Source organism: Labrus mixtus, chromosome 7, assembly GCF_963584025.1.
Source record: "Labrus mixtus chromosome 7, fLabMix1.1, whole genome shotgun sequence".
Classification (NCBI taxonomy): domain Eukaryota; kingdom Metazoa; phylum Chordata; class Actinopteri; order Labriformes; family Labridae; genus Labrus; species Labrus mixtus.
The window spans coordinates 16,053,709-16,197,887 of NC_083618.1; the positions used below are offsets into that span (position 1 = coordinate 16,053,709).

Sequence of the window (144,179 nt, forward strand, 5' to 3'; positions counted from 1 at the left end):
TTTTTTATCCAGCTGACAGCAAAAACAACATCACAGCTGTATCCTGCTAGAGACTCAAACCCCCATAGTGAAATTCATGATTTATTATAGAGTGTCTCTAATCAGATGCAGGAGTTGTTGGAAGTCTGAAATCAAAGAAAATCACAGCATGTCATTCTAATACCTCCAACAGTTCCTCCTGTGAAGCTTTCAGTGCTTTCAGAGTTTGAAGATGGCTGATATGAGTGAGTTTACACTCCAAAGAATTTGATTTCCCAGGTGAACTCACTGACATTTATAAAGCATGCATGTCTCTAACAGCTCTGCAGACCAGGCTCTCAGGATCGTACAGTGACTGTGCCACCAGATGGCAGTCAATAATACTGTAATCCCACAAATCCAGGAATCAGTGTGAGGCATGCTTTAGTTAAAATAATAAACAAATGAGTGGATTATTCAAAGACGGTCAACAGATGGTTTATATAGTGACATGTTATTTATTTTGTATTGTTTTGGTTTCATTTTTTCTGGACATACACATTTTACTGCATGCCCACACGTGCATTTTACATTGCCTAATAAAAATGACCAAGACCTTCTGGACACATGTTGTTTGTGTAACATGATATCTACAGTTTATTTCATTTTATCTGATTTTTTTGTTTATTTTTTTGTTTCTGAATATTTGGAGTAATGTGGTGTGTGCAAATCAAATCAAATGTTTAACTTGTGCTTGAAAGAAACTATAAGTGCCTTAATTTAGATGCTTTATACGTTATACTCAAGTATAATTTTTAATCCTTACTTATAGTTGTGTTTTTTCAGATACTTTATACTTCATGAGATTAGAAGGCCAATAACATGTCCATCAAATGAACACATGTGGAGCATTGTTCTAGACCCAACAACATGACTAGGTAAAAAAAAAAACCCTCATAGTTAGAATCAGGTAGGCTATTACTTTAGTGAAGGTGTGAGAGTTTATTTGATCACGACATCTTGTGGGCTAAAAGTCTTTAACTAATACCTCAATTTAGAAATTCTCTGTTACAAACAAAAGTCCAGCATTTAATCATCCAAAGAAGAGGCCAGTGACCTAGAGAAGATTAGAAACAATCAATATAAAGGTACGAAAGCTAACATAGTTATTTTACAGAATTGCTCATTTCAGAGAAAAGAAAAAAGGCCACTATTGTATTTTTTTTATTTTGATGACCTGTTAATTTATATATTTAGGCTATATATATTCTATTTTACATAGGCTACAGATAGAGATACAGATATATATAGAGAGAGATACAGATTTCAAATACAATTTAAGAACCAATAATGCACTACTGATTGGCTCTAAGAAGAGGAAGATCTTTTTTTTATGTTGGTAACTAACATGTAACTAGGCTAACTATTACTGTCAGACAAATAGGCCTATAAATAGGTTATTTGCAATTGAAATAAAGTGGAGTGTTCGTAAAAGGGCAGAACATAAAAGTATAAGTATAGGCTACAGCACCTGGGTATAGGAGATGTTATTAGACTGTATACATCCCTGCGATAGGTCTAAAAACAAAACAAAAAAACCTCTTAAGGAATATAGGCTCGTGGGATAAAAAAACAAAACAAAGAGGCTATAGCCTACTACGGTATCGTATACAAGTGTAACAAACATGTTATTTTATCATACAAGCACATAGGCCTATCGTTCAACATTTCGTCAGACAATGTAGGCTACTTTTAAAAGCCATAGTTTGCTGAAACTTCGTACGTGACTGTGAGAAACTCACGACGAAGAGGCAGACACTCAAGAAACACTAAACAAAGAAATCCAACCAAAATCCAAGAAGTGGGAAATCACTGATCCCGCCCCCTCTCTTTCCATGAACTCTTTTCTCATTGGTCGGCGCTTTGAGCTCAGCCTACCTATTGGCTGGGTTAGCTGTCGTTAAGAACCGCTACTTGGCCGTTCAGTGTTCCGCTGCGTTGGGAACACAGGACGCAAATCAAGTGAAACAAATCTGCTGACAGAAGAAAAGTTCATGCTGGAGTTTTCAAAGACCTCGGAGGGACACATGAAGGTAAGAACACCAACAGGAAACGTTTTTATGTCGGCGTCGTGAAGCGACGGACTTTAATGTGCGTTTTTTTTTTTTTTAACCGTGTTTACACTTTTCTTCAGAAGAAAAGCCAAGTAGCCTGAAAAAAGTGTTAAAGTCTCCAACCAAATCCGTTAAATCTGCATCATGTCAGGATTCAAATGCACGACAATGTGTTTCTCTAGTACAAAACTACGTCTAAACATATAATAACAAGAAGAAGAAAAGAGACAGTGACATCTTTTCTCTCCAATGCGGTCCTTTTGATCTTCTTAAATACGGCTGATTTAATGTTTCTACAAAGGCTCCAGATGTTAAGTGACGCCTTATTGAAAGTCCTCACACTTTAGTTTTTTCATGTAGCCTACATTTTCAATTTTGTTTGAAAAATAGACTATTAAAGCCAGTAGGGGCAGCAACATGACTGAGTGAGTAAGTGACCTAAGTGACAAAAATTAGGTTGGCAACCAAATCCAATTTAGTATCTAGACATGCTGCTTCTGGTCAGACATCCTGATCACTACAACAAGGAGACATCTGCGTCTGTTCTCTCCCTCACTTGACCCTTTTTTCATGTTAAAGTTTGTTGGCCAAAGAGCTTTCTCAGCCCGTGACACCTTGTTTATATGCACATTTTAAATGGTTTCCCCTCCCTTACCTGCAATAGCAGTCTAAGGATGTTTGTGAGGGAAGATGTAATAAAACCAAAAAAAAAAACCCTGAAATGTTGGTTTTCTATCTTCTTTATGTGCAGTTTAGTCTAATAAACAGTCCTTATGATTTTGCTGATATGATATGACCTGGGTGACGGATGATCATTTCCCACTCACCCTGTACACATAAAAGAGTCACGCTCACAAACTTGGGCCTCTTTTGCCTGACACAATGTTGCGTTTGCAGTCAAGGCTGCTGTGTTTTTAATGAGTTTACAGTGTTGCAGAGCAGGCACATGGCTGCCCAGGATTAAAACAAACAAGGGATAAAAGGATTATGGACACAAGGCTTTCGTCATCGGAAGTGGAGCAATGACAACGTGTGGGAATATTTGTATTTCCCATGCTTATGCCATGGTGTTTGTATACCCTCATGATTACCGACTCTTACTAGGGGGATTAGAAGAAATAATATCAAGATGATGAGGATTCAAACTAGTGTGATGACACATGTAAACCCCTGCTGGGCCAGACATTTCTCATAACAAAACATTCACTCTTCTCACAGTGATTACAGCCGCCTATGAAATTAGCAAGCAAGCCTGTAAAACCCAAACCGAGGGAGGTGTGTATGCTGTAGTCTAATTAGCATTTTAGCCCTGTGGTTAAGCCGCAGACCATGAGTGCACAACTGTGTTTAAGTTCGCAGTCTGTGTGCCTTCTTTGTGGCATGGCGCTGCTGTAGGGATTATGCTGTAGGTGCAGTTCACTTAGGTCACTGCTCATTCCTCTTTAGGGTCGGGTCTAGATGGTAACCTTTGATTTGCAAAAGTCAGGCACATGCACACAAGTGATTTTTTTTTTTTTTTTCCAGGGGCCCAACTGTAAATGTCCTGTGTAAAGCATAGTCGCAAATACCAATCCTGATTTTAGCCAGAATTATAAGCAATTTTAATTCTGTTATTGGAACATTTTTATGGGACACCAATAACTTTAGGTAAGACCTTTATCTGACATGTAAACAACATGTTAGAAATCTTGTGAAACAGCTGCAGTTAGACTCAGTTTAGGCTGCAAAGATGCCAGATTTTGGCCAAAGTAAAAAGGTAGCGGATACAATTTTATTTCATACAGAACTCTGAACCTGTTCCCCTTGGTTTTTTAAAACACATTCTTTTGCTTTTACGCCTTTTATATCAGAGGACAAGACAGAGGATGAAATTGCAAATCATGAGGAGAGAGTGGGGAATGACATGGGGGGGGGGGGACAAAACCCCCCTCCACTCACTTCGAAGACTACAGCCTCTGTTTGTGGAGTGTGCGACCTAACTGCTAGGCTCATCTCTACCATTCAATACCATCTTTTTTTTTTTTTTACTTTGTTGTTCCTCATGCTGGGATTCTTAAAACACAGCCACAATGATACAAAATGAACGTGTACAGATCTTTCAGTTTTTAAAAATACAGATTTACCATCTGGAATCATCCCACCTTATGATCAAATACTACAAATATTTGCAACATATTTATCAAGATTAGTCACACTGTCATTGCCCAGGCATAACCAGGTTCCTCTATAGCTGATTCTTCTGAAGTTTCATGGGAAATCTTTCAGCTACTAGCTCTGATATTGGAAGGCCAGTTGCTACTGTCTCTCATTATGCAACCAGCGCTGTCAGAGATTTTTCCAACCCCCTCCAAAGGCTTCATGCTGTGAAACGTTGTGTTTGACCACAGATTGCCTGGGACAGAGCCCGGGTCTGTTTAATAGTTCAGGTGTGGATCAAAGTCCAGTAAACAGCAATATTTTTAAGACGCTTCAGTCACATATCAGACGGAATATTTCTTCTTTGAGTTAAGCTAAAAGTGCACTTCTGTGATTAAGAAGTCATCCACTTCAGTGTACATGATGTGTCCTTCACGTCCACCATGATGGCTAGCATGTGAAAAGGATGCTTGGTGTTACACCATCAACATCTTTGATCTTATTTCAAAGAGCGGGCCCTCATAACATTTACATGGCCTGAGTGCGGTTGGATGTTTGAGGTGTGGACACCGCAGGGCTTGTCAGCAGAACCAACACAGCTGTGAGATTAGAGTGCAGAGACACTACAAAGAGACCACATCACATCCACAACACAAAATAACCAACTGTCACCACAGCCCCCATTCTGAGTGGAGCATGCAGTGGGATACAACACAAAGTCATTGGATATTATCATTTTCAACATTCAAGTTAATCGCTTAAAGCTGTCTATCTGACTGTGTGGTTTGAACACAGATGTCAGAACAGTTGCATGCTGAAAGATGAGTCTCTTTTATTATCTTAGAAAACGGTGTTGTCAGTAGGTTTTTTTTTTGGTGTTCATCTGTCAGTTTTATCAGAAGGATAAAATTATATCTCCTGGCCCGTTTGTCAAGAAACTCAGTGAAATAGTGTTGCATCAGACAAAGAACACCAATTTAATTCATTTTGTGGAGCTGGAGAAACAATACAACCGTTTTATTTTTTACACAATTCTTATAAATACCCATCTCTCATTGAGCTAAAATATCCAAATCATACAAAGCAAACTAATGATAATTGATGATAGGCAAACGTAACCCCCATATCTTAGTTTCACTGTTGCAATTTCAGATAGAAATTATTATTTTTAAAGGTTGTAGTCTTCTTGGATAAGGATCTTAAACTTTACAGCCCATCTTGACTATTTCAATTGTGCACCTAAACTATGCCACTCCAAAAACCTGTCTTGCATCTTTTCAGACATGAGAAGAACAAAAAGTAACTACATTTTATAACTCCTCCAAAAGGTAATAACTACATATCCACATAAAGCTCATAAATCTGTGGGTTAGAGCAGATAGATCAGAGGTATGTCTGGATGTCTAGTCTTTGGGAATTGGAAAACGCAGAGCTTTGTTTCAAGTTGTAATGAAATATAATTGCACACTGGGAAAACACTGATCAAAGTTTAGAATAGAGTTTATCAATGTGAAGAAATAACATTTTACATTCAATTTGGTAACACAGTTTTCCTGTTTATCTTTCTTTCTCACAGTCCAAGCTGAATATGGACAGCTTGACCAAGCCAGAGTTGCTGATGCTCTTCAGCATCCTGGAGGGAGAGCTGGAGGCCCGGGACGTGGTCATTGATGCTCTAAAGGTACATTTAATGTAGCTGATAGCATCAGTATAACTTTATTAAAATGGCTTTCGGAAAATACTGTTTCTTTTTAAATGGAAAACTGAACCCATCTGGGCTTGCAAAGTGACTGTCCAATCATTATGTTTTAAGATGTAGATCCATTTAATCAACTTGTGATAAGGAACCTGTCAAACCACTGCTGCCTGTATGCAGCAGCTAGCCACAACACTGCATGCCTCTTTCTGTAGTAGGTATTGTAGAGCTATCTGTCTTTGTCAATCATTAGAAACATAAGCAACTTCGGTTTATTTTTGTGGTAAACATAAATACTGGGAGCAGATTTTGATTAAGCTGCAGAAATTGTCTCAAAGACATTTTGATACTTCAAATTTCTGATTTGAAAAGTTGTCTCTTTTTCGATATTTCTACTTTTAACAGCAACATTTCAGGCCTATAGGAGGTGAACCTGCGCAAAACTGCAAGGGCAATATGGATGCCTGATAAACTATGTTTGTTATGAATACAGTATAATGTTTTTGTCATATGTTACATATCTGTCATACATTCAGTTGTGGTTTATTGGACCTTAAGTACATAAGGATCCAGCAACAAAACCACAAGATAAAAATCAGCAAGAGAAAGTCTGGATTTGATCCGAGTCATTTCCTGTGAAAACCGTCTCTGTGTGGGCAAAGCCATGAGTCTGTCAAACTATCATTTCTCAGGATCTGTTCACTTTGCTCACACTAAACTACTTTTCTTTAATCCGTAGTCCTTTTTAAAAAGTTTAAATGAGTACACCTGTTCTAGTGAACTTAAAAATAAACTCAATTAGAAATAGCCTCAAAGTAGATGACACAATCTCACACACAGAGTTAGACCTAGTTCCGCTACCGTATGATGTCTTACTTTGGCGGGGTTAATGCTGACTTTCAATTAAAGGATTTTCAAGCTATTTTCCCACAAGATGTCCTTTGCTATGCTGTGTCCTACAGGCCCTGATACTCGAGCTGCCAGTGACTGTTTCAATAGCCTGAAGGATGTTTGGCTTTTGATAAAACAGCTGTAAACCTATTTTGGCAACACTGAGTCATTGTAACCACCATTAATAGACCATCAACCTAAGACTTTTTTAAACTTTGCCTTGCCTTAAAAATGAAGCATTTCTGCACAAGATTCCAGTACTTCTCTGAAATATTCATGCACACTGCAGACTCTACTGTTACTATTAAACTGTGAGTTTTACAGTGTCGATGCTCTAGGAATGCTTTTCACTCTCCTGGTGTAAAATGCATCATTGAAAAAACAAACTGGAGAGGCAGCCAGTGACCTAGAGGGCAGCCGCCTCTTAGAGCCTATGGCTGAATGTTCATGTGTTGTGTCTAGACGGCATTCCTACAGCTCTCCTGGGATCTGCCCATCTAAGGCAAGAAGACTTACAGCATGCTCAGTGCCCAATGAGTCAATGTGAGCGAGAGTAGGAGTGAACAAATAAACATTAGCCTTAACTGGAGCTTGAGGGGAATATGGCTGTGCTCTTTTCATGCCACAAACTGTTAACCCTTTCAGGGCTGTGAGTGGATCAATGCCGCTGTGTTAACTCTTTCAAAGCTTCAATTAACCATACATAAAATTAATGACAGGGAGTGAGTGAAATCTGATCTCTAAAACATGACTTCATACCTCTCTGCTAATCTTCTGTTAAGGAATAGGCGATGTGGAATCTGGGGTATTGCCTTCACATGAAACAAGATTGTTATCTGTAAAATCAACACATACTGAATTGTGTGGTGGTACGCAGTGTTTGTCTGTCGGCCCTGGATAAAATATTTAGTTGAAATGGCAAATGGATGGATTGTCTTGGAACTTTAAGAAACCAGCATGGTGCTTAGAGGATGAATCTAATGGTTTAATTGTAATCAACCTTTCTTGTAAGTAGTTAAGCCTCACCTACACTCTGTGTAGTGCTAATGAGCCGATGTTAGCATGTTTACACTGAATGTGTGGTAAACATTAAAACTGCTTGCATCAGCATGTTAGCAGCCAATGTAAGCATGTAAGCATTCTTAAAGCTCTGCATAAACTCAAAACAGGTTTGCTGAAACAACTGTAGACTTTTGTTACAACAGTAAGACATATGTATGCACACAGAAGTGTGATAATTAAAAAAAGATGTATGTGGCATCTCTCACAACTAAGATACAAAGTGCTTTACAATAAAAAAGGGCTGTGTGTTGAAAACCAAAAAAGAATAGAAAACATCAGTACAAAGCAATAGAACAAGTTGTAAAGTGATTTAAAAGAAATAAAGATTTCAGTCCTGATTTCCTCAGGCAGGCCACTTCAATAATCACATTTGTGCATCAATTTGGACAATTGAAAACCAAGAAAGGATACGTACGAGTGTCTCAGTGAGTTCACTGGAGCAAGAAGAGACCTAATAAATGAGTCAGTGCTGTAAGTAATCAAATATATATGCTTCAGATAACAGATAATTCTTTGACTATTGACTAATGACTTTATTCAAACAGGACAGCTGTAGATAGAGGAAATGTAGGAAGAGAGTGGGGCACCAGTGCAACAAGGACTACAGCCTCTGTTCATGAAGGGCCTGCTTTACCCACTGAACTAAACCATTTCCTCTCAACAATATTCAAAATCAAGATTGAATCAAGATTTAAAGCAACAGGAGTCCAGTGTTATTATGCCAGGTTTTAATCGGATCATTTCTCCTAGCCTCAGTCAAACTCCTGAAAGCAGAACCTCTGTGAACTGTAATTAGAGAAGTAGCTTCAGTCCTCCTCTTGTTGGTCTGAACTGACGTGTCACCACTACACTAAGTGTCATGCAAGAAATGTTTAGCTCAACCACAAATCACCATGGCAACAGTATAACCATTCTTTTCTTTGGTTTTTCTGACTCTTCTTATCTTATCATGAGTATTGCAAACAACAAGTTTTGTCTTGTATAATTTTTCATCTCTCTCTCTATCTCTCTCTCTTTTTAAATCAAACGTTTGTATCAATGGCTTTACACAGGCTATAAATAAGCACAGGATGTGAGGTTAATGATGTGTTTTTTTCTTACGCTTTTCTATATTTAATTGTCCAGAACTATCGATGGCATTCTAACTATCCGCTGCATTTTTCCACTCGTGACTCACTTCTGCAGCTGCTCAATCTGTGGCTTTCAAAAGGAAGTGAGTCTCTGGCAATGCTCTGATTTGGCACAGGAAGCCCTGCAGTGATCCAGTAGTCCCTTTGGAAAGGAATACCAGTCAGTACTTTAAGTTGAAAAGGGAGTCAAGTATGAAAATGAGCCTTTTAATTAACTGTTGGGTTCACATGATATGGTTGTTGGGGCTTCCTGATGGACATTCGACAGATTTATTTAATGCTAAAATAGAGATAATTGTGCTGTTCACATTGCTCATTTCATTCATTGCATTTATCCTCTATCATGTGATTGAGTCGGATACATTTCTTCTGATACCCCTTTCCTTGCATGCAGGAGTATTTCAGGGTATTTAGTAATCTGCCTAAGCGGCTCTGAAATGTATAGGACTCTGGGGTAAGAAGTTCAAATATCATCTTCCCACAGTTTTATACAGATTTTGTCGCCAACATGGCATGACTAAAAGAATCCAGGCATGTGTCAGCAAAAGATAAGCTGGATTTGACCCAGTACATGCATGGCACAAAGACGACTTCCCGAGCAGAAGCGCGCAGGGTGCCAATGAGTGAAGCCAACAGTCAAAAGCATGAATAATGGAGGTAGACTGTGATGCGTAGCAGACATGCTCTGAATGTTGATGTGTATTGTGCACGTACAGTATGATGTGATGAAAAGTAGATTTGGGTGCTTAGTATTAAGTCATGTAAGAAATGTGTTTCCTGTAATCCCTCTTTTAACTTCCTCATCCCGCTGTGCAGCAGTGGAGGATGGATGTGGAGGACACAGCCTCTCTTTGTGTTGTGGAAGAGCCAAGGGCTGCAAGGCAAGCTGAAAAAGAGACAGTCTGTGTATATGAGTGAACCTTTTGTTTGATAGGAGTCCAAAGAATTTGAAAAATGTAAATTTTTTGCGATCTTGTGAAACTCTATATGAACTCCCCTTTTAAAAAACTAACACATGAATCTATTTTAAGTACCCTCTTTGTTGTAAATTATTAGGTTTTTAAAAAAAATTTGTTCCAACTTAATAAGCAACAGCCTACAAATGAAGGTGTTTTTTCTCTTTGAGCTTAGTGCAAGTGCTGCAGGGGTGAAAGCAAAACTGAGTATATGTCCTCAGGCAAAGATTACAAGAATGGAAAACCTGATTCAAGCTCATTTCATCTTTGACTGTAAACTGACACATCAGAGCAGACAGTCATTGACGGGACGACGGGAGGGCTGGAGGCCAAGTATGTCGACACATTTATCTTTGATGATTTCTCTTTAAATGTAGTAATCTACATTCTAGAAATAATGAGACTTTCTTAAAACATCGATAGTTTAGCTTAACTATTTAAAGCAATCGGAAGTATGCATCCAGAAATGATTGTTGACAGAAAAATGCTGTTTTTTTTAATGTGAAACTTGCATATTGTAAACACAATGAAAAATGGACTGAATGCCACATTAATAAGAAGTTCTTCATAGCACTCAGACTTGTTGAGGTGATGTGCAATCACATTTGAGAGGCATTTTTGAATCCTCTTGGGCATCTCTTGTTTTCCTGTTTCACCCCTCTATGCTGTTTGATCTGCCTTCACAGCATCCTCGGCGGACTGGATCAAATAACAGCAGCAGAGTCTCACAGCCCTGCCCTTCTGTCTTTGTGTCTGATGAGCCAATGTTGTGGAGAAGACAATCACAAAGCCTGTGTAGTCATCAATCGATACTCCTTGATTCTGTCTTACTCTATTTACCGAGAAGAATATCTACATTTCCTCTGATAATGCCTGTTACGTTTTATAGAGTCAAAGTGCTATTGAAAACAGGTTTAAGCTTTTAGGGTTTTTTTCTTTCTCAATACTGCTTCCAATTGTTTAATATGCAAAATGTAACAGACTGAGGCTGAATTGGTGGGGGGAAGTTGTTACGCCCCCGATCCACTATCAGAGGTTATTATAGAGGCGAAACAGAGGGGATATGGTGGCAGTGTGTAACGTCAGGGTGGCTCAGATCTGTGTGGGTGCATACTAAGCTTTTGTGTATACGACGCTCCTGCCTCTCATGCTCGCATACTGTACTTGGACACCAATTTTATGCTGTTGCCAATGCAATGCGTAAGTGCAATGGCGAAACGGTGGATCTTGGCATAATTGCAACCTGTCAGCAGCTTGTGTTTGTATAAAATGTTCCTTCATGTCATTTTGACATTGTTTGTCTGCAGAGAAATGCATGTCGCAAATTGCAACATATACGTGTTGGTGGCAATGTAAAAAATGGCCGCCATTTTCCGTTATTTAAAAATGTAATGATCTTTAAATCAGCATGGGCAAATATAGATACCAGTATCAGTATCGCAAAAATTCTAATCCATATTACATCAGTTTCTTCGTCTTTCCTGTATCAGTAGAATGCATTCATTCGGGTTACCTGAGTTTTTAACACCATAGTAATCCTTGGCCTTGTGTAACTTTGGATAAAGGTATTCTTATGAAAACGTCAACACTACAGGGTTTAAGATTTTAAAAGTAGATATGATGAAGTTATAGTATCAGATCAGTACTTTGTATTGGCTGATTCCCTGAACTGAGGTATCAGAGTCAGTGTTGGAAGAGAGAAGCATTCCTGGTTAAAGATGTCACAGTTTGATGTAGTGCAGTCTGGAGGGAGCCAAGGTTTACCTGCGTAACACCCACACACATAGTCAGCAGTTCAACGCTCTGTTACAAAAGGTTGCATGTGCTAAATACTTCTCTGCAGGCACATTTAAACTCTTAACTACCCTTTAAACTTCTTAAGTAATCTGGGTATCAGTCATCAGGAACCCTGTCCTCACCCTGCAGGAGAGGATACTGTTCTCTCTAATCTGTTGATCCTCTTTTGTTGAAACCCTTACGAAAACATACTGCCAGCTCTGCTTAGCTCCTCTCCTCTCTCCTCTCTCACACACACACACGTACACATACACTTCATCCCTTTTTCATGGCATGTCCAAAAGGCATCTGCTCAACCTGAAATGTCTGGCAGCTCTTGTTCCTCCTTTTGTCATGAGTTAAACAGAAAGCAGGTATGTCTCGGCCAAGGCTCATTCCAGAGCAGCTGTCCTGCTAAAGATAGACAGACATACACCATCTGTTGCTTCTTCCTCTTGGTAGTTCTTCGGCGTCTTTATTCTATTTTTGTTATTCCTCTCCCTGTCTTCCCCTATTGTCTGCAGCTCTTTGTTCCATGTGAGTCAATGTCCAAATTAGGAAGAAATGCATGTCGGAGCAGAGGAGCCTGAATTCCAACTGCTGACTACTATAGGGATTGCAAAATGTTTTATGTTAGCAAGTGTTATATTTGCCCTCTTCATCATTTAAGTTCAGATTGTTTGCATGCTTAAATTTGCATTTGGGAAATCAATACTGCCAATAAAAGCAGTGAGTCCTAAACAATGGTAAATGCTTCTGCTCCACAACATAAGATGGATATGACTTGTAGTTCAACAAAGCATGCAACACTTATGTTTAATTTGACATTCCCTGTCAAATTTAGACTCCTTAGTTATTGGTAAAAGTAGAGTGAAAGCAGCTTCTATGGCACTGCATTGTATAGTTGATGTTTTTCTCATGTATGTAATATGTGTTTGTATATAAACAATCACAAAGTAGTTAATCAATCTGTTGACCTCTCTCTGTCCCTCCTCAGGCCCAGCATAAAGAGCTGTACATCCAGGAGCGATACAGCAGGTACAACCTGAGCGACCCCTTCCTGGCTCTGCAGAGAGACACCGAGGCTGTCGGGGGTCAGACCAAGGACACAGGCTCTTCATCCCCCACCTCCAACCCTCTAGTAGTACTCAAACTGGTGGTGAGCCACTGCAGGAGGATGCAGGAGAAGATGCTGGCCCAGCTGGCTGCAGCAGAGAGCAGGCACAGAAGGGTGGGTGTGCGTTTGTGCTTTTTCATTATAGGAGGCAGAAAATGGCCGATTTAAAGGAAATGGTTGAAATAAGAAAGACGTTATGCTGTATGATTTGTTTTTACTAGAGGAGGCGGCCAGTAAAGTACAATGAGAATTTGTTTCTTAAATTTAGAATATATAACAAATGCACAAAACTAGTTTGATTTCATGATCATACATTGAAACCCTTTACTTAAAAAAGCAGAGTAAGAAATTGAAAACAGCATTGTCCTCAGGGTAAAGTACTTCAAAGAGGCACTAGAAGTACTTCAGGGTAGCAAACACAATCAAAGAAACAAACAAATACTTGCACACTGATATTACATTTCAAGCTTTTCTATAGTTTCGTGTGAGTTGAAGATTAGTGTGTGACCGGCCAGTATCTCCTAAATGTACACATTAGGACATCAAGTCCAATCTGTGTGATCCTGAAGTTCCTTTGATTCCTAATTAATATCACATTAGTTTGACGTGAAATCCATCAGGGACCAGAAGTATATTTGAAAACAAAAACATTCCAATATCCAAAGAGTTGTTGTGGTGTTGAATTACACTCATTACCACTGCAGAGTGCTCCATCATTAAAGGCGTTGTATAACAACAGAGTGAGGACTATACTTTCCACTGCCGGTGGATATCAGTTTAGATTAGCAAAACACGTCTTTGGTAAACTTTACTGCAATCGGCACTTTTGCTTACAACGTTGTAATCATATCACTTCAAAATAACAATTATGGGCTCTGTTATCAGGCAGAAAACAAACTCATGTGAGGCGGTTTTATTGCTGACTCTGTGTCTCCCCGCTGTGTTAACTTCAGGTTATTGCAGACCTGGAGGAGGAGAGGAGGAGGCACGCTGAGGACACAGCAGAGGGAGATGATGTCACCTACATCCTGGAGAAGGAGAGGGAGCGCTTACAACAACAGGTACCCTTGAAGTTAATAATGGTTTTGATTGCACTTTATTTGTTTGCACAAATACTTTTGGATCAATCAAATAGGAGTTTTGAAGCTCTGAAATAAAAGGTGTCAACAGCTTTGACAGTCTGAAGAAAAAGAAAAAAGTTTACTTCCTCTTACACTTTTTTTTTCTGGACCGTTTCTTTGCAGCTGGACTTTGAGCGGAGCCAGGTTAGGCGGCTGGAGAAAGAACAGCGGCGGATCACTGACCAGCTGGAAGAAGAACGGGCTCAGCACAAACAGCTATCCTGCGCCTTGGCCAAAGAGTGCAAGTGGGCGAGTGCCAGAGCTCTGGAGGAGGGTCACCGGCTGACTGAGCTGAGCCGCAAACATGACAAGGTAGTGACTTCTTCAATCCAAGTCTGGCGATTCATTTCCTTTTGTTGCTACAAATGTATCCCAGTGGTTATTCTTTACACTCTGGCTTTTCTTTTTTTTGCTGCAGGAGAAAGAGGCTTGTCAGGCCCTGAGAATGGAGCTGGAGGAGGAGAGGAGGAGAGCCCTGAGGATGGAGGCGAGGGTGGAGGAGCAGCTGGCTGAGTTCGACACAGAGAGGGAGCAGCTTCGCTCACGTTTGAAGAAAGAAGAGGCTCACTGTTGTCAGCTTCAGCAACAGGTGTGAAGCCTTGAACTAGGGCCGCATGATATATTGTCAGTTGATTTACAGCTGGGAATGCAGAGTTTGTTTAACACCTGCCTGTAAAGAAGCGCATCGATACTGTCACGGATAATGTCGCTTTGATGCTTGAGGCCAGCCTTTAGCAGCAGCTTGTCTTTGTGCTTGATTCCCCTGTGTCTAAGTGATGGTTTTTTTTTGGCTGCACTGGGAGGGCACAACCATTGTAGTGTGAGTCAAAGGCAGTTCAAGATAGCAGCTTTTTTTTAAGTCATGGTCCATGGGGGCAATCAGAACTCACATATGTTGGTAGATCGTAAATGCAAGTTGAAAAGCTTGAAAGTTTCCCCACCTCTGCCTTGTTGTGAGTCTTGTTTATCTTTTAGCAGAAATATCATCAATTGAATGTCAGTGGAAATGGTAGATTGCATATAATTTAAATAATTGAAACACACTCATCCATTTAAAAGGATCCTGTAACATTGCAGTTCTCTAAGGTAACAAAATTATGGAAATGGTTATTTATAATTATAACAATAATAATAACTTTATTTATATAGCACCTTTTAAAAACACAGGTTTACAAAGTGCTTTGACAAACAGCAAAAACAAGAACAAAGCAAACTAAACCAAACACAGAAGAACATAAACAACAGCAAGAACAAACAAATGCAAAATATTATATATAATTGTATATCTGTACATGACAAACACTGTTAAAGCAAATTACAGGGTCTTTCAAATATAATGCAGCCACAACCTGGACACGGTTTAAAATGAGTTTGCATTGTGGAGCCATTTTTTCACTCTGGCATTTATCTTTTTTCTTCCTTTTGCTCTCAGGTAGAGGAGCTGAAAAGGAAGTTTGACGATTCGAACATTATAAGAAATGTAACGGACGTAGTTCCAGCTCCAGAGGAGGCAGAAAAAAAGGAGTGGGCAAAAAAAGTTCCTCTGAGGAAGCAAGACACTATTAAGGTTGAGGACTTTGAGGAAGACGGGAACCCACAACCTGTGCATCAAAAAGTCACCAACGGTCACCACTGTCTGATAGAGACAAACGAGAACCAGAGTCCAGACACCACCTCAGAGAAGATCTGTTTACAGAATGAAAGTGAAAACCAGACCCATACATCACTCTCCACCCTCCCTCCGTCTTCACCTTGTGCTTCTCCTGTTCTTGCCAAATGCCCACAAGGCAGCCCGAGCCCTGCAGGCTACCAGTCTCCATACCAGGCCGGGATCAACCAGCGCTTCCACGCTGCCCGCCATAAGTTCCAGGGCACCATTGACCCCGAATCCCAGCCACAGGCCACACAGCCTCCCCTCTCTCCAAAGGACACCCCGGCTGTGTCTAGCAGCCCCTCCCCAGAGGCCAGCCCAGTGAAGCAGATGGCGCGGAGCACAGTCACTCAGGTCCTGTCCCGCTTCACCACAGCCCAGCAGAGTGTCGCACCGAAACTGGCAGCGCCCAACAACTCACCCTTCGGTACGGACTACCGAAACCTGGCAGCACCCTTGTCTCCTATCATTGGAAGAGCGGCAGGAGTGCTCCCACAGGGGATCAGATCTCCCACCATCGCACGGGCAGACAGGGGTATCCCTCCACCCATCCCACCTAAGAAGCCCGGACTGGCACAAGCCCCTCCCTCCCCCGCCGCAGTGCCCAGGTCAAACAGCCATTTCTCAGACAGTCCCCTCTCAGGCAGCTGTGGCCTAACGTCCAGCCAGGAGGGAGTCAAAGAACTGGACATGGTGGTGTCTTCTAATTAAACGATCATCTTATTCATAAATAAATCAGTCAGCTGCTGCTCTGCTTGTTACATGGTGTTTAATCAATCTCTCATTATAATGACTGAGATGTTATGTGACTGGTTTTATATCAGTATGCATTTTTTTTTTTTTTACAAAGGGCCCTTTAAACACTGTTATAACTGTATTTATTAGATTTAAAACAAATACGCGATAAGGTGCTACATGTATTTTATATAGTGAATGGGCTGGTACTTATGAGCAAATACAAAGGATAGTTATAAATGTGCCAATACTGTATTCAAGGCATACCATACTGTTTCAGTATATTTAACCATTTAATAGTGTCATATTTCCAAACACCAATCATTTCATCCGCTGAAGAATTGTTCTTTCCCCCTTTACTCTGTTTTGAGTATTTGTCTTGCCATTTAATTCAACAGTAAGAATTGTAAACTTTTTTCTGTAAATACATCTTCAGACCAGCTTAACAAGCAGTCCTTGGACCAATGTTTGTGTGCACTCAAATGTAGTTTTTTTTATACAAATGTATAGTTCATTTTAATTTTCTATTTTTTTAAAGTATGAAAGTTTTACACAACAGATATCCAATCCAGACAGAGTATGTATAATCTTAATGTTGCACAGTGGTGATGTTAATCCGATAGGCTCCGATTTCAAGCAGGATCCATTGTGCAATATTTTGTTTTAAAAATCAGTAATTCTAATGCTAAACTTTTGTCATCTATAGGAAAAACCTAAAATGCATTTTATATCAACCATGGCTTCATAATATAACTCAACTGTTGTGTTGTTGATCTCTATTTTTTAATCAGATCCAGTAATGTATATTCTGGGGAGAGACAGATTTAATAAATGAATCCAAAAGATTGTCATGTTTTCATGTCTTTATTTAAACCAGGACAGAAATATATGTTGCTAGTAGGACGATGTGTGGATATAAATACAAACAGAATCATTCATCCAACAAGGGTCTTCAGGTTTAATTAAGTGCAGAATTATTTTATTAATAATGTAGTCCGCAGTTTGTTTTCTCATTTCACTGATCAACTCATCTACCGGTAATTAGTTTTGAATTCACTAGATAAGTAGATGATGATTTTGGCCAAGAAAGCGAGTGTGTAACATTATATCAATACAGTTACAAATAAAAAAACCAAAACATACTTTTACATAGAAAAGTTATAAACAAGCTTTGTTCTGTCAATAAAGAACCTTCAGGTAATTATTTCACAATAATATTGAATATCTTTTATATTCCAATCTCCGCTATGTAGAAGAAAGTATTTTTCAGTATTGTACTGCCACAAGATTTCCTCTAGAGGTCACTGTTTGGTAAATAGATACACCAACTAGCTGACAGCATGATGGAAAACAGGAAGATGTAGGAATTGTATACATACATGAATAATGAATAAAAACAAAGGTTTCCCTCACATACAAAAAAGATCTATAACCCTGTACTGTACTGTGTCTTTATACCACATTAGACTTTTTTTTAACTATACAATTGTGTACAGTGGATTTTCTTGTTTAAGTAACTTCTTCTATCATTGGTAGAGAGATGCAGCGTACTTTTATGCGCTCTTTATTTTTATTCACGTGTGGTGTTTTAGTGTTTATTGTGTGCCTGACACTATGTGGATGCTGTCAAGAACAATCTCACCTTTACATCCTGTTTGGTTGCAAATTAAGTCTAGAGACTCTTTACTGGACAAGCACTTTGTTATTTTGCAGCCTGAGTTGTACTAAATGTAAACAGTAGGTGATCGCGTGGTGTCATTTAAATAATACAACTTATGAGAGAAACTGTGCGGCACTATGAGTTTACAATTTCACAAATAAAAATACACTTTGCATACACCTTTTTCTTCCTGTTAAGTTACAGTAAAGTGTCTCTGCCAAACACACACATAGTTATACTAACAGATGTGAAAATGTGGACTAACATACAGTAATGACCAGCAGATTTATGCGTAGCACACGCTGACTGGGTCCACTGTCACACAAACCCCCCTCTCTGGGGTTGAGGAAGGGTTGGCTGGTTATTGGGACGGGTCACCTCTGCTCAGCTCACCTAATTAACATTCCTGTGTGGGACAGCAGGGCCGCATCCCAAATCCAGCACAGGCATGCCTGCTCCTCCAGCAGAGCCCCATCCTTCTCAGCCTCCATAAACACAGGCTCAGGTTGATGAGCTGTGAGGGGCCAACGTCCTTGCTGCCGTCACTGCCAGCATGACTGCTGCTCACTTTACTGTTGTCCTTATCTTGGAGACAATCCAACACTGAGCAGAAGATATCTGAATGCTCTAAAACCTTGTGTGAGCGCTGTGGGAAAGCCTTTAGTCATATTTATTTAATACAATAAGCATGAATGACAGTTTATATAGTACATACATTCTGTTTTTTTTGTCAACTTTGGCTTCGTTTGAGAAGTCATTCCGTTTCACTTGAATGAATCTGGATGTCTTACACATCTGCATGTGACCTGAAATATCTTTGTACACATTAATATTTAAACATTGACTTCATAATCTTACTCTGACTACTGAGTTTTGGCCTGCATGTCTTGCATAAAAAAGTATGCCTTTTTAAAACTTTAATTCAAGCTATGGATCATGCCCCAAAATGGATCTTGGCTGTCCTTTTGTTAAGATTCAACATGAACAGAGGAATAATAAATTAGCCAACTATTTTTCCATTAGAATAAAACTCAGAGTACTAGATTACATTTCTGTTAAGTGCCCAAACTCAGAAGTTGGCAAATCTCTTTTTTTCTTGGAGTAGACATGAGTTTTGGTGAGTGCAGGACTTAATGACTGTGGTGCACAAAAGCAGACAGACAATGAGACACATGGTCTCATGGCTGCAGTGTCATGCTGTGTAAATGAGATGACAAAACTGAGGTCAAGGCGGGAGCATGTAACGGGTCAAACCACAAATTTACAACCCTGTCATTTCAGACCTGTTGCACAAACTGCAGCCTTTACTAGCCATCAGTTTCCTGTCTGCATCATTGATGACACACTCGCTGCACTTCCAATAAGCAATAATGTCATAATAATTGATCCTTTTCCTGCTCTTTTTCTTTCTTCTCTCTCATCCTCTCTTCTTCTGTGTCCAAAATTAGCCCAGACCATGAGATGGGCCTAGAATAGGAGCTCAGTCCCCCCAACACAGAGCCTCTTAAAGACCACAGCTGGAGTTAGCTAAAAAGAAAGACTGGAGGAGAGGGAGGGCCGGATGACGAGCGTTATCGCCACCATCACCTGCTCCCTGTAAAGCAGTTTGTTATAGAGTTGTCACTGTAATATCCATAGCTTGTCCTGTGGTAAAGAAAGACAGGGTCACATGTAATGAGGATCCAAGTGTCACTCCAAATCCAGATATGACATAACCAAAGGACAAATAGCTTGGCTATGTGTGGGTTTTGGTCTATGTGATACAGAACGACAGGGGAAAAGACACAGGCCTTATTCATGGACTGTAATATGAAATGGATGTAGCTACATCCCCTTCAGGTTTGTGAACTTGGATTCTTTTTAAAGTCTTGAGTTCAGGAATGGGCTGCCACCCAGTTGGTTTGTTGGAGCCATTTGACAATAATAAGATGAGAGGAGCAAGGGGTTGGCGATCCCAAACAACTAGGGCTGGGAATCTTTGGGTGTCTCACGATTCTATTCGATTCAGAATCTATTTCCGATTCAAAACGATTCTGGATTCATGATTCAAAGCCTTTTTGAAATAGTTCATACTTCAGGATCTTCTCCAGTCGCCTGTGAGACTGGCTGAATTTCTTGCTGCTCCATTTGGCGTTCTACTGAGTTAAAGAGCTAGCCTTAGCGCTTAGCAGGGCGTGACTGATTAGCCCAATACATTCAAACAAGTTCACATGCCGCCAAAGCAGCGGGAGCAACTTGGGGTTAAGTGTCCTTCCAAAGGACACGTCAACATGTGGCTGCATTAATGGGGGATCGAACCCCCTACCTTCCGGTTGAGAGGCGACCGTGTCTACTACTGATCCACACCCACTGCTGCAAAATTGTTTAAGACTAGATGACATAAATGTGTTTATAAGAGTGTTTGTTTCATGCCTCAATATAATAAAATCACACACTGGGACACCTATAACAATTTGTCAGTTTACCAAAAATTGGCCACCTGAAATACTTCAGTACGACATTATATCGGCATTCCAGCTCTACGTTGTAAATATGGTGTTTTTTCATTAAATATAAAGTTAATGTTCCAGTTTTCATTCACTAAGACACTGTTAGCCTACATTGCTCTCTGTGCAGTGGTATTTTCAGGCAGCTGCATTGTTATTGACCTTTACGTTAGGTCTTTAACTAACGCCCCTGGCTTTGCACTGATTAAAATGACCTCACACCCTCATACACACATACTCTGCACATAGCGGCTTGTCAGTGTCTGTCTTTACCTGCTGGAAACACATAGCACCAAGTATGTGTCCAAGAAGTCGCGAGGGTATGAGCCAGACATGTCCTTGAGGACAGGGTTGCATGTTTCCACAGTGGCTCAGTGAGACCAACCTGTTTCTGGATCACTACGGTTGATATGAGCTGAACTACAAACATGCGCTCCGCTGGCATTACAGGAGGGTTTTAAGTGCTTGGAGCTGACAGGAAGTATCATTTACTCCACCACCTTGAGATGTATGGCATGAAGGCAACTTTCTTTGAAGATATGAATCATATTTAAAGGTAAAAGTACTATATTGGGCCCCATACCAAACATGGAAAAACAAGGCATTACAGCACAGGACAGATATAAGCCATGTCAAAGTCATGACCATTCAAATCTAAGAGGCTGCTCCTACTGTCCCTTCAAACCAGCGACCACCAGTACCCTTTTCAGATCTTAACGTCAAACTAGAGGTCATGTAGTGCAAGTCCTACCTAGGTGGCACCAATGTGCTGTCGTTCTGTATATTCATAGTGTAATTTGACTTTTTTGTGAGTTTTTTTCTCCTTACATATGACACTGCACATGCCTGTCCGTTCTGGAAGAGGAATGTCTCCTTTGTTTTTTTACTATTTCAATTTTTTGGCTTGTTTCTGATCCTAACAGACGATCAGGTTCCCATCTTGCACAGCCCTTTGAGGCAAATTTGTCCTACTATTTCTGCAACTATGAACCCTTTGAACATAGAGCAGGTTATTTTTGGACAGAAATATCAGCATTATTTGAATGGATTTCTTCAACCTGAGCTCATAGTTAATATTTTAGACAACGGCAAATCTGTTTTCAAGTGTTCAATTCTGCAAAGAAAAAGCCCAGTCACAATGCACCACCAGCCATATTAATCAATACCTCCTGGGAAGGATTACTGATCTCTATGGAGACACCAAGTTCCTGTTTAATGATGTGTCAAAGCATGCAAGCTTGACCTCTCATAGCTGAAGCTTCCCAAGCAAAACTCTCTCCTCTACACTGATGATGGACATCAGAAATGACTTTCCTGCCAATTTTCTGTATTGGAATGACACACATTTTGCTCTAGAATTAATGAATAGCATACTTTCTAAAAAAATGTCTGCCACAAGAAGCTTTTGGTTCAGTCCTCAGGGGATTTGAACTTATTGTATTTCAATGTTATGCAACGAAAAAGACATAAATAAAAGTGCTACACAGAAATGCTTCAGCTTCATAATATTCCAATCACCCAGTTATTAATATCATTCGGAATCATTACCAGATAGAAACTCAGTGGGAGCTTTAAATGAATTCCAGAAAGCTCATACATGCTGCACATAGCTACAACTCTATACAATAAGCACAAGGGACCCTTCCCCATTATATCGTTAGTGAGAAAAGAAAATGAATTTCATTGGCTGTCAAATCGTGGTAATGAAAAGTTGGATGCGTTGAGTTTCACGCAGCAGACTTTACAGACGGGGACTACTTTCCAACAAACTAAATATATACATCTCCTGTCCTGCTGTCTGCTGCTCTACATACCACATTTGTAATATTCTGACAAAGGGGTGGGGGGAAGGGAGGGGTGCACAGACAGCTGACGCACCGCGGCGCAGCGCTGCGTGTCTCTGTGCGCATCTTCATTCCGGCTACAGGAGGAAAGGTGCGCACACTGCCTGTCCCATCCTCGGATAGAAGTCTCCACTGAACTTCAATTCAAACGACTTTTCTCGGTTACTTTTCTTCCAGTGACGGATTTTGTGCTTCACAACTGATATTTTGGAGGACTTTTGAATTTTACGCTGACACAAAAGTGTGAGGGACAGAGAACTCATTACGCTCGTTATTGAGGCTACAATGTGCCGATGAAGACTATGGGTGTACTGAAGACTTAGTGAAGAGTTGCATGGAACAGTTAAACAAGCAGAAGTTAACTGATGGAGTTTAAAAGCACTTTTTCTGTTTCCGTGTGAAGTTCCCTCAGTTCTTTAATGATGGACGACAGACACCCGTCGAGGACTTTCACACCTGACTCCGCAGCTTTCGCCAACACATGAAAGGAAGAACTATGTTTTGTCTGATGAAATCTCGGAGCTTATCGGACAGCAGCAGGGCTATGGGGATCAGGCATGGGACAAAAAGCCAACATCACTCCAAACCCACCTCGAAAATATTCTCCATTTTTATATTGCTGCTGCTCATCTTCACTCCCAGAGTGGACTCATCGTGGTGGTGAGTGAGATCATTGACATGGATTTGGTGTAAATGACAATTCATTATTTGAATACTTTTAAAAATAAATAGCCGCAGTGGTAGAAAAACAGTCTGAAAAACAGAACAAATAAATAACACAACCTAGAGGTCCTTGATCCATTTTGACGATTTATGGAAAATACTGTTCTCATGAAGTCTAAAAACCTGATCAAACTTTACTCAAACTAAGTTCTATCATCAAAAACTTTCATTTTGATTCTGTGAACAGTCACAAAATAATTACCTTATTTTATAGACAATGTAGTAAAATATCTGTAGTTCAATCACATAAATTGATCATCACCTCTGCATGGGAATTTTTTTTCTGCTGGTTGTTAATTTTGAAAACATCAGTGAAGAGTGAGATGTTAAGCTCAGCAGCGTGTGTCATGTGTTTCATGAAGATTTATGGTGTTTGGGGGGGAATCTCCCCTATCCATCCATCTTGGCCAGAGTAAGTGGCAGGTGCAGGCACTGGAGCATGAATAAATGCTCCTTGATGATTTCTCTTGAGGTTTAAAACGCCCAGAGGTGGGAAAAAAACACACACACACACACACAAGGGTGTGAGCACCATGCCCCCGCCCCTCCCTCTCCTACTCACCTGAAAAAGGTGCTCTCATGTGTCAGGTCACACTTACAGAAATTGTTTTTAATGTGTACTTTATAATTAACTAACCACACTGAAGCATTTTATTGAATTATGGCCCTGCACTGCAAAACAATGACACTCTGTAAAACAGATGGATTTAGATTAAAAAAATGCACCCTTTGTAAATAATGTTATGAATGGTAATTTCCCAAGAGAGCCAGTGCATATTTTATCTTATTTGCAATTGTGTAATCCCTTTTGTAGTGTTATGCAAATACATATTGAAAAAAAAAGCAATTAGATCTGCGAGAATTTCTAGAGATACAGCGGGCATGAGAGGTTTGGAAGCTGTGTACAGAAGATGAGTCAAACTTATTAAATACTGGTTTGTAATGTTCAAACCTATTTTTAACCACTGAGATGATTTAGATGAGCAGCACATGTCTTTCTGTACAGGGACTGTCTTCCATCTCTCTCTCTCTCCCTCTCCCTCTCTCTCTCTCTATGTGTGTGTCCTCTTGGAGACAGTCAGGGGTCTTTTGGCACAGCCGGTATGTACGACGCACAATAAACACTAGTAGTGCTTCTGCTCTGCTTTACTGCACAGGCTGATAGTCGCAGTCAGAACGGGGTGGGGAACAGCCATAACGGGAGTGGAAACTGCCTGCTCCGTCCGTTTCTGTCTCGGTGGCCAGGCGACACAAATGTGGCTGCGATTAGGGACTATAATGATATCCGGATGGAGAGTGGAGCGTGCAGGCTTAGAGGGGGAGGGAGGAGAGGTGGGAGGGAAAGGCCTGAGCGGTCACTTGCACTGTAGATGACTGTCCTCATGTCCTGTTGATAAGAGGCCCCCCACTGTCACAATAGCAGCAGCATGTGATCCGCCCTTTTAAGAGTTGCTCCAAAGTTAGGGATTATGTGTGAATGGAGCAGGAGGCAAAGGCCCGTCACAGGGAACAAGTGGTTTTTCACTGAACGGGAGGAATTTAATAATCTCTTCCACATCCTGAATTTATGCCCCCTTTCACACATGAACTCCCGACAATTTCAGGATATTCAGTTCCAGAAAATTTTCAAGAATTTATTTCACAGCAGTGAAGATTGGCAGTGTCTGACGTGCTCTTGGCATAGCTGTTACGCTGTACCTCATGTACGGAGTTTATTCCTTCAAGTGGGCGGCCTGGGTTCAAGTCCAACATATGGCTCCTTACCCGCATGTCATTCCCCATTCCCTCACCCTGACTTTTGACTCTACCCACTGTCCTATATCTTAATAAAGGCAAAAAGCCTAACAAACAACAAAAAAAGAAAGAACTTGAAATACTCTATTTTGTTTTGGTGGTGGTGGTGTTAAGTGGGGGGCACCTGGGTAGGACATGCAGGGGATTGAGGAAGAGGCATCTGTTTATGTCTTTGTACTATCTATTGATTCCGCAACAGTAATGTTAGTGTCCCAGTTTGTAGTTCACAGTGTGATACTGTGTTGCAGTGGCACGAGAGGCACAAACAGCGGTAGCTCCACATACACACTCTCAGACATGCACACACACAGCACTGTTCTGCCTCACCTGCTCCGCTGCTTTGCAGTGCCTCCGTTACTACTGAGGCCTGCACAGCAATGGGACGACTTGATCACACCATCAGTCATTACAGGGATGTAAATATTGTACCTTGAACTAGCAATATGACAAGGGCGAGTGTAAAAGTCATCAACCCATCCACTATTTCGTGGAAAATGTTCCTATACCTGCTGTGTTCACACATCTGGTCACCCCAACTTTACAGACATTTTACGTAGGGGCTGGCAAGGAAACAACCGTATGAAGTTGGGGTGAGCAGATTTGGATATTTTGTTTTCACATAATGCTACCCTCCATGACCAAGCTGGAACAATTTCAGGAGTGCAGTGTATTTGTTTAATTGGCTCAATGGTCTTCAATGGTAGACAGAAACTTTTGACTATTGGATGGTGGGCAAACTAATAGAAATCGAATCATCAATCTTGAACAGAAGGAACAGTTTGAACATATGGAAAATATACTGGCTTCCCCATTTCCTTTTTTTGTTGAGCGTTGAGAGAAGACTGACACATTGCTCTTGTCTTAACCAAACATGAAGCTACTCAACAGCTACCTAACTTATCCTAGCCTAGGATCTGTCCAAACATGACATATTCTCCCTAATGTCATCTATGACGCACAACAACGCATTGTGAGATGCATTCTTAGTTTCTACCATATGTATCAATAACAACTAGTTGATATTTTGATACTTAAAATGTTTGGTGCAATTCAACATGGTGAAACAAATGTGAAAAGTTAGGTTCAGAAATGAAATCGTCAAAACATTTTCTCTAGGTAAAATGTAACTGATTGTGTGATATGGGTAAATAACGTCGTCTGAAATCGTTTGCAGGTTCCTGAATTTGAATCAAAGCAAAATCGTATCATGGCAGACTTTGTGATATCAGCGGGACTTTGAAATGTTTAAGTAAATGAAGGCAAGAAATCTTCCAAAAATGTGACATGGACTTATTTGCAAATGGTTTGCTGTCTTTACAGCTGCACTTCATATATATTGTCCAGACCAGGTGTGGTTTCTTGAATGTTTCCAACTACAACTTCACTTGTCATTATGAGTAAAATTGCAGTATGTCCCATTTGATAAGAGGACCTAAAAAGCATAACATTAGCAAAATGGCTGCAAGGCAATCATAGCCTACGCTTAAAGTTAGAGAAGTCAAGTATAAAACCGTACACATTTGATAACGCTACTTTTTAGCTAAGGGTGAAAAGTTCTGCACTTGGTGAATATGTAATGAAAAAAGCTGAGATAACCATGAAGAAATAATTACGACATCACTAAGGCTTTTTTTCTCAGACTTGGCAAACCTCCTCCAGAGCCAGCAATTTACTACAACACTAAGAATCTCTCTTAAAGACTTACAATGAACATAAACTTTGTGTACAGCTGGGAAAATACTCCTTTATTTTGATCTTGATTCATTTTGTGTTCGATCTGTGTCTGCAGGTACATCGGGGCGCTGGGAGCTCGGGTGATTTGCGACAACATTCCCGGCCTGGTGAACAAGCAGCGACAACTGTGCCAGCGACACCCGGACGTGATGCAGTCCATTGGCGAGGGAGCCAAAGAGTGGATTAAAGAGTGCCAGCACCAGTTCAGACACCACCGCTGGAACTGCAGCACGCTGGAGCGGGACCACACCGTGTTTGGCCGGGTGATGCTGCGAAGTGAGTGAGCACACATGGGACAGGGGTTTCTATCTGTGTGCTTGTGCGTGACAGTGGTTGTTTATGTCGATGACAATCAAGTTAATCATCCTCGTAAATGTCTCTGCCGCTGCCAGATAAGCAGAGAATTAATAGGTGTCTTATAAAACCAACTTTGCTCTGGAGTACAAACAGAAAGAGAAAGGGCTGTAGCTTCTTTTTTTTTACCTTCTCAGGAATGAGATTGGGAAAGTGGATGTTCCCCGAAAATAAGTAGCAGATCACCATACTAGTGATGTATAAACAGTAATACAGAGATGTAAATATTTGGGTAGATGTTTCTGGCAGCCAGACAAAGCTTTACTCCCTGACATATCGCCTGTGTTCTGCTTCATTGCATGAGCAAGAAGGAGGACAAGAGGTGGGTGGGAAAGCCAGACCAAATAACCCCAGAAAATCTCCTCTTGTCTGAAATGAAAACACAGCCCAGTGACTGAGAAAGCTGCCAACTGTGCAAATTAAAAAAGGTGAAAGGAGAGTCGGCTGGAGTGTGATGTTATAGCTGACACGCTGCTCCCTCTGTCCGGACCATCCACCATAAATACACTGATTCCTCTGCTGCTTTGTTGAAGAGCAGAAACACACAACACAGAAAGTCAATTGCTGCACTGATTAAGCCTAAATACTTAAAGCAATGTTCTTCTTTTTGAGCACTCAGGTAGTCGTGAGGCAGCGTTCGTGTACGCCATCTCTTCGGCCGGAGTGGTCTACGCCATCACCAGGGCCTGCAGTCAGGGGGAGCTAAAGATCTGCAGCTGTGACGGCCACAAGCGAGGCCAAGCCAGTGACGACAGGGGAACCTTCGACTGGGGCGGATGCAGCGACAACATCAACTACGGCATTAAGTTCGCCAAGGACTTTGTGGACGCCCGAGAGAGGATGGTAAAAGACGCTCGTGCATCGATGAACCTGCACAACAACCGCTGCGGTCGGATGGTAAGAAGAAGCTTCACAGCTCTTTCTAGAAAGACATTTTCTTTTGGCCGTCCCTGACATTGGCTTGTCTTGGATGATTGTACTGTAGGAAATCTTGCAAAAGTGCATTTTAATAGTTAATAAATAATTCCAGAGGTTTCCATACAGGATGCATTAAGCACAATTTTAAAGTCCTCAATTAAGAATCATTGCTTATAGAGTTAAGCAAGTTTTAGTTCAGTTTTTAACAGCTCGTATCTTCTGTCAGGTAATATTTCAATTAGTTCTGCAAAATACAAATATTTCCATATTCAATAAATGACAATATATGTTATTGATTATGAGGATTATGTTTCACTTCACTCTTAGCTTATTCATTTTTTGGTCACTAAAATGTCAGAAGATCACTGACAAATGTTTTCTCTATATTTTTCCAACTTTTAATCAAAAGTCTTACTTTGTCCCACCATCAGTCAAGAGTTCAACATTATCCAGATGCTCTTGAAAACTGATTTATCAATTGATCGATTACGATTGACGTTTGGGCCAAGCGTTCATTGTTTATGTTACCAACGTTACAGGAGCTTAAAGAGAAGAACAATATGATATCATTCTGCTTTCCTGTCAAGTTAAAAGTCCTGTCAACAGGTAATGAAATGAGATCAAATTCAACAGCAGGTTTAACACTGATGAGCTTTTTTTACAAAAAGTACAACATAACATCAGAACATAATGTGAGAACAGGCCTGATCATACCTAGATCGTGCTATTGGCAGCATCATAGGCTTAACACCTCGTCACCTTTGACTTGTGCTGCAGGCAGTGAAGCGCTTTATGAAGCTGGAGTGCAAGTGTCACGGGGTCAGCGGCTCCTGTTCTCTGAGAACCTGCTGGCTGGCTATGTCTGACTTCAGGCGGACTGGAGACTACCTCCGTAAGAAGTACAACACAGCCACTGAGGTGACCATGAACCAGGACACTGAGGTGACCATGAAGCAGGACAGGGCGGGCTTCATGGTGGCTGACAAGGACTTCAAGGGAAGCACCAAGAACGAGTTGGTTTATGTCGAGAACTCTCCAGATTATTGTCTCATGGACCGCTCAGCAGGTGAGTGAATGAAAGAATATACAATCCTGATGTATTTAGGCCATGCAAGGGTTTTGAGATAGATGCAGGTTTGACTGCTCTAGTTAGAAAAGATAGCTGGGTATCCGGTTAACTTCAGGAGCTACTGTCATCCATATAAATAATTAATTTTTTATCACAGTACTTGTTATCCACACAAAAATATCTCAGTGAAAAAAAAGTTGTTTGTCATTTTTTACTAAGAACATGGATTATGATCTTGGACACCAAAGCATGTAAAATATTTCAAAATGACTTCATGTACATTTTATACAGAATATGTATCAGTGAAACATTTTCAATTATTCTGAATCTTGCCGAGCATATTTTAGCTAGTGTTAAATAATGTTGATTCTCAGTGTAAAATCTTGCAATGCTAAAATTTCTAATTTCTGGTTCAATTTTTAGCAGGTGTTTGGCCCTATGTAGGTTTCAACAACATCTCTGATAGTCCGAGACTTTTAAACTGAAGGCTTACATTCCTTCACAGCTTAAAATTCAATGATTTGACCTTTAACATCTCCTTAAATTCCTAGTGTTTGCTTTTCCTGTTAAGCTCTGTCCCTGTCCTCCAATCCAGCTCCTTTAGTAGAGCGTGAACGAGTTCACTGGCTCAGTAGGACAGATAGAGTGCACATGAGCAGGAGAGGACATGAAGTTATCAGATTCTGCCACTCTGCCCTGTTGCTGGTTGACAACTGAGGGTTAATGAAGGTGTGTTTCTTCAAAGGAAAAGCTGTCTTTTCTTGTTAAAAGGTGATCTTAAAATAAGCTTATGACCCTCCTCGCCACTAATCTCCATTGTAATGGAATTCACAGCCTTGGGATACATGCAGGCTTATTTTTCAAATCCTTCCTTTGGTCAGTATTAAGCTCCACTCCCAAGAGCCTGAGGGGAATAACTGCTCTTATCCTTTTCTCTTTACTTCGGGGATGCTCTGTTATTAGACCTGGTACCTGATCTTGGGCCTAGAATTAACACCTGAGAACATGGACACTATTGTGTTGGGCTCTGAGACTATTTAGTAGGCCTGTCGGGAAGCCAATGCCTAGCTGAAGAGTGTGGGAAAAGGGATACTTTGCTGTGGAAATTACAGTGACAGTTTTTAGCATCAAATGATCTTGTGTACACAAGGTCAAATGCCAGAGTTAGCAGTTCCTGACATCTATAGTATCAGAAAATAGCTGAAATGTCTCTGACCGTCGGTAACGAGTCATTAATGGAAAAAAAAGTAATGGAGTTTAAAAATCAAGATTTTCATCTTCTGAGATTTAAATAGAATCATAACTTCCAAAAATCGATTATTTTGTTGGCTAATCAGTCACTCCCTGCTAAGTGCTAATGCCATCTCTTTAACTCAGTAGAAGGCCAAATGGAGCAGCAAGAAATTCAGCCAGTCTCACAGATGACAGTAGTAGACCCTGAAGTATGAACTAATTCAAGAATAGACTTTGAATCCATGTATCCATGAACCATTTTGAATCAAAAATAGATTCTGATTCGTATGGTAACCCCAAGAAGCCAAATCCAATCCAATTGTGAGACACTCAAAGATTCCCAGTCTTAAGGGAGTTGAGTGCAGCAGCTGCTGTGTGCACCATTTTTCCTCTGCGCCGTGGTTTTGCTCTGTCCGATGGCATGTGCCCTGGGTGGCAGGTACCTGGGGCCATCCAGGCACTCTGTAGGAAGTAAACGTGAGGGGAGGATGTGAACTAAGGGAGCCCAAGGCGAGCATATAGTAAGCTAAAGAGAAAGTCTCAATTTTCTATACAAACTAAATGTATTGATAAAATGTACCATGCAGCCCTAACAGATCCTGTAGTGTCAGCAGTTAGTCTGTGTAAGGATGGGTGTTGTAAGAGAGCAATGATACCAGTATATCAATACAAATACAGCAATACTGCTTATCGAAACTGTATCTTATGTTTATAACTCTTTATGATTGAAAAACATAGATGTGACAAAAGAGCTTTAACTGTTCATGTCATATATTTCTCAGCAAAATGTGTTATTGCTGCTTGACTGATGTCTTGGGGATTGTTAGGAACATAAGATGTGTTTCAACCAACAGCTAACCGTGTCCTGAGTTTATTACTTTAGTCAGTGTAATCTCTCCTCTTTTGGAGCTACATCATAGTACAACCAGAAATGCACAAACAGCAGCATGATTGGCTGTAAACTTCACAAAGCAGGTCACTAAACTATCTTTGATTGAAGCCATAATAAGGGTGGGCGGTACTCCAGTCTATTTGCTTCTTTGATGCTCTCCGTTTGGCTAAACCTGCTATACCACTTTTGAAGCCGTCAGAGATAACATTTCATTACATTCTAACCCGCCTTGCTGCTTTGTAATTGGGTTAAATGCAGGTAGAAATTAAACTTTCATGGTCAGGCAGCTTTAGGACAAAGTGTTGTGATAACTTTGTTGTCATTTATCATCTACATGAAAAAAAACTAAAATATAAGCTAATAATTCCCGGATGCAGTTTACATTGACATTATTCATTAAAATACAAGATTTCATATTTTTCCATTCTAGAAAAAAAGATGTAATCTCCCTAACAATATTAAATTCATTTTCTGTACAGGCTCCTTGGGAACAGCGGGCAGAGTGTGCAACAAGTCCTCCAGAGGAACAGATGGCTGTGAGGTCATGTGCTGTGGGCGGGGCTACGACACCATGCGTGTCAAACGTGTCACCAAGTGTGAGTGCAAGTTCAAGTGGTGCTGCGCTGTGGAGTGCCAATACTGTGAGGACATGGTGGACATTCACACCTGCAAGCCCCATAAGCGACCTGATTGGCTGGACGTGACCTAAGAAGGAGACCTGACCTATCACAGTTTCCACTGACCATTAACCTGCGCACTAATTTTATTAAAGGATATGTAATTGGGATCTATTAACTGTAATACCTCTGGCTTACGATCTTTCGACACTTCCTGGAACTGAAACTTCACAGACCTTGAGGCTAAACTGGAAATTAGAACCAGTTACTGACAATGTGCTGCTTTAAAAACTGTTTCCAAGAACCACTTCTCCAAACTTTTTAAAGACATTCTTAAAACCTTTATGTACCACTGGTTGATGCAGATATATGAGATAATATCTGCTTGTTTTGCAATATATTAAGAAGGTGTGAGCACATGACATAGCGCAAATTGTTGACAATTTTTATAGCAATATTTAGTCTGGAGAGACATAAAGAAAGACGAGAGACCCTTCATACTAGTGTAGGAACATTGACATTTTAATATGCAAAATGATATGAAGTCATTCTATGTTACTGCGAGGAAATCTTCCACATACAAAAGACAGTTGCTGCTGCTGATGAGTGCATCTCTGAAGAACTCACACAAAGTCAGAGGGTGTTTATGAAAATATGAACAAAAGCAGACAATCACACTGTGAACCAAGCGAAAACCACTAACAAGAGCAACAAGCAAAGCAAAGACAAGTTCAGACTTTTAGCTAAAGTGGCAGCACTTTCAGCTCAACACAATGAACTCTGGAAGGTTTTTTTTTGTGAGACAAAAAGGAAAATCTAAGAGGCGAATATGAAGCTTCACATGGATCATGAGCTGTTTTCATACAGTATCTAACAGTTTTTTAAAGTCTGTAATTGTTCCAACACATTCTGACTGTGTTGCCTTATAGGAAATGTCAGTTCTACCTCTGGTTCTCCTTTGTTTCAGTGTTACACTTACTCACATCCTACGGTCCTTGCATTCATCAAAAAGAACTGCAGCTACCAAAAAAAGGTATTTAGTAAAAAAAACTATTTTCTGCAACCCACCACAGTTTTTCAGCAAAACGCTGAGTAGGCCGACCACATGCGCCTATACTGTGATTCCATTGTTCACCTGATGGTCACACAGAATCCCTGAAGTCAAGTGAGAAAAAACAAACAATCTGGTGATCCCTTTCCTCCCCTCAGTTTTGGTCTTCAGCTGCCAAAATCCATTAACGACCCAATTAGATAATCTTTTAGCCGGATCTTATGTCATTGGAACCTTAAACAATCGACCCACAGTTTTTCTCTGGTTGCACTTGTTTTGTTATTTATCCAGTCCTTTTAACCTTGTTTTGATGGCAGTCAACTCTAGAACACCTCGTCCTTAGATGCTGAAGGCTATGGAAATATATTTTTTTAAACTTAATAATGCTACAATACCATACTAGTTTGTACCCATCCCCTCAATCTATATACACGTTTTTAAGGTTTTAAAGCTACGGACGGCTGCTGATATGTTTCATTGTGTTTAACAAGGTATTGTGGCCAATGTTTCCAATAAAATCCCTTCATGATGGTCAGGTAGGGGTTTGGTTCTTCTATAACTGGGTGCTGGTTGGTCTCAGTTGTTGAACTGCAACTTAAAAAAAACGTCTGGTTTTGATACCAGTAAATGATGCAGTTGCATGAGGCTCATATTTAATTAGCATCATCTTAATTACTGCCACATTCAGCAGACAACGGCTGTGTCAACAGTTCACACTGCTGACAACAACGTAATGCTACTACCCTTTAATACGAAGGCCTTACAGAGTGCGTGATAAAAGTGAGTTATATGCTGCTATGTTTTCATACAACCTAACAAACTGAACAGCAAGATATGTACAAAGCTGCATAGTGTAATTGTACAGAAGGTGATAATAAAATAAAAGGTTCCTGTTCATGAGAGCTTAAATATGTATGAAGTTCTGTTGTTGTTTTTAAACCAGTCATGATTATAAACACTGTGTTTCCAACGTATGTGTTTGGTTGTATCTAAATGTATGTAGATTTTCTAATCATTTGGTCAGACAAATCACTGACTCGTGCAACTTTCAGTCCTTTGTGCTCACATTTGCTGGCGCTGGATGTTTGATTTGTGAGAAGTGAAGTATTTTGTGAAACCTGGCCAAGAAGACATTGCAGAATAAGCAGTGAGGTAGCAAAAGACCCTGAATTTAGCTTTGAAACATCTGGTAGTGTGACCCGACATCACGTTAGGCCGTTGGAGACACAGCCCTCCGAGGGATTTATAGATCTAAATGAATCTGACAACAAGCTGTGGATGCTGAGAGTCAACAAATTTTTTCACGTCCACGTAATGAGAAGGGGAGCCAAAGTAGAGTGCTTTGTATGAGGCCAAGTGACACACCATGTCAAACGTTCACAAGTCAAAAGTTAATTGCGAACAAAAGAGGCTGTTTTGAATGTAAATGAGGAGCACCATGGCCATGTTTTCTTTAAGATTAGAAAGGTGAGAGCTGTTCACACACAATGGGGGCCAACCTAAGCCTGAAAAATGTATATTTAAATTCCCTAGTTGTACAGAGTATAATAAAGCACAACACCCACACTTTCTGTCTGTTCTGAGATTTAACATGTGATGCCTAAATCCACTCAACCCCACATTAATCTGTGCATTGGAATCAAATGGTTAAGGGTGAATGTTGTCATATGTTCAGCTGAATCTATTTACAACTCTGACATGACATTACAATAGTTACACTTCAACAAAATAATCTTGTAATAATACATGTATATGCAATACAACGCACTTTTCATTTAAAACAAATCTCAATGTGCTGTCATGTCTCAACAGGTTGGATTTGTCTGTTAAGGCTTGGTGCCACATTGTCAATTTAATATTCGGCCATTGTTTGTTGAAACAGTGTGCTAGTTTTTCTTCCTGTCCAGGGATATTCTCCCCTTGAAAGGGGAAACAGGTCCTAAAATACCTTACTGGCTCTATAATAAACCTTGATAATCCACCGTCTGTCACTCCCATTAGAGGTCTTCCGTTCTCTACAAACGTATGTCTCTTCTGTTTTAGCCCTTGTTCCTTAGGGTGAGGGTACTGATAACATTAATGGAGACAGAATTTACTGAAAGTTCCTCATTTTTCAAATGAATGTCCATGTTCAAAATTACTTGCGCAGATAATTAACGGATTAACGGACGTGTGCCCAGCTCTGAAATGTAATACTGTTTCAATACAGAGCATTAACTGATGTGCTGCACAGAGAGTTTATAGCTATTGCTAAATTGTCCCTAGTTGGGGACAATTCTCGCGTCTTACATGCGAAGTAATCCAAAAATATTTTACTGAGAAATCTAAACTGATTGGCACAAGGTGGGCTTTGAAAGAAATGAAGTAGAGACTTCTTATCATAATAGAATCTTATAAGAATGGTACAACAGGATTTTTCTTGGTACATTAACGTCAAGCAATTAGCCTCGTTTCTCCCCTAGAGAGAAGATAAATAACACCATGCTGATCTTCAAAGCTGTCATAGTATCAGTTATCCTTTGTCCCCCCACAAAGTGTGATCCAGTAAAAATAACAGGAGCTGCATTGTAGGCATTCCCTGCCATCAAAGTGATATCAAATGGGCATCTCAATGTAACAACATTTCAAAACTAAATTTGGCCTGAGGGACAGACTAACAGTGTGGTCCACATGGATGCTTCACATTCAGGAAACCAGAGTAGAGGGATGTTGTAATCCATGCTTACAATTTGTAATGAGTCAAACACAATACAGTGGTGTGTCAGTTATGTACTAAACATGTTCAGCATTATCCTTCAACTTGTCTGACAAGACCTCCAATCCAAAACACTGCACTGCACCTAATTACATGATTAATATGTATGATGTACAGCATCGTGTTGATGTGCTTACATTGTGAAATTGTTGCTCTCCAGGCTATTTAGGGAAGTTGTTGAAAATGTTTGGCAGAACGGTCTGAGTGGTTTCTCTGTTGTTCTTGGAAAAGAGGGTGGCCCTTAAGACCCTATCGGCTGTAATTAAGAGCTTTTGCAGACATAAAATTGGACTTGACTATGGCTGATGTAGTTTAGTGCATTAACTTTCCTTGCCAAGTGACATCATACCCATTTTTAACTCAGAGAAGTGTAAAATCAAACTACAAATCTTAAATATAGTATGTTGCTCTAATACTGAAAAATGCACTAAAGTCCCGAAAACTAAATTGTTTTACAACATAAACCTTAATGCTAGCTCCACACTCCAAGTGTAAATATTCTGTGCCATCTTGGCGCATGCAGACATACGACAAATACGTCTGAGTGGAGATAAAAGATAGTCACACATGGCAGTCTACACACCCCAATCCTGGTGGGGGTAATTAAACAACAAACAAACACAATAAGAGTAACATATGGTTGCAAGGTGAGCCTCTGGATGTGAAAGCAGAGAGGATCGAAGACATCACTGAAGCTAATACATTTTAAGGCTATGCACGCATACAGATGTAGAGGACCCCGGCTTCTGTCCCTTATGTCCCATCCATGTGCCACTCCAAAATAATATATAATACATTTCTCCTTAAGGTATGTATTTTAATGTGTTTTATATCAGCCTATTGTATTGTATTTATTCTATATTTTCAAATTGAAGATGTTATTCATTCTTTCTGTTTCTTGTTCATTTCTGTTTTTCTTGTATCAATTAGTTTTGATTTCCTCTGTTTTGCTTTAATGTACAGGCTGTACCACTACCAACTATCCCAGGTAGTTCTAAATGACACTAGATGAAACAAAAAAACATGCATTACTGTCCGTTCTAAATAAATTAGAGGAACCTTTAAATACACATCCAGGAGTTTGTTGTTGCTTTTTTCCTGTTGAACCAAACGTGTACCTCAATGTGAACATAATATTGATCATACAATATGTGATAGGCCTAGTTAATCATAAACCATTACAGCAATAAAGCATAGGCTACTGCGGTTAACACAATGCTTATTTCACTAGCCTATATGAATTTTATTTTGCAAGCTAAAGTCTAATGTTAATCCTGGTGTAGTTCCATACAATATTGTTGAAAAGATAATTCAGGCCAAAACAACTGTAGTCGATGAGATATGCCACACAAAAATCAGCTGCACCATTCTACGTAAGCACTCAAGCACAATTTCTTTTTACCACAAGCAACATAAATTACTGGCCCAATCAAAACTCAAAAATAACCTGTGGTACTTCAAAGCAGCATTACAGAAAAAACACACAGCCAGCAGTTTTAGCAGTGGCACAATTCATCAATATAATGATGAAATTATGAATAATTGCCAAGCACAAAAATGGCCACAAAGACCAAGACATTACAAAAGAGAAGCAGTCAAAGAAAACAGCTTACCTAGTGAAGAAAAGAAGGCTTAAAGAAGAATTCAAAATCATGGGAAATTCCTGCCATGGGTTCATCACCTGACTCACTGACACCACACTCTGGTATACAACTTCCGGTGTATAATGGTGGTTCAGCCAGATCACTTACCTGAACTACGGGGATGTTTATTTTCGGCAGGAAAATATCACTTTTACTCGATAAGTTTTGCCAACTTTTTGCCACCTTAAACCCCAGAGAAAGATGCGAAAGTTGGCAGGTAAGCTTTTTAATTAAATACAGAAAAGGCAGCAGAAGGTACTGTGGTGTTAATAGTAACTTAGTAATAGTTAACAAGGGAGGAGTGCAGCAGACATTGCAGGGGTGCGTTAGATTTGTGTGTCAGCCATACGTAAGTCACGTGATTACCTGAACCACAGACTGTTTATAAGAGCCAGCACTAGTGTCGCAAATACTGACACACAGACCAAGATTGTTTTTGTTATTCTTATTCATCACGTTGGATAAACGAAAACAGCGTAGGCCAATGTTTAATTAAAAAAAGGTCAAATGCACGTTTTTTTTTTTTAGTTGAAGTGGTTCAGATATGATGGACAAATCATTTGAGAGGAGGAAAAAAAGTCTGTTCACTGCTATCTTCCTACTTACTCAATGTGTGGGCATCAGAAAGGGCAAACAGGCTACTGAAGCAAGAGTAAGTCTGGTATTGTAATTTATTAATTATTTTGATAGCTTGAGATAACAAAGCTAATTTTCTTGTGATAACTGGTTAATTTATCTCAAGAAAAAAATTGGTTTAATTTGAAGAGATGTGAGGTAATTTATCATGTCGAAACAATTGTTTCTTAAGATAATTGTATAATTATAGATAACTCACAAGTGAGTGTCTGGTTCAGTTGATTATTTCAACGGAGACCACAATCAAGACTGTCAGGGGAGAGCAGTCTGATTCTTTAATTAACATTTTCTGCATACTGATGTTTAGGTCTCCTCCTGATCTGTCTGTCTGCTTTTGCAAGATATTGAAATATGACCAATGATCTCTAGAAAACAGGGACAGATAACTAATAGCGAGCGCTTCAGTTCTTGGCTTAGGTAAAAAAAAAAAAAACAATCCAATGAGCTACTGTAGCCTATATCTCACATTTTGCCAATTAAAAAAAATATTTTACACCAATTTTCCACAGAAGGATCTGTTTGTACAAACTAAAACAGACCCATGGATAGACGTGAACACATGCATGTGGACAGTATGTTTTTTTTTTAATACTGCAGGCGTATGTTTGACCCTCAAAAAAAATCTGGTTATCAACAAGAAGAGTCATATTTGAGAACTGGTGAGCTATATGGAAGAGCAGCAGGTTTTAGCACACTTCATAGAAAGTCAAGACTGCGTCTGAAGAGTGTCTGTGTAGGACGTTATTTACTTTCCATCACATAAATGTGCCCTGTCTACTTGTACCTACTCTACAGGCTATGGTTCCTATATACTGTAATGTGCTACTTCTGTGTTCTTTCTTTTTGTTATGTTCCCTTGACTTTGATACACTCGGCTACAGAGGTCAATGAGCTATTCATATTTCAATGTGCAGCACATAACCACGCTCTGGCACTGAGATCAAACACTTGAGCATCCGTCAACAGTCCTCCTCAGTGATTTTCATTACTGCTGCTCACCACTTAAGAATGAGTGTATGGAGTCTGATTATGGCACCAGTGGTTCACTGGGAACATGCCACACAGAAGCATCTGCTGATGGTGGTGGAGTGGTGTAATCATAAAGATGGCTCTTGGCTTTATATAGTGCAGGAGCAGCAGCAGGCTGGCAGAGTGAGTCGTTTGTCCTTGAATAAGATACCAACTCGCTGTCAATACAGCAGTGATTTAAAAGAGGAAGAAAGATGAGATCCATCATACAAAATTAAAGTTTTTATGTCACCCACTTAATGTTGAAAGTAGTTTGCTTTTCAGATCACAAGGGTATGGTTGCCTGTTGAAATTGTGCTGTATTTTCTGATCAGACTAATGTTCTTTATGGGACGGTTTATGTCGTTTTAAATGTCTTATCCAGCATCTACACATGAATTTAGATAAATAATGAAACCAAGGAGGAACATAAAGTATATCACTTGAGGCATAAGCACTGAAAGAGCAATTTATTGTGAGTTTTGCTTCCAAACTCATCCAAGGGTTTTTACAGCCATTCAAACATTCTCCTGTCTCCAGCATGTACTCTTACATTTCAGCTGCATGCTACAAAATCAGACATTTCAAGTGTCATTAATTTGAACAGACAGATATCACAGGCAACAGGTGGAAATATGAAGAGGTTTAGAGTGAATCAGGGTTATTCAAAATATTAACCAGATTTGAAACACATTGCAGTAAAACATGTCTGTGTGAGTCCGTAAGTCACAACAAGCAACCTCCCTTTCTTCTCTTTTACAAGTACCAGTATATTTGCCTCACTTGGTTGCAATATAAAGTACAGCAGATGATTGAGTTATAATATAGTGAGATAACCAAAGGTATCTGATTACAAATTGAAGGGGTCGAAATTAAGCAGAATTGGCACTAACCTTCACATCCTGTTGTAGGTGAAGAATATGGTTTTATTTTACTTGTTATATTCAAATTGTTGCGTTTTTGTGATGTACTAAAAGGCACTTTGTTATCACTTTTTTTTTGTTACATGAGGAGGAATGGGATATCATTCTTGGGCATGAACCTATTACATACCACGCTGCTACTCATCCTGTAGGTTTGGGTTATGCAAGGACAGCTTGTATATAAAAAGGTGTTTTTTTTTCTTTTACAATTTCTATCATCACACATATCTCTCTGACAAGTTGTTACATAATCAGCCCGTTCTTTTTAGAATATACTTTAGACCAAGGTGTTAACTGATATCCCAGCATGTTAAGTCTGATAAAACAGACCGTAAATCTTTCACAGAGGAAAACAAAATGTCAACCAGTTACTGTACTATTCCACACATTTCTGGCATTAGGAATAGATCCAGTTAAAGGCAGAGCGAGCCATTTAGTACATTTTACCCACTACCTCCACATGATTCTATGATGGGTGGTCAGTGCATTGAGAACAACAGTAATCATGTGTATTACTTCAATAGTTAAATTGCCAGTTAACCTTTAATGTGAGTCTTATTTCTATATTTTTTTTTAACGTTGACTAACCCACTGACTCATCAAGCTGTAGAGCAATTGGCAGATTCATTTGGATTAACTGTGACCAGTGATGATCCCGTTAACTTTTTCGTTGTTGCAGGGGTTGCGTTGGTTGCTCCAGTGATATAGTGCTGAGGTGTCATGCCATGGTAACAACTGCTGAACCGCAGAGGCGTTGTATACACTGCAGGCACTCGGAGGCCATAAATCACAGCCCTGTTTTCAGGAGATGTTACAGACTTTTGAATTTGCTTTAGTGGAAGTCTGCAGGGCATTTAGGGTTGATACAGGACACACAAGTTCCCATCCAAAAATACTTAATGGGACCTTTTGATGCATTTACTAACAATAGCAGGGGACATAGGGCTATGGGATCACAACAGTTACTTATTCTTCATGAACCAGTTGTTTTTGTTTCTTGATGTCAGTTACATGCTGGTTTAAACATTATTCTGACAAGACAACATTTAAAGAACCATCAAGTTATGTTTAACTACCTCCCCCTCATCCCTGGTTTTAGGGCCTCTCAAAAAATTACTTTTTTAATTTTTGTACCCACAAATAAAAAACCTCAGCCAGGCCTTGAGGGATCCTTAAAAACTTCAAATTGTCCAATTCAAACACAAGAGCAAATGATTGACCCTGTGAAATCGTTGCAAATGTTATTCGCTAAATGTGGTCTTGGAAAAACACTGGCAGCTCAAACAGTGTGGGAGAGCATCTTAAGAGTGGTATTGCCGTGTTGATACAACCTCAGCCAACATAATCAGTAACAATGCAGCAAGTGGACAGTAATGCTGAAGACAGGAGAGCAAACTCTTTTTGTCCAAGGGTTTGAAGTGGTATTGGTGTGTGTATCTGTGTGTAGTGTGTGTGTGCGTGTGTGTGTGTGTGTGTGTGTGTGTGTAAGTGTGTGTGTGTGTGGGATGGGGTCAGATCCGAGTCAGCTGGTGCCAAAAACTGGACGGCATGAAGCTTTCCATCTTGTCTGCGAAGAAACCCAGGGGTGCAAAGAGTGTGCTGAAGAACTGAAAGGGAGAAAAAGCAGAATGAGTGTTCAGTAAAAACACTTTCCCACCCATTAGTGGATAATGTTTATGCATAAGACTTCAATAAATCCCACAAATAAAGTATCCAAGTCCACAATGAACAGACACAATGTTACAGGATTTACATATTCCCTCTGAAAGCATTTGGAGATTTACTCAAACTGTGATTTAAAAGGAAAAGTAAAAGAAATGCTGAGCTAAGAGCTCCAGAAACACTGGATTGTTTTTTCTAGCCGTTTACATGATTTTGATATGATACAAAGCGTGCATTTGCAACAGCTGATAATGTACACATAATCCAGAACCTTCCACGAATACAAGGTAGAGAGAGCCTGCAGCATTACCTGAGTATATCCATTTTTAATAGTTTATTTAAGCTACAATTCTGACTAGAGCTGCATCGATTGAGCAAATCAGGGCCGATACCGATGTTTGAAATAACAATTGAGCTGACTGCCGATTCTGATACTTCTTTCGGTGTAAGACTTCCACAATGACACCATTGATTTCAATACAACTATGAAATCAAGTCAGAGTATGTTCAATGAGTGACTTAATCTACCCAACAAATAAACCTCTTCTCTGAGTCAGAGTAAGGTGTACTAGACGTTAACATTAAATTGATTTGGCTACTGCTACTGACATCGGTTCATGCAACATTACTTATCGATGTGCCAATGTCTGTCAACAGGGCCAATATCGGCCGATACCGATGCATCAGTGCATCCCTAGTCCTTACTGTTAAAAAAAAAGATCTGGTGGATACATTATAAGTCATGATTAACATGTCAGAATACTCTGAACATCAAATCAATCATGCTAATTCTATCTGTTTCCATTTCCGTCTTAGACATTTTTAAATAAATGTTTTTGTTTTTTTAAAGCATTTTTTTTTTTTACATACAGAATTGGTAAAAGGCAAGCCATACATCCAAACCAGAATAAACGATCCACTCAAGGTAGAGGTGGGCGATATGGGAAAAATATCATATCACGATTTTTTTTGGGCAAAATCACGATTTTATAACAATTTTTTTCATACTGATCTTTAGACAAATTTGTAAGTTACTGACCAGTTCAACCAAACTTATTTCCCTGTATAATGTTTTAAAATGCACAAAAACTGCACTGACAAGTTTAATCTATTTGAAAAACATCTTTGTAGGAGGTCTGGAGGTCTCACCCAGAACATCATCTGCCAACAGAAATGTCTTTCCCTTGATTTGATCAATATTTATGCACAATTTGAAGGTTTTCCTCACCACTTGGAAATTACGATTTAGTTATGTGTCCTCTTTTTATGTTCATCAGGAGCATTTTCACGCGAGTGATGCAGTGAGTGATGCATTCATTTAAAAACACGTAAACTTTGAGTTCTTGTGTTTCTGTTCTATTTTAGCCCTGCAGAGTTCCTACAGCTATAGCTTCATATCGGCTCTGCAGCCTTTGTTGTTTTTATGACATCATTGGACTAACTTTAGTTTTGTTTATATATAATAAAACATAATACAGAATGTGTTCATTCTGTGACACATGATCAAAGTAAGTTTTACTGAAAGAAGTTTAATTCATAGAGGGGGCGGGACATCATTGATTGACAGACAGACAGTCACCATGGTTACTCACTCTCACCTGCCTGCTGCTTTGTAACATTGTTTAGCCTAATCCCTATAGGTCCCGTTATCACAACAGGTGAGCTTCGGGTGGAGAGGCTTGATAAGTAACTTTTAAAAACTGAGAGAGAGCAGAAAACACAGACAGCAACATTTTAAACACCGGGGTTATATCTCCCATCACTGTCTGTCTGAGCTCCGCCCTGTCTGTCTCTGACTGTTAACGTCTTTCCGTGTCGCCATCAGAGATGTAATCTTAACTGTGCAAACTATACAGATAAGTTAACTGTTGCTCACAGCATGTCAGTTTGGAAAAATATCAGAACAGTTGCATATAACCGGGATGGAGTTGTTTTTGCGGACTTTACTTTTAAGTTTCGTTTTCACCGCTGCGGAGCAAAAGAGAGAGGGATGAGTCTGTGTCGGAGCATAAACTGCAGCATGATTGAATAAACACATTAGCCCGGTTCTACGATCTCCCTGCTTTGGCAGATCGCATGTTAAAATCCTTCACGATCTAAGATCGTTATATTGCCGACCACTAATTCAAGGTTATTTATGATGTAAGATTTCAAGGGAAAACAACAGAGCAATGAGCTTTGTTCGATTATTATAGCAAAACACGTTTCTACTTCTGTAGTAATACGCTAATTTGACTTTTACTCACAGAATATGTCGTTTTTTTGCTGCCCCCTTTTGACACAACGGTTCCCCTTATCTCTGCTCTGTACATGTTTAAGAGGTATTACACAAATAAACATTCTGCTATCTTTTAATAATCAAACATATCAATTATTTGCTGTGGAAAATCAAAAAAAAAGAAAAATGGCAGTTTCAGCCGAGTTTGTTAATCACGTCTTCTGATACATACCCCCTGGCAGCAGTTTAAGGCACTTGTAATTGCATTAAAGAAAAGATCTATCTTAACGCAGATGGTCTTTTTTCTTTAGTGGGTCATCGGCATCCTTTTCATTCTGTTTCATAACTCAGTCTGCCTTCAGTTTTTACTCAATTCTTAAAATTAGAACCCAAGTGGAACAACTCAACCTCTCTTTTTTATGATCACCAGCAGGACATATATCCACCTACATCCAACAATTCATCTCTATCTTACAGTACATTAGTTCATGTATATGAAAAGCACGTGCTAGGGATTTAAATAGGTTAGTTACAGTGAAATGCTTTCTAAAATATTTAAATACGGTTTCTTTCTGAAGCTACTTGAGGTGTGCTTGATACACTTGACACTTTTATAGTCTCATAAGTGGACGATCAGCCTGGCCAGACAAGTGCAAATTAAGTACTCCTCTAATCTCATTTAATATATGAAACATAGTCAACTCATCGTTTTCCATGTCTGGTATCTATAAATAAAAGGGAAAGAAAACTGCCACCTCAGCCACCACAGTGTTGCCTTGCTTGGATCTTCTGTTTAAGAGAAGCAGATTCAGAGAAATCTGTTTTTACTCAGAAGGCAGAGAGGACCTCTGTGTTCCTCCCTCAACAGTTTTCATGCACTCCATCTGAGCATTACACAAACCAGGCTTGCTGGAGCTGCCGTAAAAATCCTATCTGCACTCAATCTTTCCCATAACAAAAGGAGGAGCACTAGATGTTCTGTGCGGCCTTGTTTTTGCTACGAGTGTATGTCGAGGCAGGCCCTAATAAACAGAGTGACCATAAACAAAGGATTAGCCAGAGTAAGGAGTGTGCCAAACCGGCTAAAAACAGACAAAACAACACTTCTGTGATGCATAAACAGTGAAAGAAAGGCCATGCCCACACTTAAAGTATCTCAATCTTTTGGGCAGTACGCCGTGTTGGCTGTGGTGATAAGCTTGCATTAATCAGCTGTGGTCACTGATAGCTTGACTTGGACAACAGCTTGTTTTGGCGGGAAACATAGACTTTATAGGCCTACGACTCCCATGAGCCTCCAGTGTTACTGACAGTGATGGAAGCCAGCAATTACTGGAAGGGTCAAAAGATTCAGGTTACCGAAAAAAAACAAAAAACATGAATTTAAAATATAGATGTGAAAATCAGAGATTAATGGAAGATGAATCTGCAGGTCAGCCAATCCACACACACATCTGTGTTAAACTTGTGTAATAATCATCTAACTTGTAACTTTTGAGATCATCTTGAGATGTGTAGTTCATGTACTCACTGCTTTGGCAAAGACACCCATGAGCTCAGGGAACTGATGTGTGAGCATGGCCAGCATGGCAGTGAACGAGCAAAGGCCTGCTGTGAAGAGGATGAAGAAGGGAAGCTCTTTCTTTGGGTACACAGACACCTCGTGGAATGCTGCAGAAACAAAGAAAACCATCAGAAAACAGAGCTACACATAATGAGTGGAGATAAACAAGTGAGATAGTGAGGTGATTAATTAGACAGTCGCATGTAAAGCAATATTGTGCATTTATTGACTGCATGTTGACTTAGACTATTGTACTTACATGGCAGTAGTTCTCTATCTGCTGTTTCTGTGCATCCTGGGTAGGGGTAAAACAGGTGACCCTTCTCTAGTGGGTAGGGAATGATCCGGAAGGCTGCGAAGGCGGACAGATAGAAAGTTAATCCAAGAGAAATAACACACCAAAAATGACTCAGTACAAAGTAAAAACTATTTTCAACAACATAACTGGTGTTCCAAACTGTATCTAGAAGACACAGCTTTCCAGTAAATTATCTAAGTAGCCAAAACTCTTTATCAGAGTGACAAGATCCTAACATCCGGATAAAATATAACACTAACAATCTTAATGTGCTTCATTGGAACAGTGACCTCATCCTTGTATAATCTCCAGAAGAGTATTAGTGGGTGTAATAAGCATGAATAATCATGACACAACAAAGAAAAACAAAACAAAGAGCAGCACGCAATGGGAGAAACTTTTGAATGGCCAAGCTCTTCTAAAGAACTGAATGAAAGTGTTCCCTTTAATATACAGTGGGTGAGGTACCCGATCTCAAGTTCTAACAAATCATTACCATTGGAAAAAACACACTTAGTCTCGAAAAAAGGAGGAATATTTATACATACTTCCCTCCCACGTGCAGTGTAGTAAGTTTAAGGCTCCCTCTGCTCTCTTCCAGTGCTGCAGGTGGAAGAAAGCGTATGCCACTGCCTCGCTGTCACCCCTCTTCAAGATGTGCTCTGGAGGCAGGATCAGGCTCTTCATCTCCAACAAGTACTGCACACAGGAAGAGGAAAACGCATGAAACCTCTGGTAAGTTTAACACTAGCATAATATGTTTCTTTTCTGCTTCTAAACCTAGAACAGAAGCGAAGAAGTGTCTACTATGCGTGCACATCATACCACTTTCAAAACGTAGATAATTTGTGATCATTTATTTCAACATGACAAGAGTGAAGCAAATTCTTCCTTTTAACACATCTGAACTGTCTTTAGTTAATAACCGTGGTTTAATATTTAAAATCAACATGAAGACATCAACTAGCGCAGACACTAGTACTTTATTGTAAAATCCATTGTTTTGACTTAAGATAAGAAAAATAAGCAAAGATCAATCCCATCGGGGGAAATTAATACACTGAATTCTATGAGACATGTATCTTGTAAGGTTGTCAAGTGTTCGATACTTTAAAACCATGTGTTGTTGTTTTTTAAAGGCTTTTCATGCCTTTATTTTAGAGATAGGACAGTGGATAGAGTCTGAAACCTGAGAGAGAGAGTGGGGAATGACATTCCACAGGTCGGATTTGAACCCGTGCCGCCAGCTTGGAGGACTACAGCCTCCACACATGGCGCGCGCACTAACCTCTAGGCTACTGGCGCCCCGATATCCATGTGTTTTAAAATGATAAAATCTGGGTGGTTTTAATATTACAAATCAAGGTACCTAAGCTTTGAAAGAAACTATGGATGCTTTCATATTTCTAACCAGAAGCTGTCTGCAAAAGAGAGAGCTCTGTCTAAAATGCACAAATACATTGGCAATGTTTGTAAATTTGTATAAATTAGACAGTGCGCAGGAAGTACCTGCAAACTTTGGAAATAAAAACAAGATATTGTCCAGTAGTTGTTGCCTAGGACTTTGATTCTTGTTACAATGGTTACAAACAATTATCAAATGGTTTCAGTTTTACTATTATCATAGTTTAAGTTTGGAGCAACCCGAGCTGCACGTCATCCTTTTCTCTTTAAACAGTATTTTTCATGCATGTACTAAAAATGCAACATTTTGGTAAAAAATTGAAACATTTGGCAATTGGAGAAACAGATTTTCTTTTTCAGACACACCATCAAACCTGACTAGTACAATACCAGTGAGTCTTCATTCACAAATTTATCAATTAGTAAGGTGAAGTATGAAACTATTGAAATTATGCTGAAATAACTTGGGTTAAAAAAAAAGTTTGCCCCCTTGTGGCCAAAAATCTGTTCATGGTGCTTTAATACTTCAATTAACATTTCTGTGTTTCTCCATCAGCACTTCACTTATTCTTTTCTATTGTGCAATTCCCTGTGGGTAACTCCCTGCAGACTGGAAACATATTTTCTTCATGTGAGGTATTTGTTGATAGCCTTATTTTGCAATTGTTCAAGGTGGGAGGGAAACGCTTTCCAAAGCTCTCTGAGTGTGTGTTATTGTTACAGTACAGTACACTCATTCCATGAATGTGTAACGTCCCCCTCTTACCCCTCCTCTCCTTCCCTTCTGTGTAAGTTTTTCCCAGCGAGTCAGCCGGTTCACTGTGCCGACAAGGCCCACAGCCCAGAGTTACGACCTATAGAACAGTTCAGGTTTTCTAAAATAAAAGGGAACAAACATTTCAAAATAGGCCTTTATCCTGTAGACTCATTTTCTGCAAAACTAATATTTAATATAGTTCTAGATCTGCCCATAGATACTTTATTAACAGGTTTGTATGGACTTTGATGAACCTGCTACTCTATGTGCTTTATGTCTGTGGTGCCCACTGTGGCAGGGGTCTGTGTTAAACAAAACCTCTGTGCGGGGATGGGGCCCCCTGGGCTGGATTCCCAGGCGGCCAGCTTCACAGTGCTCTGGATCTCAGACTGACACTTTGGGAAGGTTACCCCACAGCTAATCCCGTCTAATCCCTTCCATGGTCACAGGCTCAGCCAGCCAGCGAGCCATCCATCCATCTAACCAGCCAGACCGTGCTGCTTCACCCATCTCCCCCTACATAACCCTCTTTCCCCACTTCTGCCCTCATGATCACTGCCTGGTCAGACTCTTCAACCTGGCTCATCCCTGTCTTGTCTTTATCCAAGACTCCTTCATGCTCCTTTAGCTTGCAACATATGAGCTCACTCCCAGGCAACAGAACTCAGACTGCTTGTCTGCCTCACTTAGTTGGTGAATTACTTCATAACTAAAAATTTCATACTGACATATGTTTTACTCAACATAAATAAGTAAACTGATATTCCTTCAACCTATGTCCAGCCAGTTTGACCAATACTTTAGTAAATGACCAAAAACCTCCAACTGAACCATCAGCTGAAAAACATCAGCCTTAGCATATTAAGTAATGTCCTTGGGAGCATTTAAAAACGCAAATGTTAACATCCATCTACAGCATAAGCCCCATGCTATGCTTTAACACCACCTTACAGAGAAATAACCCTCTAAGAGGGTAAAATCTATACAGGTACATAGAGGCAAACCATGATGAACATACTCCACATGGGCACAGGTAAGAGTTAACAGGTGGAAGATTTAAATAGGGTTGATTTAGGCCTTTGAATAGCCACAGTGTGTTTGATTCTGTGTTCAGTTGCATTCCTTTCTTAATACTGAGGTGACAAACTGTCATTGATACGTCCATGTATACAGACATGTTTAGCTAGACGTTCTGTTGATCTGGTTAGCCATACTTGTTTTTGAGCAGAATTGAGCCCAAAGGGAAGGGGCAGCTTTTTCTTGTTGTTTAGCACCAAAACAAATGTAACACTTGGACTGCAACCAATATTTGTGTTACTTTATTAGGTGACATATTACAGAAAGAAGTAATAAAGGAAATCCAACTTGTGTGGATGTAAGCCTCAACATTTGTGCACTAAGGTTGATAATGTTGCTGCCTGTAGCCTTGCCCCCCAAACTTCAAACTTTCTACCTGAACAAAACTACTTAATTGCCGTCCTGCATTACTCTGCAAGCACCAAATTTCTCCCATTTCTCTGCCATCCTAGTCCGCACTCATGCCATCTACAAATTGGTCAATTTTGTACAGCTGGCCAGAATCACCTACTTCTCTGCTGTCTGATCTTCACTTGCCACCTTCCTGAACCTGTCACCCTCAGGGGTAAAGGCTGAATCACCAAACAGGATTAAACCCTCCACTTCACCTATCTCTTTCTGCTTCACTCAGTCATACTACTGACTGACCTGTCTTCCAGCCTTCTTTCTCTCCCAATCCCTACATCCAAGAATCTTCAGCTAGACACCCAGAAGCTGCTTGTTTGCACTTCTCACTTATCCTGTCTGACTTACTTAAATCATTCTCTTACTGCTCCAGCCAAGAGATCTGACTGTCCGCCTTCATCTTCCTCACCAGGTCGGCCTTCTTTTTTCTGAGAACTACCCTTTCACTACTCTCTAGGCATCAAGCCAGCTAAAGGGCTAACCTTTGGCTTCTCTGCTGTAGAGAACCACACAACTGCCATAACTGATACAATCACATACATTTATTTTATATAACACTTGATGCATGAAGCATCACATGAGAAGTTGGAAGTTGAGCCTAGTTTGGTGCCCAGCCTGCAACAGAACTATTTGATAATCTGTAATTGAGCCAACATGTGGTAGAACCTGCATATTTTACAGATAAGATATAGATACATATTTTAGGGCTTTACTCAGAACTGGATTTCTATATTCACCGATAAGACACATGTTTATAATAGCTTTCCACTGCTAAATACCAGCTGAATAGGCTTGTCTGGTCTCTGAAAGTAGTCTAAAAGATAGAGATTTTCCTTCCAGATACTGATACAGATTGAGTATTTGTCTTTACAAAGTAACTTTCTGGGACTAGATCAAAAATTACATATTACTAGTGGAGAAACTCTGATTGCTAAAATGTTCGCTTGCTTTGACTCTCTTTATATGTTGTTCAACCTTTGCACTGTTGTTTGTTATTGTACCGTTTTGGGTAATCATTTATGATATCATATTGATCATACTGACCTGGGGGATAGCAGGTCACATGGGTATGGGCTGGGATGTTGTATTGATTTAAGTCACCTGTTCACCTTTAGTGATGAGGAGACAGGTGAGCTGGGTCGCCATATTTTTTGTTGAATCCTGTTTTCTTTTGTTCACTGTGATTACTTTGATCATGAGTTAGTGTTCCGTTAGTTGATTATCTTTTTTTGTTAATAAAAGGTTAAACTCATTTTGTAGTCTAATTTTTTTGGTGAAGTGCATCAGACAATATCAGATTCCACACATAGGCTGTACTAGAGGTCAATACCAATACTGGTATTTCCATTAATACTCTATTTAAAGGCAGGGTTGGTAATGTTCGAAAACTAGCATGATTTTGAAAGTAGCATTCCCAAAGTGCTCCGTCTACACCCACCCCCTCCCCTCTGTGCTCCCTCAAAAACCATACCTCACACTAACATGTACGACTGCTGTTGCTCCAGAGCACATGAATTATGAATTTCAGTTAAGACCTAAAAACAGTTTAAACCAAAATCTTAAAAATTGTATCCGGAGAAAATTACCAACCCTGCCTTTAATCTGAGCATCTTCAAACACGCTAACAGTACCTAGCTTCCAGCCACTGCTAACGAACACCCGACAAATACTTGATTTCAGTGATAAACATCTTTGTATTTTGTTTCAACTGGTATTAATCAAGGCGTCTGTTTTGTTTGGGAGTGGAAAGACCTCTAATAACCGATAATTTGACTTCCAGTAACAATCTTGTGAACAACAAGCTGTGAAGGGTAATTTAAAAAAAAAGTCATGCTGTTACCAATGCAATGTGAACAAGAACTTTCAGAAAGCAGTCCGAAAGATTTACAAATACTTCTAGCTTCCTTTTAGTCTTTTTCTGAAGATGAATAACCAGTTTATAGCACCTCTGTAGTTCTGGCTCCTCTGTGTTTTAATATTAACCATTTAGAGAGGCTGGCTGCTCAGCTGTCCTTCCTCGCATGCCATGGTATTAGACCTGGTGACACCTCAGTCCTCTGTGCTGGCCTACCAGCCCCCTCCTCTCCCCTCATTCTCGTTCTTCGGTCTGCTTCTCCACTCCCTGTCGCCTCTTTGATGAAGGGATTGAGTTTCATGTGTTCTCCTTTTATCCCTGGGCAGTCATAAGCCCAGAGCATAACTCATAAGCTGCCTTCTGATTCTAATCTGAAGCACTTTGCCATGCACAATGGGACACACAGGCAACAATGACATCAGCCTTGTAGCTGCTCTGTAAGGTCAGACAAACACACTTGAATACAGTGAGAGAACATGCAGACTAACAGGTGTTGGGGTTAGACATACAATGATTTAGAAAGCCATTCAGTCAGTAAACACCAATACTAGGTGCTCCAACCTTTGCTCAAGGAATGGACAGACTCAGAAAACTCAAAGCATTTATTCCAACCCAATACACCCTCCTCTTTGTCCAAATCAAACCTCATCCATCTTAATTCAAGACAAACCCCAGACTATTACTCCGACTCAATTTACAAACCAAAAAGCCAATTTCAAAGGTAAACTAAGCAAAGGTTGCCCTTTCTGGGCCTAGACAGGCAATCTAGATGAAAACATGTCAACCTGAATGGGGTGAGATGAGAAAGTGCCTTTCAAAGTGGAGTAAACTAGCAAGGTAGATGGGTTCGGATCTCCCAGGCTGCTTCACAATGAGCCTGTATGAACCAAAGTAGTGGTAAATGTAAATGTACAGCAGATTCAGATGAAACGAACACTTTATCTGCCAACAAGAATCAGACAAACTGACGGTATCTTAACCGCTGGTTGGTAGAGAGACTGATTAGAATGGACACACAGATGGAGAAATGGGGGAAGGAGGCGGAGGATAAATGAATAAGGACAACAAGATGAAGAGGAGAGGAAAATAGAGGGGAATAAAGGGGGGAGGACAAGGTGGAGGAGGTATATAGGGGAAAGATGAGGGGAGAAATTATGGGAATGGGAAAGGGGTCGTTAGAAAGGAGGGCGGAACAGACTGAAGCTTGTGTGGGTAAATGTGGGTTAATTGTGTGTATGGCTTTTGGAACCGTTTGAACAAGCTCATGTGATGTAGCCTAGCATGATATTCATTCATATATAATCTTCTTGGCATGCCTGATAAAAATAAAAAAAACTCACACACTTAATGCTTGACCCAACATTGTTCCTTAATTAATCCACGTGGCCGATTTGGCAAAAAAAAACATTGGGTTGCAGTTTTTTTCTTTCAAACTTCATTTTCTGTTAACATGATGCCATCTTCACACTCACACAGGAACACATATTCACACCAGGACCACCAGTACAACAAAAGTCTAATCTGCTGTGCTCTCTGTTCTGCTGTAGAAACACCTTTTCCTTGCCCAAATCTAGCCTCCTAGACCAGGGACCAAACTGGCTACTTTTCTGACACATGTACCAACATCGAACCTTTGGGCAACCAAGGCCAACTTGTATTTGGGGTGCGGCAGTAGCTCAGTCTGTAGGGACTTAGGTTGGGAGTCTGAGGGTTGCCAATTCAAGCCCTGGTACATCAACCAAGTATGAAAGGTATGTCTATAGCATCACAAACATACATAATCCAATTTATCCATTGAAATTTACCAAATTTTCATTTATTACCTACAAGTAGAATACATGTCTTGAACATCCCTGTCAGGGTGCACTCACACTAGGCAATCAGAATCATGCCTAAGCATGCTAAACCCTCACAGTCCAGTTCCTTTGACTAGTGTGAGTTCACGGTACACTTCCTTGGTCCTAGCACGGTTGGAAGAGGTGTGCTTTGACACTGTACAGTTACTCACATGAACACAAGCACTGGTACACAACGTGGACATGAAGTATAATCGATCCCCACTCCCATCTCAGAGTGTTATGGGTGTATCGGACTTAAATTACTCAAAATAAGCCACAAAGTCAGTAGAGTAACTGTCATTTTGTCTGTGCTGTTCTCCAATGTGCGGACGTGGACTTGACCACAAGTCCCTTTTTAATTATTTGTATTTCTTAGTCCGCCTGTCTTGTACACTTAGATTGCTTCTTGATCATGTAAAGCCATGCATGTGTTGTATTACAACGTTATGTACAGGAGGTAACTGCAGGCTCAGTGTGAGTGCAGGCCACCGGGGGAATTGGGAGGAGGGGGCAATCGTGCATACAATCAGCACTGTACGGGGCAACTGGGCCTAGTGTAAGTGCGCCTCAAGATGTAAGGTAGTGTAAAAAATATCAACTCTTCTTTGTATTTACTGTACTTTAGGAAGTATAAAGGTGTAGGAGGTATATAACATATAATGATATTGGGCATCTGTGAGTTTTGTTATTTATGAAGCTAAAAATGATTTGTTCTGAACACCAGAAACAAAAAGAAAAACAACAGAAAATGCTTTTTGGAAACTTTGACTATGTTCTCGTCTTTGTGCTAAGCTAAGTGACTGCTGTGTTTTTAACGTACAGGACATCATTTGGAATCAATCTCTTCTAGCTCTCGTTATAAAGTGTTTTTGCCAAAATGTCCAACTTTTTCTTGAACTGATTACTAATTATTTTTAACTGTCATCAATGTTTAGAATATTGACAGTAAATGGATGGCTAATGAGCATCAGCTTTGTTTATGTATTTGAGAATGTTTTGACTGTTTCATTAAACTTCAGTCATTTATGATTGTTAGTTGGAACAATTTTTGACAGTTTCTATTATTTGTATTATTTAATTATCTGAATACATAAATATCTGATGAAAGTATTCATTAGTAAAAGCCTCACAAAGTCTGTGTTTTCTTAGCTGATGTCTTTGTTAATAAGAGACTCCGCCAAAACATGCCCACATGTCTATTATTATATTCAGGAAACTGAAGTGTAATTTACTCAAGAGGACTGAGGTAGGGTCTAGGGCAGGCATGGGCAAACTACGGCCCGTGGACCATATACGGCCCGTTGGGCTTTTTAATCCGGCCCGCCGAACTTGTCCAAATTATATTATTATTAAATTAAATTTTATTATAATTAAACCTCATTCGTTTTCCCCTGTAATGCCCGCGTTTCCCCAATAGATGGCACACTTCAGAGTGTGGTGTATTACTCCCTTCTTCACTTTTTCGCTTTGCCCTATGAACCCGTATGAGCCCTTCTGTAAAAATGAGCGGATCAAAGAAAAGAAAAGTGGACAGTGAATGCCGAGTGTTTAATACGGAGTGGACAACTAAATATTTTTTCACTGAAGTCCGATCAAAGGCTGTGTGCCTGATATGCCAAGAAACTGTCGCAGTTTTCAAAGAGTACAATATCAGCCGTCACTTTGCTACAAAGCATGCTAACTACGCTAGCAAGCAGTCCCCGCAAGAACGGGCGGCTACGGCTCAGAGGTTGAAGGATAATTTACAGACTCAGCAACATTTTTTTCACCAACAAACTGCGATTCAAGAGTGAAGTTTTTTGCTGGCATTCAAATTAGCAAAGGCTAGCAAGCCTTTCTCCGAAGGCGAGTTTTTAAAAGAATGCATGGTAGAGACAGCAGGTCTCTTGTGTCCGGAGAGCCAAGGCCAGTTTGAAAAAATCTGTTTATCACGCAGGACTGTGACTCGCCGTGTGGAACTGATTGATGAAGATATAGCCAGCGAATTAAACAAAAAGGCTGAGTCCTTTAAGTTATATTCACTAGCGCTGGATGAAAGTAATGACGTAAAAGACACTGCTCAGCTCCTCATTTTTATCCGAGGGATTAATGACAGTTTTGAGATAACGGAGGAGTTTTTGACCATGGAGTCCCTGAAAGGAAAAACGCGAGGAGAGGACTTGTATAACCAGGTGTCTGCTGTCATCGAGAGAATGAAGCTACCTTGGAGTAAACTTGCCAATGTCACAACGGATGGATCGCCAAATTTAACTGGAAAACATGTTGGGCTGCTGAAAAGAATCCAGGATAAAGTGAAAGAGGAAAACCCTGACCAGGATATTATTTTCCTTCACTGCATCATCCATCAGGAATCTCTGTGTAAGTCTGTATTGCAGCTTAATCATGTCGTGAATCCAGTTGTAAAACTTGTTAACTTTATACGAGCAAGGGGACTTCAGCATCGTCAGTTTATTATGTTCCTGGAGAAAACTGATGCGGATCATCAGGACTTACTGTACCACTCTCGTGTCCGCCGGTTAAGTTTGGGCAAAGTGTTTCAACGAGTGTGGGAGCTGAAAGAGGAGATGAGCGCATTTTTGGAGTTAATGGGGAAATCCGACGAATTTCCTGAGCTAAGCGACAAGAACTGGCTTTGTGACTTTGCATTTGCTGTGGACATATTTTGACACATGAATGAGCTGAATGTGAAACTACAGGGGAAAGATCAGTTTGTGCACGACATGTACAAAAATGTTAGAGCCTTCAAATCCAAGCTAACTTTATTCTCCAGACAAATTGCAAACAAATCTTTCGCTCATTTCCCCACACTTGCCATGCAGAAAGAGGCGACGCGAAACGCAAAGAAATACAGCAAATCCCTTGACGACCTGCACGGAGAATTCTGCCGTCAGTTTTCTGATTTTGAAAACATTGAAAAGTCACTTCAGCTGGTGTCCTGTCCCCTGTCAGAAGACCCTGAAACAGCACCACAGGAGCTGCAATTGGAACTGATCGATCTTCAGTCTGACTCCGTCTTAAAGGAGAAGTTCAACTCTCTTAAACTGAATGACTTTTATGCTTCACTTAACGAAGCCACGTTTCCAAACCTCCAGAGGACGTCACAGAAGATGCTGACTTTGTTTGGCTCGACCTACGTATGTGAGCAGACATTCAGCGTCATGAACATCAACAAAGCCCCTCACAGATCCAAGTTAACTGACCAACACCTCGGATCTATCCTGAGAATTACCAGGATTCACTTAAACTGAACGTGAGTTTCTCTACTGTGTTTATTAAAATGTAATTTAATTAAATGAATGCATTTGGAAATCAATTTGTACAATGAGCTTTGCATATTCATGCTTTGCTAGCTGTTAAAGGCCAAATCCTTTCATGTAATGGCTTTTACATGTCATTTATATTAGTTCACACAAACACTCCATCCATCTGTTCCTGGCCCCTGTCAAATTTTAGAACCCATTGTGGCCCGCGAGTCAAAAAGTTTGCCCACCCCTGGTCTAGGGACTTATGGAGAAAAGCCATTTGCAGATCATACTAAAGAAGCGATAGGCCAGCCTGTTTGTAAAAAGGGGCCAGAGAACACAAAGAAACAACCCCCCACCTTTAATCCCCACAGATGACAGTTAAATACTGAAAGATGACACTACCAATCATCATCTGAGTAAGGTGTGCTACAAATTTCAAAATCTATTCCAACTCTTCTCCCTTATGTACAAATGTCATTTGGATAAAGTTTGCAGTGATGACAAATATAAGGCTCCCTGTTTGGCTCAAACAGGGGGTGAGTGTGGATGAGGGAACATGAGAGGATAACAAACGGGATGAGGGTAGGTGATGAGAGGGGAGAGAGGATGGCTGCCTCTGGGCCAAGTGGGGAGGGAGAAATTGGACAGACATTGAAGATGAGGGCGCTCACTTTAAAATCAAAGGCTGGATCAAAGTGCTGGCTGATGTCGCCTCCCTTCCACAAAACACACACACACACACGCGCGCGCGCACACACACACACGCACACACGCACACACAGATTAGATTCTCTTTTACTCTCTCAGAATCCACGAGATGAAACAACAGCAAACTACAAAGGCTAAACTGAGACAAAACTCTGCTGCAACTAGCTGTGTCAGACTGTGTGTGTGCATGTGTGACAGCTAATCCTGTGGGAACTGATGGTACTATACCCCAGGTGTAGCCCCGTGTTTTTACCTGGTTCAGCTTTACATAGACCTGCTCTTTAAAAGTGCCCAGTTTGTTGTATGTTCACACTTTCCTTGAGACCAAAATATGACACGATTCTGAACTACCTCAAAACATATGATGTATGTATGATGAAATAAATCATGTACTCTCTTTTTTAGTGTTCAGTTATTTCAAAATGTAGCTGATAAATCATACAATAGTCTTACACTTAATTTTTTTAACTTAATGGAAAAAGCTACAATTACCAAAATTCTACATTTACACAAAGTAAAATGTAGGGTATAGAACAGACAATAAATACATGTGTCAAGAGAAATGACTGTGCATAGACCCACACTGACACCTGCTGGTGAGCCAAGACATGTCATCTTGGATTACCTGATTTATTGTTGTACCTGACCTGCTCTACCTGCTTGCTTTGTTCAGAGTCATACCTTTACCTATACCAGTCATGTCAGACCTGCATGATTAGATCAGATCATTTCCTAAGTATATTTATATTTCCTATATTTCTTCACACTACCCACTAGAGGTTAGGCGAAAAATCAATACAGCATAGTATCACAATATTTTTTGTGATGATATTTAATCTTCTCATGGCCGCCGAGTATTCTTTTTTAATTTCTAAAGGGGTTGCAAGATTCATTTTGAACAAGTTGCATTGTTAAAAATGACTGTGATTGTGCAGTTGTCCTTACATGTTTGTGTTCAGTTCAGTTAGATTAAACTAAAATACCAACAGTTGTGAGGTGCATGCTACCTTTTACAGGGTTTTACTTTGATCACAGTGTTGTTCAGTCTGTGGGCTTCACTCCCATTGTGTAGAAATAACAATAAGTGAGATTACTTTTTAACATACAGGACATCATTTGGAATCAGTCTCTTCTAACTCTCATTATAAAATGTTTTTGCTAAAATGTCAAACTTTTTCTTGAACTGATTACTAAATTATGTTTAAAATGGCAATAATATCATATCGTTATAATATCGTATCGTGGGGCCTCTGGTGATTACCGGACCCTACCACCCACCTGCATCCTGTAGTATATCAGATTCTGGTTTCTGATTTAATCTACCCAAACCACTCGTGTTTTATCAATGCATGCATAAATTAAATAAAGAATATTGGAGTCAAAGTGTATGCAAGCTGTCTAGACAGTCAAAGGTACATTTCTACTGTTGAAGATACACTCACTCAACTTTGGAGCATAAAATCTAAACCTTATGGAATCATTCTCAAAGACTACAGAAACCACTGAAGTCTGTGGCTGCATTCTCATACCACACTTTCATAATAAAACTTTTCTTTTTCAAGTGTAGTATGACAAAAAAACACCATGACATATCCCTGCATGCATTCATTTTGTAGTATGCAGTACAGCATCCTTTTCGTTGCATTATGACCCAAAATACTTTGCTCAGCAGAATATATACCACATCAATGGCGAGCTTGAGGAATGTTTTTTTTATTAGTATTCCAAGGGAAGAATTTTTCCTATGCTTTTCAGAATCAGTAAAGTAAAGCTGTGTATGAACAGTATGGTTAATGTTTATAGCACATTGTTATGATTAAGCTGTATATCCTAACTGTATGCATACTCAAAGCTCCCAATACTTTGAACAGGCTGCTGCATAAAACCACTATCATAAAAAACATGCATGCCATTAGGAATGCAGGTTATGTGACGGTCATTAGTCTGCGTGCTTACCTTTGGCACATGTGGATTGAACTCAACAGCTCTGTGTATGGCCTCCACAGCATTCATTTCTGCTGTGCTGAGCCCTCGCCTCGACGCGGCCTCTGGAGAGAACCTGAGACAAAAAAAAAAAACCCTGGTATGACACGCTGGACACCATGTGATTATATGTTGTCATTGGTGCAGCTATTAAAACAGTTTCAGTCAGTTATCTGTTGAATGGCATGTAAGATTCTTGAGATTATTCTACCATATGAATTCATGGGGAAACCTACTTATCTGATACAGCCCGTGCTTTCAGCAGCGCTGATGTGTAGCATATCGTGGCTGATTTTGGCAAGCTGATGTCTACAAAGGAAGAAGAAATGAGTATCACCTTACTTAAATCATACTTTTTACAACTGTATCACTGGCAATGAGCTTATTGCTATCTGAACATGTATGAAGACTTCACTGTTTTTTTAATCGGGTTCAGTCTTACCATCATATTTGGCGAGGACTGCTTGGACATCAGCATAAGCCTGTAGCTCTAGAAGTGCCTCCAGAAGGTTTTCATGTATATTTAACATTCCTAATAATGGGAACTCCTTCATTAACTGTAAAGAGATACAATTTCACACATTAAGAATCAATTTGTCAGTAATGCTGTATCGCTATTGATTTGAATACAGCAAGTGTATAACTCCAGTTTGAAGAGTAATTCCACAAAAGTTACACTCTGAGCAGTGTTTCCAATTCAAACTTACGTCTCTCATCATTTTTACTGCTTCTTTTATCCTCCCCAGCTTGCGTGCACACATCGCCAGTCTGCGTTTAATGTATACCAGTAAGTTGATATCTTTCCCAGCTGTGGATGGAGAGCGGAAAATATGAGACGTTAACATAGATGCAGTAATAAATAGTCCTGGACCGGGAGCGCTGATAGCCTAGTGGTTGTGTTGCGTGCCCCATGTTCAGAGGCTATAGTCCTCATTGCAGCAGCTGTGGGTTCGAGTCCTACCTCGGCCCTTTGCTGCATGTCATCCCCCACTCTCTCTTCTCCCAACATTTCCTGTCTCTCTTCAGATGTCCTATCCAATGAAGGCAAAAAGCCCTAAAACTTAAAGACTTTGATGTAATATTATGCTTTTGTGAGTGTCGTTCATCACAGCTGGGTGGTTACAGGTGTAGCCTGTTCTATTTATAAACCACCCTTACCTGTGAAGCACAGCTGCAAGTGTGGCAGGGTGTGGCCCACAAGAAGGATTAAAGAGGGGGTGTAGGTACTTATAACGCATAACTACTTAATCATCTGTATGGTACCGTGCCTCATTGTTTACGATTGGATAATTAGTTCAGTGTATTAAAAAAAATGGTTTACCGATAGTTAGTGCTTTTTTGAATAGGCGTTCAGCTTCTGTGATAGTTGTGGCTTCTTCTTCTGCTAGGAGCACGTAGGCTGCAGCACATCTGCACACATACATATGCACATATGTTAGACACAAAGGGACAGCTTAACCTATAGATTTATACATTTTTACATGCAAGTAGACATCTGCTATGTTTGCATACACATCAAGATATTAATGCAATTAAAACAGTATTCAGGTTACCAAATCCCAAGGACATTTAATGATTATATTTATGTATTCGTGCTTTGAAATAAGGTAAGCACAATCACAGAAACTGAGTAATGAATTAAAGTTAATAACAGTAATAGTTGCTGTTGAGATGATACAGTTTTATGTTCATAGGTGCAGTATTTAAGTAGATCATGTGTAAGAGTGTAACAGTAGGACTCACTCTTGGTTCATCTCGATGGCCTGGTAAGCTGCTCTGATCCTGGCTTGAGGATTTCTCTCTCTCCAGGCTTTCTGCATCACTGTAATGAGATGACCATGTCAGGCTTATTCTAGATGTGACCTCACTACCCTGACATATTTAACTGCAAGTCAGAGGCTCCACAACTTGAGATAAAAAACAGTTCATTTGGAATATTTACAAATCAACAAGAAAAAAAATCTCATTTGAGGATGTATATTCACAGGCTTTAAGGGCGCACTCACACTATGGGCAAAGTTGTCCCGTACCGTGCTCAAGCACACAAGACAGGCGGACTCGAAAATGTACAAAACAATTTTTTAAAGGGACGCGCAGTCAAGTCTGCAGCCGCACATCGGAGAACAACGCAGAGAACATGACAGTTACTTTACTGACTTTGTTTCTTATTTTGAGCCTTTTTAGGCAGACACAAACATAACACTCCGGGATGCATGAACAGTACCGTACCGAAGCACACCTCTTCAAAGCGTGCCAGGACCAAAGAAGTGTACCATGCTTGAGCACGGATCGGAGCACTCACACAAGTCAAACAAACTGGACTTTAGTGGTGAAGCGTGCTTAGGCACGGTACAGATTGCCTAGTGTGAGTGCGCCCTAAGAAATATCACATTTTTTTGTCTTCTGTACGTTTATTTCTTTATGATTCCAACTCACCGGCATCTTCTGGCCTTAACTGCGGAGTGTCTCCTGTGAAGAAGGTCTGATGGTCTTGAGCAGACAGGTTCATATCATAGTATGTTAAGGGCTCCTTCCCTGTTACCCAGGTGTACCTGCAGTGATCAGAGGCAAACACTAACTTGTATGCTACATTTTTATTTTACACTGTTAATCTAGTTAATGTTCTTGCAGTATCAACACTATATGCCTTATAAGTTATGCATCTTAATGGACCATCAATATAAGCGCTACACAGCTAAATATCAGAATCATACCTGTTGTATTCTGCTCCTCTGAACAGATTCAAAGGATTCCTCCAGACTTTACACTCTACCAAAAAGGAGAAATCATTATTAAAGCTAGCTGCATTTTGGTTAGTACATTTCTATTAAAGTGTGTTTTTCACATTTACCTGAAACACTGGGCCTTGGCTCAGCCTCTCCATTAACTGATGCAAACAGACCAGTGGTGGAGCTGCTCTCCACTCCGCCCAGGAGAGGACGCAGGTGACTCACCGACACTTGTTCAATGAACGAGGTCCCATATTTACGAAAATACCACCACTCAAATATCTGTGGGGGTCACACACGAAAGGAAAGCATGCTTTATAAAATGTAAATGATGAGACAACAATTACTCAAAGGTTAATTTTTACTGTGAAAAAATGACAAGTGTGAACAGAATGAAAAAACATGAATCAGATTTTTTCACCCAACATTTTGTCCACTCATGTATGCTGTCCCAAGATACATGTTTTTTTTTTTCAAAATTTCAATGCAACCCCAGTCTGAAAATTCATTTCAGAATACATGCAACATTCACATCACTTTAGATCCACATGAGATCAGCAGGACACAAAAAAAATATGCGTTGTGGGCAAGGGCGGATATTTCACTTCACTATTGGGGGGGAAAACTAACAGGATTTTTTTAAAAGAGCAATATTTTAATATAGAGCTTCAATCAATAAAACGCATCTCGACAGAACTGGCATCTTTTAAAACATGAAAGCCTGAAAAGGTGACCTTCAGTCAAATGCATTGAAGCCTACATCAACTGTCAGCTGGTCATGTGTTTTTGCAAAACTTAGAGATGTGAAATATATACAAGATACAAAAGAAATGCAGGGAGGGGGGTCTGGGGGGATTCTAACCCAGAAGGAAAATTTAACTATTGTAACATGCAAATGAAGCTTTTTTAGAGCATTTTGGAGCATTTTTCCTCAACTTTCTGTCTGATTGGCACTGAGACTAAATATCTTTACGATTGTGAAACTGACAGAAGTCTTTTGTAGCGACGGTGAATTGTAATCCCTGCAGATAAAGGAACGTGTTTAACTCCAAACAGACTGTGGTCTGTGGCGATGGCCGGTCTTATGTCAACAACAGTTCTCGTGTTTTCATGTTTTAATGTTTTTGAGAGTGTTAGCTTTCTAAAGACACCTTATTTGTGCGTGTAGTCCAAACGGTTCAAGAACAGAGTTCACTTTCCTCGGGGTATGCTAGGAGAAAGTTGGCGATCATCACCAACTTGTTTTGCGTCTTTATTTAGCACAACTGTTTTCAATGCATATTATTATATCACTCAAAATTACATGTTTATGATGACATGAATACTGGGGGGGACAATTATCTATTTTTCTAGGATTGGGGGGGTCAGTACCCCCCTGTCCCCCCCGTGATTTCCGCCTATGGTTGTGGGATAAAAATGTTCAATATTGCGATAACGATGTAACTGCAAATACATTCAAAATAAATCCCCAAAACATTTTTTTTCTCCACTAAATTGGCACAAACGAATCTGAGAGTAGCTGATAGATTTGGCTTTATCCTACTACATCAAAACATTGTGAAAGCATGGCCATTACACACAGGCCTCTGAAGCAAGACACTGTGCAGAATCACCTTTTTTCTCTCTCTCTCTTTCTCGCCTATCAACAACCTTTACATCTTTAATTTCTTCCTCTCCAGAATCCCATTAGTCTTGCCAGCATCAGAGCATTCTTGTTTATTTGTATTCATCCCATATAAATGCAATTCTTGCAACATTTCTCCATATGTTTTAATTGCAATGCCCACCATTCACGGAACCACACAATTAAACATTGGGAGCTGGGATGAATGTATTCGACTTCTTATTACTAATTACCGCCTTGAATTAATAATAATTCTCCTCTAAAAAAGGACTTCCGCCCATGCATTTGATTTTCTGCTGCAGAATTAGAACTTATGACTTACATCTAATTTGATCTTCCAAAGACAAACTAGTCCACATGCCATCTACAGTTAGAGGAAAAAGCTGAAGTGATAACTCACAAGGATGAGTCCAGAGATGAGGGAGGAGGTTCCAGTGAGAGCCACATAGAACTTGGGTGTCAGTGTATTCAAAAACACTGAGGCTGCAAAAACCAAGAGTCAGTCAGTGTACAACAACCGGGACTGTAAATATATACATGTATTTATTTTGCACTGTTGTGACAATGCCATTTAGAAAAAACATGCAATAGACCATGGCTGAAATGCAATAACATAAATAAAGTCCGTGGGTTCGGCAGAGCAGCTAAATACATTTGTCTCTGCAGCACGATGACCGAGGCTGAATACTTGTATACAAATATAAACTCATATTTCACTCTACATGCAATGCACGCAATTGTTAAAAAAAGCAGGATAAGTAGCTTGGGCTATGTACTCTAAAAGTCGACTTCAGTCTAAGCAGATAGTCGCCTTTGCGTGTGTCTGAAACAGTCAGATAACGAACTGTCAAACCAGCAGCAGCGTCGCTTTGGTGCCTGCTAAACCCAAATGCTAACAATAGCTAGCTAACAGCCGCATTAATTCACCTGAGGTTAGAGTTTCCTGCAGTTTGAGCGGGCTCCACAGGACGTATATCATGATCAGCACCATGCCGAACCAAATGAAGCACACGTAGGTCCATGACCAAGAGAGCCACGACTTTAATTTTTCTGTAAATCCGAGAGATTGGGGATTACTGCCAGCGGTGTCCTCCATGTTTCTCCGGATGCCTGTAAACAGAGGAGTCACGTGATCAAATCTCTACACAAAATCTATTTCCGGGTAAATTTATATTGTGGTGCAAAAAAAGCGGTGTTCGCTAATCAACCTGACTAAATATGATATAAAGAACAACTGACATGGTACATTTATTTCATAAAAACACATCTTAAATCAAAGCATGAACCTGGCTGCTGACCAATGTAAAATAGGCCCTTAAACCAAAATTTCATAAATGTAATAATGTAATTTTTAGCCTTATGATGATGTTTATTTAACAAGTGAAATGAAACATTAATTATTTTAAGTGCAGCAATTACAGTATTCTAAAACACATAGTGAGTTGGACACTTTGGGAAGCTTACCATTTTTCTTGATCTACTTTTATTTCATTTTTCCATGACATTATACAAACTTCATTTATACTCATGATCGTAGCATACATTGTTATAATTATTATTATTTTTTAAATCAAACTACCCTTAAGCTTATGAGTTGGTAATATGATCTCCTGCTCCAACAGATACAACATGAAAAAGCAGAAAAGAAATGTCACTGTTGACACTAACCAATGTTGATACTAACCTTGGTAATATTTGACATCCAAAGTAACATTTGTTCACGTGTAAGAGGTAATAGTAACTCTGCTGTCACTCATATCAAAGTATATGGCTCTAACAGGTCTAGTTATCATTTATCAATCTGTTTTTTTTAATTAATAATCTAACTTTCAGTTTTAAAATCTTGAATCTAAAACTTCCTATTGAAGTTTCTCAGGGCCCCCAACAATGTGTTCATTTTATTAAATAAATGTGATGTGTATCCAAAAGACATTCATATTATGAGATGTAAAACAAAAAGAGTTGGCATTGGTTGCATTTTACCTCTAGGAGTGTTATTATTTTTGGGCGGGTTCATGTTAATGGTGCTGTTGTGATGTTGGCTAAAGGACATCCCCGAAAATGTGATTTATTTTCAGCTAGTTTGTCTGAATAATTCAATGGGATGGTTCATGTTAATGACCAGACATGAACAATAAAAAAATAATTTAATCATAATGGTAAAATGTTCTCTATATAGCCTATTATTAAATGCTTTCATTTAAAAATATTAATCCCATAAGCCCTGAGTATTATTTGAAAGCTGTTTATATTTTTCTTTAAAGTAAACCACAAGCTTCGTTGATATGGGCTTTAAACTTTTGTCAATATTTGCTGACGTTCATAATCTCAGCTGTAAATAAGGAAAACTGCATTTTTCTCTGCTCATTCTAAACTGTAATACTGCTTATGACCACTAAGTGGGGCCATTACAACATTAATACATCCACTCGTATTTCCATAAACAGACTGCGGGTGGAGACAACGTTCACTTCAGATCACTTCCTCGTAGACTTTTACAGTACATTAGAATTCATGTTTTTAGCTGCCAAGTGTACTCTTTGAGCTCATGTACTCAAATTAATTACCAAACAAGGCTGAGAGTTGGACACAAATGCTATGGCAGGATTTACATATCCATATATGTCTGTACTTTGTCAGAGAAAAACAATCCAATAAGCCTGTTGCTATGAGGTGGAAGTATATTTTTGGATGTACACAACCCGCAGCAATTCTCACCTTGTGTTTCTGACTCACATCCGAACAGAGCAGGAATAAACGTGATTTGTTGGAGTGCATTCTCGTTGGAGGTTGCAGCCATTGAATGACAGAGAGCCAGATTTGGTCCTGCTCACACATGCCCTTGGGTATTTTCTGCCTGATGCTGATGGACAGGCACACGCAGGGTTAAAGGCCTGTCATATAAATCAGGTACAATCACTTTGGAGGTGAAAACATACATGATGCCACTGACAGGGAGGCAGAAAGAGGGGAAAGAAAGGAAGAGAATAAAAGAGGACGGGAAGAGGAATAAGTCAGGTCCGCTGAAGTTATCTGGAGTTTATGACCTGCACGTCTAAATCTATTTCCATCTGGATTGATATTTCCGAAAGACCTTGGCTCAGTGACTCATTCTTTGATAAAACATACATCTAGCTTCCAAGAAAATACCTGGTAAACAGAGTTATCTGCTCTACTGTTTGCAATGCACCACTTATATTGGTTACTTATCAACAGAAGTCAAACAAAATGAATGCAGGGACATTTCTAGTATGTATGCATTATAATCACTCATAAGTTTTTTAAGCATAAAGAACAAAAGCAGGAATGTAAAAATGCAGGAAAATTGATAGAAAAAAATTGCAAACAAAGTGTGACATGACCTGTGCACAAACGGTCAGCACAGGGCCCAGCCATGCAGAAGCAATATCCTTCATCATTCTGCAGTCACCTGTATACTTAAGGTTCATTTACAATTTCACGTCTGGTATCCATCCAGCCATTCTGGACTTCATGTTCTGTTTATGTAGTTTCTTTCTTTTTTCTCTTTCCCCAAAGCTTTTAAGAGTCCTCTAATCATACATAATTAATCAGGATTTTCACTTAAATGCACTGCATTTCTCACTCTCATTATTACTTAAGAGGCTGCTCTTTAAGGCTTGAAAATCCCAGGCGTTCTGTTGATCATATTGTTCACTAAGCCAGATGTTCCAACAAATGAGGACTTTCATTGGTAGAATATACAAAACATACTTTGGAGCATTTTAGGCTTTGACATGATTTCATAACTTTACATAAAAGCTTTAATTGTGTCTGCTTGAAATGTCTGTACGACATTTGAGTGTACTCTGGGCACAGGTTTGGATGCGATGCAGTTTTAATGAGTACTAAAGTTTGATTTGACTATAGTGCACTGTATAAATGCACATTATATCTGACTGTCTGCTCTGTTTTTTTTTTTGTTTTTTTTGGTGGTCCCTGCTGTTTGAAAACTTCAAACTTTATAAAAGTGGCTCTTGTCTCCCACACTGCTTTCTCTCTCTGTGAATTTACATTGCTTGTTTTTTCACGAAGGGACTCTCCCTCCACCACTCATTTCTCTCAAAACACTTCATTTTCGGAAAACGAGTGTTCCTTTTTTTATTCTGCATCAGGAAACTGTGCCATTTGACCACATCTGAAAGCAATGGTGCCACAGATAAATTACTTCCTCCATGACGGGCGACGAGCGCGTGGACCAACATTTTAACCTTTTTTCTCTGTAAGTACGAGGACGAGAGGACATGTTCTAACGCTGTTTCCTAAACACAATAATAATTAATTTACACCAAATATGAGCAAGCAGAGAAGACAGGAACCATTCCGGTAAGAAATATATAAAGTCATTCAACACTAACACATTAGTTTTGGTTATCTTTTACAGAAACAAATATTTACTTTACCTTTAAAATCACTTTATATAACTGTTGCCAAGTCCTTGTTTTGATAAAAAGGAATAAAACACAGAATCTGTCTTGTGAAATCTTAAGAATCCCCTTGAATGTTCATAAAACTCACTAAGCATTATTTTTAGTATTATCAATATAAAAGCTACATGGGAATAAAAATGCACAACATGAAATAACAGCTCAAGACTGCAGCAAACGGCCTCTCTTCCACTGTGTACACTGGCTTTTTTCATCGTATACAACTCTAGCCAACTGTAAGTATAAATGGAAGAGGCAGAGATGAATAATACATACGAATTACCTTCATGCAGGCAGGGTTTTTCTCTCATTCCCTTCTGCTGCAAGAACATCATTTTTAGCAACAATAAAATAAAAACCACAGGTACTGTGAGTGAACAGCACTGCGTCAATAGTTGCAGGAGCTTCATAGGTGTTACAGTACTTTCAGAAAGGTGTTAAATGGGGTGTAACTGCAGAAAAAAACACTAGAGCAAAAGGGAGTCTTTGGGTACTCGAAAATTAAAGCTTCAAACCTTGTCTGTTAAGTGATAATAATGCTGCTTTTGTTTGTTCTGTGAGAGACTATGTCTGACGTCACTGCCGAGTCGAGGTGCTGTGTTCACGTTCTTTCTTTTCATACACGCTGCTTAACTAAATGGGACAGTTGTTTTGCTTGTCAGTGTTGAGGAGACACTGGAACTCTGTAAACACTCAGATCCCAAACCCCAACATAAACAAACACAATATTCCAGACGGCAAGACACAAATGCACAAATCAAAAGCAAAACCTGTAGCAGAGACATGCTTTCGGTCTCATGCTGAGCTCTTAAGTCTACCTGTGACTGAGCTAATAATGAAACTTCTGCAAACATTCCTAAAGACAAAAAAAGAGAGTGACAGAAGAGTAAGTCAAATATGCAGAAACATTTTAAAAAACCCATTTTGGAAATGTAAAAACGTGCAAATGGAAAAGATCAGGGTTTTTGTGAGTCAGTAAAAACACAACACAATGTTGTATTTCCCCATATCTGGAATATGAATCATAAATCCCTTTCCTGCCAGTTCCTTAAGTGATTGCTTATGTACTTCTTAATATAGGGTGTTTTAATATTGCAGATCTTTTTCCAAATGTTTAGCTCCAGACACTCTGAACTGCAGTGTGAGCTATTTCCTATAAAGAAACCAACAGTCTACAGCCATGCTACTGCCTCTGAGGCTGCACAAAGGAAGCTTTGAGCTAAATGCTAATGCTAGCATGGATAGCATGGCCCAGCTGGTGATCCCTATTTTCCCTAACATTGTAAGATGATAGTAGAGGCGGCTTTGCCAGTGGCGATTCTGGAGTCTGTTGGGGCCCAAAGCAGAGATTCACAGGGGGGGTCTCAAAACAGCATTCATCCCCATTATTTTATAAATAACTTGACACCAACAATTTTTTTAGCGGAAGTTATGTTATTCAAGTCTCTCCCCCCCATATTTAGGGCTAGAAAAGCACCATTCAGTTATTTACTATAATTTCTATTCACTAAAGCTGTCAGACGGCGCCCCATCAGGGAGGTTTCCATTGCAAACTTTGCACATTTTGAGCCACTGATGTGGTTTAAAGTTTATCAGCCCTTGAGGGCCCCCTACTGGCCTGCAGGGCCCGAAGCACTTGCCTGCCTTGTCTGTTGACCGTCAGTGCCTCTGGCCTTTGCAGTTTCAATTGCAAAACAACAACGAGAGACATATGTTATTAGAGGTCTAACGGTTTACAGCCGCTCGGCAACTGTGGAAAATTGTAAGGTTAAAAGTAAAAAAAAAAAAAAAAACTTTCTTACCCGCAAATAACTTTTGCGTAGGTTTCAAGGAGTAGAACATAAGTAGCTGTGAGCTGTAGGTGGTAGATTTCAACATGCTCACCCACAGAAACGAACATTTAACATCTGTCCTTTCGAGAAAAAAAACATTACTGAGAAATTACACATAGGTCTCCTCAGTGTGCAAATGTTCCTCTGCAGATCAGCGTGTTAGCATATAGCAGAATTAGCCCATCAACAGTTAATGAAAGCCAGACGTTAGGCTGATGGCAATTTCATTAATGCACACAGAGTATTGGAAAAATGCTAATTTCGATGTGATGATGGCACTTGTTAAATAAGTCTTTTGGATCATCAGTTTTATACAAATAAAAATGGTGGGTAATATAAATGTCTGAACCTAATTGTGATGGAAAATGTTTGTTGTGATTTTGCACTCAAAGGGATAAATGACAGGAAGTGCTCGGTGTAAAGTCAGCAGAAAAATAGAATAAGTAGGATTCATCCTCTGGGAACCATGGCTGTCTGTAGTTCGCTGCAACCCATTTCACAGTTGTTGAGATTTTAAATAGGTTACCAACAGATTGTCATCCGTAGATCCCTGCTGCTACCATGCTACAGAATATCCTCTCCACGTGATACACACATCACAACACTTACACCAGAGTTATGATACAACACCTCACTGACTCACAAACCTTAATTTTAAACCATCAGCAGCTCCTTGTACATATCTGAGTCTTCTCCGTCCATTCACAGAGAGTGATGAGGTCTGACTGAGAGCATGTGAACAACAGCACTCAGGTCTCTGTGGTTTAACCCAACCCCCCCCTCACACAGTCAAACAGACCCTGATTGCAGTTAGTGCTGTTGAGAAGCATGTAACCTTTATGGGATGGTTTCAAAGATGACTCATAGGCAAGCTAATTTTAGAGGGCTTTGTGCTTCACATTGGCCTTGAAGTATACAATTATAAAACATGAAACGGAGTGACACAGACAAAGACAGAGACACACTGAGCTAGCTGTGCACAATGAAAGTCGCATGTTGAGTCTCGGTGGAAAAAAAGGAGGGGAAAACAGCCTTGAATTTTAAAGTGAATTTTGAATATTTAGATGTGCCTGACATGATTTACACCACTGCTATAGATCCTGACTGCTCAGTGGTTTTTACTTCATTTTGATGTAGACTGAACACTCATGGGTTTAATATGAAATTTGATGATTTTGTTCGGCCTGTGTGGCTTTTACTGGCTCTAATTTAAGACAGATGTAAAAAGATCAAACCCCTGACCCCGCCCCCACTACATAAGGCATGTTGGAGTGATGCAAAATGAAACTGCTGTAATGAAAAGGAGTTTAAAGGAACAAGATGTGTTGATTAGGGGCATTATGGATAACAGGCATATCTAACACTACATGGAAGAGGCTTGTTTCTGAATCAAGTCTGCACAATTATTATCAAACTATAAGATCATGTGTTGAGCATAGCTGTTCATATTTTAGCGTTTTATTATCTGCAGGAAATTATTGTGCTGCTTTTCAAAAGGTAACCTTTCCTGTAGTTTAATAATGACAACCTTAAACTGAAGTAGAGGTATTATTTTTGTTGGAAAAAAAACCTCTACTTCAGTTTAAGGTTGTCATTATTGTATACCTTGATACTTTAAGGTACAAAGTGTTCAAACACAAGACAATTCAGTTTCATCAGTTTAGTGATCGCAGGTTTTGAAAAGCAAAACCTAAAAGAAACTACAGATCTTCATTTATATTTTAAATGAAAGCTGCTGTGAGCAAAAGAGAGAGAGCAGCAGTGGTCCATTCAAATCCACAGGTCGGTTAATGCTGATGTTTTTCCTTTTGGCGTTGAATAAAGATGCAAAAGTTCATCTTATAAAGATGCAAAAGTTCTGCTTATATGTCCTGCAGTACAAAGGTTACATAAACAAAATGTCAGGCAGTTGATATTACTAAACATTTAAGGTTCAATTACCTCAGCACTTAATTTATGAAGTAAAAACAAGAAATTAATTAAACTTAGGTTTCCATTATTTAATATTTACTTTTAAGGCAACGTGGATTTTCTCAGCGAACTCAACTTATTACAGTGTTTTTGGAATGTATTTATTATTGAGTATTTATGTATGATTGGATTAATATTGATTGTGACCTTGATGATTAATTAGAGAAAGAGCTCATCTTTTCTTTTTTTTATATATATTTTGCCTAACAGGCAGGTGTGTATCCCATTGTAGTTTCATTAAGACCAACCCTCGTGAAAACTCTGTTACATGCCCACACAGAGACCTGTTGGAGACAGACTGAAAACAAAACACTAAATTGAACCACAGCTAGTTCCTCTGCTGAGTGTCTGACCTTTAACAGTGAAACGAGACATATCAGTGTCACCTGAAGGAAACTCTGCTGATTAACACAGCTAATCCCCAGTCCCTGCAAATCAACTTTACTTGGCCACTGGTATTTGTGGTAGAATAATGAGTCAAATGTCAGGAACAACCAGACTCAAACTGACAGCACGAGGCAGAGAGGTTAGCTTTCATATTTGCAGAAAGTGTTTTGTATTATGAAACTTAATTCTGGAGTAGAGGAAAAGACCATGCTTCTTCTGAGCTGCAGCAAAAGAATATGAAGTGTCTGCATCTTTATTTGGGCCATTTTGTCTCCTGTTGCTCGGTGTGGAGACAATATTATTCCTCAATAAAGTTGTACATTAAAAGCACTAAATATGATGACTTACTGTACATACAAACTTCAACATTTTTCTTTCTTGGTAAGAAGGTTATCAATGCTTTAAAACATGAACTCCTTTTCCATTCAGGTGACTGACAGCTTGTTAGTACAACTCAATATGCAGTCAGAGTAAGGACAACATATTGTACATAATGCATTCTTTTATTTTCATCGTTGCAGATACAAAATAAATATATTTAAATTTGAATACATCTAAATATTTTAACACAAACAGAGGCAGACATGAAAGGGATCATAACATTTGACCTTCTTCGAGAAGAACACCGAAGTTGCCAACATCTAGATATTTACAAGAAATGGATGTAGCAACCACTTTTCACGTTTTAAAGACATGAATTTGACATTTCAGCTCTTACCATCTTTCTATTTTTGTAGCCTGAATTGACTGTAATCGAATGAGTAGCCGGATATTTATTGTTACGAGAGGCCTCAGTGGAAATTACTTGTCAATCACAAGTATAGCCACACCCTCAAGCATACCCTAAATGGATACTTCTTTTACAAAACGAACATCATGCTGTATCTAACACGAGTATCTAACAAGACTTGAAACTATAGCAATTAAGAATATTAACTAGGATTTTTCCTTGTTTATGTAATAAATCCACTGAGAAGCAAGGTCATTTTCTTGTCCACTACAATTTGAGCTCTTCTGGCATCCAGGGGACTCGCCGCCTGCTGGTTATGAAAAAGAATGCAGGTTTTAAAAAGGTAAAGGAGGCACATTTTCTTCAACAAGAGGTTACATACACTTCTTATAAACCGTCTATGACTGCTCCAAGTTGCATTCAATGCCCACTGTGCAGTACTGTGTCCCTGAACAGAGCTCTATAATGACCTAACCATGCAAAGACACCCTGATTGTCCTGGCAGAGACTCTATAACCTCCCATAGCACATATGGAGGCTGTGATCATGTGGTTTTAAGACTTCATTGATAAGCTCAATCTGAGCTGCAGATAGCTGCAGCCCATTTAAAAAATACAGAAATCTAAAAAATATTACGTTTTCTTTCACTGTCAAGAATCAGTATAGATTTGGTCTTTGAAGGGATTTTTTTCCCCTCTTCTGTGCACATTTTGTGTTTCACAGAAGAAGCTGTGCATTTCCAAGTTTCTTTCCATCTGTGTAAATGTGATACCTCTCCTTAGTACAATGAACTGGAAATGGAAGCTGTGTTTCATATAATCCCCAAATCCATCCAACTCTCACATCCTATCATGCAAATTTGGTGCAGTTTGAAGAGAATCCGGTCTCCCAACCATATGCCTGAGCCGTGTAAAAGATACAACAATTTATTATGCATGCATTGCACCAGGCTTATGGTAATAAGGTATTAAATTAGTGCTGGACATTATTGCTCTTCTATATCACTTCTGCTCAAAAGATTTTCATATAAGTCACATAAAACAGAAAAGAAATGAGATCTAAGAAGTGATTTGTTGGAAGGCTATACACGTGATTTATTTAAGAATAACATTTGACCATTCAGATCCATTCAGCTGGAATCTCTGAACTGGACGTGTTTTCAGTGAGGCCACTGGTGGGCCTAGAACATTGGTTCACAGCCATGTTGGAGAAACAGCCACCAAATGCCTTTTTTTTGTTGAAGCATTATAATTCCTGGAGAGGTGCCAGTTCACTTCCTGAGCACTGCCTATGTGCCCTTGAGCAACCCCCCCCCCCCCCCCCCCCCACCCCACCCCCATCAGCTCAGGAGTGCTCGCTGTGGGCATCCCCCTTTCTATGAGTGCATGTCTATACAGTCCTGTTTGTGCATGTGTGTGTATTTCAGCGAACAACTTTTGAAATGCTAATGAGATGTGTCTTTGCTGAAATATCACCATAATGTTTCATTTAATTTCCCTAAAATGCCTCAATCAAAATCTGTTTACTCTCAAGGTCAAATGTTCATTCAGATTTGCTCTCTGCACTCTCTACACTCACAGCTCAAACAGCCACACTCTCTATCAGAGCAGAGCTTGTAGGTTCTGTGGGCTGGTTTGGTTCTGAGGCTATACTAGTTCCCCCACCCAAAGCCAAAGTTGAACCATCTTCCCCTTTTTTTCCTCACTTAAAAAAATCTAAAATCTTTGAATACACAAAGATGATTCATATCAATCGTTTAATGACTGAACACAAGATTCTTACAGCTACACTGCAACAATTCTCTATCATTTTGTGCTGGAAGTTTCCACATCACACATCTCCAATGCGAATTGAACGACCATTAACTTCTGCACTTGTCACAAAATCACGTTTTTTTTATCCACATGTCTCAAAATCTGATTGAAGTTGAGCAGAGGAATGTGAAAACATCTTCATATCGTTCAACTCTGCACCTAAATCATTCTGCACAATGAAGCTCAAACAGCCGAGTGAAGTGAAAATAAAGGAAAACGTGATTTTCAGAGGAACAGGCACTTTCAATGTATTCAAAAGTAAACAGATTTGTCTTTCTTTCTTTTTTTTCTGTAATTTAAACAAGCCACACTGTCTGTGTTTCTTTGGCACATACACTATTTTGATGCATCTTTTTAATCAAATACCAAAGCTGTAGATTAATTCCATTTCTGAATTTTAAAGTTTAAATTTCTGCCATTATTCAAAGTACATTTGTTAAATATTTGTGTGATGTTTTACTGTCCCTCTTGAGGAACTTGGCATCCAAACAAACACATTCAGGAATGTCCACTTACAGGTTCACACTTAAATAAATAAAAAATATATAGTTTTTACTCTTCAATGCCAAATTGAATACACATTTCATCACATCAGCCAATGTTTTGTCACACTTACAGTAAGTACACCATATCAGTAACCTAATGAGTCAGGGAACTTTTTTTTTTGCTTCTCTCCAAGTGAGAAAATCACACTTAAAGTCTGCTAAACTTAAGTAGGTGCCTTGTTAGATTGTGTTCATGGTGTGGGAAAGACGTAGAAGTGTGATTTGTTTAAGTTTCATGTATCACCTCTAACTCTCAGGTTTTCATTAATTATGTGGCTGTTTCCTTTTTAAAGCTTGTACTTCTTAACAGAGACGGCGAGAGAAGAAGTTTACAAACGACCGGAGCACATTGTGAAACTTAGAAATAAAAACCTAAACTTCTGTGAAGATTTTCTTTCTAATTGCATCGTAACATGTTGCTGTGATGACCTCACACCATTCATTTTGATACACTGCATAATGTGTGAGTGTTTACGGGGAGATTAAAGTTACCGGTACCTTTTTTACAGCCTTGTGTTTTGTTCAGTTTGAAGCCACTCCCTGTGTTGCTTTATGGCCTAAATGTGAGAAAACACCTTCACGCTCTTCACTGCCTGTTTTATACACAGCAAACTACCCTGCGGCTGTCATTTCACATGCTACACACACATTGTGTAAACGAGTGTAATGCAATGTTGTTATTACTCTTCCCATACCATACCATTTTAAATGCTGCCACAGCTAAATCACCATTAGCCGCTGGTGCTGCTGCCGCTACCATGCGGCTATCGTTGGTGATTTTGTTATTGCAAATTTGTAATGCATCGCCTTCAGGCTATAAATCTTGCGCTGGATTACTGTGTGTAAGTCGTTTGTATGGTTTTGACTCATCAATCAGAGCTGGAATGTTTGTGTTACAGCTGCCATTTTGTATGATGGATGAAGATGGGTGTTTTCTAAGAGTACAGTAGCTGAGGTAAGGGATAGAGGCTGTGTGTGTGTATGTGTGTGTTGGCGCACAATGCAAGCGGCGACACTCATTATTCCATCTGCAGCTGAGAGTGATTGAACACGCCACATATTAACTGTCTTTTCCCTCTTAATCCCATTGTGTTCTGTGAGATTAAATTTGAACACTAATAAACGTTTTTTATGACTAATTAATGTCTCGCACCTTGCCAAGAATTATTCTCTTCCTCTGCTAATTCTAATTGGTCCAATTAATCATGCAAAAGGTAATTAGCATAGTTTGATGTGCAGTAAAGCCACTCCGCCGAGCCCACAGGGGGATTTGCGGAGCTTTTGTTTCTCGATACAAACAGAAAATTAGTCAAGGGTGGTGGGCGCTTGATGCCGAAGCTGGGTGCAACACAATACTAATGAGTGTGTTCCATTGTGAGGCGCTTTATGGGACTGACAGCCATATTCATACCAAAGGCAGATGTACGGTGCAAGTGAATGAAGATTGGCTGTGGCTGCCTGAGAGATCTGTGTAATGTCCTGGAGATTCACAGACAGGAAGGCCCTTCTCTAACACACAGACACACACACACACAGACACACACACACACACACACACACACACACACACACACACACACACACACACACTGAGTCAAGAGCTTATAAATAGATCTTCAAAGGTCTCCTGCAGTAACCTATAATAGACATATATTGATCTAGATTCTTCTCTTTGCACACAGGTCTTTCTTCGTTTCAAATCGATTGTGAAAACTTTTAAGGAATTTCTTTCAGGACAGTATTCTTGGACTGAAAATTATAGCAAAAGATCAATATCAGACATGTTTTTTTTTAAATAATCAAGACGTTTGATGCAGTCTCTTAATCTATATTCAACTGATTTTTTTTTATGGCTGTTGCTTCTAAACAAACTCAGATGTAAATGAGTCCCTAGTTAGAGTAAAGGATATGATTTTATGACTGTGGGATGTTGTTTATTGAAGAAACCCTGAGACAATAACACAAAATGCCATGATGAAGTTTAGAACCTGTCACCGCTGCCAAATTGATTGACAAGTCTTCTAAAGGGACTAAAATTAGACTCATCCCCACCAAGTTATTGATGCTGTGACAGCATTGTTCATATTGTCAGTAAATACAACAGAAAATCATCTTTATTTTTTTAATAACGGTCAGTTGAAAACACAAACTGAAGACGTCAAACTCTTAAATTATCTGTGGATTAGTTCTTAACTTTGAGCAATTACAGTTCAGTGTTTTAAAAGCTCATCAGCATTAGCTAACGTTCTCCAAACAAACAAGACATTTTAGTAACATCTGTGTAAGGAACAAACCTGAAATTCCAATTAATTAATACCACAGAAAAAGTCCTGGATTACATACAGTAAGAAGTGCAGTGAGAACATCACAGTTTGTTTTTAATGAATGAACAAGCTACTAATATTTACCTCCTAAATCTCTTCCTGCTGTGCAATTTCTCAACAACCCTCAAACGTAATTAATCTGTATAAGGTGCTATTGGCATAAAAACAATAACTAATTAGTTGCTGCTTATTGTGTCTCCACTGCTAAATTATTGCACAGACTGATTTGCAATTAGGTATATTATTGTTTCACAACACCCCTTGCTCATACTTCTCTGAGTGTGCTCCACAATAAACTAGTCCATCATCTTACCATCAGAAACATTTTTGCACAGAATGCACATGAATTTATTCACGTCCATGACAGATAAACTTTGATATATTTTCTAAAGGTTCATTTTTGGGCATTTTATGCCTTTATTTTGAGATAGGACAGTGGATAGAGTCAGAGATCAGAGAGAGAGAGAGTGGGGAATGACATGTGGGAAAGGAGCCAAAGGTCAGATTTGAGCCCGGCCACCCACTCTGAGGACTATAGCCTCCATACATGGGGCATGCACTAACCACTAGGCTACCGGTGCCACTAAACTTTGATTTCAATCATTATGTTCTGAACATTTTCACATTAACACTCGCGCCCACGTGTAGTGATATATCAATCACTGCCTCTCTATTCTTAAATATAAGAACCAGAATGTTATAGGTTAACTTTCAAAGTCTGCGATCTGTGGCCTGTTGTAATTGTAAAAAAAAAAAAAAAAAAAAAAAAGAACTGTGCAAGGGTTCAATCCATCAAAAACATTTTAACCTGAAGGAATGTATTCACTCAAAATGAACTAATACTTTTATGTAAAATAAACCAATTTCCAGTTTTATTTAGTGTAAGATATAACACTTTATTCTTCCAGGATCTTTATAGAACACAACCACATCTCTTTAAAAGTATTTAACGGTCAGGCTATGTAGTAAACCTGGGTAGATATCAGGTTTCTTTGGATGTGCCAGATGGTCACAGGTTTTTTGTAAGTCCGAGGACATGTTTAAGTCACTAAACCATAACATATATTCATGGACTGTGGTTTCAGATATATTCTGTCTATAGGAGATGTTTTAAGTAGATTAGGCTGAACATCAAAATGTTAAAACAGCCTATAATGGTTGGATGGAAGCAGCTGAGATCAATATGGCCCCTTAGATTTGAGTAAGACACTCATTACGGTGTGATGGGCGAAAACATTTGTCTCTTCACTCTTCACTTAATCAGTTTTACACTATGTCAGCAGTTATGGATGCTCTTAATGCATTAAATCAAACAAAGCCAAGCTTCAATCTCATAAAACTAATTTACAAATTAAAACAAGAACATTTAAGATCAGATAACAAAAAATTCAGCACTTCTCTTGCCTTTTTTTTCACAATCCACCATTCCTCCCCCGCACATTTCTTATCTGCCCTCTTATCTTTCTGCACCACAGAAATCTATGCACAGTTAGAGCGTCAGCGAAAAATAACTGGCCTTATAATATCATTCCACAAGCCGAGGTTGAATATGATAGTGAAATTGGCAGCGGGGGTGTGGAATATCCCCCCGGTGATTTTCCAACTCCAACTCATTTCACGGGCCATCTCTGGGTCCCGATCTCGGGGCCCCGGGGTCAGCTGGGCTCTGGCCCTCGTTGTGCTTGCTGATGTCTTGATCACTATTTCATAGACTCTCACGTGTCGATGCAGCAGCGCCGAAGGGACCTGCTGCGAGGAGGAAGTGATGCAACCACAAAGACATGTAAGAGCGGCTTGAACACACTGACACTGTGGTTCCCTGACCTCAAAGGAAGGAAAGAGACAAAGAATGAGAGAGACAGAGAGAGAGAGAGAGAGAAAACTGTTTTATAATGTGGTCAAAAGGTCTAAATGTCAGGTGGTGACAGTTTGGAACAAGAATGTCAAACAATTGTTGAGGATATTTTTTGCAAGCATGCGGTTTTTGTTTCTCATGCATCGTTCCAACACAAAACCTTGTGCACACTTACGCCTCAGCATTACAAAATGATATGAATTGTACATTGATCAGGTAAATGGCAGGTGAACAAACCAGACTGCTTAATTCTAACCTTAGCACTGACAATCTAATTGCTGCTGCCAAAATATTTGATTTTAAGTAAATTAGATCAGTAGCTTTTAAAAAGAAGTAGTCTTGCTAAATGGGGCTTTATCTGTAAGTCAAGGCCATTAGCAGCCTGAGTCTGAGTTGCCCTGGGCTCTGTAATTAAGTCCGCTCAAGCGCAGCTAAACATTTTTGACATTTTTCCTAGTCCAGAATTAACTGTCACAGCAAAGGGAGAAAGTAACCATCTTGTCACATTGAGTTTATCAGAGGATTGTGAAACGCTGTCCTCTCTCTCTCTCTCTCTCTCTCTCTCTCTCTCTGCCTGTGTCTCTCAACAACGTACACTCACACTTACATTCACCCAACCTGGATCTCATTTCAGTATGTTTCATGATGAGCGAGATGATGGAAAGTGTGACCAGACCTTAATGTTTTGAATGTTTGGGTGGCGCCCTAATCAGGTTACATGAAGTCGTTAATTGTAAAGCAAAATGCATTCCTTTGGCTTGTTTATATGGAGGTCTGGAGCTCATCTGTGAGGTCACATGACGCAAATAAAAATCTCCCAAAAACAGCCTATTTGTAGGAAAATAACCTTAAAAAACTTCTAAGCCACTTTTTGGCCTGCTTTCTCAAAATTGCACACACTTCAATGTTTACAGTTTGATACAATACCACACACACAAACACACTAGATAGAGGGCATATGGAGCAGCAAAAAAACGAGTCGACTGATGTGAATGGAAAGACCTGCTTTCAGGGTTTTCATTTAAGAATGATGTCAAATGTTTTTGATTTTAAAGGCATTGGGCAGTGTGCTAATAATTGCTTCTTCTGACACATACCCAATAGCAGCGTATACAGGCATAAAAATAAACAACCTTATCTCTAATGCTTTCGTATTAGTAGGTAATAACAATGTTTAGTCTGTATTTCAACAAGTAAAAAACCAAGAGAAGCATTTAATAATTTTGTTGCCCTGGCATATTTTAAAGGTCACATATTATCCTCCTTTTTAACAAGTTTAAAAAATTCTCAGAACTCCCAATAATATGTCTGTGAGGTTTCTTGCCAAGAATCCACTCTGATCCTGTACTGAATCATGCCTATAAACTTCTCTATTGCAGTCCTGCTCAGAACAGGCAGTTTCTGTGTCTGTAGCTTTAAATGTAAATGAGCTGTGTTTGACTGCACGGCCCTCTCTGGAAGGGCTTGGGTTTCTCTGGCTTTCTTGCACCATGCCCAGTTGTTTACTGTGAGAAGGAAGACTCAGAGAGCAGGACAAACACCTATGGGAGTGTCATCCACCTGGGGGAGGGGTTACTGCCCTTTGTGATGTCACAAAAAATGGCCTATTTGAGCACACATTTTCTGAAAAGTAGAGCAGACAAAAATCTGAGAGGATGGACTTTCCTCATAATTGGGGGGTTTGTAGACGAACTAGGGACACATATTAGTGTAAGAAAAACATGATGAAGTGTATTTTGTTTAAAATGTGCAGAATTGCTATTCCTTGAGTGAATTTTGTACATTATGATATGTGTGCCCTAATGAAAAGGATAATTGCTCAGTGAGAAACCCAAACAGCATTGCCACCTTCAACAGACCCAGGCTCCATTCATGCAAGCTCTAGGTAATGACAGAAACGATACTATCTACCCTACCACATTGCCTCTAAGGACCCCACAACCCAACCATGAAACAAGATGGATGCCGTGAGCCCTTACATTAGCAGGGTTATCAAATTGCCACCTCCCTTTACTGGTGGTTCTTCATGTTGACCTGCAAAAACTCTGGAAGGCTTGACAGCTAGCGACAGTGTCGCAGAGCCAGCCCCCATGGCTCTTACCGCCCCTATACTCACCTGCAGAACTTCATTCTTATGCACAAAGGCCAGACAGACTAACAAGCAAAAACACTACAACCCCTGGTTCACAAGAGAAAATACTAAAACAGAGAGGAGTCTATTGAAAGATGTGAGAAAAAGGACCCGGAAGGCAGAGCCAGGGTAAGAAACCTGTTTAGTCCAGAGCTCACCTTGGCTGTTAGGCCTATCTGCCTCCATCTACTTCCCTACTTAAAATGGGGGAAGAAAGGAAATAACTTGTAAGGAAGAGGACAGGGAAAGCAGAGCTAGGGTGAAAAGCCTGTTCAGGCTAGGCTACATCCCCGCTCGGTCAGGCTGTATGCCCTACCTCCCCCTTGTCCCCCATCTTCATGAGGGAAGAGAAAAGGCAATAACTGGATTACTCGTTTGATTCTTGCCCCTAACTGGCACCATTTCTCCTCAATCAAATCCACTGACTTGTTTTTTTAATAAGTTCTTGAAACATGTAATGGGGTGCTGACTTCTCCCTTGAAACGAGATTTTAATCTGAAGGGACTCCCCTGTTGAAACAGAATGTGAAAAAGCTCTAATATTTGGAACATGAGTATTTTGTGGATATTAAGCATCTTCATGACAAGGATCAATAAAAAATGCAAATATTATTAAGAAAATGGCTTGTAGCTCTTTCAGTTCATTTATTCAATTTACTTCTTGGTACAATTGTGCAGAACTAAAACAATCACCAACATTTAATGTCGAGAAGATGATGAAATTATTCCAGAGAAAGAGAGTCAACAGTGTTTCTTTTCAAACAGCACAGTTGATTAAGTGGGTTTCCAGACTATTCAGAGCCCATGAAATGAAGTTAGAGTTGACCCCAGATCATCGCCCACACATATTACTCATTTGTCATAAAAAAAAAAAAAAAAAAGACCATTTGTGCTAAGTTTCATTTATTGAGAAGACAAACTTTTCAATCAGCCCATCAAACCAAAGCACCAAACCACAAAGAGTTGCTGGGAGGTTATGAAAGCCACGTGATAATGTCATATGAAATACCACCAAAAGAAAAGTCTCAAGTCAATTTAGTCAAAATTCCCTCTGATGAACACACATTAAACCAATCACCACACGTTAGCATTTCAGTGGTCCACACGCCATTACCCCTGCGCTGTAATTATACCACATATTCCATATATTACTTTGAATGAAAGAAGTCCAATTACAATCCTTTTACTCTGTCTCTCACTGTGCTGGCTGATGCCTCCATAAAAGTCTGTGATTAAATTACTCAGGGGAAAGCACTCACATTTTATATGACAAGCCCTGACGCATCGCTCAGCCACGAATTCCCCGACCGGCAGCAAATCTTCTGAGCTGCTCCGACTGCGGACAGGTGGGTCCAGATGACGGAGGGAGACAGAGAGACAAGTCACCCCCAGCTTTACGCCTTCTGCTATTATTCTCTGTCTGTTCTTTTTGATATAGAGCTGGCTTACCTGCCATACATATTGTATCATCTGACAGGAACATTAAGAGGAATGTCACTTCATTTCTGGCATTCTGTTTCTTTCTGCTAAGCTGTCAAAATGTTGAGAAACACAATGCTTATCATCATGTAACAGTGTAGGGGCTCTCCAGGCTAAATCATAGTCAAACACAAGTTATTCAGGAGTTTTTACAGTCTGTTTGAAGTACTTTTAGTACATGCAGTAATGTCCTTCTGAATATACAGTAACTACCCACTCCTACAGGTTCCTTTGAGGCTGAAAATTCCCTTCTCTTAGACAAGTGTCTGCAGCAGACTGTAGGTGTATCTACACAGATCACTGGACATAAAGACACTGTGAGAGAAACCCCCCTGTTCAAACAGCAAAGTAAGAGCTTTACATAACACTCATATGTGAGTTTATTCAAGAGCGTTATCCTCCCTGTGTCGATGTACGGGACTCTTTTCACACAAACTGTGTGAAAAGTGGGGCTCCAAAACAAAACTTTCCCTCGTATTTAGCAGCAGAAAAAAAAAACCTAAGTCACACTGGAATGTGAAATGTGATTTCTGGGAAGACCAGACACACTCACACAGAGGCCCCATCTGACAAGGAAGGAAACCTTAACTTGTCAATCACGTCACTCCTCTGTCAATAGATGTTTAATCCTCTGCTGAAAGCTGGTGGGTGCTGGATTCAGAGACAGACAGGAGGTTAAAGGTGAAGTGGATGACAACCCAACCCGCGGAAAGTTTTCCATCGGCTGAGCAAAGTTGGCTGAAAGGTAAGAATCTTAATGTTTTTCTTTCCATCTCTTTTTTTATGCCAGCTTGTGAACGATAATGATAAAAGTGATACTGTAGCAACTGAAACTTTAGCAATCAATCAATCCATTAATTCCTCTTAAAAGCACCAATTCATAAGAAATGTAATCTCAAGACACTTTTCAGAAACAGCAGGTCTACACCGAACTACTTGTTTTATTATTCACAGAGACCAAACACTAATCCACCATGAGCACAGCACTTTGCAACATTTAGCAAAGTAACAGTGGCAAGGAGAAACGTCCTTTTAAAATGCAGAACCATTAGCACAACCAGATTCTTATTATCTATGTTGGGTTTTCAGAATGCGGCTAAAAATATAGCTACAATTCTGTATTGTGGCTACTTTGGAGCCGAGCCTTGCTAGCGATTTAAAAATTGAAAAATGCATGAAAAACTTTTCTTATTTATCTACATTGGATTACAGCGGTAATTATTTGTCCTTATGCAAGAAAGCAAGACGAGAGATTAAAGATTGCACCTTAGTGATATTATATTAAATAAATAAATAAACAACAATGACAAAACACAAGCAAGAAAAAATAACTTAAAAATCCCTGTAGAGCAAAAAAACAACAACAACCAGACAGCTGTTTAACTAAAGCTTCATACACTATCAACTGTAGCATTTTACATACATGCCATCCTCCCTCATGGAAGAACAGACAGCATGCATTACTTTGTTCTCTCTAAGTCTGAAAAAAAGATGGAGACAATTGAATCAATCGCGGTTTATGTGTGTGTACAAACAAATCATGATAAATCGAGCACGGAGGGGACAATGCACTCGTTTCCAACAGAAATACATCAGTACTTATATAAGCCTCATCATTGCCATGACAACAGCTTTACTTGGTAACACAGAGATGTATTTATGTACAACCACAGCAATGTCTTCCAATTGAATAAAGCTGCACCTGTGCACATTATGGATGGAAATAACAGACTGAAAGCAACTGTTCCAGCCGGCCTGTTGCTGACGAGATATGAGACTCTGTTTCTTTCACAGCACTGAGAGCACGTTTCTTTTTCTCAGATGAGAAACAGAACAGATGACAGAAATGAAAAGATTAACTATTTGATAGACAAAAGTGATGGCTTGATGACTAATTCTTACTTTTTGTGGTGTCAATTTGCTGTGTGCTGTTGAAAAATGACTAAAATGTCTTGTTTTTACGTGTCAAAAAGACTCCTGATCATCTGTTAGTTTTCTTTTACAAGCTACTGTATTTGGTCATTTGGTTATCATTCAGCCACTTGTAAATGATGGTACAATTTGAGTTTGTAGTTATTCTGAAGGATTACAGATAAATAAATCTATGCTTAAACCTGAACAAGAAAAGATACACGTTGTCAATGGATAAAAAAACAATAAAAAAAACAAACACAGCTCTGTTGTGATTTCCCCCACATTTCATTTCCTGCTAAACTAAACAACCTGCTCTATTGAAAGGCCACCTGATGCATACAGAGCACATTAAATCTGGGCTAATAGTGAAATGTTTAATTTGAACAAGATGTGGTAAGGACATGCTTCTCTCTGGTACACTGGCTGTGCTGTTGAATAATTGGAAAGTGTTATGCCAGCTCTGTCAATACATTTTCTCAGAGGGTAACAATGAATATTTATGATTAATTCAGCTTTTTGTGATAAATATTTGATGGCACTGTATTCGCCAAGCTGGTTACATAGAATGAGGGTTCAGGAGGTTCTCCAAGAGACCAGGATGGGTCCATAAGCTTCATGTTTTTATTTGTTTAATGTAAAAACAAATTAATTTATGTTTCTCCAGGTAAAAACATCTACCTAACAGATATGTATATATACATGATATAAGATACATTTTGAGATACATAGGTTATATTTTGCACCATGCATAATTCATTGTAATGGTGGCACAATCATATAATCATTTTATGAGTCATAACGGCCAACAACTGGTCATGAGGAAGGGGTTGTCGTGGTTTTAATGCCTGAGAGTGGCCGTGTGTTTTTTTGTGGGAAAATTCTTCTGCCCTTACTGCACATGTATGATGTCTGAATAACAGCTATAGATGCTACAGTAGTATATGACATTATTTGAGGTCGCAGAGAGCGATTGTAAAACATTTAAAACAGTAGTGACATTTAATGTTGTAGATTGCAAACTAGAAAAAATTATAACATGAATCAAAGGAGTTTTTTTGGGCAGAAATGGCTTCTTTTTCTGAAGAATATGTTGGGTTTCTTGCAGCTGCAATTTAGAAAATAAGTCGACATATTTGCTTCACAGATAGAGATCTACCTGAAGGAAAGGCTGTATTACCTATGTTATGATGGAAGTTAAATTAAACATAGTAATGTTTTTTGAGGCATCAAAAGGGGTCTTGCAAAAATGCTCGGTGTCTGAAGTTTCATTTTTTAATAAATACCTCATGAAATTGAAATGTCAAATGTAAATGCTCAGTAGAATTGAAATAAAGTTCAAACTAGTTGAAGTGTCAGTTAAGCGTAGAGTGAGTAAAGCTATAGATGGCAGTCTAAGACAAGAACCTGATATAAATGAATGCCATTCGAATGTATTTAAATCTGAAAACTGTGCCAGTGTAACTTTGAAGTGCAAGCAGTTGAAGCAAATTTCGTCCAATCAGTAAAAGTTGAATGGAGGAGTAAAAATGTCAGTTGAAAAGAAAGAGATGAAATGACTGTAATAAGGTCAAAGTGGTTGAATTGTAGGCTGAGAAGTAAAAGATAAAAGCAGTTGAAATGTTGATGTAAAAGTCCATTTGAAATTTTGCGAGCCTGTAAGAAAAGGAATTTGTATTCACACACAAAAAAAGCTAGCAGTCACATTATTCACATTGTGTCTCTACTAAGAAGAAACATGGATGGATATTAAAGTCTCAAACACACTGAAAGCGTTTCACAAGTGTGATCTGAAGTCATGTTGAAATGGCTTCTGTGAACTAAACAGATCTGAGGCCGACCGAAGTCGTCCGCTGCCAAATGGTGGATTTTCCAGCGTCAGTTAAACTGTAGGAGTATTTCTTCTAGTAAACAGAATACTCACCTGAAAATACCTGCAGATCAGTGAAACCGAATTAAGTAGCATTGGAGATTCAAGATGAACTTTATTGTCTCAGAAAGTGAGAAATTTGTCTTTGCTCGTCACCTATGCTGCAGCCATCAAAAGACAACAATCAACATCATGCACATTAAACATAAAACGCTGAACATCATTAAATAATGTCCAGAAAAAACATCAAGAATATAAATAACATCAGGTTCTTAAAATACCAGTTACAAAGACAACTTATGGTCGAGTGCCTATCTGTCTTATTTGCCACTATTTAAAATTCTCAAAGACACAGGGATAAATTAAATTTGTAAACGTCTTCAGTCTACAACGAGGAACTCTGAAGCTCTTATCAGAGGGCAGGAGCTCGTACTCTGTGTGTAGAACATGTGATGGACAATCTTATTGGCTTGCCTTAGATTAGCCTGTTCAAAAACAGTTTGCAGGGATGTGTGATGTTTACCTTTCCATGCATGTCTGAATCAATCGGAACAGCTTGAAGTAATAAATATATTAAATGCTGCTTTGTACTTAATTTAAGACACAAAAGTGTTTATTCCAACTCAGCAGGAAAGTACAAACATCTTAATGATCATGTAATAACATGTTTGCATGATTTAGTGTATTTTATATATACCACTACACATACAGCACCTGATAGATGAGCATGTTGAATTTAAACTAGAACTTACAGCATACGTTGTTATACAGGCTGGGTTGTATGGACGGATTGATTAGCTGAAAGCATTTTGAAGCAATGAAACAGACTGTATCCAAAGTGTCTCTTTGAACCTGTTCCAGATTTTCATGAGACTATTTCTGGTTAGTGGGAAGGAACAGGAGAATAAAGCTCGGCAGCTTTTTTTGGCTTAACAATATAAATTATGCACTATACTACTATATACAGTTTATATATACTACTCACATATTTTTACTGTGGCACACCTGGTCCTGCATTTTGACAAGTGTAGCATTGTAGAGGAAGGTGTTTTATATTATTCTTAAACCTTTGGTAAATTAGTTTTCTTTTGATTAACCACTTACTGGTTATCAAAATGTGGTAACATTGTGAAAAACTGCTATTAGATTCAGATTCAGACGCAGACGACTTTATTAATCCCTGAAGGACAATTCAGTTTCACATCCTACCGAGTCCAAAAACAGGTAGACAGTTATGTAGGCTGCTGGGTCGCACTCTGTTGATTGCCCCCACAAATAGATCCATAAAGGTACGCATGTCCCATATACTGCTTCACCTTCAATCATACAACCATTGACTCAAGTCAATTAAAATTAAAACATTTATTTTCTCAAAATCAGTCATCTCTTTTTAGTGCAATTTTTCAATGCTTGCACTAAGACTAAAGATGTTAAATACTAAATATAAAAGTGTTTTTTTGTTCGTAGTTTACTGTCATACTGTCTACAGCTAATATGTGAACCTTTTTTGTTCATGTACTGCAAGTGTGTCTTACACAGGTCTGATAGGAAAGAGTGCTCGACATCTTTTTGATTCACATCCTGTGTCTTTTCCAAATAATGCGTGTGATCACTTCATTACTTTTATGGGGACGTCACCGTAAACAGAGCAGGTTGTTTACATTCTTTCTCACCATAAAGAGACCCTCTTAACAGAAAACCTGTTTTTCACTTGATTACATCTGTTTTTAATCTGACCTCCATGTCTGCGGGCATGTGTAGAATTACATGAAAGGTAAAGACATGATAATAATGAAACCATGATAAAGATGCAGATGTTTCTAATAACAGAGTGATAATAGAAGTAAAAGCAACATTTATGATTGAGGAGGAGGAGGATTCCGACTGAAGCAGATGGAGATTAAGATCAAAGATGAAGGGCTAAATGCTTTGTCTTTTAACACAAGAGGAAGAAATTTTAATTCATGATCTCAGAAAGGGGTGGGGAGGGTGGGGGGGGGGGGGGGGGGGGGGGGGGTGGAGTGGACACAAAGGGAAGTGTGCGGCTGATTCAGTTATAGCAGCGAAAGAGATAAAAGCAAAAGCCTGTAATGCACTGTGACACAGGGCTCACATCTAGAGCAGAGAAAAGAAATGGTAAAAATGTACGTCTGATAAAAAAGCCATGTTTTCTGTCAAATATTAATGACTCCATGAAAGGCTTTACTCATAACAGCGGCTATTCTGAATTTATAAGAGGGCACGGTTACACAGCAGAGTGATAAATAACTTCTCTCAGCTCTCAAAACCACACCCCTTTCTCTTTTAATAGATGGCACATACACAACACAGGCAGTTGCATTTCTCTATCTCTCTCTCTCTCTCTCTCTCCCCCATACACACACATACACACACACACACACACACACACAGCATTTCTGTGCGTGCATATGCGTGCGCAGCGTTTCTGCAGCTTATTTTTCACTTTTCCCTTTAACTTCCTGTGAGTCACCAGCAGCGCAGGAAATACTTTACAGCTGTACCTTTTATTTTTATGTGAAAACACGGCTTAATGCACACAGAGAACAAAAGCAGGAATCTGGTACAATGTTTTGCTTCACTTGTAAATTCCTGTGCACCTACTTAATTTGCTCTGCTATTCAATGGTAAAGTGCAGTTATAGAGCCGTTACATAACCTTTGCTTATTTAAGTATGTCATGGGCCCAGAGTGGCTTATGTAACTTTACAAGATGGTAAAAATCTGTAGATCCTCTCCTCTCTTCACTTATCTAAAATCCAAGATATATCTTCTTTTTTTGCTGATGGAAATTGCTCGCAGGGAATCAGCGAGAGAAGTATCCTTGATTATCATGCATGAGATTATAGTTTCTCTAAAGTGGATGGTATCTGCATAAATCTTTTTATTTCCCCCCCTTTTGAAACCACAATTAATGAGATGCAGTGAGTTGAAAATGTTTCCTGTCATAACTGAAATGCAGGGAGAAAAGAAATTTAAGATATTCTTTTCTTCAGACATTCATAATTAATAATTTCCAAGTCCCCACAAAAGGAATAAAAAGTCCTTTGATGACAGCAGAGCCTGACGGCTGCTTGCTTGTTTGTTGTCATTTGTCATTCACAGAACTACAGGGAGTGTTTAAATATCTGGAGACTTTTGCCCAGTGATTTGTTAATTTTTTTTTTTAGTTTCAATAAAACAGCCTTCTCTAGGCGTAAACTATGAAACAGTCAAAATAAACCTGTCACTGTGGATGCTTTTAGGGGACTTGTTGGAATGTTTCCCCAGCGTTACATAACCATTAAAGGCATTTGCTCTGATTCACAGAGCTACAGTATGTTTATGGTGAAAGATACTGTTTACCTCTTACCAAGAAGTATTTTGGCATGAAAGCAAATCAGTGTGCGATTTAACTCTTTGATAGTCCTTCATCTAATTAGGTGGTGCCAGCTCATAAAATTATTGTTATTATTATTATTTTTTTAGCTCCTGTGAGAAAATTAAGCTGGTTATGAAACTAACTGAAATTAATACTGATGCACTGTAAGTGGTTGTCATGGCAATGAAAGAAAATGCTGTGTTTCGGTGTAGTTTGAGAAATAGGCTATTTGAAATGAAAAAAACGAATAATCAATCAAATAAGTTTAATCTCATCTTTTGTAACTACAATAACCTCAGACGCATTTGACTAAAAGTCACTTTTTAAACCATAACACCGGTATTATCAAAAAACAACAAAAGAGTCAGCTCTTTACAATGTCGTGGTCTTTGTACAGCGGGGTTTGGACATCAACGGACACCGCATTTCCCGGAGGTGAAAGATTTTTCAAAATGTACGTTCACGTTAAAAACTAATAAGAAATATTAACGCTGATTATCAGCCGTTAATTGTACAATTAACGCACATGTGCCCAGCTCTGGCAAAGACATACTCACAAATTAGCCATAGCAACTTGATGAAGTGATAATAGGTTAAGGATTATTGTTCTATATCTTTTATTTTATTTCTACTATCCCCAAGCGGCCGAGACAGCAATTAATACAACTGTTAAAATCTCTTAAACTACATCATCCATATAAAAACAGAATCAAATTCCTTTATGTGTGTTAAGATATTATAAGTACAAACTGATGGTCACAATCTAACCATCACAGTATGGGCATGAAAATCTAATTAATCAGTCTAATTGAAATGTTACTGAAATACAAATAGTCAAACAGCATTGATTTATTTTACATTTAAAACGTAACATATTTATTTAGTTAGTTTATGTTTTTAATAGTAATATGGTTGTCGTTGATACATTTTCATTTTATTACAGATAGTTTATTTGGGTGGTTCATGTGTGATGAACTCTGTGCTATAACTGCGGTAAGTGTGAACATTTCTGAGCCAAACAGGAAGTGGGTGTTAGCAGAACCAACACTTGTTGCACTAATGGTTGTTCTTGTTCTTGCCACCATATAAATAAATCATACTGTGGTATTTAATTGGATCTTTTTAAAACTGTATTTCTCTTTTTTTTCTCCTCGTAAATCAGCCTCCTGCCCCTCTGGCTGTCAGAGCGGGCTCGAGTAGTGGACGTTTCAAAATCTTTTTGTATCAGTCAGTTTGGCTCGCTGCCTGGCCCGCAGGTCGACTATCCACCAGGAAAACTCCAGACACTCCAGATGGCCAGTCTGCAAATAAAAGCAACTTACCAAACCCTTTTGAACATCAGTGCATACTTAACTTTGAATATTTCAACGCTTAGATATTCTTTAATACATAGTTCATCCCCTACAACGCTCCATAAACACTCATCTCCAATTTACTGTAAAATCGTTTATTGTATAAGGTCCTTAGTGTGGGCAAGAGACACTGTAAGGCAGGAAGTTACTGAGTTCTTTGCTTCCTGTATGCTGCCATTTGTTGTGGTGGAAACTATGAAACAACCACCAAAGATATGTACCCATTGAGCAGCTGGATTCTCCAAAGTCTGCTTTTCTAGACCAAATATGTTATAAACAATGCCTGTACTTTTACGAAACCTCCACATGTGGACAAAAGAAAAAAAAAACAGATTTCTTTAGCTCAAACTTGAAGGACACAACTCTGTTTTACAGCCCTTACTGTCCCACATGTGTAATGACTTGTTAGGATGATCCTTGTCATATGACTGTGTTAAACTTATGAGGTATTTACTCCAGATGGTTATCATGCATCACATGAACTGGACCAATGAAAATGCAGCAGATGGATATGAAAAAAAAATGGAAACCAGACATAAACACTATTGTTCTCAGAAAGCAGTCTGGACATTATACATACTGTATGTATCAATCTATTTTAACATAGCACTTATCTGGGGCAGCTTTTTCAGTTGTGTGGTGTGTGTGTGTGTGTGTGTGTGTGGTGTGTGTGTATCACAACTTGTGCTTTGAACATATGTACATTGAAACTTGCCCTAGATTACCAGTAGTACTGAACTTTAAAACTCGATTTAAATCAGCTGAAAGCAGGATTAGAAACTGAATAGTCTCCTTTGATCACCTTTATCTCTAAAGGTTTTAAAGTGTAGTGATGGTACTTAAGTTATGCTTCCTTATGCAAACAATCAGCACATTTTCACGCTAGGGGGCGTTTCATACCAATGATTTGTTTATTTAAAGAATTGTTGACAGTTTGTGTCTTCATCGTTTAAATTCCACCATCATCAGGTATAGAGATTATTGTCATTGATGAGGTAATGTATTAAAGTTTTATTTGTGGTACATTTGGTCACGTTTATTCACAGCCTACAGTAATTTGAGATCATACATTTGTTGTGCATGCTATCAAGGCCCTATATGATTCAACAACCTGTACAGCTAATGTAGCTAAGATCATGTGGTAACATATTTATCTGGGTGTCAATATAGTAGAAACTTGTGGAAAACTTTTGGTTGGAGGACATGTAGTCTTTCTTTGTTACAAACAAGTTACAGACATGCTATATAAGAGGAAGCTAAACTGAGAGTGTGGCAAAAGTGGTTGACTTTAACTCAAAGATATTTTAACATTTAAGTTTGATACCGAGAAAGCTGGAAATGACTTGTCAAAAAGAATGCATATTAATTCAGTCTTAGAGAACTACAGCTAAATGCACAGGAGATAATATTATCTGCTTTTAATTTGAGTCTTGTGCAGAGTGATTGGCAGCTAAATTGATGCCTTCGGTTTCTGAAGAAAAACGAATTATAAATCAGGTCTTAATTATGATGAATAGAGAACATTCACATGCCTACTGATAAGGAGTTTCATATTTTTTAATTTCATTAAATGGCTGTATTTATTTGACTCAGGGGGGAGCAGATGTTAACCCCAGTTTTACTGTAAGAAATGCAGTTTTAATACAGTTTATAAAATATCTACTTCAGAGCAGCATGTCTACAATTCAGGAGCAGCAGAATAATACCGAAATGAGATTGAAGCATGTATCTTTTCTCTCCTCCTGCCTCAACACGCATCACATTCAAATGACCTCTGAGTGTGTACGGGGCTGCCTGATAGATATTATAGTATTTTGTCTGTGTCTGCTATATGTGCTAGACTTCAGTGCTACCCTCCCCCCTCCCCCACCATGCACACTGACCTTTCATATTTAGTATACAATGTTGGGGAAAGGTCAACACTGTTTTGGCTTCCCTCAGCTGGTTTCGTTGTTTGATTGGAAATGCCCACAGAGTCTTCGGTATATAAATATTTCGCCATTGCTGTCAAAAAAAAAAAACATGCAAAGGGCGAGTATACACAGCTGAGATTTTTTTTATAAACGCTAGGATAATTAGCTTAAACCAGAGCATGCAGAGATATAATGTTGTGAGTTTGGCCTCTGATTAATTTCCATGACTTGTATTCAACCATGATCAGCTTTGTGTTCCTCTGACTTAAAGTCTTGTTCACACAGAGTATTAAACCTTGTATATCATGTATCATGAGCTGACAAAACATAATACGTTGTTATCAGGGAAAATATCACCTGTTCATTGCGCTCCAGCTATGTGAATACATTCCCTTCTAACTACAGGTTTTATGTCTAGCTAGCATGTTTTCCACCTTTAGACTTCACTTTCAGTGTACAGGCAATGTATTTTCTTACATTAGATTTCCCAATCACATAAAGTGCCTGCTGCCGGCTGCCTGTGACAGGTGCAGAAACCTAAACAGCCTCTTTGAAAGCTGAATAGCTCATTGCTAAAACCATGTACGTTATTTCATTACAGGAGGATCTTTTAGTATAAAGGGTTAGACGCTCCTCTGTGTAGTCAGTATATTGTCGGAACGATTTCGACCTTCAACATATTTCACTCATCCACTGGAATTTTTAGACTTTTGTTTCATCACTCTGTCTTTCATTCTGTCATCATCTCTCTCTGTGCTGGTTCTGTTTTAAGTCTCGGGAATGTAAAAAGGCTCCAGTTAAGCTTCAAATGGTCCCCCTCCTTTTCCCAATGAGATGGAAACATTAATCAATTAGGTTGGCCCTTAAAGGATCTGAAGGAGATGAAGCTCCCCTCTCTCTGAAAATGAAATGCCACAGACTTTTAAATCCAGTCAAAGGGCATTTTTCCCAATCTTGCTCTCTTCTCCCCCCACCCTCCCTCTCTTTCATTCCCCACTCCCTGTTTCATTCATCTTCCCTCCCATCCCCCCTCTCATTTCTCATGTGCAACATAAGTAGAAGGTCGGGGGAATGAGAGGATGATGAAGAGGAGGGTTTATTCAGGAGTGGAATGGGAGAATGAGGGGATGATGGGGCTGTGAAAGCACAAGTTGAAATAACATTTTATAGCAAGAAATCTAAGGGCTCAAATTGAATGCTCTTTTTTTAATAATTGTTGAACATCAAACAGAGGGAAGCAGTTTACATTTGTACCTTCATCTCAGTTTTAATTCCATGTCTTTCTACTGCTGCATGAGCAATTAACAACAAGCAGCTGCAATGATAAATTATTTTGGATGAACAGATTAATCTGCCAAGCGCTTCAACAAATAATTGACTAATCTTTGAGTCTTAAAAAAAATCCCAATCGTTCAACCCCCCAAGTCTACAGTTCTCCTGTTGTTTAACACACAGTGAGAAAATCAAAACACTCTTCATTTATTGTCATAAAAGACAAAGGAATGCAGTAAATCCTCACATTTAAGAAGCTGGAACCAGCCAATGTTTGACATACCAGCTTGATAAACACTCAATAAGTTCATCAAATACTTGAGGAATGATTTATTCTAGTGATTGAATAAATTGATTATTTGCTGCAGCTCTCATTAGAACTAATTTGTCCATTGATTAGATTAGAACTTGTGTTACAAGTAGTTTTATAATTAAAAATAAGTGACACACATGTTTTCATGAAAAGTAAATATTGTATGTGGTTGGTTTGCATCCGTTGCAAGCTAATTACTAGCATGCAAAAGGGTCAGGCAGAGGGTGGAGCAGACTCCATGAATGGCAGTTGTTTCAATGGCCGATTGTCCGAAGGAACAAGAGACAACATAGTCTCATTATTGAAGGTCAGTGGCTAGAAAAGGTTAGCAAAGGTTCACAGTTGAACAGCCCTTTGTGGGAGCGCCTGCCACAGCCTCACACTGAATTTATTCACACGAGCTTTGATACAAAACTGCATGCTGCTTTGGTAAAGAGAAGTGCAAATTCTGCAAAGCTTTCTTTGGCATGTAATTGATGTTATTCTAGAACTGCCATGCTTTTTGGTTTATTTGAACATTTTATTTTTTATTTCAGCTGATGCACCGCCAGGAAAGGTTTCAGTGTGTTGAATTTTTTAAATGTCTGCTGCTAAGTTAGATACAGGATTTCATGTCCAGTACATGTTGACTCTCCATGAAAAATTATGCTGTCTGAAGCAACATACAAATCCATACAAAGTTAGTTTTGACCAAATAATCTGAAAACCAATGTTGGGCAAGCTACCTGTAAAATATAGTCAGTTGTTATTAGTGACTCTACATAAAACTTTGCTACACTACACCAGAGGTAACCCCTGGAGAAATGTAGCATCTTGCTACATAAGCTATTTCCATTCAGAATCAGAATCAGAAATACTTTATTAATCCCAGAGGGAAATTCATAGCATTCATATTAATTGCAAATTAATAAAAAATACAGACTGCACTGTTGATGTTTAACCTCAATATTGGTTCTGTTAGCTTATTCAGGATTCACCTGTATGTTCACCAGTAGATGAACTCATGCTCACCTGTCTGCACATTTAACTGCAGAAGGACGTCGTGGGCATCAAGGATTAGACAGTGATATCACTGTTATACAGTAGTGAAGAGCCTGCTACACATACATGCCCGTGTATTGACTGGCGTCCTCAACTCATCCTTAGAAGTTTGATTTCAGACCGTGACAGAACGCTCTGTTAGCGAAGGGAAAATGTAGATTGTTAGGATTCCACTGCATTACTGATAATCTACTGAAAAGCTGTTTGACTCAACTTAAACAACAACGCTACCACCAAGCTACTGAAAAATGTAGTTAAAGCTGTCCAAAGCTGCTGATGGACAATAGGCATTCTGTAAGTGCTGATGTTAAATAGAACAGAACTCATGAAATTCAAACTGCATGTATCACTCTGTCTTAGGTGCTCTAGTTACAGATAATTAATTTACAAAACATTTACTGATGTTTTTTGTCAAAATTGACTAAACTGGTTCCTGTAAAAGACAAGGGCTGGATTCTGTAAACAGACTCTTTTTTTATCTGGTCACATGATATATGAAAATAAGGCTGGTCAAATGATAAACATTTTTAATCGTGATTAATTGCTTAATATCAATTCTTAAACGTGATTAATCAATGTTTGAAATTCCATTATTTCGCATTTAAAATTAAAAATTGTCAGGCTTTATTTTGATTGTTTATACAGAATTAAGCTTAGAGAACTGTGCTTGTTGTTTGAATTCAACCATGCTTTTACATTTTTAAATAAAGTATGGACCTTCTGAACAAGGTTACGACAATAACCAAACCACAAAAAAGGAACTTGTTACGGATAAAAAAAAAATGAAACAGCTAAAAGGAACGGTAAAAAATGGGAATTGAGGTGATAAGGTGAATCATCATTTTGACTCATCAGCTGAGCTGTGTGAGAGTTTTTTTTAAAGTGAAATGAGAAGTTCAAAGATTCAGCCGTGTTGATTTTTCCTTCCCCATGACTAAAGGGTGTCTCTCTGAAGGCTTATCCACGGTGCGTCTGAAGGGACAAAAAGCATGTGATTAATCACAATTTAAAAAAAAAGAATGCATTAATTTCAGTCCTTAATGAATCATGTAACTAGTTAATGCTGACCTAATTCAAACATACAGATAAATGTACATAATTCAAAGTACTTGGTCTGAAATTACGTGTAGAAACACATAAAGTAGCAAGAGGGGCAAAGTGAAAAAAATAAAGTAAAAAAATGATTTGGTGCTTGTTACAGTTTACTACCATATAATGCTCAAATAACTTTTGTATAAACGCTACATGTTTATCACACTCAAGTTTGTGCTGTAGTACTGAAGAATAATAATTATAATAGAACATTTTATTTATACAGCACTTTTTAAAATACACTTTACAGAGTCACAGTAAAGCCCTCTGTGATTGTGCCCATAGCTGAACCACAGCTGTGCTTTTATTCAGTACAGCAGCACTCCCTCCCGTGTGATATATTGCTTAAATGATATCATTGGGGGAGCAGATCAAATTTACTGAGGGTCAGCATTATAATATCACCAGACAACACTGGGGTCTTCACAAAGGCTTGTGTCAGTGTGCCTGGTTTAAGGCTAGAAGCTCCTTGCTGTCTGGTTGTTTCCTCTGCGGCCATTATAAGTTTTGTTGTACCCGGTCGTGTCATCATTTCCCCTGTTTGTCCTCACAATGCTTTAGAGTCCTGTTAAGATTAATTTCCTTGTTTCCCCCTCATGATTATGGCAGTTTAGAGCCAAAAGAGAAGAATCGTTTTAAAGGGAGAACAAACAGAGCTGAATGGGTTTTTCATTCAACATTATTGAAGTTGCTTGTGATGAGCGGAAATGTGAAAGTACAAAATGAAACACTTGAGTACCAGTCGGAATGAGCTTAAATTGGCATAAAGTGAAATTCATTTTTTGACAAACAAAGGCAAAATCCAAAGTCATTTACAAAGGAATTTATAGAGCATTTATACAAGCACAGAACATAAATGACCTAAATCAAAGTAAAGGTGAGTCTTTTCAGCATAATCAGTTTTCACTGGTTTTAGTTTTTCTGCTGATTTGCTGCTTCTTTGCAATACTGCGGGGGGGGAAAAAAAACCCCAGTGTGCTCTCTGTGTAAATTAAGGTCATTAATGAGTCATCTCTCTGCTTAATGGACCTATTGAACTATTTCCTGTTTACCATTACTTCTCTGTTTGCTTTTGCTCAGAACAACCTTATATGGACTTGATACCACTGGACAGAGGCCATGCTGTAACAACATTTACATCAGCGCTAAATCAAATCAAAAAGAAAAGTAGCACCATGATGCTAGGAAGCTAACATGTGGGATCAAAGGAAACAAACTGCACGAGAGAAGCAACCTTGTGCTGCTGCTGCGATGCTAGCAACGAGAGTACTTGACCGCTTAAACTTCTGTCAGTAATTCCTGAGCCTGAAAGCTTTGACCCGTTTTACAAAAGAATAAGCATTAATATTTTACTCGAAATGACCAGCAATGGAAGTCCTGCAGAGTCTGACGAAGCTGCACCTTGACAGCTTCACTTCCAGTTACTAGTGCGCAGCTGAAGGTCTTATTATAGTGACATTAAATAACACTTGCATAACTCTGCTTGTTTGTTACAGATGAGAGAGTAGGCTAATGTGTATTCTCTCGTGTGGAGGAGGTGGAGAAGGCCACTTAAGAAATGTTGAATTAGTGCTCTGTGAGGCCTCGGTGTATGAAGGTTATTTGTTGGATTACATCATTCTTTTATCTGCATATACTTTTAATTCATGTGTTTTTAAATGCATGAAACCGATTAATCAAAGTCTGATCCTCTGTCATTTATTTACCACCCTTCACTTCATCAGAGAGGTATAATTTGTGTCCATTTACAAGTTTCTCAACCATGCCACTCTTCTTTTACTGCTGTTGTAGAGGCTGGTATGGAGTTTTGAGGGAAATGCCTCAGATGTCCCATAGATTTATAAATGTGAATATCTATGGAACATCTCACTTAATTTTCTTTATCTACAAACGGGCTTAATTAATAGCTGCAGGATAAATCTCAATCTGATAATCTAGCACTCTCAGGAGGTCAACATGTTTGTTACCTAATACGTATTTTTAGGAACTTTGAACATAAATGAAAATGGTGTGAGATGATTTCCAGACTCAACGTTAAATGTGCCGTACAACATGGTGTTTACATTCTCATTGTTAGCATGCTAGCAGGAGAGCTAGCGGGGCTGTATTCTCTTCTTAAGCCTTACTTATAATTATCAGAAGAATACAATTAGAATTCCTGTTAGTTCCTGTGTAAATATAAAAGGAGTTTCTGTTATTTCATATGTAACAGGTACTAATAAGTTCACGCTAGATTCCATATGAATGGCTAACACTTCCTTCAGAATGTGAGCTGTCTTTAGAGAGCTTTTGTAAAATGTTACATTAACCCTCTACACACATTTTATTTAATAATGTCATTGCGCATAGAAATAAGTTACATCCACAGATTCAACCTACAATTTATCTGATGAAAGAAGAAGAAGAGGTCTTAAAGTCACAGTAAATAGAAGGCTGTGTAGCGATTAATCGCTACATTTCCATAGTTAATGAATCACATTTTTAATCACAGGCTTGTAATTCCATTATTTTGCATTAAATCTTCAGGCTTATATTTGAAAATGTTGTGCTGTCTTAAGCTGAGAGTACTTTACTTACTGTTTGAATTCAACCCTGCTCTAAAAAATGAAGAAGAACAGTAGGACCTTCCGGTAGATCAAAGGTTATGACCTTAACTTAACCACGGAAAAAGGAACTCGTTACAGGTTAAAAATTAATGCAAATAGCTCAAATGAACGGTAAAAAAGTGAACAGTTTGATGTCATAAGGTGGATATTACTTTTAACTTGTCAAGTGATCTGTCTGGGAGTTTTTTAGTGTGAAATGAGACATTCAAAGATGTAACGGGGTCGTTCTTTTCCACAACTGTGACTACAGGGAGACACTGAGGAGGCAAATCAACGGTGTGCCTAAAGGGTCAAAAAAGCATGCGATTAATCAGGATTTAAAAAAATAGTATTAATTTCAGACCTTAGTTTATCATGATGAACCAGTTAAAGCTGACAGCCCTTATAAATAAAATAAAACATTTGCTTTAAAGAACAACTGAGACAGGAGGAAAGTAGCATATACCCTGTATTGTCATAAAATCACTTGTTACTGATCTAAAGTGATGTAGAACAAAAAAGCAGGGGCAGTAAATGAGAGTCACTCTGTGTGGAGATAAAAAGCAGAATTCTTTCCCTGGTCTTGTTTATCGCTCATTGGTTGTAATTAGTGTCGATTTCCATGAGGAAGAAGAATTAACATCTCACTTAAAGCCAAGAGAAGAAGTCTGAGGGGGCAGAAAAGAAAGAAAAAGAGAAATGTTTCTGTCTTTGTCTTGTGCCAATCTTCCCAAGTGTTTTGTTCTCACAAAACTTTCTGTGAAACTGACATTTTTCTCTCTAAAGCCAATTGCTCCTGTAAAAAGCATGAAGTGTTATTGAACATCACTGAGTTCTTTTGCTTAAGAAACAACATGTTGAGGGCTTTGAGTCACCACTTCTCCGAGTTCTCTTTCCACTTATCACTTTTCAAAAAGTAAAATGAAATACTCTCAGAAGACGTTATAAAACCAGTTTGCTGACATCATTTGAGTACCATCAGGGTCGCAACCCTTAATGGAAAATATTGTTTTATATTTTCCCCTCATTTCCTCTGAGCAGGAGCTCTTACCAAGGTAATAAAAACTGTTTGTTCTGCTAATTGCTCTGAGCGGATGAATGTTTTTCAAGACGCTAGAAGATGTGATTTGGATCCTACGTTGGAAAGAAGTTGCACTTGAATATAACACTTTTTAAGAAGTTGCTTGATTCTCACTTTTCTGTCCTTGTGTCATCTCCCATTTATATCCAAATAGAACCCGTCTGAGTACTTACAGTCTTTGCCAACATTCTACCTTTTCTACCTTTTTATCTATTCAAAAAACATCTTTTGCAACATTTTTATTTTAAACAACCCCCTTTCCTTTCTCCAGCCGATACTCTATTGTTGTGTTCATAATCTTTGACTTATTTACCTCCTCCTCATTTAATAGAGAGTTCAGTGTAAAGGACCATCTTATTGGTAAAATTAAATCACTTTTAAGATCAGTTTCTCCGCACTTGTATTCATGTCTTGGTGTCTCTCTTTTATTTCAGCGTAATGCATGGTGGTATAAAGTGCTGGTGTAGCAGCCCACATTAACCCCCCACCACACTATACCTGGGGTTAAAGTGGGATCCCAGTTTGTACCCCGGGGTTTATTTTGGGTCCAGATTATAACCCCTTGTGTTTTTCACAAATAAATCTGTATTTCAATGTTCATATTATTTTCTTCAATCATAATCTATATATTTTGGGTTAGACAAGACAATATATCTCCTGTCCAAATTATACATCCTTGTTGTTTTTCATAAAATAAGGTAACTCATGGGAATAATATACTGGATTTAGTATTTGGTAATGGATACAATACAATTACAAAATAGAAATTGGAGTAAATAATGATCACAAAGTAATCATATCTGAATTTAACTTAATAAAAGAGATTATTTTAGAATGAATGATTAGCCTGGTAGTCTTAAACCCCGGGTTAAGCCTACAGAGTGGGTACATTTTGAACTGTTGGTTTGTGACTGTCACTTGTTTACAAACTTTCCCAATGCATTGTGGTATTAATAATCCACCATAGCCCTTTTTACATGGTCTGTTCAAGGCGGGGTCTGTTCAAGGCGGGGCCTGTTAAACCACTGTGAGCTTCGTCTTAAATGTAAAACATACAGAGGTGTAATGTTGGGGCAAAGTCGTTCTGCTGGAAAGTCAGCATCAGAGGTAATAACATTGGCTTAACAGGCGAATGGCATCACTGTAAATTGTCATAGCCAGGACAGAACAGCACTGCCTGAGTGCGTGTTTTTGTGAAAGAGTCTGTGTCTGTTTGTAGATAAGTAACTGTATGACAATTCTTCCATATGTACAGGACACACAGAAGATAAAAAATGCACATTTCCAGTGTCACAGAAAAACAACAAAAAACACTTTACCCACTTTTTGGTGCAATGTTGTAACTCTGTTTAAAATCACAGACTGGGAAGACAATATTAGGCCATTGTGTGGTTCAGTGTTATTACATTGGCGTTGTAATGGCAGATCTTTGTTTCAGCACTGTATCACAGGCTAATCGTTGTAAAAAGGGTTTATAATGGGTATTATCATTCTCACTACATTTGGACTGCATTTTGAAATGGCTCCATCTTCCACTTTAAAGTGATTAGTGAGTGATTTCGTATACACAGCCAGTGTTATGTGCCGCAACACATACACAATACACATGCCTCTATCATGAAGCCGTGCATTGTTCCATGCTGGGTATTCCTGTGTACTTTATCTTCAGTGTGAACAAGTGACAGTATGAGAGAAGAAAGTGAGAAGACAGACAGAGAAGAATCACAGACAGCGACACAGATGAACAAAAGTAAGGGAAATCAGCATCTACGTGACAGTTAACCTCATGAGCTCGGAGTCAGAGCAGCCTGAGCTGGCAGCTGAAGGCAGACGGCCACAGCGAGCCCATGGTGCGACCCATCTGTGCCGGGTATTAAAGAAGCCTCGCACCCCAGGGTCAGAGCCACCATGCCGGGTAATAACTACACAGACACAGGCAGAGTCCTGAGGGGGCCGACATGTCGCCCACTGGGACGACAATGGCAGCTTGGTTAACACAAACACACACTTCATACTCCCACACATGCAACAAATGCACTGAAATGCTCACCTTATATGTTTGTCTGCCTTGCAAAAACACATTAATGACACGTTACTCCACATGCGAGTGATCGCATAACACCGCTCCTCCCTTTTCTTAAAAACAGTGTGACACACACTCGGCTGTGAGCAGTGTTGTTTTTCTTCTCTGGACCTATTTGAAGCTCTGGTAGGACATTGTTCTGGGTTTACATCCTGTTGTGTCCACCGCTGTGCGAGTATGTTTTGCATCGGTTCAGGTGTGTGTAAAAGGGACTGTGTGAGCGTGTGTGTGTGTGCGTGTGTGTGTGTCTGTGTGTGTGTGTAAGTAAGGTTCAGAATGAGGGCAAAGTCGCAATGTATGTTATTCATCTGGCGTTAAGAAGCCTATTTATTTTTTACATGTATTCAGTTGCCTACTGGCTAGAAAACAGGCATCAAAATAGAATAGAGTGGAAAAAAGGGAATTTTGAAAATAGCCTGAGGCATTGATGGTGTGTAGTGGTGGAGGTGAGACGGAGGTTACATAAAATGATAGCTTAGCATCATCTTCATGGCCTGAATTATACCAAGTATTACAAATCACAAGATGGGGCTTCAGAGAGATGAAAGTCATTTCAATTTAACTTTGTAAAAGGAATAGAAAAACACCAATCCGTTCTTTTTGCTTGTCCTATTAACCTCTGTCATGTTGCCTTAGAAAGATCAGCGACAGAAAACTCCATTAGAATTAAAAAATTACGTTCAAACTGCACATTTATTTTACACTTTTCTGTCCTAAGTGTTGTTTTCCCCGAATCTCAACTGTGTCCCTCCTGATATTAAGCTTTCAGTTGTGTTCATGGAAATTCATAACAGTCCATTCAGTGATACTATAAAGAAACCAAGGGAGAAAATGTGACAACAAGAACCTCAGGAGGTTTATTGGCAGTTTGTTTTAGATTCAGTGTTAGTGTAGAAATCCCACAAAAATGTAGCTCTTAGTTTGAGTTCAGATTCATTCCATGAAGTATAACTTTAAGGTTATAAAACAGTTGTTTTTTTCAGTTTGTATGACTTAAAATAATACATTATTCATCTGTTTTTCCAACACTGAAGCTATATGATTTGTACAGACAATGAATTATGAAACATTGTGTTACATCACATAGACATATTTTTGAATCTTTGACATCACATCTGCATTTTACCTTCTGAATCCTGAGGTGGTAGAAAAGTAGTGAAATGTATACGAATACATTTACTTAAGCAAAATCTGTTGGTATCATTTAAAAAAAAAAAAAATTGGGGGGGGGGGGGGCTTTTTACACCTTCTGTCAGATTTGAACCCAGGCTGCCCGCTTGGAAGACTATAGCCTCTGTACATGGGGTGCACACCCTATTCACTCGGCCGACAGCGCCCCTATCTGAAGGTATTTTTATGACCGCTTTTCCATTTGAGGTAACTTTATATACTTACAATTCCACAACAAACCAATTAGAAGTGTTACATTTGTTTTACTCAGCCATATTTCTTGAACAGCTCTACATACTAGCTTCTTTGGAAATAAAGATGGGATGTTAAAAAAATAACAACATACGACCAGCTAATAAATTGTGATGCTGTGTTATAGTTGCGTCTACCCAAGTAGAATATGAAAGAGTGAAATTCACCCCTGAAAAGCAGATTTTTTAAGGTCTATTCGCTGTTGTTTTGTTGTCTCCTAAATCCAAAACCACAAAATTGGCACTAGTTAATCTGAAGGTATCTGATGGCTGGTTTAAGACAACAAGAAAATGGTGTGAAAACATGGTCATTAGGCCTCAGTCCAAATGGTAAAATATACCCATGCTGAGGCACAAAGCCTTGCTTGTTTACAAAAAACTGTTTTTCTAAATGATTGCAACAAAGACAGACTTTGTGCAATGTGTTGCAGATGCTAATATTACAGGAATTGTTAATAAGGTGCAGCCCTACTTTACACATCCTTTGGTTTTCGTTTTTTTGTACCAGTTCAGAGTCAGGTAAGGCCAGAGGTTAGGAGCCGAGCTGGCTGTTGTTTTTAAAAGTGGACACTAAATCTTTGTTTAGATCTCTTCCATTCAGACTTTCATCAGAGTTAAATTAGCTTGAGATAGATCTGAATGAGTTTCGTTTCATGCAGACTGTCTCTATCCCGCGAACGGAGAGAGAACTTGACCTTAGTTTGGGAGGAGACACTCTCCCTGTCAATCCTCCCTCATTTCCACTCTGCCTCCTCTCTTTGCTGTTCCTCCTGTGTCCGGTAGAGGTCGCAGCCCTGCAGCTTCTCTTGTGTCCGGGAACGCATGGATGTGTGTGAGCGCTCCCTCATGACAAAGCTCCAGCGCGTCTGGAAACCAGGGACGGAGCACGAGCGTTTCGGGAGAAACCGTCGACAAGATCAACTCTGTGTGTTTACCTGCGAAACTGCTCGCTGAAAAACTACTTCAGTGACCGACTGACTTTTCATTTTTTTCTCATTGGTAGCTACTCCTCGCTTCCCCCCTTTATTCTCCAAGTGAACTTTATAGGGATGTTAAATGTGAGCATCACCGTGCTGCTAAATACAAAGATAGTGCTGAAGAAAGTGTAGGACGGATGCTCTCTTCTTTTACTTCTACTTTTTCTGTTTAACACACGAGAGGAAAAAAAGAGGGAGCAAGAGAGAGACACACAGAGAGAGAGAGAAAGATAGAGCGCGTGTGTGAGCAGGAGAGAGAGAGAGAGAGAGAGAGAACTCGCACCGGTTTTTGGAGCTACGCTTTCATGCCGTCAGTCTTGCGGACTCTGAGATGGACGTCAGATTTTATCCAGTTCCCCCTTCAAGCGTGGGTTCATGTACGTTACCGACTGACTCCGGTTTGGACTATTACCACTCCAACAAGGTAAATATAACCTCTACTTTGAGAGCTTTTATTTGGACAGATGTGCAGCTTTCGGTGCGATGGTGCACACAGTCATTGGTTACACATGGTGGCCCATATACTGCAAATATATATATATAGCCATTTTATATAAGATCTGGTGTAATGTTTTAGACATGAGGCAATTAGTGACAAGTGTTGCACTTTTCTTTCTCCCTCGGGATGAAGTAGACTGAAAAGAGTCTTTAAGCTTTACGATCAGTGAACTTTGCAGTATTTCTGAAGTGCATGTTTGATCTCGTCTCTTCTGAGCTCGTGCATTCAGTTTTTACCTTTGATTAGATTTTGCAAATGTGTTCATGAGGATAAACTGTGGATACGTTGTACTGTAGCTGTCTTGCGAGCTGAGTTGGAGCGCAAGACGCTCTCCAAAGAACTGGATAGTCTCTTTTTGACACAAACTAGAAACACATCTAATCAGTGTTTTTAAAATCTTCAATCAAAATACTGTCACACAATCATATTCCTCCCTTTATAATTTAAAGCTTTTCCGAGCTAACAACGGAAATGCATTCTTATCAGCTGCACACACGGGTCAATGCACAATTAGTCCCAAACTATCAAGATTGCCTTTAAATAAGGCGCGTGTGACGGGTCTGCTGTGCCTAAGATTTATATAGAAAATGCAAAGTTTCTGACTGGATATTCTACAGATGTTGTGTGTTACTTTGCTTTTTAGCTCGATTTAAGAGTTGCCAGACAGAGACTGCTGTAGCACCTTTTCACGCGGATATCCAACCTTATCAGTGCGCATAATAACTTTTCAGGATTTCATCTTTATCTTCAACCTATGCTAGTGTTTACAATTTTAAAGCTTGGGGTTTTTATAATAACTAGAACATCTGAAGTGCTCGTTTCAGAAAGGGCACAAGTTGCGAATTGATCGTGCGTTTTTACGCACGGGTTTGTATCCAATATAACTGAAAGCTCTGACACTTAAAAGAGGTGTCATAAAATATTTACCACCAAAAAGATTCTCGTAAAGTAAAGTAACACAGTGAGTTTGCATCAGTTTGGTTTTTATCACTAAATGTTGTTGTTGAATGTCATGGGCCCTTTCCATGAGGTGTAAAACAGCAGCCTACTCTACAGATGAAGTTTTTGCATGTATAAATTATAAACCTACAAAAAAGTCCAAGATTTCTAGCAATGTGGGATTATTTTTTCATGTGGTGGAGGTTAAACTTGTGTAAACACTGGGCAGAGCTAAAGGAGGCATTACACCAGCAGCCATTCAAATAGGTTTGCTTGCCTTAGCACCTGGAGGGGAGCCAGCAGGCAGTTAACATTCACTGATGACAAAGTGAAACATTATAGCAGCCGCACAATATTTGAATTGTTAATCTCCCCTGTTCATACACACAGTCACCTGCATGTATACCATACTTGTAGACACACACTCTCACACCCACACTCCCTTGGTTTGAATTTCAATACACGAGTGCTTTACATCACCTACAGTCATTCCTTAACCCCTGAGCTACTGTAATGTCAACTTTAAGCCTTAAACTGTAACATAAAACTGATCCTCACTCTGAAATTTAAAATAAAAATGGGGCCTATTCTCACATCCAAGGGTTTTTATAATCCGCCATGTCTTTAATATCACACACAGACACGCACATACAAAAGCTGCAGCCTAAATGTAAGATCTCTATGTGACCCTGCTCTCTGGCTGTGTCTCATGGTTGTGGTGTTAACATAATGAACAGCACTTGTTGTCATGATTCAGCGAGCGTAGAGGTTGTTGGCCCGCTAAGAAGCAGCTTTGGGTTTCAAGGACAGAATCATATAACGTTGTCATTACTAAAGTAACAGCCGAGACTAAGATGTAAAGTGACATATTATCTGTGCTGCTGCACATAGACTGTTTTGATGCAGGAGCTTTATATGATGATTTGGCAATAGTTCATATTTGTGGCAGTTTCATTACAGGGGCCGGATGGGGTTGACCCCCTCTGGTAGCTATTTCTTACCAGTGGGCTAATGCTACTTCACCTGCAGGTTTCTATTGGAAAGCTTGCAAAGATGATACAGAAGAAAAAAAGACATTTAAAATGTCCTAGACATAATGTAGCTATAGGGACTGCATGCATGCTTTAATGTTATTTCTTTTTAAAAATATTTTGCAGAATTAAGAAGATGATCACAAGTCAATGATATTAATAAAGCTATGATTTTTGGCAAAAGCACAAATTACATTATAAATAGTACTGCTTTATTGTCTATGCACAGCAGGGTATGAATGTGTCGATGTTTTTATCATTTACACTTGGTGGAATATACTTTGCTTGTATGAAACTCACTGGTGAAATAGTGCTTTGCTGTAAAGTATTCAATACACCAACCAGGAAGTGAGCATAACACTAATTGTTACAGTCCAAATATAAAAGCCCATCACTTCCTCTCCAAGCTGTATACACTCAAACACATTTATTTCTGAGATTAGGCTTTTTAACAATGAGCTTTTTTGTTCACTCCCTGAAAGGGTTAATAATTGTGGAACGTAGAGAATGTGTAAGCTGAAACTGGTTGGAGCTGATTGGCTACATTCAGACTGATGATTGATTGATGCATGCCAGGAATATGGATCACACTGACAGGATCTGTCAATAGGGCAATTCAGTGGATGCACTTGGCCTTTGACTTTAGGGAATGGATTTTTCCGGCAATCAACAAAATACAGTATGCAATGATCATAAATGTCTTGTGTGTTAGTGCTTTGTTTGCCTTTTTCAAATCAGACTATGATCCGAACGCATAAAGATACAGAGATTATGTGAGACAAAAAGACCTTTATGCCCCTCTTCATTTCATTGTAACTCCTTAATAAAACAACCTGCACATCCACATTTTCAGAACAATGCAAAGAACAGCACATGAGCAAAGCATCGATTTGTGTTTGTGCTGCGAGCCCCGCGGCTCTGTTGCTCTTCTCAACTCCATCCAACTCTCGTTGTCCTGCACTTGCACAATCACCGTGAGTCATCTTTACTTTTCGCCCAAGATTTCTCCTAATCTTTTTGAAGCCTCTCTGTATCTTTTTCCTCGCTGAGTGGGAGGCTTGTTTGTTCAGCGCACACTCAGCTGTGTATACCAGCGCTGAAGGCCACTTCTTCGCAAATGCCTGTTTTAGCGGCAGACTATTTGTCAAATGCATTATGACTTGTGCATACCCCCGGGCAGAATCACTCCGGTGAAATGAAGTTGGATAGATTACTGTAGCTGTTCCACTTTCTCCTCATCCCTCTTCCCTCTAACAGCACAGCGCCGAGAGAGAGAGAGAGAGAGAGAGAGAGAGAGAGAGAGAGAGAGAGTGAGAGGCTCTCATGTAATTATACTGTAGTTATACTGTAGCTTTATAAACCAATGGTTTGCAGATGTTATTCTTTACATAGTTGCAGCCTCTTCCCAGTTACTTTATGTTATTTATATATGCTGAAGCTGTTTTCACCGCAGTGCAAAGGAAACACTCTATTGATGCACTATTTGTGCTGTTCAAGTACGCACAGATGTGATATCTCAATCAAAGCAAACTGCATGTGCGCGCAGAGCATACCTAATTGCTAATGTAGCTTCAGGCTAGATGTATGAATCATGTTTAACAAGATAGCCATCATTTATGCATCGATTCAGGTTTTCCCACATGCTTCACTTTGTAAAAGCCTTGTTGTATGTCTTTATACGTGCACAAGCAGCTGACATTCGTCCAGCACAGCACGTACAGCCCCTTTTCAAGTGGTCCGCTCCATTTCCACTACTTTCCAAATCTCTGTATTAGTCACAGGAATAGTTCAAAGTATAGCCAGGCGAAAATATTTTTCATGTTGAATTCTCAGAATGTGTGTTTTTTTTTTTTTTTTTTACTTTAAAACATGACTGTAATAGAAACTGAAAAAAAAAGAAAATAGTCATTTCAGCGGTAGCTCATTCTGTAAAGAGAAGAGTTAATTACATGGAGGAAAGCATTCTTGGGTCGACAGCGTGGACTTGGGGTTTTTCATTGTGCCCATTCATAACATTCTGCTGACTGGTCAGTCCGAGTTGCAATATCCCAACAGTTCTCACTGGGAAAATGTTAACCCATGCATGGCTCTAATCACAGTGCAAAGCTGCTGAAACTGGGAATTGCGGTTTTATTGTTTAATACAGAACCCAAAGCAAATAAAAGAGAACGAAATTTAGTCATGGCTCAACATTGTATTTTGTGTTGGGAAAAAAAACCCTTACACTGTCTACTTTGTGAAGTTTTTTTTTCCTCAGTCTAACCGCTTCCTGGCACTATTCATGATCAAGTCTTTCTGTCTCCCCAGCTCTCCCCCTCTTCTCTCTCTCTGCCGAACTTCGTCTCTCATTTACCTTCCCAGCAGCAATGTCAAAAGGTTATGGAGGGAAGCCGGATCGCCTGGGGCTGATTGTGTCTTTGAGTTAATGATAAGTAGCTACAGTGTTATTCTCTGGAGCAGTTGGGCTTAGATTGTGTTCTGTGCACAGACCATTACAGTGAGAGAAATCTGCATTTGTGAAGACTGTTTAAAACACAAGAAAAGGAAAAACAATACTATGTTGAGTACATTTTTTTTCACAGGAATTAGGTGGAAAACTCTGGATAATTGAGTTGAACCGTCCTTGTGCAAGCAGTGGACTTTTGCTGTGTTGGAGAGGAAGTCGCCTTAAAATGTGGTCCTTAAGGATTCAGCACCATTTACTGTATTCTGATGAGCACATAGTGCCACAGAGTGTACCAACACACAAGCTATTTTATTTAGCAGTACTGTAGCTTTAAGCTAGCAGTAACCCCTCTTAAAACTGCAATATTTCCGTGCCAATTCAGTCAAATCAATATGTTGGCAGGTTACGAGTCATTGTTATAACAGTGTGGGTAAAATAAATATACTCAGAACTATTGTTTAATAAATGGATGGCTCAGGGTAATACATGAGCTAATTAAATTACACCCATTTCTCCCATGGGGGAATAGTACGAAAGGGGGGCAGTGGCAAATCATCATATATGGAATTAAAGTATATAGAGATATAAATACATTCCTAATAAACACATGGTGTCACATTACCTCCATGATAATTTAACGGCCTGCTCCAGTTCTGACAATAGCTCAATAAATATGCAAAACCTAAACTAGCTTAGCTAGCCTTAACTTTAAGTCTGCAGCAACGACTCTTCAAACGGTCATTTTTCACATCCTGTTCAGCAAAATCAATACACGGACAGACTGCAACTGACATTTGAACATTTTGGGCAACAATGATATATACTCAAAAGAATATGATTAATAAAGTAATGCATTAGGATGATAAATTAGTCCAAATAGATGACCTCCTCCTTTCCCATGTGGGAATCGTACAAAAAAGGAAGAAGGGAAATGTCTAAAGGAATGAATGTTAATTAACAAAGGAGGACAATTTAAGGACTACTGAACTACGGCTACAGCCCCCCCCCCCCCCCCCATTCAAATATACTATCACAAGGTAGATTTTGTATAATTATTACTACAAGACAGTAAGAGATAAAGGCTTTGTTACCCTTGTGTAGCAATACTGTTTACATGTATTTCCCTTCATTACAGCATTGAAGAAACGCAGCAACAAAAGAAAAATCTCTTCAACAGTGATACTGTAGCCTTCACTGTGCAGCTGGACCTGTAAGGGATTTCACAGGGTATTTGAGGACAGCTATCGACTGTTTAAAGAACAGGTGAGAGGCTACAGTACTGGCCATAACAGGGATTTACCAGCACGGACTCCAGTTTAACCTACAGGATAGCGAAGGTGACAACCAGACTCTGCAGCTCTCCCGTTGCTCTGCTCTGTACTTTATAATCTGGAGCAGACATGACTCAGAGCTACTAGAGGTGTTAAGAGGGTCATAAGTCATGTACAGCTGAAAATAGATAGTATAGTTTATCCTGCCTGGTTAGCTACTTAATCACCTCAGTCCATAGAAACTGGCTATTTATGTCGATGATATATAGTTATAACTGCATAGAATTTAGTCATGACAGTGCATTTTTTAAAACTCTTCACAGTATACTTTTGTGATCTACTTCTGCTATCCAAATCTGCCATCACATTGCCATCTATCACCAGTGAAGATGCTTTATTTTAAAAGCTTTAAGAATCAGAGTGACAGCAGATTTTCAGGCTCAGGCAATCTGTAATGTAATGCAAAAACACAGCCACTCCTCAAGATGTCACAGTAATTCAAATTTTGACGTTGATTAGGAATCAGAGCAGGCCTTTCCCCGGCCCACCTTGCGCCCCTCATTAAATCACATTAACCCTAATTATTGTCACCACCCCTAGAAGCCTAAATACTACAGTCAGGATTGACTCCTGGCTCCTCAGCTGGGTGTTGAGTGTGTATTTCATCCCCCCACGACTTGTCTAAAGGAGTCCAATGTGCCAAAGCGTTTTAAACTGTCTTCACCTCAGGAGGCCACACTGGCTCCTTGGTAGTAATAGCCTTGCAAGTCTGTCTAGCACTAGACACACACAGACACACCACCCAGTCTCCTTGTGCTGTTTTATATTCACTTCTTGATTGGTTGGGGGATGGGGGTTGGTTTGGAATAGCATTTGCGAGGTTAGCTGGTTCGTGCAGGGAGGGGGGAAGTAGATTTGGGGTGTGTATGTAGAGAAAGAGAGAGAGAAAGAGAGAGCGAAGGGGCTGCAGACGATGGAGGGGGAAATGCAGGGAGATTTTTAGGGGGTACTTTATATTTCAGCTCGCCATCCCGTCTGTAATGTCATTCAACGATGTGGAAACCAAAATGAGCCTTGCCACCAGATGTGTTCCAGTCCAGATAGCGACTTGAAAGACAGACGTTTATTGTTTTAGTGCATTTGGTGTGGTTCAAACCCAAACTGCATGAAATGTTGATTGATGGATTTCACTAATGAATGTGTGTGTGCGTAAAAAAAGAGAGAGAGCGAGAGTTAGACGGAGAGAGAAAAGCATCTGCTTCATGTGATTCATTTAACCATTTCTGTGCACTGTTCCGCCGTCTGTCTGCTGATGTGAAGGAGAAACTGTGCAGTGTTTCTCAAAGTGTTACAGTTGCATTTCAAAGCAGACACATTCTCTTTCTATCAGCTCGGAATAAAATAAAAAACATCCTTTCGGAAATGTTTCCTTTTGATATCTACACGATGTGGTCTTGATATTTCTGTAAAGTATATGGACCGAAATAATGTTGTAAAACAGGCTGCAGAAAACAGTCGGCTTGTTTTTCATTATAACCATAAGTCAATATTAACTCTCAGACTGCTGTGACCTTCTGTTGTGCAACTCTATATCTTCAGTTCACCAAGGCAACAACCAAACTTATTGTTGCTGGTGACATTTAGCATCATCCACATGCATGTGGTTTAGACTGCAGGTCAGGAAGTGCGCAGCTCAGACTTTGTTGCAACAGTTTCTGCATCCCTACTGCGAGCTGCAAGTCCTAATTATGAAATAGTAACATTTCCCTTGCTCCTATTGTTCTACAATTAAGGTATCAGCATGTCAACATGGAGGCGACGCAGACAACTGTTTGTTGCATAGAAATGCTGCAAATCTGATCTTCATTAGGATAATAGCTTCATCATTTAATTCATAAACAAATAGACCACAAAAGTGATTATTCTAGATGCTGGAGATTACAAGTGTGAGTTATTGGCCTTGGCCTGTGGAAAGCAGGCCGTGGTACATAAATTAGCGTAATCATCGTATGAGAAAAGCATATCAACGTTTCACATAAGCACAGCTCATCATCTCCCCCTTTCTCACAAGAAGATCTCACAGTTCAGCACACCATTTGTTTTTCATTTCACATCTACAGTAATGGTTTATGAAATGCCGCCTGTTTGGGGACTATAAGGGGTTTTGTTTTAGTAAGGGGTCGACATGAAGTAGTGTGATTCTGCTGTTTAGTCTATGAGCAGGAAATGAAACACTGAGGAGAGGAAGGCGAGAAGGGGGGGGGGGGGGGGGGGTTAGGGGTTAAGGAGATTTTGGGGCCTTTTGGCAGGTCAGTGGGGGGACTTTGGACAAATTGGACAGTGTTTTTATCAGTCCACTATATGTAAATGCACCAAAATCCACCAGCTACAATGATTAATCGACTGTTTTCATTAAAAAGGAATTTATTTGCCACTATTTAGATACTCTTTACGTGGTTTCAATACATTTTTCAGACAGAAATGTTGTTTCCAGTTTTTCAAATGAGCAAATGTGCAGATTTTCTTTTGTCGTGTAGGACTGTAAATACGAATCTTGGGTTTTAAACTTTGGGTTGGAGTAATTTGAAGATGGCCCTTCTGTCTCAGAAATCTTCACTCTTGACTCAAACATTGTTTTTTTTTTAAGGGTTGTGTATTACGCAGACTGACAGCTGATTCTGACGTTTTGGATAATATATAATATACTATTCAAGCATTTACAATTTTCTTGTCAGAAGTTCAACCAGCATTTGGTTAATTTCTTTGAATTTGAACCCCCAAGCCCACCTGGGAATGGTTGTTTTCATCAGAGAAGTACAGTGTAGTGTAACCAAGAGATTCCATAGGATGAACTAAAAAAAACATGCTCTCTGTGTAGCGGAAGAATGCAGCTGTCGGTTGCATTAAGAGAAGTTTGAAACCCGGCAAACATGAGCAGTTGTCTGAGCTTCCTGAGGCATGTCCTGTGCAAACACAACTGGAGATTGCTGGTGCAGGTCCACATTCACAGAGACCACAAGTACACAAGTGCACATCCACAGACATGCACCCTCACTCTCTCTCTCTCTCTCTCTCTCTCTCTCTCTCTCTCTCTCTCTCTCTTGCTCTCTTTCAGGTAGACACACACACACACACACAGACACACACACTTACAGCAAGCATGCCCATACTTGCGTACCATAAATAAACACAAGCACACACGTGTGAACACACAGACCACATAAATGCTGTTGTGTTTATGTGCGGCAACAGCCCGACCCACTTCTGTACTGATTACTGTACTTTAGCTGCTTTAATATTTACAGTTAATCCTGTGATCTGTGAGTGTGATAACAGTCACAGTTTATGGAAAATATAAGGCTGGGTCATGCATATTAGATAGATTTATTAGAAAGATAAGTATAGTGTCACACATTTTGCTGCTTACTTCTCTAATTTTCAGGTTGACTTTACCAGCCCTGCTCTTTTTTTTGTGATCAACTTTTTAATTTCCTTTTATAACAGACAGAGTTACAACAAACCAGCCCTGCTCTTTAACAGAAGCATAAATAACTTCAGTGCAGGGTGACATTGGTATGCCCTCAAAATCATTGACATTGAAAATGTGCCCTAACTTGAATTGAAAGGAAACTTTTGAAACTTGAATCTTTTGTGATGTGTTAAATGTTTTTTTGTCGAGATCATATAAGGATGACTTCTGGATTGCACAGAAAGTTAAAGTTAGCTGGTAAGGCCACAGAGGATCGTCCCTCTGCTGTGTGCAGTTTGTCTCTGTGTTGCTCTGTGCCAAGTGTGTGTGTGTGTGTGTGTGTGTGTGTGTGTGTGTGTGTGTGTGTGTGTGTGTGTGTGTGTGTGTGAGAGAAAGAGAGACTCCCCTTCCTATCACTACAAACCCACAGTCCCCCCAGGCCCCTCTCTGCCTCAGTCTAGTAAACCACCTCTGGCACTTTTGGGCTTTGTTCATAATATTTTTATTGTAGCTTTGGCTTGCTTTCCAGGAATTCCATTCGCTGCATGGTGATTCTCGTTTTTTTCTTTTGCTCCTTCGTCATTTTGAATGTTGTCGTATGAACAGTCCAAGTCAAATAAAACCAACACAACCTGTGCTTAACACATGTGTAAATGCATTTATTTTCTTTTGAATGCATCCGTTAGGTGTCACTATATTTCAGCTTGTATCCTTTTTTTTTTTTAAAACAATCTACAACAAATACAGAATAATGATTACAGGTAACTTAAAGTCTACATTTTATTTTAATTTGTATCCTCTAATGATTATAGATGTACAGTAGGTGCTGCAGGTTTGTAGGCCTCAGTATGCTGATCAGTATGTTGGTGCAGCTGAAGCCAAGTGTTTTCACTGTGCAAACACAGCATTGCTGGCACTCCTGGTTTCACTTAATCTTTGACACAAAGGCACTGGCATGTGGCTGAGCTCTCAGACACTTTCAGTGACAGAGAGAGAGAGAGAGAGAGAGAGACAGAGAGAGCGAGGGGAGAGTGAGGACGTGTACATAAATAGTGGGTTAATTGCTCAAATGATCTCACATTTTAAAACCTTTACATTTATTTTTTTTATGTTTTTAAATTCTACATAGGGAGGGGGATTACCTTTTTTGGGATCTCTGTGGTCCTTGAATGTCACACTGCTATTAGGATTTCCTGAAGCAAACACAGCATCGTGTGACTGATACGGCGCCTTGTACTGTGGTCACCTCAGGACCTTATTCTGGGTTGTAGTATACATACAAATCCACACTCCTGCCAGTTTGGATGGTTGATTTATACGCCTGCCAGCCCATAATTACCCACTGGGAAGATGGGAGGACCTCTGTGAGATTATAGTTTGTCTTTGCAGTTAAAGAAGTAAAATCCTGAGACACTTGAAATGATTTTGGCAGTAAGCTCTTTTTAAAGGATCTTTTGATGTTTTATCAAGCGCTGAAACATTAATTGGGAATGTATTCCTCATCTCTGTCATGATGGAAACAGGGAAGAGAACTGTCAGAAATATTTAGAGATGAGGAAAACATTTATTTTATTTCCAAATTGTCACCCTGGTCTTAATTACTGCAGCTCTGCTTGTTTGTAGTTAAATGTTACCTCTTGGAACCAGGGACTGTTTCTTTTTTTCACCGCAAAGTTTGATTCCTTTCAGATGCATTCAAATAATCTAATATTTCCACATTGCTTGAATTGCTTCTATGCTTTTTGGATACACCTTGAGGATGGAGTCTGACCTCTCATCAGACTTTGACAGGATTTTGCTGACAGGAGTCACGGGTAATCAGCGGCTTGTTGGCAGGAGAGAGGCGTTAGCTCTTCCTAGATATCCTCCACCTAATACTCTTTTAATTGACTTCAGAGAAAGTGTATGAAGATGTGCTGATGAAGTTACAAATTGGCCAAAGCAGCTCATTCTCAGAGCCAGCTCTCCTTGTTCCTTTTCGGTTTGGTTTGTTGTACTTTCTGCTGCTCGGCATAATGACGAGGGTGGAAGAGTGGAAGATTTCAATTACTCGGAGAAAGTCAAGGAGGTTGTTGAAGTTTTGAGAAATACAACACGGGCTGGTTTCTACGTGGAGATTGCGCCCATTTGGAATGTAATTAAATTGGTTTGGCTGCTTGCCAGTGGAAGAAAAAAAAAACATTCCTTTTTCTTCTCATCTGAAATGAAAATGTATAGAGTGTTTTGCTGAAAAATACCTGGAGGGAACAGTTGGCTGTTGAATATTTGTAATACAGCAAGCACTGTGCAGTTGAAATGAGTTTTGAGATGAGTTATCCGTTGTGGTTTCCCCTTTGACATTTCCGAGGTATGCAGCTTTTGAACCATGGATTTACTGTAATCTATTTTTTTCCTATTATTGATGTGTGGTTGAGTTATAAACTGTAAATTGGCTTCTCTGCCATTTCACTCACCGTGCCATATCAGAAACCACAAGGCCATGGTGCAGAAACACACTTTGTAATAATGTTTTTATATACAGTCACATGTAAAGCTCCAGTTGTTGATCCTAGTCTACATATGAGACTGTGAACACTGCTGTTTACCATATAGAGTGTGTGAATCTTTCACCGGCCACACTGCCTCTCTACAGGGTAACCAATCCCAACTAAGACATTAGCCAGACTTCACCAAACCCTTCTAATGTAAAAATAAAGACTAAATGAATTTTACACTATGAGACAAATGAGAACATGCAAATTAGGAGATGAATGTAGCTGTGGGTATGTCAAGATAAAAGATAATACAGTCTTAATCTGTTATAAGTAAAAAGGCATATAGTGACCTTATACAGTATGTTATGGTGTTAAACTCTGTGATAAAAGTTAAAGATATCATTACCTACCCAAGAGGGCTTATTAAATTAATATATTTTTTAAAATGAACCTACATGATGAAAAAAAGGTTCAAATGTTAGAAAGATGTTTGATGTACACATTTTACTTTACATGATTATTAATGAAAAATATAAACTCTTATAAATTATGTCTGTGATTTACAAAGAGACCTTCACAATAGACTGACATCGTTTGCTTTTCTCTCCACCCATGTGCAGGGCTGTATCTTGGTAGTTAAGTTATTGTAATATTATTAGATCAATCAGCAATTTCCCAAAAGTACAAAAAAAACGCAGTTCCTTGAGTGTCCACTTGGGTCTGGCTCCCAAAGCCAGTAAAGTCACATACACAACCCATGTTAAAATGTGTTAAGCATAATAACAGGCGTGACTTATATGCCTGCAAGTGAGCACTTTGGGGCTGTTTTCCAGGAGGCTTCTTGGCTTCTCTTTGCCCATTTCTTGGTTAACCAAAAGTTAGTTCAAGACAGCGCTTTCAATAAGGCACCGTAAAGCTTTAAAATGACCGTTCTGTAACCAATACGTGAGGTCACTGACACTATGTCCATGTTTTATACAGCCTATAAGTTAGATCAGAGTTGTACAGCTTTATAGTTGCGTGTGAGTGGAGCCCCTGCACAGTCAGAGGAAACCCCATGGATGAGCCTGAAGAAGCCACATGTGTGCATTGGAGTAGTTAGCTAAAAGCTACTTTGTGCTTCAAAGTAATGTGAGGGAAAGTGAGACTTATGTTTCAGGTAATTTTTTATTCTTTGTGCAAAAAGTATTCATTTACTCTTTACATTCAACAAGTTTGTTTTTAAATGGTCAATGTTTTTTTTTTAAGCGTAATTCACCCATCGATGAACAGATCACCCTTTCTCCCCTTTTTCAATGGAAGTAGGCACTGGGAAATTACAGCAAAGAAGACTGATGAATCTGCTGTGGTTACGTATTTTTTAAAAAGGATCAACATTCATAATGACTAATAGGTAACTAGGTATTGTGCGAAAACCTCTGTTATCACTTCCTTCCGGAAGATATTGACATTGGATGTTGTCTTTGCTCTCACAAAGTACAAAGTGATCTTCCGCTTTGCTCGCACAATCAACCACAATAAAGAAAACAAACAGATTCTCAGATTAGTTAGAGATTGGAAGAAAACTGTACTCTTCTACAGAACCGTTGTGGTTTAATTTAAAGCATTTTTGAAGCAGAATAACAGCAAATCCTGACATGTCACGCCATTGTGAAAACACCTTAACAATAGTATTATGAGAGAAATTGAGAGGGGAAGAGAAGAAAGAGGAAGCAGCAGATACATTCAGAGCCATACATTTTAGTAGCTAGCATGTTGGGTATTTGTTGTGTCGTATTATAAAAAAAGTCCAGCTGCCTCTGACTGATCCACTGTCGCCTGATCTGCAAATGGATCAAGCTGCCCAGCCGAGCCGTTCTTACAAAATCAGCCTGGCATGGCGTTATAATAGCTTTTCCTTGTACATGTCCTGTCAGATCAACTTAGCTTCTCCGGGTGCTATTTTAGCGTTAGTCACACAGTCGATAGAGAAAACTACAAGTCCTGCATGTGTCCCTGCGTGTCCCCTGGGAGCACATGGAAATATTCTTGTATGTCCAACGCCATGACACTTCTGGAGAGTGTACTTTGAATTCAGACCCAGAGAGAGAGAGAGAGAGAGAGAGAGAGGTGCTGAGATGATGAGCTAATTATTAGCAAGGTCTACCGCTACGATGCTTATGGCTGTTTGTGGGTGCTGTGGCATGGTCGGTGTGTGCTCCGGCTGCACGGTTGATTTTCCGTCAGAGGCTTAATCCAATATGCACATGACAAAGCCTGCTAAGTGAATCAAAAAGCGGTGTATCAGTGGAAACAAGGCTCCTCAGTCTCCTCAATGGAGCTGCAAAGATAGAGCGAACGGGCACAGAAGCATGCCAATACACCTCCAGGGCACTGATTTTGTGCCATAATGCTTTCATGGGCCTCTTCTGCCTATGTCGGATAGAAACTCACATCTCAATAAGGCGTAGGATTTTTTTTCTTTATGTTATCTACTGTAGGTTTGCTTTGCCAGAAACCGAGATGTAAGTAAATCTGTGTGTGAAAGCCCAAACTTAAGGAGACACTGTTAAACTTTTAGCTATAACAGCTCTAGAGCTGTGCACCGAACCGGAAAGAAACATCTGCAAAGAGGAAGAGGAGATGGAGGGATAGAGCTTTATCTTGTGAACAGACAAAGAGGCCTGATAAGCAATTCTGCAAACTTTGAAAGCAAAAAGAAAAGAAAGAATATAGCAGATAATATCACACGTTTGCACCAAGACAGTCCTGTTTCCCAGATGTGTCTGTGCTGACTGGAGAGAAGTTCTCACTTTCATTTTTGCTCGTGCACCTGCTCACATTTATTCTTATTTTCAACACAGCAGAAGAGTGAACATTGTCCAACATTAAACAAGTATTCCTATTTCTGTAAGATCACTTGGTAGTTTTAGGTCGGTTTGGTCTAAAGTTAGCCACTCAAGTTTTGAGGGTATGAAGTCTAATTTAGTCAAGGTTAGGTTTGGGTGGTGATGTTTTAAAGGACAACTACAGCGGAAATTATTATTTGATATATTTATTTTCTTATGATCATGAAAAAATGTTTTGCCACAACTTGTCCATACTCTAAATGTAATTTAAGCCCAGGGACAAGACAAAGCGTAGATCAAATGTTTAATTTCCCCTCATTGGTTCCTCTCCTGATCCGACAAATTCCCATCCTTCCTGATTCAGGTCGGGCCAATCCCAGCTGCTTATCTGATATGGGTTTGGTTCGTAATTGCAATTAAGATGGTGGCTGCTACAGTGGCAGTATTAATAAAGGGACATCCGATTATGTAAGGTATACTTTAAAAAAATATTTTTCTATTAAAGTAAATCATGAAATGCAAAATGTATGTTGCACATGCAAATTGAATGTTGGAACCTACTATGTAGCCTAGGAGCCTACGTTTTCATCATGTTATGCAACATCTAGAGGATTTTTGTCTGTGAATATTGATATCCCCTTTGGAAATTGAAAACGAACTAAAAGGTTGCACACTGGTTCAGTTCTGCAAATTGTGATGAGGATTTTTCTCATTTACCAATTAATCAAAATCGTAATCAGTTTTGCAGCCAGACAAGAAATTAACTGACATCGCAAACCATCCAAGTACTTGACTTGACTTTTTAAGCTGCTTGAACAACTTATCAGTACTTACAAGTTTTCAAGAGACTGTCATTATGGATATTCTGTTTAAGTATTGTGGTTTGGACTGAAAAGTGCTGGAAAAAATATTCAAAATGTAGATATGGAGAGGTTATCCATGAACGTATGCTTGACCTAATAGAAACACTTAGCTTTTCATCCATTTCAAAAACATTTCTGCATTTCTCTTCACTGTGAGGAGACTCCTTCTCCTGTGGGGTCAGAAGTCGGTAATCAGCTTTGATTTGTGGTAGCTTTTGTAGCTTTTTCGAGTAGTGTCTGCATTCAGAGGAGGATTCCTGTTTCTTGACATCCGTTTACAATGAAATTACATTTTCCGCAGTCGTTCAGGCTTGTTTAGTGTATTTGGCAACTACTATCTTCCTGAGCAACAAAGCAGCACGAGGGCTAAGCAGGTCTCATGTACGACACCAAGGTGACGAATGAGCTAATTGGGGATTAACAGTTAATAACTGAACGAGGTGTGACAAGTGCTGAGCCCCTCTCTGTGCCAAAGACTTCAGCGCCGTTTCTTTCTTCCTGGTTGTGCTCACCCCCTTCTCTCTCACCTGCCATGCTTTTGTTTTCCTCTCTCTTGATCCACTTCCTCTCTGTCTTACTCTGCTGGATTTCTTTCCTCCTATTTCTGTTACCCTCTTTTCTCCCTCTCTCTGTTTCTCTTTCTCTCTCTCTGGCGGATTCTCATCAGACTGTATTAGTTGCAGGCGCAGAGCTAAGTGGCTGTGACAACATTCTCAGATGCTCCAGCTGCCACAGATTTATTGAGTTATTAAAGTAATGTACTGTGATTAAAAATGCTAATTTTCCCTAAATTGTATGCCAGCTTACAACGTTTTTTTCTCTCCCAGAAGCTGATTTAATTACATGGAAAATGAAACAAGGGCTGATGATTCAATCTTTGCAGCCAATTGCCTCTGCATAGAAAAATGAATTACCTCATGATACAGAAATATTGTTTGGGCTACAAAAAGTCAAATGACAGTGGGGGTTCTTTCAGAGCTTTTGCTGTTGTCTTGTACCAGCTGTGTAGTGCACAAATGCGCATATTTGTGCCATACATATATTAGGTTAGCTTGTGTTTTGTTTATGTGTCAATTTCACCTCAGGCCATTATCTGAAAAGGAGGCTTTGAATTGAGTGTAAAACACTTTAAAAACCTTATCTTGCTGCTAAACTAAGCATTCAATGAATGTTGGGTTGTTTTTGGTTTTACATTTAAAGCATGCATTTTTAAATAAAGAGAAAAAGAAAGTTCTCCTTCCCGATATTATTATGAATTGTGTCCTCGTCTATTCGGAATAATTTCCTTTCCCCTAGGGGATTTGTTCAGTGTGCTTTCCTTGGCTCATTTTGGCCGCTCATTATGCATTCATGTATTCGTTTATATAATGCACAACACTGCAGCTTCATTGGACAAATCTCAGTAGTTCAGGACAACATTGTATGTCATCCATGAACGGAAACATTTCTTTTGAATCCAGTATTTTGTTATTTCTTTACCTCAAGCAGTCAGTTTCCCCCTGCAACAATTATTTTTTGCAGAATATGCAAAAACAGTTTTGAACATCACAGGGATGAATCAGCTTCTGAAAAAAAGAAGTTCTCATTTGAATAATAAGATAGAACTTATTTTCCCTTGATCACTTGATCTTTACAGAGAATTTTTGCAGAGCAGCAGATAGCAATGTGCTGCTACAAGAAGACCACAGCCGCTTTAAGTATTGCTTGGATCCACTCCAGGTTTCTCAGTGCTCTAAAACAGATTCTGCCAGAATCAGCATCAATTTACAGCCCTCACCTTTTCAATAGATCCTATAGCAGATCGTGTGAAATATCCGTGTCCGTGTAGGATTTCTTTTTTCTCTCTGGAAAAGATTGCCTTGTACGTGTGTTACAGCGGAGTGAGAGGATCCGGCCATCCAGATGTCCTAGACATAACAGAGGCTTGTCAGCTCAGAGGCCGGGCTCTAAATGGGTCACTCTCCTTGATATCACACAGCTCTTCAACAATGACCCAACTGTTCTCCTGATATTACAGCACACCAGGTGGCTCTCTATGGAAGTCACGGCCAGACAAATATGGAGTGTTTGTTAGTAGGTAGAAAAACACATGAACATGCAGTTGTTTGTTTAAGCTGTGGAAAGGGGGTTTTAATACACACTATCGCTGAATTCAGCCAACACCGACCTTTACATTTATTTATTTTTTTTAAGTATTTTTTTTTTCATAGTACATTTTCTCGTCTCTCCTGATAAAGCCATTGATATTTCATTGTTTCCGTTTATCTCTCTCTACACTTTTGTGCATGCTTATTTTATCTTACACATTCATGCACACGCTGTAAAGCCTTTCCATGACACTTATTTTACATATTAAATTCAATACCTTTTGTTATTTTCGTTGCTTATATCATTGAGTGAAGTGTCTCAACAGTAGGAGGAGCACTGTTTTCTTGCTTTCTTTACTTCTTTCATTTCTTGAACAAGAAACATATTCCTCATTTGTTAATCTTTTCGGCTAACATCCTGCTTTTAATTCTAATTTTGGTATGAGGCAAATGGCTTTTTTTGTTGATCTGCTCTTCCCCTCCTCTAGTGCACTATACAGTACCCATGCCTGTATGTAACATATACAAAGAGCTCTGCAAAGAGGAGTAGGCGGGGTAGTAACACAAAAAAAGAAAGAGGGAGGGGGAAGGAGAGAGAGGGGGGGGGGGGGGGGGGGTGGGTGGGTGCATGGCAGTTCAGTGATTTCTGATTTATGGTTTGATTACAGTCTTTCCATCCTGCTGAAGACCGGCTGTATTTGCCTGTATCACGTGAACTTTTTCTCACATGGCAAGCTTCAACTCATTCTGCTCCTCATCAAATGAAACACACATTTACACACACGCACACACGTGTGCACACACATTACATTCAGGCATACACACATGGACAAATACAAACTGATTGAGAGATAAAAAAAGAAAGGAAAAGGAGAATGGCTCTTTTAGGGAGCTGAGCAGTCTCCCCCTCTAGCAACTTGGCAACCACTCAATACCATTTACCTCCAACTGTGAAATAATATTGATATTCATAAATGTACCCAGTAAGAGGGACAAAAAATAAGCCTTACAATGGAGAGTGTGATTCGAGCGCAGGTGTCGAACGTCTTTGGTTCGTGATATCCCTCTCATCTGAATGAATATCAGCTCATTTATTAGTGCAAAAAAATGAATACGAGGCCAAACTCTCTGTCAATACCGAAAAGTAGCCTTGAAAATTTAGACAATAGACCGTTTTCTTCACCTGAGGCTGGCTGGATATTTTCTGCATTCCAGTAATAGTCTTGGAGTGATCAGACCTTGGTAAGGAAGAAACACAGTAGCAGAGTGTACTCCCTTTATGTGCCATTAGTGTTTTTAACCATGATTGATCCGGCTGCATTTAAAGCATGTTGGTGTATGAATAGGATGAAAGCTGCACTGTAAGAGCCAGTCACTGATATCATGTCTCCCCAGACATTCATTAAACTGCCATTCATTTTCCTCCCCAGGCCTCTTACTTTGAATTTCTCTAACTGCACATTCTGTACCAAAGACTCCAGAGCCGCGTGAGTGAAGTAGTACATTCAGGTTCACCTTGTCGCTCAAGCAGGTTATGAAATGCTTCAGTAAAGTGGGGACCACGGAGGAAATCTAGGGTTCTGATTTATAGCTGTGGAAGGATGTTTCCAGCTATCAAAATACATGTCAGCAATGAAAGATTGAGAGCTTATCAAGTCTGGAATCAAGTCTATTTCAAGAGTGGCTTCACAAAAGAAGAAGAATTTTCACTCGTACCACCTGGTTTCTTGCCGAAACCAGGAGTCTCTTTGGCATCATTTGGCTTGTTAACTAATTTGGTCAATATTGAAATTACCAACAGAGAAAATAATAGTGTGTAGACATTGCCGTCTTCAAAAGGGTTCATTTTTTTGCATTCTATTTTTTCCCCAATTTTTATTGTTTGGTGCAATATGTGTTGGTTGGAACTAAATATAGTTTTTTATACAACTTACTGTACAGCTTAACAGATAATTAATCATATCAAGGGCCAAGGTTGCTTAGTGTAATCTTATGAGCACTCTTTGTTACATTGTGACTTTCTTGATGATTACAAAAGATATTATGAAACCGATGAAGTGCAAACAGCTCTTATAGTTTTGCAGCAGAGAGCAATTTGCCTTGCTATATTTCCACTTACATTAGTTGTTTTTGTTATATATTTTTTATATACTGTATATATGTTTTAAATTAAGGTATTATACATAGAAAATGTTTTGCACTGAATAAATTATTTTTTACTTAAATACATGAAATCCATAAATCAATAAACACAGAGACATTTTTTTTAAGGACTTTTTTCACCTTTTTATTTTGCTTCTGTAGCTATAGTTACCTTAAAGGAACACAATCCTCATTTTCCACTGACTGTGCCAAAGCTAAAATGAAAACAAAAGTTAGGTTAATGGGAATTTATTCTACCTTGGCCACAGTAACCTTAGTTGCTAGCCGCCGTTAGTTAGAACAAACAAATTAAAAAACAAACAAACAAACAAACAAACTAAGTTTGACCTTCTTTGACAATTGTTTGAGTTATCTTTTCACTGAAAGCTATTCTGAAATGTTTAAATAGTGGGAAATTACATTCTCCTTTTTAAACCAAAGACAAAAAATGAGTCACTGCTATGCTATGCTATACGTGTACATTTTATTCAGTCTGAAAAACTAACAGCTAATGCGTTTGTGGATGAGCCACATTACTCTACAGTCATTCAGTCTGGCAGCACAGCACCTGATTGTTTCTGGCAGCACTCAGAAAGATCTCAAATTAACACCTAGCGAAAGCTTACATTAAAATCCTGTGAAAACTTAAAGAAAGGCCAACCAGAATGACAGGTGAGCTTGCAGCGACTCCGGCATCAGCAGGTACATTTGAATATGAACGGCCTCGACTGAAAGGTTATGACCCATAAAGAGGGGGAATGATTTGAGCAGAGCGTGCAGCGGAGAGAAATGTCAGAGTGAGAATGGCAGGAAATATGTTAGTGACAAGGAAAAAGCTGCCCCTGGTATTCTAGAGCCCCGATGAGTAAAAATAGGGCATTGGGCAAGAAGGCAGGAAACCAGCAGAGCGAGGCCTCTAGTAGGAATTTCTTCTGGGGAGGAGAGATAAGGGACTTAACTCCCTCCTGTCTGGGACGGACGACTTTAACATGCGACATGTGATCACTGATCGCTTATGTAGAGATGGACAGAGGAAGAGATTGAGGAACTGAATAAATGATTTGAGCACTGACTGATGTGCGTGTGTGTGTGTGTGCGTGCATTTCAGCGTGTCGTTTTGTGCGTGTGTGACATCTGTGTGCTTCCTGATGACTTGTCAGTTATCGAGCAGTGACAGGACTTTTTAATTAGGTCAAGACTTGTGATGGAAACCAATGATAACTCACCTATAAGGACTTAAACACATTCTCACACATACACACACATGCATGTTTTCCTTACCAAATTGGACTATAATGCTGCACTGACCAAACGTGGACCTCTTTTTCTAGTCATGTTGAAATACAAAACTAGAATAGAAATCCACGTTTAAGGTATTTGACCACAATATTCTTTCAAATAAGTTTTTGATTTGATTTTTACAAGTTCCCCAAACAGGGACTTGCGCTTGATGCTTGTCTACCTATCGTAAAGGGGACAAAAACACAGAAGAGAACTAATCTGAGCCTATAGTCCTCTAAGTTATACACACACATACACACACACACACACACACACACACACACACACACACACACACACACACACACACACACACACACTCACACACACACACACACACACACACACACACACTCACACACACACACACACGTTGAGGTAATGGCTGAGGAGTGGAAAGTACCCTGTGTGAGAGTCTGAGGTTACTCAGGTTAAAGAGTGGAAGTTGGACAATAAACAGTGGCCTTATCAGAGTCCGGGCAGAGCTTCCAACCTGATAGCCCAACATATCACTCCGACTATTAGAAACAAATATGACCTCTAGACCACTTTCCTCTGCCAGTTCACTCCCATTAATAAGCCGTTTGGATGTAAAAGAACCTTGGTGACAAGTTTGTGGTCTTCCTCGCTGTCATTTTGCCTTTTCATGCCAATCAGGCTCTATTATCAAATTTGTCTGTACTTACGTGACATCACCCAGACTAGATTTATCAGGATTTTTAACAAATCAAATTTTCAGGCCTGGTGGAATGTGAGATCAATACCCCAGCAGAGAAGAGACAACGAGATGAGATGATTATCAAATTGTTGATTACAGGAATTCGCGCACACTGTGGCAGTTCTCACACTCATGGGGCGTTCACTGACACACATTTGACAGCCTGACAACTTCTTATAAACTGCGGGTGGTTCAGGAGTTCCCGATGTTGATCTTGCGCAGGGACAGAGTCAAAATGTGCCAAACATCTACTCAGGAGGTTAAAAATAGCACAACAGCATCACATTTACTCCATCAATTGAGGCCACTGACATTGACTTTTTGTTTTTAAGTGTTTTATTTCCTGTTCTGAAAGTTAAAAAAACAACATAACCCTGCGTCCTGATGATCAGTTCTTTCCTAAATGCAGAGTGTCCACTGTTTTTCCATCAGTAGGAAAATTAAAAGCAACGTAAATATTATGAGCTGTTGATGCCAAATGGTGAATGTTTTCTTGACCAACTTGCTGCTGCCAGCTGTTAAAGAGGCTGTTGATGGACTTTTTGTTTAGCCGATGATAGAGTCCTTTGGATTCTGAAAATAAGCTTCTGTGAAATAACAGACTTAGAGGAAAACCTTGTCTTATTCTTCACCTACTGGGACTTCTCAGTTTTTATTGTAATTAATTGTCTGCGACTTCATAACAATATTCGTGAACTCCAGAGAGAACGCAGCAGAAGAACAGGTAAAACATAAAAACATTAGGGTACAGATTAGCATATAATGTATATTAGGAATGATGGATGCAATTATAGCAGTAATCCTTTCTCCTAAATCATCAGAAATAGCTGCTTGGTCAGAGTCCCAACATGTCAAAACTTGATGCTTTAGGTATTCCTCTAGTTTTAGTTCTAGGCACTGTCATCTAGTTTGATGTTTTTATTATGTAATAACATGAAAGATAAAATGGAGAGCACCAAAGTCCTACATTTTTGGTTGACAAAAATGTTAACCATGTGCTAGTGACTATTGTGATTAGAACTCATCCCATGTTAATTGCTTGCCTTAATGCTTTTATAAATCAATTTGTTAAATATTTGAAATCATTCCAAAACTCAGGTATCCGTATCTCCATGTATGCATAACCTAAGGTGGCCATTTTGCTTGAAGGAAAAAGGAAGGAGCCAGCCAACAGGCATGAAGGGAGCTACAGTACAACATATTTGGAGATATTTCATGCTTGCTACGCCCACGAGTTCAACAGTTACTTGCCATATCTAGAAAGCCAAGGACTCCAAAATGTTAGACAACCAACTTCACACATATTCAGCCTATGCATTGACAATGGTGTGGGATCAACTTTGCTTCAACAGAAAGCCAACAAGGTATCAGTATTGGGACTGGAAAAAAGGAAATTCAGAATGTCTGCAGTCAGAATAATAGCTCTAAATGAAATATGCTGTCTGATAATTAGAGCTGAAAGACAGAAGTGCTTGCATTGAAAAGAGGAACGGTGTTACATAAACGTCCTTATGTGTCCTTGTTGTGTCCAGTCCCTGTCATATTGGGGACACAGCCTTCCCTCTAGCTATGTTGCTGTATGAGACAATAACCTAAATACCTGTCGGATTTCTCTCTTTCTTTCAAGCCGTGTTTCTTCACCTCACTCTATCTGTGTGATCCCATTTCATCCGTGTTCCTATTCTCTCTTTCTCTCATCCCTCCCTCCCTTACCTTCACTCCCTCATGGTCACTCTCTTAAGTGATTGCTACATTTCATCTCACGGTAAATCGCCCGTCAGCCCGGTGAGCTATCATTATGCAAATGATGGGCAATTCAATTTCAGTTGGTCGGAGGGGGAATTTCTAATTAGGGTGAGGCACAGCACTCAAGATGGAGAGAAAGATGTAAAGGCAGAGAGAGTGAGAGGAAGGCAGAGAGGTGCAGAGGTAAAGAGAGAAAGAAAGAGAGAAGTATCCATCCACAAAATCAACACCTGCATCACAATTATACTCGTCAGTTGGCTGCGACTTTCCTGCCTTCTGTTCTTCCTTTTGTTTTTTCTCTCTCTTCCTATAAAGTTAATTTTAATGAAGCGCTGGCTTCTGAGCTTTCTAGTTAGGGATTCTTATCAAATGTTTATCATGCTCAGGGCCAGCTATATGTTTTTTCTTATTTATTTGGAAACCTCTGAAAAACACTGCAAACCCAACTTTTAGAAAGATAGAAACAGAAAACCGACTAATCACAATGATACTAAACTCATCTTGATACTGAGGTGAGAAAAGTTCTCAAATTATCAAAATGACAGTTTCACCCAGAGGGGAAATTAAGGGTTTTTTCTTTAAACTATACATATCTGACTCATGTGCTATTTATGTCATTACCACTGTCTCATAACATCTAGTTGGTCACATGTGGGATTATATGACTATGGGGAGGGGGGGTCACTTTGAATCTAAATGTGAATCATATCATATTGTTTGCTGCAATAATTTCCTCTTGATGGTCAGAGCTGTTTTTAAATCTTTGTTTGAAAATGAAAATTAAAGTTCTGAAGATATAGTCTTAGTTCGGGTCAAAGTGTGAAGTGACAATTGACATGACAAAGCATATAAACTAGAGTTTCTACTGATTATTTATGACTAGAGATTAAGGTCTTGATCATGATATTTTTGTTGGATCAACACTGAAGAAAACAAATATATTGGATTCACGGTTCAGTAAAACAGAGAAAAAACAATTATTTTATCAAAAGTGTTTCTGTTGATCTTTCAACTATAGTCTTTTCAGCTCAGATTTGAGATTTTCCCTCTCAAATCTTATTCATTTTTTCTAATCTGAAGCTGAGACATTGCTCTTTTGTTTTAAGGTCACATTATTGATTCAAAGGTGTGTTTCTATCCAAGGCCTACCACCCGTCTTGCCTTGAAATATTTCTCACTGATTTTGAAATTTGGATGTTTTGCTTTCCAATTTTCAAGTCAAGACGAGTTTTTATGGGAGTCAGTTCTTGATTATTCTGCTTCCGTCTCTCTCACTGACTGTTAAGTGTACAAAACATCTGGCATTGATTTCTAAAGTTTTAATGGGAAAAAATTTGGAAAATGAAGAATACCGCTATCAGAAAACATGCAGGCAACATTTTAAAATTGTTTCATTCAGACACATCTTTTACCTTTTCTCTCCAGGATGAGTGAAAAAGGAGATGGTAGATTAATGCAAACTGCTCATGTAGCCAACAATTGTTTGTGCATGCATGCTTGCATTGGTATACAACATCAATACCTGATCAAAATATGTTAAAGAATATAGATTATTTAATGTAATCTATACTAGATAAGATATTTAAACACATCGTTAACAGATTGACAGTCTCTATGGAAACATTTCATTATAGCATATTTTAAACTTAATGCATTAAAAAGCTCATCTAAAGGGATTTAACATGATGAACCATATTCATTCATTTTCAGCATCTGCAGGTTTGTGATTTAGATTTGAACATATTTTTTATAATTTTGTGGTGCTGTCAAACCAAGCCAGTGTGCAGCATTTTTGTTCTCTCTCTATAATGAAGCACTGCGCTCATCTTGTTTTTTTTTGTTTTTTTTTTTCCCCTGCAGTCCAGAGGGACAACATGTTTCCTGCAGGGAAAAGAAAAGAACGGGATGGGTTTATATCTAGACTAAGTGAATGTGCTAAGTTTACCTGCAATTGAATATGTCTGCATACTCAGGTTGTTCTTGTTTACTCCTGTTTGCATTTAGTTTATGGTCATTTGGGATTTTATTTACGTGAAGGACCATTTTGCTGTAGTCCCAGGACTCTACCTATCCACTCTGCCTTTGTGTGTTGTTCATGTGTGTGTGTGTGTGTGTGGGAGTCATACTGTGGTGGGCATTTTGGACTGTATCACATGCACACACATATCTGAACATGTGTTGTAATGTGCTGGGTTTCAACCATACATTCACACACACACGAACGCACACGCACACACACACACACACACACACACACACACACACACACACACACACACACACACACACACACACACACACACACATACACGCACACAACAGAGGATTCGGCTGAGATCAGCAGCTCACCCTAGGCTGTCAAATATTCTGTCAGCACAGCCCAAGAATCACAATTGGACTCTTTGGGAGGCATTAATTCAAAGCACCGTAACAATGCTCTCTGAAACCAAATCAACTGCCTGTAGTCAGCATATCAACTCTCTACTCACTCTCCCTCTCTATCGCTCTATCTTTATCCATTGCTCTCACTCTCACTCTCTCTCTCTTCCTCTCTCGCTCTCATCTTGCCTGCTCTATCACTCTCACTCGCTCTACTCTGTCTTTTGCCTTATCCTCACAGCCCCCCTCCTCTCTCTCCTCTGATGTGTGATTGAACTTCTAAATATGTCATATAAGCTGACTTACTGTACAAGACTGCCTTACATTGACAGTAACTTCCTCTGCAGTTAGTAAAAGTAGCAATTTCATTTCAAGTACGGTAACTTAACTTAAAATGACTAAGCATTCAAAATGCACAGTTTTACAAGGTGAAGGGACATTTAGAATTTTTTTATGCTTTTGATTTATTGCAGCACCTTTACAGCAGGGTCCGAAGTTACTTCTTCTTTTCGATTTGCCTTTTATTTTAACATATGCCTATTTAGTTGATGTTCTCAGGAGTACTGAAAATAATCCAAATGTGAGATATCACTGTGTTATTACAACAATTCAGGAACCTTTGACATTTGACTGATCATGTTATTAACTTTCAGACAAATCAATCAATCTTAGAGGATGCAGTCATAGTTTTCCAGAGCCCACACTGACATGTTCAGAAAGCGTGTAGTCAAATGAAAAAAGGCAGATGAAATTTGCTAAAACAAAGAAAAACAGCAACTTGTCACATTTGACAGAAAATGTTTTTGTTTTTTTATGAAGATAAACTGCCAATTGATCACTCATTCATCAATATTGATGAATGTCTTTTGCTAATCAACTCATTTCAGCATTGCTCTGTTCCTGTCTTGCTTCAAGCATGACTGTGATGTGAAAAAAAAACCTTAAAATGCAGCACAGATGGTGTTTTTGTGTTAATGCGAACATGAGAACATTTCCATCACAGTCACAGAAATTCTCATGAAATCAGAAGACAAATGCAGACTGACATTCGGGAGTCTCTGCAATCCCAATTTGTTAAGGAGTTATCCTCCTGAGCGTCTGCCTGCATTAAAATAATCGAGCCTTTTGCATGTACCTCCTGTGGAAAAAGGCAAAGAAAAAGAGAAAATCCCCTGTTTTTGTATTAGCTAAATCTTCTCCCGACCATCTGTTTTCTGCCAGTAACACTCTAGCTGTGGCCTCTACACAGCCAAAGGAGGTTTTTTTGTGTGTGTTCTTGTCGGTTGTTTTTTGTAAGTTGTATTGTTGTTTCACCATGTTTGTTTTTTTGCCTTCAGGAAACAGCCTCATAAAAAAAGATGAGGGTTTGTGGAAAAGAAAAACAGATAAATGAAAATGAAAAGTTTATTTTCTTTTTTCCCCACAACATCAGAAAGAGCAAGGGCAACAACAACTGTACTTTATTAGTGTGCTCCATCCCCCTCGCTTTGTGTCAAACCTGATACAAAGGGGCAGGTGTGTGTGTGTGTGTGTGTGTGTGTGTGTGTGTGTGTGTGTGTGTGAGGGAGAGAAAGTGCCACTAATCGGAGCAGGCACAGACGTAACTAACTATGTTTCCGTTGAGTTAAACGATTTTTATTTTGAACTTCAATAAAGCCCTACATTAAAGTATACGAGACAACTGACTAGATCAAAACTTTTATTAATCCCCTGTGAGTGGAAAGTTAAAAAATGTGTTGTTTAATCCACTCAGTCGACTGCACTAGTGTTAAAACTTTTGTAAATAATTTCTTTTAGATGCTGCTGTTTAGTTACCGGGATATCCCCTATGAAACGACATAATGCCAAAGCATGCAGTGCTGCCTCATACAGGATCCACTTACTGTGACAGGTCTCTGTATTATGAGAAGACACACAAAGTTGAGAAAAAGAACAAGAAAGTCATCCAAAAGAGAAAACTGCCAATGTTTGAGAAGTTTGAGAACTGGGGAAAAAAAGAATCTGTGGAAACACATAACCAGCACTTTGACTACAAGTTATGTTTATTTAAACTACAACTTCCACTGACATGTCTGGAAAACAAAGCATGCGTGGATAAAGTTATAGGGTTAAAGTGAAGAAATAACTTTGTAATGATCACTTTCAGATAAGCTTTCCCATCACCTGTAATAGAGCCTGTAGCATAAATTGGCTGAGAAACAGACACAATCAAAGGTAAATATGACCCCCTCCTCCCCCTCAGTTTTCTCTGCGAGTTTCTGAAGACATTATAGGATCTTGTCAGTCAAATAAAGAAAAAGAAGAAATATAAAAACTGAAGCCTTGATTTCCTTTTCTACGATAAATACAAATCTCCCATCTATCTAACCATAATAATCTTAAAACATAACTCTCCTTTAATATTACTGTGCAAATACTCCTGTAATCGACTTCATTGTCTGTCCTAACACTGACAGAAATTGTCCTTGCTGACCACATTTCAATGGTCTACAAATATAAAGTCCATGAGATAACATCCCAAAAAGCAGAGAACACATGTCTAGTCCGTGTTTTCACTGCAGATGCTATTACTTATTTTATTATTTAGCTCTGTGGTTATTAAAATGACCATTTCTCAGAAACAATCACATGCATGTAGTTCATAAAACGTCTAGTGTGTCAAAAAAGATGAAGTTTATTGTACAAGAACAGTAATCATGTGTATTTGTACCTGTATTTAATCTTTTAGCTAATGTTGCCAGAAGAAAGCGTGTAGTAGAATAAAGAGAGATGGGGAGAGTGAGAATCTGGTTCTAGAGGTCCAGCCTTAGAGTGCTCAGCTTGATGTATTGTGCTTGTGTGTGTGCTACGATCTGTGTTGACTAGTGCGACACCAAAAAGATTGGGGAAGTATAAACAAAGCATAAGCCTACAAGGGGGGAAAAGTGGAGACACTGTGAAGCCTACAGAAGAGGACAAGAGAAGATAGCAGACACGCTGCAGAGGCACTTTGTGTTCAACTACATTTAAATCAGAGTGTGTATTATGTAATCACTTTTTTTTTCCCACATTAGAAGCACATTCATGGACGCTCATGCAACACACATGGATGGGGAGTGTGTGCAGAGGCTGTGGTCAGATATAAATAGCCTCGGCTCAAACGCTGCTGTTGGCTGGATATTCCCAAAGGTGTGATCAGTAGTTGGAGTGTCAGTACAGGCCTGAGGCAGGTAGCCCTGGGTTCATGTCCTGGTTATGGTCGAGCTGCTTGGGCCTTAGATGACATCTCTTTCACACATGAATACACACACATACAAATATATACAAACACTGTAGAAAATCCAGCGTTCTTACAGCGGGTACATGGAAGTAAACAAACATACAAATGCCGGCACATGGGACTTGACATACCACTAGGTTTATTTCCAAGTGCTGTAAACATAAACATGGTTACATTAAATATGCATCAACATGTTTTAGCAATTCAGGTCAGCTGCTTCCATCCTCTAGTAATCAATGTGTTGTATTGATTTCCTTTATTAAACAAGCACTGGCTTAAAATAGAATACAAACACAATGCTTTGCTTGAAACTTGAGCCATATGTTAATGCAGGTTACTTCTCTGTTCATAGCATATCGTCTCTGGTGTGTTGGTATAGTTTAAGTGCATCCTTTGTTTGAATTAGACAAGATTTACAGTGAATGCCATGAGTCCAAAAGTCACAGAATCAGAAGTCTCTGCAAAGTAAAGTTAAAGATTTCAAACTGAGCTGAAAAGTTCATCTTATTTCAAATATAAACCTTAAGCCTACAAGCTTGTATGTAAAAAAAGTAATTAAACAGACGTAAACCACAGTTGAAATAACACCTGAATCATCTGTCTTCAAATTTAACAATATGGCATCCTGAGATAAATGTAAAAAAAAAAAAAAAAAAGGAAAATGATTCATTACGATGCAAATTGCAAACCAAAGTAGGATGCTGCAGATGCTGTTTCTCTCAGAATAAAGTCTCTAAAAAACCACTGAAAAAGTGATTCATACTCTGTTATTGACTGTCAGACCACCACAGCTTCAAATCACTCTGATATTATGTAATATGTTTATGCAACAGAATCCACAGGACAATGTATTTTAGCAGTAGTGATATCAGGGAGCAGAATTGAACAATGTCTGTTTGGAACGAGGGGGTAACATTTTGTGTTATTGATCCTCATGATGTCAGTGTGCATGCATTGTTGAGTGCATACTGTACATAGAGAGTGGGCCTCTGTATCCATGGTGTTTAAATACAGTACATGCATGATTGTGTGTGTGTGTGTGTGTGTGTGTGTGTGTGTGCACATTACTGTATACCTCAGATGAGTGATAGGGTTTCCTCATAAGCCGGTCTGGGCCTTGCATTCCTCTCATCGGTGCAGTCTGATGTGTGCTGGTCTTTCAGCTAATCTGGGAAGAATGCCGGCTGCAGACACACATGTGTTCCATTAAGTCCAGATCTGCGTAAATAATATAACATGCAACAGCTAACATTACAGGTAACTGTACCCCCACAGCTGTGCCTTAGGCTTTACAGTGCCCTCCCCCCCCCCCCCCCCTCCCCCCTCTCCTATTCCTGCATATAAAAAGGCAGCTCTGATATCTAATGAGTAGATGTATCACAGTGTGCTTTATGCTGCTGATGTAGGGAAAAATAAAGATGATTTATATTTAAAAGGTATTAGAACTCACAGGATAATGGAGTTTATTTGGTATTGGGACTAATAAAGATTTGAAAACAATATATCTTTTCTCTTTTTCCTCTACTTTAATGTTTTTCTGTTACAAAAAACACAGCATAAACCAGCATTGTGTGATAAGTCTGAGATCAGATATTTCAGCTGTAGTTCTTTTTAAGATTTTATCAAAGAAGACACTTAATCTATGATAAATATATGGTTTAATATGGAGTATAAATACAACAATACATATAATTAGATTCATATGAATACTTGAGAGATTTAAACACATCAATTTATTTGTGATATTAATTTCTCTTGGCCTTGATAGAATGAACTGATTGCAGACATTGAATAAAAAACATGTTTTTTTGTGTTTGTGTTAAGAGAGTGAATCTATTCTTAATGTGCATCTTTATATTAAGATCATTTTTCAAAGTTGAACTGAAAAAAAGTTAAGTCAGATAAGTGCAATATGTTTGTGATATAAATGGGAAATAGTATCAGCCTTCTGTATCACTTTGTTGAGATTGAATCATCATCACCTTTTATCCATTATTGTCGTGTGACACAGCAGCAAAATTATTTCAGTACAATTTTTTTTTCTTCTATCAATTAAAAAACATATTTTTAATCTCATTGAGACGCATAGTCTTATTCTCAAGAGAGACCTGGACAAGACAACAAAAGTTAGAGACAGTCAGGACAAGAAAAACACTCATAACTTAGAAAATAAATATAAAATTAAACAGTTTGAAAAAAGGAAATGTTCATCTGATTTTAAAGTGCTCTATACAGGAACAGACCCCTGCATATTCTAGCTCCAGCTAGTTTGTGTTTCATCCTTTAAATGAGTAACCTCGTTTGTCAGACACATTCTGCTTCATCAACGTTCATGTTCTCTTTTCAGATCTGTAGATGAGCATAAAAGTTGGTCACATGTCAGGGGTCGTGCGAGAGAGCACATCGCAGCCCACCTCTCCCCCCTCCCTCTATTGTTAATGTTTCTCTATCCAGACAGCCATCATTGGCTCTCAGTGTTTATTGTCTGCTCGGCTCGTACCGATTGGCCCGACCCTGCCAAGCGACAGCACAATGTTTGCTTTTGCTGTCTGCCTGGGGAAGTCCCTCTCTGTCCTCAAACATCGTCCCCAGCTGCAGTAACTGAAACAGAGTTCAGAGGGGATACCAGGCTCTTCCTGCACGGTGCGGTACTGCATCTTCCTGTGACTGCACACACGAAGTTAGTTAGAATGTTAAAGTGACTTCGAGAATTATTTATTCATGAATTCATTTTTTTTTGTACCTTTACGTTCCTCAGAGAGTTGCATGAGCAAACAAGTGAACTCTGCCTTCTGCTCTTTTCTGGTCAGAACAAGAGTGTGGGTGTGCAGGATTTGAAAATGAAAAAGAAATGGTGTCAGGCTGAGATGGTAAACGGCTGGCAGCATCTGTTTTTGGTGGAAATATCACAGAAACCAAAAAGGCAGCCAGCGAGTGAAAGAGGGGTGACAAGGGTGAGAGCGTCTGAAGTGAGGGCTTGAAAACAAAAGAAAGGTGTCAGAGAACAAGTGTAGAGAACAATGCTTCTTGCACTTGCAAACCGTTGTGAGCCAGCGAGGAAATGTGAGGAGTTTGGCTGTTGCTGTTCTGGGTGCCAGCACTCCTAATGAGTCTGTCAGGGCCAGTTAGCGCAGCCAGGACTGCTTGTGTCCCCTCCAGGCCGCAGACAGCTGTTATTAGCCCCGTAATGGCATGCCACAGGGCCAGATTAGCCTGGCACACTGGAGAAATATCAAACATTCACTTACTGTGGCTCCTCCGCTGGCTAAAGCTGCTGCGCTGTGAGGCATTCACTTAGCCGCGATGCTGGCAAGCTACCTAACAAGCCATGGAAGGAAAAAAAGTCTCCATTGAGAGATGTGGTTAGTGTACAGTAGCTGCTATGCACGGTAGAAAGAGAACGATGTGTCTGATTGTGGGTGTACTAATGATAACATACGGGGTCCTGTTGCTGTTTATGATCATGAATCACTTGATTTTATGTCTGATGTGCAGATGTCTCCACAGACCTACAGTCAGAGATGGAACAAGAACATACACTTTTTATTTCAAGTCAGAGAACTGATGCTTGAAAAAAAAACTCATAAGTAGAAGTAGAAGTAATGATTAAACTTCTTTACTAAAGTAAGTCTAATTGGCCAGATTCATAAACGTACTATATAGTGTATAACAGTGTAATAACAGACAGTCAGACAGTATAAAGCGAATATAACAGTGTAATAACAGACAGTATAAAGCGAATATAACAGTGTAATAACAGACAGTATAAAGTGAATATAACAGTGTAATAACAGACAGTATAAAGTGAATATAACAGTGTAATAACAGATAATATAAAGTGAATATAACAGTGTAATAACAGATAATATAAAGTGAATATAACAGTGTAATAACAGATAATATAAAGTGAATATAACAGTGTAATAACAGTCAGTATAAAGCGAATATAACAGTGTAATAACAGATAATATAAAGTGAATATAACAGTGTAATAACAGATAATATAAAGTGAATATAACAGTGTAATAACAGTCAGTATAAGCAAATATAACAGTGTAATAACAGTCAGTATAAAGCGAATATAACAGTGTAATAACAGACAGTATAAAGTGAATATAACTGTAATAACAGATAATATAAAGTGAATATAACAGTGTAATAACAGTCAGTATAAGCAAATATAACAGTGTAATAACAGTCAGTATAAAGCGAATATAACAGTGTAATAACAGACAGTATAAAGTGAATATAACAGTGTAATAACAGATAATATAAAGTGAATATAACATTATAACGTGTATAACAAGTGCACATAAGAGTATAAAGTAGCGCTCTGATGTACATTTCTAAGGAAGCCCTAAGTGGACATGAATCTATACATGTGGTTACTCAATTTTTTCAATAATATCCATTTGTTCTCTAAAGGTCTCGACTGATTTATTTCTTCTATCTCAAGATAATAGCATCGGGTTTTTCAGTACAGACAAAATTGCCAACATATTTGTGCAATTCGGACAGTGAAGGAGTTTTTGGAGCCAGTTTAAAAAAGAAAAGTACAATCAAGAAATGACCCATTATTGGGTGCCTATGGACTTCTTTTTTGTGTTGCCTTGGTATCGAAACAGGTATTTGTATTTTATTACCGAAAATACAGATACCCAAGTAAAGTACAGATACTTGAAAACCCTACAGAAGGGAACAAAGTAGAGCTCTCAATAAAGTCTGGAAGAAAGTTCATCCTCGTTTAAAAACAAACATATCAGAGTTGTTTTTGCGAGTTTGTGTTTTCTGCATGGTGCAGCATTGAGGAAAGTTGTAAATGAGAGTTCTCTTTAATAACGCTGTGTCATCATTATGCGAACCATATCGACAAGATGGCCACTGCTGTCTACTCATCTGTTTTTCACCTTTCATAATGAGCACAGGAAATCAAAACCTTACACAGCAAGAACTTCTCTCTCTGTGCCTCTGGGGAAAGCCTGCACTGTATATACAGTCTACACCATTAGATTTGTTGGTACATACTGTACACTGCTCTGCATACAGAGCTGCTCCCGATAGGGAATAAATCATGCTCTTTGAGCCTGTTATTTCTTTAAAAAAAAGTTTCATGCATGGTATGTTAGATAAAGCGTTTTGCACACATATCTTGTGGGTTTCACTGTCAGGTAGTCACTGTGCATTTAGGCCCATAAACACAATCTGCAAAGGTGTGTTTACGGCGGTTCCACAGTAAAAGCTCATGTGTGCACTGTGGATGTGTGTTTGCCTGAACCATGTGACTGAGCATGAGTGAGCAGCAGGGCAAGATTTGATTGTTCCCGGATGTTTTGTCACTTTATTGTTAAATATGGTCGGATCCTTATTGTCTCACTGGATCATAACTCTGAAATACTGCACTTAAGTGTATTCCAGTGGGAAAGAATAGAAAGATTGAAATGGGTTTTATTACCAAACTGGTATGGAAATAATAACTTGAGGTTTTAAAAAATACAATAGTGTTGTGAATTGTTGTATTTGTTCATGGTAAGGCAGTAGCCATCCAGCACCAGAAAAAACATCAGACTGAGACAGACACTGTCATATAGATAGACAGGTACTTTATTATAGATATATATTTCATACATACTTGATTGACTGCAAACCGGGGAATTGTGGAACACTTTTTTTCAATAGTAAGCCTTGTCTACCAAAAAACTATCAGTAAATAAATCTAATCTGATGTCACAGAATCTAACTTTTTTGGTGCACCAGCTATGCCAATGTAAAACAAGTGTTACTTTAAGATTTTGAGTTGAACATATGCATCCATGTGATGGAGTTTCAGAGTGAATGTTAAACAAAAGAGGTGAGAAAGACGTAAAGCAAGCCTTAGGGTGAGAAAGACATAATGTCTTATTTGGCCTTGATTCCGGCTTTGAGTGTTTTTTTTGTCTAACAATAATCTACATTGTAGCCTCATTATGGTACTGTATGCATCATTCAGCACGATACTGTTCATGGGAGGTAGCAGCCATAGTCAATTCTGAAAATATAATCTAATAATAGTATTTAGTATTTCAAAAATAATAGTATTTATGAGCTCGTTGCAGCATTTATTTTAACAGCAGGCAGCATGGAGAAGCATGCACACACTCTCCAACAGCTGAAAGAAAAAAGCTCTTTTTATCAATTAACACTCGCGGTAGGTTATCATGACTGGAACCGAATGTAAACTGTTGACCAGATGTTTCCAAAGAGAGAATGGCAGGATATCAAGGAATCACTGTGAGATGTGAGAGTGAAGTGAGTGGAGAGATAAAAGGCAAGGAGTGAGATAGAGAGAGTAGATCCTTGGATGAACCCCCTGCTGTTACTGTGGGCCACGGTGTGAACCCCACTGAGCCGCACCGTCGTTCTTGGCAGGGACCACTTGTTGCGAATAATTAGCTTCCCAACTACTGAGGGTTTCGCCACCGCAGCGCCGTCAGGTTGTTGCTGTTACAGAGCTGAAAACCCACATGGGGAAAAAAAGTACATGGAGGAGCTGGCAGACTAAAAAACCCACTACACTCCAATTATTAGCTGTGTAATGTTGAGAAAGATGGAGTCAGTCAGTCAGAGAACAGTGGGGCGATCAAACACAACATCTTAGTACCATTGGTGCTGCTTCTGAGCCGACCTCAGTTTTGTGTTATGACGTCAGCATGAGGTGATGGGAATTTAACATGGCAGACAGCGTGGAGGAAACATTTATGAAACTAATAATTGAACAGAAAATTAGAACAATGAGACAAATTACAATACATATAAGACCACTGAAGGGAGAAGAAAAAACTTTGATAACTTCCAAACTAAGATAATTTAAAGTACCTTTAGAAAAACACGTTTTATTTATGGACTATTAAAATAGAAGAAAACAGGCAGAAAAACAAAACAAAATAAGGACAAGTGGATGTTTATGAAATCATGGAGTAATCAGTACATGTAGGCAAAATGTTCCTCTTTTAAGTAAGTTAATGTTCTTTGTACAGTTTTAAGCAACTTTAATGAAGTTTGGATCTCTTGACTGTTTTTTTATGAAATGTTCTGTCCGTGATTTATACATTTTTTACGCTGAGTTCTCTGCAGAAGGGAGAAATGTATACTTAAGATTTATCGTCTTCCTCTTCCAGAGCAGATACGGTGCTGCAGATCGAGGTGTGAGGCTCTACAGTTCCCTGCCCATGCGCCCAAACCCTGACGGCAAGAGACTGCCCTCTACTGGGGTAAGAATCGCCTCTTCAACCCTCCTGCCCCCCCCCCCCCATTGTTGCCATCCATACCAACATGTACATGTGTATTTACATCAAGGAGCCCCCATGTCTGCACAGCAGGACATGTCTAAACACAGACTAGGAATCAGACTTTTTGCAGTATTTTATGGGTCGTAGAAGTATCCGCCTCATGGATGTTGTAGAGTGACATTTATGACCACATAACAGAATCAACTTCTACCAACTCTCAGGCTTGTATCATGGCCAAGAAACAAGACAAGTAGTTTCAAACTTCTTCCTAACCTACAATGACTTCTTCTTCCTCATCCTAAACCCCACAATGCATTCTCACACCATCGCCACTACTTACCACATGCACGCTTCACACGCAGATTCTAATAAACCTGCTCAGTCCCTGTTCCTTAAAACATCATGAGCCACCACAGGGCTCCAAATAAAGCACCCACCTGACTTAGTGGTTAGTGTGGTATCTGCCTGCTAGCTTCTCATTTTGCTGCAGCTGATAGGCCAAGAAACGGTCTCCTGCGTGTATTTGTGTTCACACAGAACAAAGACATGCAGCAGTTATTTGGATACAAGGCTTCTGACCTATTTTTAGGTTAATAAAAAAATGTCAAATGTTGATTAAGTGTGGGAATAAAAGCATTCATGCGATTTCTTTTGATGCACAAAAAGTTGTGTTAGGACATCAAAGTTTCATTTTCAAACTATTTATTATATAACTGTTCATGTGGACGCTTAGAGAATATTATATTTATTGAAGTTCAGTGATGCAGCATGCTTGAGCAGTACATTACGTCTGCTTTTTTTTGTGACACCTTTTTCTTATTTTTTTTAAATAAAAAATCTTATAGTTTTGTAAAAAAAATCATAATTAGAATCTAGCTTGTCTTCCTTTTATGCATTTATGTAACAAAGGACAGAAAATGAAAGAACAATAGAGCAAAAAGAGAGAATTTAATTTCGTATGTCTCCCTTTTTCATGTCTCACTCCATGCAAGTGCTTTTTGAATTATCTCTTCTCTGCTCCAGGGCTCAATGAGAGGAAGAGTGGGTGAGCGAGGGAAACAGAGAGAGAGAGAGAGAGAGAGAGAGAGAGAGAGGGAGAGGGAGACAGAGAGAGAGGGAAAGTGAGGGTAGGAGACAGACAAAGCGAAAGCTGTGTAATATTGTTGGTGCGCACCTTTTTTTAATTACAACAGAGATTGTATTGATGTCTCAGGCCACATGTCCTCAATCATTTATCAAGAGGGAGAGTGCTAACAAAGCATTTCTAAGAAACCCATCCTCTCTTAGGGCCTGGAATCATACGTTATCTAAAGTGAATATTGTTAATGCTGCTTCTGTGGAGAGACCCACTTACAAATCATGGGAATGAGTTCCTTGTCAGCACATGCATGAGGTAGTAAAGATATATATCCACTGTCATCTGATCTTCTGTTGGGGAAATTAAACTCAGCATCTAAATCTCTGTGGAGAAGTTGTTTATAAAATGCAGATGTTAAAAATGATGGATAAACATTAATGAAAAGGAAAGGAATATGTGAAAATCACCAAGTTGTTTTTGTTCAGCGTCAAAGACTTAAAGACTACATCTATCACTCGCACATATAGATTATACATATGTGTCATCTTTTCTCCCTCACTCCTCGTTTATTTGAATTATTTTCTCCTGTATGTTGCCCGGGCTCTAAAGGATAGAAGCTGTGTTTGGTGAGTGCATTCGTTATGTAATTAGCCTAGCTTAGCATAGGGACTGGATCACTGGATTGGGTCCAAAGTAAAAAAAATAAACAGCAACCAACGACCGGTATCTCCAATGCTCTATCAATTGTATTTCATCTTGTTTCAAAAACAGTTTTAAAAATAATTTTGTGGTTCAGAAATTTGAATTAAGAAGTTACTGCTTTTTGCTTTAGTTTGGGTAAGTATAGTGATAGCCAAATACACAAATACTAAAAGGAAAGAGACATTTCTTTAAAGCTTAAATGTGTCTGTTCTGCTCCAAGATACATTTAACATAATTTCCTGGCACAGGTAAGTATTGATTCATAAAAAGACCATGGTTGTACTTGTACTCAAGGTAATTAGCCTAGCTTAGCATGAAAAATAAAGTGAGAATGGGTCCATCCAAAGTATAAAACTAAATCCAACAACTAGCTTCTACAACACTCAATCTGCATCTTGTCTTTTGAACATAAATTAATTGACGTTTCTGGATTTTAATGGTAGAAAACCAAAGAAGTGACTGCAGTCAGATGGTGTTCAGACAAATTCAGCATAATAGTAGCTTCCTTAAAAAACTCAAAACGAAGGGATCAACAAAATGTTTTGTTCAGCATCAACATACAGATATGTTACTTTCACAGATCAGTATTTCTATAAAAAAAAAGCTTACTTGAGTTGCTTATAAATGAATTATTTGCAGTAATCAGTTAAATACAAATCTTTATCTGGAGGTAATTAGCCCAGCTTAGCATGACGAATGAAACCAAGGGTTAAAACCTGGTCTTGGTCCATCCAAAGTAAAAGAACAACAACTATCTCAACCCCAAAAATTACATTTCATCTTGTATTATAAACTCACAAACCGAGGTTTGGTGGTTCTAAAGGGAGAAGACACTACACTCTGTAATTATT

The 144,179-nt window shown here is 39.1% G+C and overlaps 4 protein-coding genes and 1 long non-coding RNA gene across 9 annotated transcripts in view; 4 read left to right on the forward strand and 1 right to left on the reverse strand.

Annotated features, from left to right (window-relative positions):
• The first annotated feature begins 1,933 nt into the window (after positions 1–1,933).
• On the forward strand, positions 1,934–17,190 carry LOC132978178 (CTTNBP2 N-terminal-like protein). The gene is made up of 7 exons (XM_061043283.1): positions 1,934–2,051; positions 5,785–5,889; positions 12,717–12,950; positions 13,790–13,897; positions 14,081–14,269; positions 14,376–14,546; positions 15,390–17,190. The coding sequence occupies exons 1-7, from the start codon at positions 2,013–2,015 to the stop codon at positions 16,317–16,319; spliced, it is 1,776 nt and encodes a 591-aa protein (XP_060899266.1). The 5' UTR covers positions 1,934–2,012; the 3' UTR covers positions 16,320–17,190.
• A 5,196-nt stretch (positions 17,191–22,386) lies between these two features.
• LOC132978179 (protein Wnt-2b-A-like) lies at positions 22,387–34,861 on the forward strand. Its single transcript, XM_061043284.1, has 5 exons — positions 22,387–22,993; positions 26,640–26,860; positions 27,558–27,835; positions 28,634–28,922; positions 31,530–34,861. The coding sequence occupies exons 1-5, from the start codon at positions 22,815–22,817 to the stop codon at positions 31,757–31,759; spliced, it is 1,197 nt and encodes a 398-aa protein (XP_060899267.1). The 5' UTR covers positions 22,387–22,814; the 3' UTR covers positions 31,760–34,861.
• Positions 34,862–39,215: 4,354 nt separating this feature from the next.
• st7l (suppression of tumorigenicity 7 like) lies at positions 39,216–64,174 on the reverse strand. Its single transcript, XM_061043285.1, has 15 exons — positions 63,978–64,174; positions 63,451–63,533; positions 61,549–61,708; positions 61,412–61,466; positions 61,134–61,249; positions 60,441–60,519; positions 60,019–60,107; positions 59,405–59,505; positions 59,140–59,254; positions 58,934–59,006; positions 58,671–58,773; positions 45,974–46,124; positions 45,387–45,479; positions 45,095–45,234; positions 39,216–41,290 (listed from the first exon to the last, which is right to left on the reverse strand). Exons 1-15 carry the CDS (start codon positions 64,144–64,146, stop codon positions 41,195–41,197), a joined length of 1,623 nt encoding a protein of 540 aa, XP_060899268.1. The 5' UTR covers positions 64,147–64,174; the 3' UTR covers positions 39,216–41,194.
• Positions 64,175–83,128: 18,954 nt separating this feature from the next.
• tox2 (TOX high mobility group box family member 2) overlaps positions 83,129–144,179 on the forward strand; it is a 128,429-nt gene continuing 67,378 nt past the window's right edge. For 2 of the 5 annotated variants that reach the window (XM_061043288.1, XM_061043286.1), the window contains exons 1-2: positions 104,695–105,275; positions 141,438–141,530. In XM_061043288.1, coding sequence (XP_060899271.1) covers positions 105,183–105,275; positions 141,438–141,530 — 186 coding nt within the window. In that variant the 5' untranslated portion in view covers positions 104,695–105,182. Of the gene's footprint in view, positions 83,308–104,694; positions 105,276–110,891; positions 111,030–141,437; positions 141,531–144,179 lie in introns of those variants that run through there. The other 3 variants (XM_061043289.1, XM_061043291.1, XM_061043290.1) reach the window with 3 other exon arrangements.
• On the forward strand, positions 113,594–115,221 carry LOC132977331 (uncharacterized). The gene is made up of 2 exons (XR_009673810.1): positions 113,594–114,509; positions 114,578–115,221. It is a non-coding gene; the product is annotated as an uncharacterized LOC132977331 (long non-coding RNA).

Excerpts from the sequence above, each read along its gene's own strand:
- LOC132978179 (XM_061043284.1), top strand. The coding sequence starts at position 22,815 with ATGAAAGGAAGAACTATGTTTTGTCTGATGAAATCTCGGAGCTTATCG. Across the intron at positions 27,836-28,633 it reads ACAACCGCTGCGGTCGGATG|GCAGTGAAGCGCTTTATGAA; the intron begins GTAAGAAGAAGC and ends CTTGTGCTGCAG. Across the intron at positions 28,923-31,529 it reads TCTCATGGACCGCTCAGCAG|GCTCCTTGGGAACAGCGGGC; the intron begins GTGAGTGAATGA and ends TTTTCTGTACAG.
- st7l (XM_061043285.1), bottom strand. The coding sequence starts at position 64,146 with ATGGAGGACACCGCTGGCAGTAATCCCCAATCTCTCGGATTTACAGAA. Across the intron at positions 60,520-61,133 it reads GTTAAGGCCAGAAGATGCCG|TGATGCAGAAAGCCTGGAGA; the intron begins GTGAGTTGGAAT and ends ATCTCATTACAG. Across the intron at positions 45,480-45,973 it reads ACACTGCACGTGGGAGGGAA|CCTTCCGGATCATTCCCTAC; the intron begins GTATGTATAAAT and ends CCGCCTTCGCAG.
- LOC132978178 (XM_061043283.1), top strand. The coding sequence starts at position 2,013 with ATGCTGGAGTTTTCAAAGACCTCGGAGGGACACATGAAG. Across the intron at positions 2,052-5,784 it reads CCTCGGAGGGACACATGAAG|TCCAAGCTGAATATGGACAG; the intron begins GTAAGAACACCA and ends TCTTTCTCACAG. Across the intron at positions 5,890-12,716 it reads TGGTCATTGATGCTCTAAAG|GCCCAGCATAAAGAGCTGTA; the intron begins GTACATTTAATG and ends GTCCCTCCTCAG.